The following is a 144,179-nucleotide window of genomic DNA, read 5'->3' on the forward strand; positions in this document are numbered from 1 at the left end:
CTGGATGTGTCATTAGCAAGACTATTTATTACCGAGTCCCAACTGCCCTTGAGCAGACACCTTGAACCGCTGCAGGCCACAGTGCGGTTAGGGATAGAGATCCAGGATTTTGACCGCGTGGTAGTGAAGGAATTGTGATATAATGGCAGGCTGCCCCCCCGCCACCAACAAACACGTCAGGTGGAGACTAGAGAATCTCACCCAACATTTCACATAGGTCCTCCTTAACAACAAATCTGCACTTCCTCCTCTTTTGAGAAACAAATTCTAAGGCGGGATTCTCTGGGACCGCCAGCTAGCTGCGGGATTCGCAATGGCTTGCTGATTCCCACGTCGGTCCAATATTGGGGTTCGTGCCTGGCGACAATCTGGTCTCGAGTCCCTCAGCCTGCCCCGTCAGCCATAATGGGTTTCCCCCACACTGGCTCCGTCCAGGAAGCACTTGAGAACAAAGTGAGGGCCTCATAAAAGGTTAGAGAATCAGCTGCTACCCTGAGTCAATAGATCCCTGCAGAGCTGTACTGTTACGATCTCAGACCAGACCCCAACATTTGTTTGGATACTGGACAAGAACAACAAATACTTTATAAAAGTTGTGAGGAAAGGATACTTCACTCCAGCAGTGATTCCACTGACCAATGGGTATCTTTTAGATTAAAACAAACATTATTTTAAACAGAGGATTAAACACATTAACATCACAGAAAATAGCTTTTAACAGTTGAACAATTCTTAAACTAAAAGGAAACCCTTTTTGCTACTAACTTATACCTTCTCGATCTCCAATTAAGCAAAGCCCATCACAGGTCAAAAGTCACTTATAAATAAAGTTAGCAAACACAGGATTACTTGCTGTACACTTGAATAGGGATTTCATAGGATCATAGAATTTACAGTGCAGGAGGAGGCCACTCGGCCCATCAGGTCTGCACCAGCTCCCAGAAAGAGCACCCCACTTAAGCCAAGGCCTCCACCCTATCCCCATAACCCAATAACCCCACCCAACTTTTGGGACACGAAGGGCATTTTATCATGGCCAATCCACCCAACCTGACCTTGGACTGTGGGAGAAAACTGGAGCGCCTGGAGGAAACCCACGCAGACATGGGTGTGAACGTGTAGACTCCGCACAGACAGTGACCCAAACCGGGAATCGAACCTGGGACCCTGGAGCTGTGATGCAACTGTGCTAACCACTGTGCTACCGTGATGCCCCTTGATTTCTTGAAAGACTGTTTGATCACAGAGAGAGATCCTTTCAGGAAACAACCTGAAGATTGTTCTGTCTGTGTCAGACTACTGCTTAACCTGACAGCCTTTTGGCAAAAACTGCACTAAAAGTTAAACTGCCTGCTATGGACCTGGCTCCTCTCATTAATTACATCATCTTTATCCCACTCAGGTCCCCAGGCGATTAGGGGCACCCAGGTGGTCAAGCTGTGGGAGGGTGGTACCCCGACACCTTGATGCCACACTGGCACTACCAGCCGCGCACCCTGGCAGTGTCATCTGGGCACACTGGCAGTGGCACCTGGATACTACTGCCTGGGTGACATTTAAAATTGGCACCCTGATCTCAAATGGGATCAAGTGTGGCCTCGGAAAGGCGTTCCTCACCAAGGCCCAAAAATGAAGTCCGTTCGATCGTGAGGTTGTTCCCGATGCCGCCGGGAAACATCCAGCTAAATGTGCTCAACGTGGGACTCTCTTTCCTTTCCATTAAATCCTGCCCACAATATCAGTTGAAATTGTGTGAATTAATTTCCAATAACAGTTCAAGGCAGAAACAGAGGTTTGAAACTTGGACTGCAACTCAAACGGTTACAGAATTAGTATATTTGACGGGCAGCTTTAGATTTAATTAGAATTAATCGGCAAACAATAATGAATACAGCTTAACAAAAACAAATTAAACAAATGCAGAATTTGAATCAAAGTCAGAAAGCCCAGTCACAAGAAAGAGTCCTTGAGTTACCTTGTTGTTGGAAGCATGCCATACAGTTCAGTTTTTCTAGATATCCAAACTTGTTTTTCGAACTTGTTTTTTCTGAGACATTACACAATAGACAATACAACCTGTGTAACTTCAACTGCAATTTTATTTTAAAACACATGCCATAGTTAGTGAACTCAGCTGTCTTTGGACATAGATTGAGTTCAGACCTTTTCCAGAATTCCCTATGTTTTTGAGACAAAGACACTTCAAAACCTGAAGAATTTATATCGGGTTGTAAGGAGAATGATCTTTTCTCCATTTTTGTTTGGATATCCAGATTTGTCATGGTGAATTCAAATTACGTATCTCATTTTAAACATAGTTTGGCATGCTACAGCTTAACATCTATGCTATTATATAATCCTGATTTATAAATTGTAGTCTACAATTGGTTTTAACAATAAACATTGATATCCTAGAATTCTAAGTTTAAATTCTAAAAACTGATACTGGCAAACTTAACAATAGTTTATTCTGCTACAATATACCCTGATATATATTCCATCCTAAAATAACTTTGCGAGGTGGGAGGAATTATTGGTAGAGGGATTGAGTTCCGGAGTCAGGAGGTCATGTTGCAGCTGTACAGAACTCTGGTACGGCCGCATTTGGAGTATTGCGTACAGTTCTGGTCACCGCATTATAGGAAGGACGTGGAGGCTTTGGAGCGGGTGCAGAGGAGATTTACCAGGATGTTGCCTGGTATGGAGGGAAAATCTTATGAGGAAAGGCTGATGGACTTGAGATTGTTTTCGTTGGAGAGAAGAAGGTTAAGAGGAGACTTAATAGAGGCATACAAAATGATCAGGGGGTTGGATAGGGTGGACAGTGAGAGCCTTCTCCCGCGGATGGAAATGGCTGGCACGAGGGGACATAGCTTTAAACTGAGGGGTAATAGATATAGGACAGAGGTCAGAGGTAGGTTCTTTACGCAAAGAGTAGTGAGGCCGTGGAATGCCCTACCTGCTACAGTAGTGAACTCGCCAACATTGAGGGCATTTAAAAGTTTATTGGATAAACATATGGATGATAATGGCATAGTGTAGGTTAGATGGTTTTTGTTTCGGTGCAACATCGTGGGCCGAAGGGCCTGTACTGCGCTGTATCGTTCTATGTTCTATGAATGGCATTCTTAATTCAGGACCCAGTCTATAGATGTTCAATCAGACTATGTTCCTTTAATGATTTGATACTTCTTTCAGTTGAGGTTCTAGGCGAACAAAAGGTTTGAGGAAATGGGTAAAGCCAGCAGAACCATTAACACATGCACTTCACCATCGGCAGCACTCCACAGTGAAAGCAATTTACTTTGGGAAGGAAAATGAAATCTACAGACATTTGGTATCTGGCGTTTTACAGACATTTGTTTTCCCAAGAAAACAAGAAATTAATCAATTACGTAGCCGATTCATTGATTGTCTATGAGCCCAAGATATGGGTGGAGCAAAAGTTTTAATTGGTCTTTAATTTCTGATGGGAAAAGGCTATACTTCTGCTGTTTTTCCAAAAATGTGTGAGGACCGTTTAACACAAATAATAGGATTAATTTTCTAATTGATTTATAGAAGCTTTCACTGAGCATATTATTATTTCCATAAAGAATGACACATAAATTTATTCCCAACACCTTTCTCATTATCAGCACAAAGATTTCAATAGTGAATGATTAAATCTAAGGGTGTTTGCTCCACAAATGATCTTGTGGACGATATTTAATGTGTGTGGCAGGTATGCACCTGTGAGGAACCTATAATTTCAAAATGATTTTGTTTAATTGGCGATAAATGGAAGACACTGGGTTGTGATGTAATGAATGACTCTGAGTGGGTCCATACCAATCTGCATCGTGGATAGTCAACATCCAGCAATTGTGTTTTTTCAACAATTTGAATTGTGATTTTAACAGGGACAGAAGTATTGTCGATATAATTGTGAGGCTGAAATTATGACATGAAACTTAAAAAAATTAATTATCCAACATCTTGGGCGAAATTCTCCTACCCGCCCCACCACATTTCTGCGTCGACCGGCCGGCGGGAGTCTCCGTAACACCGGCCGGTCAATGGGGTTTCCCATTGTGGGGCAGCCCCACGCCGTCGGGAAACCCCCCGGTGCCGGCAGAACGGAGACTCCCGCCGGCGGAGAATGACGCCCCAGGTTTATTGGATTAAGTTTATATATCCCTTATAAATTTGGGAAATTATTGTAGCTTCTGAACCCCAAACCAAATTGTTCTTCAGGATATAATGAGAAATTTAAAAAATCTGTTATTTTGATCAAAGGAATCTAATGGAATAAACACGGATGGATATTGTGCTCCAGTGAAATGGGGGCGTCATTCTCATTCACATTAACAGGTAGAGCTACTCGCACACATCAGGAATTTCAACGCATCCCTAACCAACGCTGGGTGGTGCGGGTGCCGTGCCTGCCTCCAAGTGGCAGAGGGGTGAAGTAGCGAGGTTCAGGGCTGGGCAGAGAGTATTTTCCTGCTACGAGGAGCAACATTTCTTCCTGTGGGCTCCACAGAGTAACTGGGAGGATCACATGGGTGAAGATCCATTTCGATTGGGATCCTGCAGACCCTGATTTGCACTTGTGAGGGACCCAACCCCTAATCTCGGCAAGCAAGCTGCACACGGCTTCCGGTCAATGTTTTGTGAATGGAAAATGTATAAACTACATGTTAATTCAAGGATGGCCTAACTTTGGACAGGCAGATACTTCAAAGAAAGAGGTTATAATGCGACTGAGATATTCAGAAGGATGGGGAATGAAGCTTCAGAAACATTCAATAAAGAATTGGCTAAATATTTGAAGGGCTTTGGTAAAAGTGGTGGATTGTGATTAATTAGATAGCTTTACCAAAGAACAGTGTTCAGCAGGGCTGTGCTGACAAACCTTATTACCACACGATTTGATCCTAACTGGAAATTGTTGGATCTTTCCCTTACATTAAAAAAGGGAGAATGATTAGGAAATATGAAAAAATGAACGTACGTAATAAGAGCAGGAGGAGCCATTCAGCCCCTCGAGCCGCTCGCCATTCAATAAGATCATGGCTGATCTGATTGTGTTGAGTTCCCCATTCCCCATTTACCCCCAATAACCACTGATTCCCTCGCCCAATAAGAATCTGTCGACCTTCACCTTAAAAATATTCAGTGACCCCCTCCCCACCACTATCTGAGGCAGAGAGTCTGAGGGAGAGGGTCTGAGGCAGAGGGTCTGAGGCAGAGGGTCTGAGGCAGAGGGTCTGAGGGAGAGGGTCTGAGGCAGAGGGTCTGAGGCAGAGAGTCTGAGGCAGAGGGTCTGAGGCAGAGGGTCTGAGGCAGAGGGTCTGAGGGAGAGGGTCTGAGGGAAAGTATCTGAGGGAAAGCGTCTGAGGGAGAGGGTCTGAGGGAGAGGGTCTGTGGTAGAGAGCTCCAAAGTCACACAACACTCTCAGAAGAAAATTCTCCTCATCTCCATCGTAAAAGGGCGACCCCTAATTTTAAACCAAATTCTGGACTCACCCACTCACATCCACCTTGTCAAAACCATTCAGGACCTGATATATTTCAATCAAGTCACCCCCTCACTCTTCTAAACTCCAGTAGAAACAAGCCCTTTCCTCATAAGACAACCCGCTCATTCGAGGTATCAACCTAGTAAACCTCCCCTGAAGCGTCTCCAATGCATTTACATCCCTCCACAACTGTTCACAGTATTTGATATGTGGCCTCCCCAATGCCCTGTGCAACTGAAGCATAACATTCCATATTCGATTCCTCGCGTAATAAAGGATGGCATTCAATTAACCTTCACTTACCTTTTGTTATGCATGCTCGGGAACACCTAAATCCCTCTGAACGGGAACATCTAAATCCCTCCGCACGGGAACATCTAAATCCCTCCGCACTGACATTCTGCTGACAATAAAATCCCTCCAGCTTTCTCAGCGTTCCTCATTTTATTCAGCCACTATTCTCTCGGCATATTCTCCTGATCTTCAGTTTTACTTATTGTTCTGAAAATCTCAATTGGATTCTCATAATTCCTAATAGTAATTTCCAGGACATTCTGGCCTCCAAACGAAGTTGCACAGAAACCATTTTTGGATAATACAAGGCCAAACATTTGAGAAAGGAAGTGGGTACGTACAAATGTATTTTTGATGGGATGTGGGGGTCACTGGCTAATGCCCGCATTCCTAATTGTCTTTCACTCAGCTATTTCAGGGAGCAGTTACGAGTTGACCACTTCACTGTGGGTCTGGAGTATCGTGTAGTCCAGACCAGGTGGATGGCAGATTTCCATTCACAAATGGACATTTGTGAACCAATTGGATTTTTACAACATTCTATGATAGTTTTATTGTATTGTCACTATTACTGAAATTCTCTTGATATTGCAGATTTATTAATTGAATTGAAATTTGACCGTGATGGGCTTTGAATCTATGTTCCAGATCATTAGTTTGGATTACTAATTCAGTGACATCACCAGAATGCCACTGACACTCCCTGTGTTAGAGCGGCCTGATTGAAAGTACACCCTTTGTTATCAAAATCGCGCTCATATCAGAATCTCATGTCAGGCACATTGAAAGGCAGAAATAATTGAGATGAAAATATTATTTTTGAGGATATTGTGTTGACTGCATCATTGCTGAATGTATCCGCCTGTATGTGACTAATTTAATTCAGCTGCGGGCTGAGTGTCGACAGAATGGAAGTAATCAAAGGATTTTGATGTGAAAGGTGGAAATTTGAAGTACATAGGGCAAAGGTGGATATTCTACAAGTCAATACAATTAGTGCGGATTTCGATTTTTACTTGTTGAATTTCACAGGAAGCAAAGAAGGAGTTTACAACTTAACAAAAGGTCATAATAAATATCATAATCTTCATTAGTGTCACAAGTAGGCTCACATTAACACTGCAATGAAGTTACTGTGAAAATCCCCTAGTCGCCACACTCCGGAGCCTGTTCGGGTACACTGAGGGAGAATTCCGAATGTCCAATTCACCTAACAGCACATCTTTCAGGACTTGTGGGAGAAAACCGGAGCATCCGGAGGAAACCCAGGCAGACACGGGGAGACCATGTTGACTCCGCACAGACAGTGATCCAAGCTGGGAATCGAACCAGGGACCCTGGCGCGGTGAAGCAGCAGTACGAACCAGTGTGCTACCATTCTGCCCAATAAATATGGTAAAGTTATTACATTTTATTTTACCACAAATTAATGGGCATAAGGAAAGCATAAATGATATTATATTCTGGAAAATGTAAATTTCAATGACCTTTTAAGATGAATAAAAATCAACATATTTAAAACCAGTTTGGGAGCTGTGTTGGGAGGGAGGCGTGTTAGATGCTGCAGTATACTGGGCTGGGGCACAACGGTGAAAAGAAGCAAAGTGAAGCAGTCTTCAGTCACCAAGAAGAGAAATGTCTTGTAATAATCCACAGGAGGCAGGGGTTCTGTCACCACACCAGTATTTATTTGCTGTAACTTATATACAAGAGCAGCTCCAACCAGTGCTGCTAGCATTCCAGTCAACTTAAGACTGCCTCACAAAGCCTACACAGGTGCTTATATGGCCCCCCCTCAATGAGCTGTCATTGAGGGAGCTCATACTCCAATTGGCCAACCAATAATGCCAATTGGAGGTCATCACACCCCTCCCCCCCCAAGATCCGAGGAATTCCTGCCAGCTGGCATTCCTCTGAGCTTCTTCTGGGTCTGTCACCTCGGTGTCGTACGCCGGGTCGTTCTCCGACGTGGGTGGGGTGTACCTTATAGGTGGCCGTCTTTTCCTTGACGACCTCCTTGGATGTTGTTCTTCCTCCTCCTCCTCAGGGAGAGGTGTCGCGGCGGCCTCGTCGAACGTGTCCATCTCCCGACTCTGACGACTAGGTCTGGAGAAATTGCTCGGGGCTAGGGTGTGGGTATCTTTCCCGTCTGAGCTATCCCAGCTTGAGGCGGTCCTGCTTCGACTGCCTCCAGGTGTGGTTCCGCTGCCCTTATTTGGTCTAGGTGTTTCTTCAGCACCTTACCTCCTATCGAAACTTTATATGATATGGGCTCTGTTTGGGACTCCACCGTGCCTTTGACCCACGTTGACCCATTCCCATAATTCTTGACCCAAACCGGTGCCCCCACCTGGAAATGTCTCTGCTGCCGACTATTATCATGCCCCCTGCGTTGGACCTCCTGTTGTTTCTCCACTTTCCCCATTAAATTTGGGAAAAGGAGACTCAGCCTCGTTCGCAGCCGCCTTCCCATTAAGAGTTCAGCTGGCGGTATGCCCGTTGTGGAACACGGTGTGGTCCTGTAATCAAACAGCCAGCGGGAGAACTTTGTGTCCATTGACGCTGCCGGCTGCTTCTTGAGTCCCGCTTTTAGTGTCTGGACCGCTCTCTCTGCCAGGCCGTTGGATGGTAAGAGGCCGTTTTGATGTAGCAGACTCCGTTTCCCTTTAGGAATTTTCCAAATTCCCCACTTGTGAATGCTGTTCCGTTGTCCGACACCAATACCTCCGGAAGTCCATGTGCTGCAAACGAGGCCCTGAGCTTTTCAATTGTCGATGCTGTGCTTGCCGCGTTTACCCAGTGGACGCCCAACCATTTGGAGTGGGCGTCCACTATCACCAAAAACACTGAGCCCATGAAAGGGCCGGCGTGGTCAATATGCAGGCGGGTCCACGGTCTGCCTGGCCATTCCCACGGGTGCAGTGGCGCAGCTGGTGGCACTCTTTGCCCCTGTTGGCACACCTGGCACCGACGTACCAAGGCTGCTATGTCTGTGTCCAATCCTGGCCACCAAACGTAGCTTCGAGCTGGCATCTTCATTTTAGACACTCCTGGGTGTCCGTGATGTAACTCGGTTAAGATTGCCCGACGGCCCTGAGCTGGGACTATTACCCGGGCTCCCCATAATAGGATACCGTCTTCTACGGTTATTTGGTCCCTTCTGCTCCAGTATGGGTGCATCTGGGGCTCCACTGGTCTTTCCAGTTCCACTGTTAGCAGTAAATGCTTCATCTTGGCTAAAACTGGGTCTTTTTGCGTCCACAACCGAATGTGTTGTGCGTCCACTGGTAGGGTGTCCAAAAAATTTAGAGTCATGACTGTCTCCTCTACTTTCGGTATTAGCAGCGGGGTGTCGGGGAGGGGAAGTCTGCTCAAAGCATCTGCATTTGCTACTCGTGTTCCCGGTCTGTGCTCCAGAACGTATCTATACGCCGCCAGTAGCAACGCCCAGCGTTGGATTCTAGCTGATGCAATCGGGGGTATTGTCTTGTCTTCTTTTAATACCCCTAATAACGGCTTATGGTCCATCACTGTGGTGAATTTCCACCCGTACAGATACTGGTAAAATTTTTTCACTGCAAATATCACCGCCAGTCCTTCCTTCTCGATTTGGGCGTACTTTCTCTCAGCCATCGCCAAGGTCCGCGAAGCATAGGCTATTAGCCGTTCTTCCCCATTCCTTCTTCTATCGGCTAAGACGGCTCCTACCCCGTAAGGTGATGCATCACACGTGACCACCAACTCCTTCCTTGGGTCATAATGCTCGAGGACATTTTCGGATGACAGCTGTTCCTTAATGTCCCTAAATGCTCGGTTTTGGCGGGCGGACCATTTCCATTCTTGTCCCTTTTCTAGTAGCTGGTGGAGGGGTTTTAGGATGGACGCCCGATTTTCAATAAATTTGCCATAATATGTTACCAACTCTAGAAATGATCGTAGCTCCTGGACCGTGGTGGGAGCTGGGGCTTCTTTTATTGCCCTTACTCGGTCTTCCAATGGGTGTAAGCCCGACTCGTCTACTTTATATCCCAGGTACATCACTTGTGGGGCCAGAAAAACAAATTTTTCTCTTTTCAGCCGTATGCCTGCCTTCGCGAAACGCCTGAACACTTCCTCCAGGTTCCTTAAGTGTTCCCTGTTTGTCCTACCCGTGATTAAGACATCGTCCAAATAAATCGCCCCCTGCGGTAGTCCCTGCAGAATATTTTCCATCGTACGCTGGAATATAGCGCAGGCTGATGACACTCCGAAGCGTAGCCTAGTATAACGAAAAAGACCCTTCAGGGTGTTGATCGTAGCGAACTTCTGGGAGTCCTTGTCCAGTTTTAACTGCAGGTAGGCGTGGCTCATGTCCAGTTTCATGAACAAAAGCCCACCTGCCAATTTGGCATATAGGTTGTCTATTTTTGGGATCGGGTATTTGTCCAGCAGTGCGTATTTGTTTACCGTCTGTTTGAAATCTCCACAGAGACGTATCGAGCCGTCTGGCTTCAAAATTGGTACCACCGGCGCTGCCCAGTCCGAGAACTGTACTGGTCTGATAATGCCGTCGCGCCGTAACCTTTCTATTTCGACATCTACTTTCTTCCTCACTGCAAAAGGTACCGGCCTGGCCTTACAAAATTTCGGAAGGGCTTCTGGGTCCACGTGCAAAGTTGCTTTGGCGCCTATAATTTCCGCCAAACCTTCTTGGAATACCTCCGGGTATTTTTGGAGTACTCCACTCAACTGCCCGCTTCCACTCTGGAAAATTTTCATCCAATCTAAGTTTAGGTCTTTCAGCCAGTTCCGTCCTATTAAGTCCGGTCCGGAGCCCTCTACTATCGTCAACGGTAATCTGAGCAATTGTTTGTCATATTCCACGGGTACATGAGACGTGCCTAGAACTTCCAGGGGTTCCCCCGTGTAGGTTTTAAGTTTTGTCGATGTTTTTGTTAGGGTTGTTGGCTGGAGTCCATCTTTGATTTTTAAAAATGCTGCCACTCCCATTACTGATACGGCCGCACCCGTGTCCATTTCCATTATTGTCGGCCGACCGTTCACCCGTGGGGTAATCCTAATAGGTTCTGCTTTCTTTTGTCGCAATATTATATAACTATTCCCCTTCGGAGGAGGATGGGGTGTCTAGGTTGTGTACTTCCCTGCGTCCCCACCTTCTATTCCTCTTTTGTCACCTCCTTCTAGGGTTTCTGTCACTGTTATCCCACTCTGTCTGGTGCCAGAAACGGTCCTCTGTTGGGAGAGCCTCAGCCGGTGGTTCCCTCTGTCTCCAGTTAGTCCTAGCAGACTTGGGGGAAGTTCTGGGGTTTTCCTTTGGCCCTCTATTCCTCAGGCTTTTCCTGAGGGTGGCTATCTGGTAGCTGGACCCGTTGTGGTAGTCCCTCTCCCCCGGTATCTACCTCCATTGGTGCCCTGTAGTTCCTGCACCTCACTTGCTGACTTTTCTAGGGACAGTGCGAGCTGTAACGCCCGCCTGCAGTCTAGCTGCGTTTCCGCCAACAGGCACTTCTGTATTGTGAGGTCGTTTATGCCACACACTAACCGGTCCTGAAGCATTTCATTTAGCGTCGGGCCGAACTCCCATTTTTCCGCCAGCCTTCTCAGGCGGGTCAAGAAATTCGTGACTGACTCTCTGTCTTCCCGCTTCGTTGTGTAGAATCTGTACCTACGCAAAACGAGGGGTGGTTTTGGGCCAGTGCTCTTCCACCAATTTCGTTAATTCTTGGAAAGGTATCGTGTCCAGCGTATCGGGATAAGTTAGACTACGTATAATGGCGAAGGCTGAAGGTCCACACGCCGACAGCAGGATAACCCGTTTCCTTTCGTCCTTCATTATCTCATTGGCCTGGAAGAAGTAACACATTCTCTCCACATACTGGGACCAGTCCTCAATAGTCGGGTCAAATGCATCTAATCTCCCAAAAAACAGCATTTTTGAAAAAGCAAGACTTATCCTCCGAGTGCAGCAGCTGGTCTCCGCAAGGTTCTTTGTTTACCTCGTCGCCACTGTAATAATCCACAGGAGGCAGGGGTTCCGTCACCACACCAGTATTTATTTGCAATAACAATACACAAGAGCAGCTCCAAACAGTGCTGCTGGCATTCCAGTCAACTTAAGACTGTCTCACAAAGCCTACACAGGTGCTTATATGGGTCCCCTCAATGAGCTATCATTGAGGGAGCTCATACTCCAATTGGCCAACCAATAATGCCAATTGGAGGTCATTACATGTCTCTTTGTTCAAGACAGCAGTGATTTCCACAGTTGAGTGACAGAGAGTCCTGTGAAATACATCTCTTACAGCAATAGTGGGTTGTGCCTTGTGATAACATTACTGGAATATCCTTAAATTTCCTTAATGACTGTTGTCTCAAGTGATGTTTATTTGTGAGTTTAACCAAGTAAGAATCTTTTCGGGAAATGTTCTCTCAGACTAATTTTAACTGTGTAAGTCTATCGTGTGTGCTTAAATGTTCTTTTCTTTTGTTAATAGATGTTTTAATTTCCTAGTCAAATTCCCCAAAAGTGTTATTGGAATGCAGGACTCCTGACTTTGACAGACACATCTTCTTGTTGTAAAATATAAATTGAAAATCATTGTGATAGTTTTAAAAGTTTCGCTTTGGGGTTTCTTTAGCCTGGCAATTAGTACCTGCCGGGTCATTAGATGATTTTTATAAAGTAGAGTTCGGCTTTTCTTGTAGGGGCAATGTTTGATTTTTGAATTGCCCAGGAGTTCACTCCCCACGTGCCCAACGTGATGATAACCTCAAGGATGCACCATACCGGAAGCATTCAGCTTTCCCGCGCTTCCTGATCCCACATTAAAAGAAAATGGCCCCTCGATCCCCCCCACCAATTTCCTGGCCTGTTTCTAGACAACAACAAGTTTACAATGTTACAATGAAGGTCGACAATCTGGATGACCTTGTAGAGGAGAAAAGTTGTTACTCACGAGAAGTTGAAAATATATTACAACGATAAGATAAGAACGGTTATTTTTTTCATTGCGACTGATCCCTTTCCAGAGATTAAGTGAATGACTTTCAGAAGTATTTACCACTAATGATAAACTCAGTGTATAAGAGGGAGAGTTGATGTTCACAACACACCAGCTGCAAGATGGCAAAGCTTCTACTTGCAACAGGTAAGCCTGTTTTACCATTTCAATACCTCTCATATTGTTATAAAACCATGTTTTATATTGAAAATGACGACTGAAGCCAGCAGGCAGGCTCTGAAAGGCTTGCCATCAGCATTTTAAATGTGAATGAATTGGCAGCTCCTGAAATGGCTGAATATTCACATGGCTGTTGGAACTAGCTCAGTATGACCATATTTGAATAACTGGCCAGCTTGTGAGAGGAGATCATGTGACGAGCAAGCTGTGTCTTAAGAAGTTGCTTCATTCCAGGCTAGTGAGAGTGAGATCAGAAAGACTCTCTGTTGTCTCTCTCTGTCTCTGTCTCTGTCTCTCTGTCTCTGTCCCTCTCTCTCTGTCTCTGTCTTTCTGTCTCTCTCTCTCTCTCTGTCTCTGTCTCTCTCACTCTCTCTGTCTGTCTGTCTCTCTCTCTCTCTGTCTGTCTCTCCCTGTCTCTCTTTCTCTCCCTATCTCTCTCTCTCTCTCCACTTGTTCTTCAAGTTGGTGCCCTGGCTGTTTTTTGACCAACTGCACACTGTAGGCCGCATCATAAATATCAACACAACAGAAATCATCTATCATCATCTTTGACTTGACTTGATGCAAAACATGTGTCTGCGTGTCCGTGCGTGAGTGTGTGAAATGCATGTGTGAGTTGGAGTGCTTTTATTCCTTTGTTTAGATTGGCTGTACAGCACAGACATTGCATGTTTATCAAGTATATTAAATAATATTTCCAATGTGTTCCATTAAGACTTACAAGAAAGCCTACCCAATTGTTTAAAAACACATGTTGTGGTAATCTGAGCGACAGAGAGCAGAGTTATTCTATCATTTCTTTCCTCACCTAAACAATATTGTAACATTTAATTTGTGATCTCAGCCTTAGAACAAAGTATGGTTTAGAACAAAGCAAAGACTCCTTTCTCAAATTCAACTCAAATTATAAATGAATGGATTCTTTGCTGTGTTCCCTGAAGATGCCTTATTATGGTATAGCCTGCTGCGGAGTACCAAACTCAACATCATTCCAATAACCTATTGGATTCTCCACCTGCTGTTCCTCCACAAAATTCTCTTTGACAATAACATGTATTTGAATGTTTGTGCTGTGATGCAAAATAACATCAAAGTACAAGTGTTCCAAAGGACATGGTTCCATGTTAATTCTCAGGTTTATCCATTTTCATTTTTAATTAATTGTGTTGGTGATTGAAGTAAATAGAGTACGATCGCAGTACAACTGCAGTTGGAAAAAAAGTATCTGAGGTAAAAATAATGATTTGCCGGATTGTTTTAATGAAATGTGCTGCTATTAAGTAAGGACATTCAGTAATGCAACTCCAAACCATTGAGTTGGTGGATCAGATTTGCATTAAGTACTTCTCTAGAATTGCCCAGCTCAGGTCAGAAGATCAAGTGTCCCATGTTAGTAAATCAATGTATCCTATCAGCCTCAAAATATAAACTAAAACAGGAATAATTCACATTTCTATAGTGCCTTTAATGTAGATAATCATTGCAATTCTACAGAACCAGTAGGAGCAGGAGTACTGCCTGGGACATCACAGACTTGGCGATACATCCCCTTCCCTCCCCCAATGTCCAAAAGACGTTTCCGCTGCAGCGTGAATGAGCTGTGGAGACAGGACAGATGCTCACAGCTTATCCCAAAGATTTAGTTAGCGCCCGAGGCCCAATCCCGGGATGGACCAGTCGAATCTCCACCTCATTGAGCTTGGAGATGACAAAGGTGTTGATGAAGCTTTTCACTGAAGGTGGGCTGAGATAGGGGAGAAGCTGGACCGTGTTACTGGGGTGGAAATAGGCTGTCTTTGCGATTGAGACAATGTGGGTTTGGAAGGTGAACTGGGGACTGAATAGGACATGAGCTGGTGAGCAGTCTGGACCAGTCTGAGGAAGAGTGAGAGGGGATCTCTTAGAAACGTATAAAATTCGAACAGGATTAGACAGGGTAGTTTCAAAAAGAATGTTCTTGAGGGTGCAGGATTCCAGAACCAGGGGTCATAGTTTGAGGATAGTTTGAGGTTGGGTGGCACGGTAGCACAGTGGTTAGCACTGTTGATTCACAGCTCCAGAGTCCCAGGTTCGATTCCCGGCTTGGGTCACTGTCTGTGCGGAGTCTGCATGTTCTCCCCGTGTCAGCGTGGGTTTCCTCCGGGTGCTCCGGTTTCCTCCCACAGTCCAAATACGTGCAGGTTAGGTGGATTGGCCATGCTAAATTGCCCTTAGTGTCTGAAGAGGTTAGGTGGGGTTACTGGGTTACGGGGATGGGGTGGCGGTGTGGGCTTAAGTAGGGTGCTCTTTCCAAGGGCCGGTGCAGACTCGATGGGTCGAATGGCCTCCTTCTGCACTGTAAATTCGATGAATTCTATGATCTATGATAAGGGATAAATCCAGAGTGTGTTGAATCTGTAGAATTCACCACCACAGAAAGTAGTTGATGTCAAAACGTTGTGTTATTTCAAGAAGGAATTAAATATAGCTCTTGGGGCTAAAGGGATCAAGGATATAAGGGGAAGGCGGAATAAGGCTATTGAACATGATGATCAGCCATGATCATAACGAATGGGGGAGCAGGCTCAAAGGGCCGAATGGCCTCCTCCTGCCTCTATTTTTCTCTGTGTGTCTCTAATTTCAGTACCACAGCTAAATGGAACAGTTGAAAAGTTAATATCTGAGGTAACAAAAGAGATTTGAAGGGTAGTTTTATTGCAATCTGCTGCTATTATAGAAGGTTGTTCAGTATTACAATTCAGAACCAATGAGTTGGTAGATCAGGCTGACAAAATACACTTCTCCTGTAGGGTGTGCTAGCTGTGGAGGCAGGATTGATGTGGACAGCTCATCCCAAAGATCGGGTTAAGGCACTAGGTCCAATTTTGGGATGGACAGTCTAGTTTCTTCCTCACTGAGTCTGGAGACGGCAAAGGTGTTTATTGTAAGGGGCAACGGAAGGAGTCCACATCGAGCTGTAGAGAGAAACATACTGATTTATTTAACACGGTAACTATTATATACAGCCCCAATAGTTCCTTACCGGGTCTTCTCCAGCCTGACTGGCTGACTCTATTTATACAAAGACACATGAACTATGTTAAGGGTTCTCCGCACCCTTATCGGGGGAGCCGGTGTTCTGCAAACTCCACGGGGAAGTGGATCATCCCGACCCGTGAGACCCGTGCGGGTTATAACAGCGTTGATGAGGCTTTTAGTGACAATCGACTGGCGAGCAGTCTTGGTCAGTCTGAGGCAGTAAACAGCAAGGGGTTGGTGGTAAAGTTGGGGATGGGGGTTGTAGATGACTAATTCAGTTTTACAATGATTAGCCTGAAATAATTATGGTTAATTTCAAACTGATTGTGGGGAAAACAATCTGACCGGACAGAGGCAGAGGAGGAGAGGGTGTTGATGATGTAGAGCCGGCTGTTATCAATGCACATGGAGATCCTGACCCCATGTCTGTCGATGATGTCACTGAAGGGCAGCAAATGGGTCAGGAAAAGAGTTTGATCAAGGATCGATTCTTAATGTTTCTATTCACTCATCATTGTGAACCCTTAAACCTTTCAGCACATTTTGCTGTGAATTTTAACACTTATCCTATATTCTTTATTACAGCGGTGGTCTTGTTGGCGTGCCTGGAACTGGGTGAGTCTTGGTGCTTTTTAAGCTATTTTTAATGATATGTAATGAGTAGAAGCTCAGTCCTGATTGTGGTGATGTGCATCACTGTGGGTACACGGGGGGGGGGGTTAATGTAAATACATGTAGGCTAGCTAGACACTAGAGGGAGCACCAGAGACATCACACATACACACTCAACCAATTGATCAGTTAGATAGGACGCAACCAATGGACATTCATGATACACACAGAGGTGACACGACCACAGGAGGGCATTACACCAACCCATATATAAAGGACACCACACACATGATCTGCCTCTTTCCAGTGGAGGCAGACACAGGGTTGATTCAATATCACTCCCACCACGTGGATTTCAGCAACTGGTTAGTCAGTCTGGGTGGCTATAGTAGGATTAGCAGTAGTGTCGAACCTGAGTACTAGAAGTGTAAATAGTTTAATAAACGTGTTGAAGTGCACCACAAGGAAGTCACTTATGTTACACCTACAACATAGCAAATCACTAATTTTCCCTTTTCCTCACTCTCAGGCTCTGCCTCCAGACTGGTTTGTTATTTTACAAGCTGGGCTCAGTACAGACCAGGAGAGGGGAAGTTCAAGATCGATGATTTGGATCCCTGCTTGTGCACACATCTGATCTACGCTTTTGCTGGGATGAAGGACAATAAAATCACCAACTTAGATGCAAATGATCTGACTCTTTACTACTCATTCAACAGCCTTAAGAACAAGTAGTATTTTTCTATTATTATTGAGAATGTACCTGCAATTCTAAATATAGAATCATAGAATCACATAGAATCACTACAGTGCAAAAGCAGGCCATTTGGCCCATTGTGTCTGCCCCGACCCTCTGAAAGAGTACCGTACCTAGGGTCAGGCCCCACACCCTATTCCCTTAACCCAGTAAACCCACCTCACCTAACCTTTTGGTTGCTAAGGACAATTGATCATGGCCAATTCACCTCACCTGCACATCTTTGCACTGTGGGAGGAAACCGGAGCACCCGGAGGAAACCCATGCAGACACGGGGAGAACGTGCAGACTCTGCACAGTCACCTGAGGCCGGAATTGAACCCGGGTCCCTGGAGTTGTGAGGCGGCGGAGCTAACCACTGTGCCGCTGTGCCATCCAGTTTCAGGTCATTTCATGTTCCGTTGAACATTGAAAAATGATGCCCAATGTTATGTCAATAAAAGATGACTGACCCAGTCAGGGAGGTGATTCCTGGGTGAAATTGAGTTTTGTTGATTTGTGTCCCATTGGCAGAGATGAGTCGATGCCCAGTGGGTCTGACAATGTCTGACGCTATCATGATGTCACCGTGTTGTCCCATATTTACAGAAAATACATTTTATATTCATTCAATATTGTAAAATTCCATTTGCTAACCGATCAACTGGAGAATTTATTTTAATTAGTGTCAGCTAGATTGTACTTGCCACATGTGCGGAATATTGCCTGAATCTCAGAGAATGCTGGAGCACAGGCTGCCACATGTGTGTCATGCAAGGTGCCGTGTACACACACGTGTGTGCAGAAACACTGGGCTGTGAGGGAGCTGGAATTTCCACTCTGTTCAACAACTCGGAGTGATTGAGATACCAACAAGCACCAATCAATGGGTGTTAAATATTTTCACTAAATTGACACCACTCCCCATTATTGTAGCCCAATAGTGAGTGTTGTTAAACGCCTTGGGTATTTGAGCTTTGCTACATTTTGTTCAGAGGCAGTGGCATTGCTCCACAAGAGCTTCTATAACATTTGCCCAAGTATAATAACAGCTGGCAACAGATGCTGCCATTAATAGCAATGTCCATATCCCCTCTTTAACCCAATGTCCCCTTCCCTGGCGCACAGCATGAGAAATGTATTTTCTGCACTAAAGTATTTCAGTTCAATTAAAGTTTAGCACCAAAATGAGGAAGCAGTAACAGATTAGGACAATAATGATTTTTAGTGGTTCCTGTTGTGTGAAAAACGCATTTGCTTGTGTTCCGTATTATAAAAGAACAATTTGTTAATTTGTTCAACAGAAATCAAAACCTTAAAACGCTCCTGTCCGTCGGAGGCTGGAACTTTGGAACTCAGAAGTAAGATTAAAATGTTATAGTGTTGGGCGAAACGTGCTTTTTCCCCCCATTTCCCAGAATGTAAATCACGCTAAGGTTAAAGAGATAGATTTGGAAATGATAACCAGGTAGTTTTAGATAAACATAAAGAATGTCTGTTAATGAACATAATGTGACTATGTTCATCTGTCTGTAAAACATTATTCAAACATTATTTATAAGATGATATTTGACTGGAATAATGTTTACAAAAACACAATTTAGGTTTATACACCCAATGAAGGTTGATCCAATGGAATATCGAGAGCAGCAACAATACAGCGCCATACCACAGCTGATTAGAATTGATTTCCATTTATACTTCAAAATTGTAAAAAATTAGGATTCTCTGATTTTGAGGTTATGGCGTAAAATGACCACCTATTTTCCATTTGGCTGGGGGCTAGCAGCAAGGCATTCTAGCTGCCACACAGCCCGGAGAATTGCCGGGTCCGTGGCCTGAAGTAAAAAACTCACCACTATTCTTAGAATTCCCCCTATACCAAAAAGTGTCAATAGGACATTCTAAATGGTGAACAGGGATTCTCACTCTCTGACTCTAATGCAGACTTAGGTCGGTGCTATTCAGGTCAATCTATATTTTCAAGTTGTCCCCCGGTCTTACCCATATCTTCATAGAAGATTTCATATACTTCCCACTTACTAGCCTGGGTTCAGCGTTGCTAAGGAAGTAAAGTAGACTTTGTAATAACCACTGTTTCAGGTTAAAACTTTAGGTTATTTTATTATTATATTTTTTCTTTTAAAAGATGCAATCACTGTCTTTACAGAAAAGTAAAAATATCTTCCTTCTGGATTCTCCTGGTTGGTTGAAAAGACCTTCAGGTCTACCTTGAAAACCTCTCTTCTTTATCTTTTGGTTTTCTCCTGATGGATTCGCTGTTCTGCTCGGTTTATGAGTTCGATCCTTCCCATGACCGAGGGCAGCTATGAGAGCTGACTCTGCTGGCTGTTACCGATTTTGGGTTTATATTCCCCTTCTAGCAGTTATTAAGTTTATATGACATTATCGTCAAGTAACTTTGTTTTGCTCTTGATTGTTCAATGTACCTTTAATCTTAATTACTTCTAACACGACTATGTATTCATGTTAAGCATGACTTTAGTTCATGGAACTCTGATTACATTTTTTTCCTTTGTAAAGTTCAAAAGTGCTTTGATCCTAGAGGGCTTCTGGTTCCTGTCACTTCTAAAGTTGCTTTATTACCAAATAGTGCCCTTAGCTTGTCAGAACTCTGACTCCGATTTGGGGTTAACTTGTGCTTTCGTTGACACGTCGTCTCCGGCTTCCCATATTCAACTGGTATCAGCAAGTTTTCACACCTAAACATTTGTCACCTAATTCAACTGAAGATCCTGGCAATTCTTTAATAACTGCTTACTAAAATAATTAACTTCAAAGAAGGTACAAAATATTGTTTCCCTTCATGTAACTAAAAGTTCAGTCTGCTTTAACTTGAAAGACAGGCATCAGTTTTACAGCTTGAGCAGTCACAAGCTGTTTTCTTAACACCTGTTTGATAAAGACTATCTGCATTTCAAAACCTTCTTTTGCAGCTGCTGTCCTTTGTGGGATTTTTCCCGACATTTTTTCATGTACCCTCAGTTCAGGTTTTGCCAGACTTCCATGTTTCAAATGACATATTTTCCCATTTTTACTTTACAGGCCGTGCCGTGCAACATGGCGGCAGCCTGCAGCGACTGTGCCGTGCAACATGGCGGCAGCCTGCAGCGACTGTGCCGTGCAACATGGCGGCAGCCTGCAGCGACTGTGCCGTGCAACATGGCGGCAGCCTGCAGCGACTGTGCCGTGCAACATGGCGGCAGCCTGCAGCGACTGTGCCGTGCAACATGGCGGCAGCCTGCAGCGACTGTGCCGTGCAACATGGCGGCAGCCTGCAGCGACTGTGCCGTGCAACATGGCGGCAGTCTGCAGTGGCTGTGCCGTGCAACATGGCGGCAGCCTGCAGCGACTGTGCCGTGCAACATGGCGGCAGTCTGCAGCGACTGTGCCGTGCAACATGGCGGCAGTCTGCAGCGACTGTGCCGTGCAACATGGCGCTGGCTGCTCACGGACCCGGCCGCAAAATAGTGCTGCCCGTATGGCCGGCCCGTGCACCCCTGACACCCCCCCACAGTGCCTCCAGCCTCTGGCAACGTCCCTCCTGCCCGCGGATCGGCCCTCCCCCGACTGTGGCGGTGCTGGACTGAGTCCGCAGCCGCCACACCGAGTTCCCGACGGATGAGGCTACGCGCGACCAAAGCTGTCGATTTTGGCATCGGCGACTGCAGAATCCCACCCCCAGTTCTTAAAGGTTTGAGTGATAATTCCTGCAACCACAATACACCAGTGCTGACCTTGTTTAACATTGTCCTCTCCTCTAGGTTCACCGCCATGGTTTCCACAAAAGAAAATCGCCAAACTTTCATAACATCTGTGATTAGTTTTCTGCGCAATTACGGGTTTGATGGTTTGGATATTGACTGGGAATACCCTGGGGCAGGAAGCAAACATCTCTTAACTCTGTTAGCACAGGTAGGACCAAACATATTTAACAGGATGCTTCGTCTCGTAGCTAAAATAAAGCACCTTTCAAACCTGTTAGCCAAGTGAAATTTCCTTCCAAGATCCTCACTAAGGACACGGAACATAGGAACAGGCACAAGTCATTGAGCTCTTAGCCTGTTTCACTGTTCAATGAGATCATGGCTGATCTGAGACCTAACCAATTGTTCTTACAGAGAAAGACAGTTTGAAAAGAACATTTCTCGGAATTTGTGGAAGGTGAAATGAAACTGTTGTGGATTCATGTTAGCTCTTAGTTGGAACAAGGTCACGTTAAGAGTACGATCACATGACATATTGCTGATGTCATTGGCCATTTGCGCGGGCAAACGGGCAACCTATCCCAGCAGCCTGTAGAGTAAACACCTTTCCAATAAAGGTCTTGCGGTTTGTAACTTTGTGGTCGGCAAGCCTATCCTTTAAAGGTGCCACAAAAAAAGGTGGCGACGAGGAACCACGCTGACAGGGTCCTGGAGAAGAAAAAAATAATATTGAAAAATCGTTCATCTGTGCACAGACATCCGAAAAGGACGAAGAAGCTAAAAACAAAGCTGGCGATGGAGGGGTGACAAATAGCGGTAGAAAACATCAAAGAAACCAACATTTAAACAGAGACCTTGGAGGAAACAACATCAAAAAGATGTTTGCTACATGCTCTGCCCAGAATGATCTGGAACAGTTCAGGGAGCGCAGTATCCTGCAACAATAGTGTAGAACTGGGGCTTTTAGCCGATCGTGCTAAAACCCTCACGGCTCACCTCAGAGGGTCTCTCAGGCCATTAGAGTCGCTGGGTGGTCAGGAACCGGGTATGGCAGTACCCTGGGACTCCCTCTGGGACATGGACACCCTGGCTCTGTCAGGATGCTAGGGCACTCCCTGAGTCCCTGGGTGGTAGCACCAAGGTACCTGGGTGCCAGGTTTGCACTGCCAGGGGTTGGCGCCCGGCCGGGGGGGGGGGTTATGCCCATGAAAGAGGGGCTGGGGGGAGGGTGGTTGAGGGGACAAAATCTATTTGGGAGGAGTGAAGGGAGGTTCCTGAAAGCAGGGGTTTTGAAAAGGGGGAAGCTTAGTGATCAGGGCAGCCGTTCAAAATGGCTCCCAGGGCTGACAAGAGTTGGTCCTCCTGGCGAGCTCAGCTCCTCGGTGCAGGAAAACGTTCTAAGTGTGGCCTCGATGGGGAGAAACACCCCAAGACCCAAAAAGAGCTGTTGAATAGCTGTGTCAATTTCGACAATGCAGCCGCAGAGAGACACCCCACCAAATGCACCCGCAATCGGACTTGGGCATTTTTGGGATGAATCATGCCCAATATCTTAGTTCCTGGAAAGAATGATGAAGAGCATCTTCAAAATGTAGATGCTCCACTCCAGAGGCTAGAAGATTACCGACTCTGAATGCAGAAGGATGAATGTGAAAATGGCTTCCTCATTCAGCACTGCCCTGGTTACTGTGCAATAGCAGCTATTGATCCAGGTTCCATTTAACCCTGGTCCTACCTCTGACTATATTTAAAATGTGGAGATGCCAGCGTTGGACTGGGGTGGGCCCAGTAAAAAGTCTTACAAAAGCAGGTTAAAGTCCAACAGATTTGTTTGGAATCACTAGCTTTCAGAGCGTAGCTCCTTCATCAGGTCATTCCAAATAAACCTGCGGGCGGCAGGGTAGCACAGTGGTTAGCACAGTTGCTTCTCAGCCCCAGGTTCGATTCCTGGCTTGGGTGACTGTCTGTGCGGAGTCTGCCCGTTCTCCCCGTGTGTGCGTGGGTTTCCTCCGGGTGCTCCGGTTTCCTCCCACAGTCCAAAGATGTGCAGGTTAGTTGGATTGGCCATGCTAAATTGCCCTCAGGGTAGGTGGAGTTACTGGGTTATGGGGATGGGGTGGAGGTGTGGGCTTAAGTGGGTGCTCTTTCCAAGAGCTGGTGCAGACTCAATGGGCCAAATGGACTCCTTCTGCACTGTAAATTCTATTACTATATTTTAAGTTGAAGTAAATTATTATTTGTCACTTACCCGTGTGTACATTTTTTGAAGCTGAACAACTCTTTAGTCTGTGTTTGAACCCCATTTGGGGAATATCTGTTGTTAAGAGAAATGTGATTAACTTTTAATTTCTAGGAAATGGTGGCAGCTTTTGAAGTTGAGGCGAAAAGTTCAGGACAACCCCGAATGCTGCTCTCACTTGCTGTTGCTGCTGGAATGGGTATCGTTGAAGTGAGTTATGAGGTTGCTGAACTTGGAAAGTAAGTATCGATGTTAGTCACACAGACAATATAGGGCAGATGAAGAGAGAGGTTCAATTGATGTACTCGAGTCTGAGCTCTGTTTCTTGTTTGGTTTTGGATTTAATATTTTGTTTATTGACTGGGAATGCCTCGGTTAAGCTGTATTCAGAAGCTGGGGTTTTGGATTTAATAGTTTGTTTAGTGACTGGGAATGCCTCGGTTAAGCTGTATTCAGAAGCTGGGGTTTTGGATTTAATAGTTTGTTTAGTGACTGGGAATGCCCCGGTTAAGCTGTATTCAGAAGCTGGGGTTTTGGATTTAATAGTTTGTTTAGTGACTGGGAATGCCTCGGTTAAGCTGTATTCAGAAGCTGGGGTTTTGGATTTAATAGTTTGTTTAGTGACTGGGAATGCCCCGGTTAAGCTGTATTCAGAAGCTGGGGTTTTGGATTTAATAGTTTGTTTAGTGACTGGGAATGCCCCGGTTAAGCTGTATTCAGAAGCTGGGGTTTTGGATTTAATAGTTTGTTTAGTGACTGGGAATGCCTCGGTTAAGCTGTATTCAGAAGCTGGGGTTTTGGATTTAATAGTTTGTTTAGTGACTGGGAATGCCCCGGTTAAGCTGTATTCAGAAGCTGGGGTTTTGGATTTAATAGTTTGTTTAGTGACTGGGAATGCCCCGGTTAAGCTGTATTCAGAAGCTGGGGTTTTGGATTTAATAGTTTGTTTAGTGACTGGGAATGCCCCGGTTAAGCTGTATTCAGAAGCTGGGGTTTTGGATTTAATAGTTTGTTTAGTGACTGGGAATGCCTCGGTTAAGCTGTATTCAGAAGCTGGGGTTTTGGATTTAATAGTTTGTTTAGTGACTGGGAATGCCCCGGTTAAGCTGTATTCAGAAGCTGGGGTTTTGGATTTAATAGTTTGTTTAGTGACTGGGAATGCCCCGGTTAAGCTGTATTCAGAAGCTGGGGTTTTGGATTTAATAGTTTGTTTAGTGACTGGGAATGCCTCGGTTAAGCTGTATTCAGAAGCTGGGGTTTTGGATTTAATAGTTTGTTTAGTGACTGGGAATGCCCCGGTTAAGCTGTATTCAGAAGCTGGGGTTTTGGATTTAATAGTTTGTTTAGTGACTGGGAATGCCCCGGTTAAGCTGTATTCAGAAGCTGGGGTTTTGGATTTAATAGTTTGTTTAGTGACTGGGAATGCCCCGGTTAAGCTGTATTCAGAAGCTGGGGTTTTGGATTTAATAGTTTGTTTAGTGACTGGGAATGCCTCGGTTAAGCTGTATTCAGAAGCTGGGGTTTTGGATTTAATAGTTTGTTTAGTGACTGGGAATGCCTCGGTTAAGCTGTATTCAGAAGCTGGGGTTTTGGATTTAATAGTTTGTTTAGTGACTGGGAATGCCCCGGTTAAGCTGTATTCAGAAGCTGGGGTTTTGGATTTAATAGTTTGTTTAGTGACTGGGAATGCCCCGGTTAAGCTGTATTCAGAAGCTGGGGTTTTGGATTTAATAGTTTGTTTAGTGACTGGGAATGCCTCGGTTAAGCTGTATTCAGAAGCTGGGGTTTTGGATTTAATAGTTTGTTTAGTGACTGGGAATGCCCCGGTTAAGCTGTATTCAGAAGCTGGGGTTTTGGATTTAATAGTTTGTTTAGTGACTGGGAATGCCCCGGTTAAGCTGTATTCAGAAGCTGGGGTTTTGGATTTAATAGTTTGTTTAGTGACTGGGAATGCCCCGGTTAAGCTGTATTCAGAAGCTGGGGTTTTGGATTTAATAGTTTGTTTAGTGACTGGGAATGCCTCGGTTAAGCTGTATTCAGAAGCTGGGGTTTTGGATTTAATAGTTTGTTTAGTGACTGGGAATGCCTCGGTTAAGCTGTATTCAGAAGCTGGGGTTTTGGATTTAATAGTTTGTTTAGTGACTGGGAATGCCCCGGTTAAGCTGTATTCAGAAGCTGGGGTTTTGGATTTAATAGTTTGTTTAGTGACTGGGAATGCCCCGGTTAAGCTGTATTCAGAAGCTGGGGTTTTGGATTTAATAGTTTGTTTAGTGACTGGGAATGCCCCGGTTAAGCTGTATTCAGAAGCTGGGGTTTTGGATTTAATAGTTTGTTTAGTGACTGGGAATGCCCCGGTTAAGCTGTATTCAGAAGCTGGGGTTTTGGATTTAATAGTTTGTTTAGTGACTGGGAATGCCCCGGCTAAGCTGTATTCAGAAGCTGGGGTTTTGGATTTAATAGTTTGTTTAGTGACTGGGAATGCCCCGGTTAAGCTGTATTCAGAAGCTGGGTGATGCTGAGCAAGCTGGACAAATGCTCCTTTTTTTCAATGAAGGGTAAAATATGAAAAGCAGGGGAACGACAGGAAAACACATTTGAATTATGTGCCACCTTTCCCAGCTATAGAGTAATATACTCACAGCAAAGCCCCAAAACGTTGATGACCAGATATTCAGAAATGTTTCTTATGGTTTTCATTGAGAGAACAATGTCACTCAGGAAACAAGGAGAACATTTCACTCTTTTACTTTCTGAAGAAGATATTTTTGTGTTATAAAAGAAGTGTCCATGCATTTCGAATCCCCCTCTTCAATAATCTTGTCTTCTGTCACTTCTTGACCCCTGAATGGAGAATCTCTTCTTTCATCAGTTGGCTTGTGATGTAAAAATGACAGATTCTGCTGCATTTTGCTTTGCGGAGAATATATTTCCTACGTCCATTCTGGTCCCTGTTGCATTGCGGAGACCTGGAAGCAGTGGGGACAGTGTAATAGAGAGGCATGTGGGTGAGTCAGGCCACAACTGAATTACATTGTATTAGTTAACACTCAGTGCCATACTGAGGGAGGGAGGCACTGCCGTCTCTCGGATGTGATGTTGAAGTGAAGTCCTGATTCTTAACCAGATGAAAAAGGCACCATGGTATTATTCAAGGAAGAGTTCTCCCAGAGTTCTGCTGAACATTTTTCCACAGCCAATAGCATCAAATCAATCTCATTGGCCACTGATCTCAATGCGACACCGACAGTGAATATAATTCATCATCTGTGAACTGCTTTGGGACATACTGAGACCATAAAAGATCCTAGATAAATGCAATCCCTTTTGTATTTTCAATCGTTTTAATTGTCAGAGTTTGTTCGACAATTACCAGTTATTTTAGTGAAAAGGATATCTGTAACTCATCTCTTCTCACACAGATACTTGGACTTTTTCAATGTGATGACCTACGATTTCTTTGGATCCGGGAATATTGTCACTGGAGAAAATAGCCCTCTTTATCCTCTTCCAAATGACAAACGCTACTCCAACATCCACTTTAATGTGGTAAGTGTTCACGAAAATAGAATCGAATCATATTTATTATTTCCAATGGCTAACTGTCTTCCACATGATGTGTCAGAATGCCTTTCCAGCAGATACTTTCATGTTTTTTTCTGTAGGAATTTACAATGAATTACTGGAAAAGTCAGGGAGCTCCTGCAGAGAAACTGAATATTGGATTCGCTACATATGGCCATACCTTCAAACTGACCACATCCGAACATGGAATTGGAGCCCCATCTGGAGGTCCTGGACCAGCTGGGAAATACACCAGAGCAACTGGAACCTTGGCCTATTATGAGGTATTAAGACTGGTGCAGATCCTTTATTCCATGAAATGTTTTATTTGCAAAGACAAATTAACCAAGTATTGAGTTTTGCACCCCGACAAATCCAAACTTTACTGTGAGAAATGACCTCAATCATAGGAATGTCCTCAGGCAGATTAAGTAGCATGTTCAAACATATTTTTAAAACAAACGTTTACTGCCCTTGTCCAATTCAAGCAATATTAATAATAATATAATAATCGCTTATTGTCACAAGTATGCTTCAATGAAGTTACTGTGCAAAGCCCCTAGTCCCCACATTCCGGCACCTGTTCGGAGAGGCCGGTACGGGAATTGAACCCAGGCTGCTGGCATTGTTCTGCATTGCAAGCCAGCTATTTAGCCCACTGTGCTAAACCAACCCCTAAAGTGACGATAGTTTCCCGAATGGCTCAGTGTTAAAACAGGCCGTGCATTCTGACATCCTTACCCAGGACACCTCTATCTGATCATCTGCCCCGTGTATGAAGGTCCCGCTGCCTCTGCCAGCTTCACAACACATGGCATCGCCCAGCTTAGCTACCAGGAGCTGAAACGTGTGACATCACACTCTGATGATCAGAGACACAATGTCACAGCCTCCATCAGCAGGAGGTGTTTGACTGTCTTACTCTGGCCATTGTTGTCAGTCTTGGGAAATACACATCGAGGTGAAGTGGAGAGTATAGCATTTTACATCCTCAACCTCTCTCCCTGCAGAAACCACAGGCTTTTAGGTTCAAGTAGTAGAGGTAATCCTGAGTAGTGTGTGTGACTGCCTGTGCCTGATTTCCACATCGTTGGAAGGGTAAGGAAGCTTGTGTTGATGCTATTCCTCGAATCAATCTCTTTATCATGATCCTGAGTGATGTCCAGATCTTCTTTGTCTCCTGCAGTGCCTCAGATTGGAAACGTGCCACGTGGGGAATCAATGGTTACCTTGTAGTAAAGGATAATATTAACCATCATTTGCTATTTCTGAATAAAAACATTTGTTCAACAGCAATAAAGAACAGTGACCCAGTTTGAAGCGTGCAATTGAGAGAAAACTATAGCTGAATAAAAGATTAATGATACATGAATTGGAAATGCTTCTCAGTGTACATTGAGAGCATCGCAAATCGCTGATCATTTGTATCCACTGATGACTTGAATCCTAATATCTCACTCTTCTCACAGATTTGCTTATTTTTGAAAACTGGCACTTCCGCATGGGATGCTCCACAGATGGTTCCATATGCTTATAATGCCAAAACCTGGATTGGATATGACAACGTGAAAAGCTTTGCAGCCAAGGTATCTTTGCTAAACCGATGTTCAACACGTTTTTATTTTTCCCTTTTGATGGACCGTGCCCATAATTTCCCTTCAGCAATTTTTTTCTCAAAGTGAAACCGTTCCAAACTCTCCTTCAGATCTGAACTTCCTCTTTCCTGGAACCATTCTTGTTAATCGTTTCAGCATCCTCGAATGCCCACACGTCCTCCCTGAGGTATAGTGTCCAGAACTGAACTCACTATTCCAGCTAAGACCGAACTAGTGATTTATGCAAGTTCAGCAGCACCTTCTTGCTCCTGTAGTCTATGCCCCTATTAATAAAGCCCAGGATACTGTGTGCGTTGATGACCATTCACAACCTTTCCTATCACATTCAATGATTTAAGCAAATGTACACTGCTGTCCCTCGCCTCCTGCAGCCTTATCAAAGTTGTATCGATTAATTTCTATTGAATTCCATGTTTTTACCATTAAAACAAATTCTTCACATTTTCTGCAGTGATTGTCATTTGCCATCTGTCTGCCCATCCCCCAACTTGCCTATGGACTTTTGAGCCTGAAATTGAGTCCTGTACACCATTAATATATATCAGGAAAGGTAAAGCCAATACCGCCTTGGGGAGCATAAGTGAGATCTGAGGTAAACGTTAATTGCAAGCAAGGATTTGTGAATTAAAATTGTGAACATTGTCTTTCAGGCGGAGTGGCTGACGAAGAACAACTTTGGAGGAGCTATGGTGTGGACCCTCGCTATGGATGATTTCTCTGGTTCTTTCTGCAACCAAGGGCCGTATCCTCTCATTAATGCGCTGCACACTGGGCTTGGAATTTCATCCGGTAAATGTCAGGATTCTTTATTCTTGGAGCTGATTATTCGTTTCTGTCACAAAGTCAGCATGGACAGCAACTAATAATTAATATGATGTGGAGATGCCAGGGTTGGACTGGGGTGGGCACAGTAAGAAGTCTAACAACACCAGGTTATGTCCAACAAGTTTGTTTCAAATCACCACCTTTCAGGTGAATCAGGTGAAATATTATATTATTATAATATAATATTTGGGGTATTTAAATAATATTAATTTCAATATTGTGAGAAGCACAGAAATGTGACTAATTAAATATTTCCCAGCATCCACAAGCAGCAAGTTGCTAAAACCCCCGGGTGTGACACACAGTAGAATAGTGGTCCATGTTGTTAAGCAGGGTCAGCTGGTTCCTCTGTGTCCCAGTACTGAGTTGGTTAGAGCTCATAGTCAAGAGTTTAAATTTGAAAGGGAGTCTGTATAAACAGCACTGGCCATAATGATAATACAAGAGATGATGCTACAATGGCGAGTAGTTGAGAGTGAGAATGTTTCTAGCTTCACACGTGTGTATATCTGTATATTGTTCAGTTAAATCTAATAAGCTGGTTTTTTTAGACAATGCCAATGTCTCACCAGTCATTCCCCAACATACAAAACACACAACCCGTACGCCCACCCAACAACAGAGTTTGTTTATTTGTTCATGAGATGTGGGTGTTGCTGGCTGGGGCCCAGCATTTGTTGCCCATCCCTGAGGACATTGAAGACTCAACCACACTGCTGTGGGTCTGGAGTCACACGCAGTCCAGAACTGTAAGGATGACAGATTCCCTTCCCTAAAGGACATTAGTGAACCAGATTGTTTTTTACAACAATTACCACTGGTTTATTTTATTGAATTCAAGTTCTACCATCTGGCCTGGTGGGATTCGAATCCACGCCGCCAGAACAATACCCTGGGTCTCTGGATTACTAGTCTAGCGGCAATACCACTTTTCCACCCTCTCCCCTCAGATATTAAAAGCTTGGTGAAGTAACAAATAGACTCAGGGCGAAGATAAAAGACTAACTAGATGCTTCTTTGTTGCTCATGGTGCCTGGTCCACAGAATCTGCTGGTTTATCAAGCTTTTTCCTCTGGAGATTGCATTTTTAATTCCAAATTGTTTTTTTTAGAAATCCTCATTTGCAGCAATAAGTTCTTCTGCTGGTTTTTTCAAATCACAAATAGCTCAGGTTTGATGAGAGAGTTTTCAGAAAGAAAATTAGGTTATGGCTGTTGGCCCTGCCAGTCTCTCTTTAACTGTTCAAAATCCAATATCTGGGGCGAAATTCTCCAGAAACGGCGCGATGTCCGCCGACTGGTGCCCAAAACGGCGCAAATCAGACGGGCATCGCGCCGCCCCAAAGGTGTGGAATGCTCCGCATCTTTGGGGGCCGAACCCCAACCTTGAGGGGCTAGGTCGGCGCCGGACGAATTTCCGCCCCGCCAGCTGGCGGAAAAGGCCTTTCGTGCCCCGCCAGCTGGCGCGGAAATTACGTCTCCGGACAGCGCATGCGCGGGAGCGTTAGCGGCCACTGACAGCTTCCCGCGCATGCACAGTGGAGGGAGTCTCTTCTGTCTCCGCCATGGTGGAGACCGTGGCGGAGGCGGAAGGGAAAGAGTGCCCCCACGGCACTGGCCAGCCCGCGGATCGGTGGACCCGATCGCGGGCCAGGCCACCGTGGGGGCACCACCCGGGGCCAGATCACCCCGCGCCCCCCCCAGGACCCCAGAGCCCGCCCGCGCCGCCTTGTCCTGCCGGTAAGGTAGGTGGTTTAATTTACGCCGGCGGGACAGGCATTTTAGCGGCAGGCCTTCGGCCCATCCGGGCCGGAGAATCGCATGGGGGCGCCCGCCAACCGGCGCGGCGCGATTCCAGCCCCCGCCGAATCTCCGGCGCCGGAGACTTCGGCAACCGGCGGGGACTTCGGAGAATCTCGCCCCAGATCACAAAAGAGCAGGACCTCACTCTGAGGTCTCCATGGGCGAAATTCTCCGTTATCGGCGGAAAGTCCGCCGATCGGTGCAAAAAACGGCGCAAATCCCACTTGCGTCACGTCATAAAAATGGGACGATAGTCTCCGGCCCGAAATGGGCTAGCAGCGACGTAACGGGATCCGCGCTTGCGCAGTGGTTCACGCCGTGCAGCGTCATACGCGCTGCACGGCGTGACGGCTCATAAGGCCGTGCAGCTCCCCCCCACCCGACCGGAACACCCGACCGCAACACCCGACTGGATGGCTGGCCGTCGCTCAGCCCCGAGGTTCGAGTCACGCGATGTGGAGGCGCTCCTGGACGCGGTGGAGCAGAGGAGGGACGCCCTGTATCCCGGGCACTGCCGCAGAGTTGCCCCACGCCACAGCCGGCGTCTGTGGAGGGAAGTGGCAGAGGCCGTCACCGCTGTGGCCCTGACACCACGGACAGGCACCCAGTGCCACAAGAAGGTGAACGACCTCGTCAGAGCAGGCAGGGTGAGCCTCCCCATATCCCCCCTCCCCCATATCCCCCCTCCCCCATATCCCCCATACCCCCCTCCCCCATATCCCCCCTCCCCATATCCCCCCTCCCCCATATCCCCCCTCCCCATATCCCCCCTCCCCCATATCCCCCCTCCCCCATATCCCCCATATCCCCCCTCCCCCATATCCCCCGTATCCCCCCTCCCCATATCCCCCCTCCCCATATCCCCCCTCCCCCATATTCCCCATATCCCCCCTCCCCCATATCTCCCCTCCCCCATATCCCCCCTCCCCCATATCCCCCTCCCCCATATCCCCCATATCCCCCCTCCCCCATATCCCCCATATCCCCCCTCCCCCATATCCCCCATATCCCCCCTCCCCCATATCCCCCATATCCCCCCTCCCCCATATCCCCCATATCCCCAAGTGAATCCAGCCCTAACCTTAACCTCTGCAATGCACGCGCAACCGATGGCGTGCATTCATATACCTGCCTAACAGTGTTGCCTTTTACCCCTGCCACCCCCCCCCCCCAGGAGAAGCGCGCACACAACAATAGGGAGCATGTGAGGCCTGGAGGAGGGCCCGCTGATGAGAGGCCACTGACCGTACACGAGGAAAGGGCCCTGGAACTGGCTGGCGGACCTGAGGACCGGGAGGTTGCTGATGCAGAGGTCGGGGGCCCACGAGCAAGTGAGCCACCAACAGCCCGTCCCCATATCCCCCCTTCCCTATATCCCCCTCCCCCGTATCACCTGATCACTGCCTGATGTCTAACCATGCATGCTTCATTGTGTATCGCAGGACCAAACGTCCAGGCACCCATCCCCGCAGATGCACACCGCCCGCAGGATGCCCCTCGGAGACCACAGGAGACGGAGAGACCCACACCCTCCAGCATGCGATGCCCGCAGGATGCCCCTCGGAGACCACGGGAGACGGAGAGACCCGCACCCTCCAGCATGCGACGCCCGCAGGATGCCCCTCGGAGACCACGGGAGACGGAGAGACCCGGACCCTCCAGCATGCGAAGCCCGCAGGATGCCCCTCGGAGACCACGGGAGACGGAGAGACCCGGACCCTCCAGCATGCGACGCCCGCAGGATGCCCCTCGCACACCACGGGAGACGGAGAGACCTGGAGCAACAGGGAGACGACACCCCCGTCACGTGCGGGAGTGACCACCCAGCGATGAGGGGGGCAGCCATAGGCCCCCGTCACATCCGAGCCAGGACACCACTACCCAGGACACCACTATCCAGGACACCCCTACCCGGGACACCACTACCCGGGACAGCACGACCCAGGACACCCCTACCCGGGACAGCACTACCCGGGACAGCACTACCCGGGACAGCACTACCCAGGACACCCCTACCCGGGAAGACGAAATACCGGACAGTGACTCAGAGTGGATGGGTGGAGACGAACCCCCACCCCAAAGTGCCATGGAGTCAGAGTGGGACGAAGAGCACGACACAACGCCACTGCTGTCACCAACACCCTCCACCATCGCAGAAACACTCACCACGGTTGGGCACTTTAGTGATGAGGCGTCTGGTACACTCACTGGTGCGCACAACACAGCCGTCCCGGTACAGCAGGTGGAGGTAGGAGCAGCAGAGGGACCGGGCGGTCGGAGGGCAGCCCAGGCCAAGCGAACATCTGCCGCCCAGATGGATCCCGGGTTCCTGCAGTTACCACACCCACACATAGATCCGATGCAACCACCGACACGGAGACGAGCAAATAGGGTGATGGGTGGCTTGCGGCGGCTGCGGTCGCAGGTGGAGGAGTCCACCCGCGTCCAGGAGCTGGGAGTGGTCCCGGTCATGCGTGCCACCCAGGCTGACACCGCACGGGTGGCGTCCGCGGTGGAGGCAATGGGTGCGACGGTGTCAGACATGGGGAACGGTTTGCGAGGCCTGGGGCCTTCCGTGCAGGCGGCGTCTGTGGCCCAGGAAATGGCTGCCCTCTCACAGGAGGCCATGAGCCAGTGCCAACACCAGATGGCAGAGGCGCTCAACGCCATAGCCCAGTCTCAGCAGGCCATGGCCCAGTCTCAGCAGGCCATAGCCCAGTCTCTGCAGGCCATGGCCCAGTCTCTGCAGGCCATGGCCCAGTCTCAGCAGGCCATGGCCCAGTCTCAGCAGGCCATGGCCCAGTCTCAGCAGGCCATCGCTGAGGGCATCGGCGCCAGTGGCCATGTGCGAGCCGGCGTCGCACTGTCACAGACAGGGTTTGACAACCCCCTGGGCTCCATGGCTGCAAACCTGCAGACCCCTGTCGATACCAGCACGGGCCTCCAGGACTGGCAGCGCCAGATGTCGGGGGCGCGTCGGATGGCCAGTCCGTTCGCATCCCCCACCCATGTAGAGGCCTGGGGGCCATCGGGCACCCCGAGGGAGGAGGAGGTGGTGTAGTCCGTCCCGGCTCCCTCTGTAGGGGAGGTCCCGGTACACCGCGACACCTCGGACTCCCCCCCTTCCGTCCCAGGTGCATCGGGTGGGCAACGGGCAGGACAGGCTGGCAGCTCGCCATCCCAGTCGCCCGGGCCGCAGCCTGGCCCATCTAGGCCAGGACGCCCCAGGAAACGGCCGCCAAAGGGATCCAGTGTCAGAGGGCAGGAATCACAGGAGTCCACCTCCAGTTCTGCTGTACCGTCTGGGGAACCACGTAGACGTAGTCAAAAGGCCCGTAAGGCCAAACAATTAGACACTGAGTAAGTTGGCACGGGTGCAGGGCACAGATGAGTTTTAGGGGCTAGGGCACGTGCATGAACTCCTTTGGTTATTAAAGTCAATGTTACACCTACCGAAGCTGCCTTTGTGCTCTGTCCAAAGCGTGCGGGGTGTCATGTACGTTGAGCGCAAGTGTGTGTGTGAGGGGTCGTCTTACCTCAGCCCCAGGTGAGTCTGCCCCCTTCCCCCTGGGCCGCCATCAACATCCCCCGGGCAGAGGACGGGACCGTGCGCTGCAGTGTCACAGCCGCATGCAGGGATGGTCCGGGTGGATGGTGGTGCTGTGGCCATGGGTCAGACATAGTCCAACGATGTAGAGCCAGGAGCTCATCGCAGGGCGGGTTGTCATCATCCTCCATGGCCTGCGATAGACATGCGTCCACCCGCAACTGGGTGAGCCCGGCCCGTTGTGCCGCCGGTGGATCGGCAATTGGGGGGGGGGGGTGGTGTGCATGCGGGTGGGGTGTGTGGGGTTGGGGAGGGGGGTGAGGGTGCTGGGTGGGTGGATGGGTGGGGGGTGTGGGTGGTCGGCTGTTGCCATGGTGTGCGGTCTGTGGCCATACTACCCGATTCCCACGCCCATCTAGTCAGTGAAGCGGGCGGCTATCAGTCTGTCCCGTGCCCGCTGGGCCAGCCGGTAACGGTGGACAGCCACCCGCCTGTGTCTACCCCGTCTGCCCTGACCATTGCCCCCATCCCCCTCATCTGGGGAGGACTGCGCCTCTTCCTGCTGCTCCTCCACTCCGCCCTCCTCTGCCTGCGGCACATCGCCCCTCTGCTGGGCTATGTTGTGCAGGACGCAGCACACCACAATGATGCGGCCGACCCTATCTGACCGATACTGGAGGGCACCCCCAGGGAGGTCCAGGCACCTGAAACGCATCTTCAGCACGCCAAAGCACCTCTCGATCACTCCCCTTGTCGCTACATGGGCATCATTGTAGCGGTTCTCCGCCTCATTGCGTGGCCTCCGTATAGGCGTCATCAGCCACGATCGCAATGGGTAGCCCCTGTCGCCCAGCAACCAGCCCCTCAGCCGGGGATGGCGTCCCTCGTACATGCCGGGGATGGATGACCGTGACACCACGAATGAGTCGTGTACACTGCCTGGGTGACGGGCGCAGACGTGCAGGATCATCATGCGGTGGTCGCAGACCACCTGTACGTTCATCGAATAGGTCCCCTTCCTATTAGTGAACACGGCCCTGTTATCTGCAGGTGGCCGCACGGCGACGTGCATCCCATCGATCGCGCCCTGGACCATGGGGAACCCGGCAACGGCAGAGAAGCCCACGGCCCGGGCATCTTGGCTGGCCCGGTCCACGGGGAAGCGGATGTAGCGGTGCGCCATGGCATAAAGGGCATCTGTCACTGCCCGGATGCACCGATGCACCGATGTCTGCGATATGCCGGACAGGTCCCCACTCGGTGCCTGGAATGACCCCGTTGCATAAAAGTTCAGGGCCACCGTAACCTTGACGGACACGGGGAGAGGGTGTCCTCCGCCAGTGCCACGCAGTGACAGGTGTGCCAGCAGGTGGCAGATGTGTGCCACGGTTTCCCGGCTCATCCGGAGTCTCCTCCTGCATTCCCGGTCCGTGAGGTCCTGGTATGACTGCCGGGGCCGGTACACACGGGGCGCCCTCGGGTGACTCCGTTGCCGTGGGGCCGCGACGTCCTCCTCCCCCTCCTCGTCCTGTCGGTCAGGTGTCCCTCCAGCCTGGGCGGCTGCCGCCTGCCCCTCTGCGGCAGCCTGCGCCGCCTCTCTGGCACGCTCCTCCTCCTCCTCATCCAGGGCAACATAGACATGAGCGGCTGCCACCACGGCAGCCAACATCGCTGGATGATCTGAAAACATGACGGCCTGGTGGGGGGGAGGGGAACGACGACATGTCATCATTGCCCATATCCCGTCCTCCCCCCAGCCAGGTGGCATGGACCGCATGGGTCCAACTGTTGGAGGCTGGCACCTGGCCAGGTGGACCAACTCATTTGCCCTCCCATCACCCTCCTCGGCACGGACCCCCTCCCCAACCTCCACCCCGGCACGGACCCCCCCCAACCCCCAACCTCCACCCCAGCACGGACCCCCCCCCCCAACCTCCACCCCAGCACGGAACCCCCCCAACCCCCAACCTCCACCCCAGCACGGACCCCCCCCCAACCTCCACCACGGCACGGAACCCCCCCAACCTCCACCCCGACACGGACCCCCTCCCCAACCTCCACCCCAGCACGGACCCCCCCCAACCCCCAACCTCCACCCTAGCACGGACCCCCCCCCCAACCTCCACCCCGGCACGGACCCCCCCCCCCCAACCTCCGCCCCGGCACGGACCCCCTCCCCAACCTCCACCCCAGCACGGACCCCCCCCCAACCCCCAACCCCCACCCCGGCACGGACCCCCCCCAACCCCCAACCTCCACCCCGGCACGGACCCCCTCCCGGCACTCCCCCGGAGCCCAGCCTACTCTAACCACCGCCCCCCGCCGCACACACACACACACACAAGCCGAGACACACCTCTCCTCACGCAATCAGTCTGCGGCCACGCCATTTCCTGCCCAGAGCCAACCCCCCAGGCCGTCACTCACCTCCTCGCTGGTCGGTGTGAGCCTGGAGCACCGGGTCATGCCGGTGAAAAGGAGGTTTGATTCACGTCGACGTGAACGGTCATCACGTCGACGGGACTTCGGCCCATCCGGAAGGGAGAATATCGGCAGGCCGAAAATCGGCTGCCTTGCGCAGACCCGTGACATTCTCCGCGGCAGCGGCGCCATTAACGCCCCGCCGACTTTTCTCCCTTCGGAGACTTCGGCGGGGGCGGGGGCGGGATTCACGGCGGCCAACGGCCATTCTCCGACCCGGCGGGGGGTCGGAGAATGATGCCCCTTGTCTCCATAAAAGGCAGCTTGTGTCCTTACAAATGAAACACAGGAGCTGCTGTCAGCCCGCACCCTCTGCCAAGGAAAAGTGGCCTTTTCAAAAAAGCCTAATCTACATGAATGTCTGGCTGATGACATTAAAAATCAATATTTTGCATGAGGCATCTTCATTAAAATATTAACAGGTAAGTCAAGAATCTGCATTCGCTGCGAGATCCAGTCTGCATTGATAGCTAAATAATTTGAAGATGTGCTTTGCATTATTGTGTGTTTTAAAAAGATAACAGATTGTAATACAAATTTATCAAGTTCAATAATATTTTGTACGACTTGCCTTAAAATAAAACAATAATCAAATCACAATTCAAGATTTGTCTCCATCAATTAGACTCCAGACACAGTTACAAGATTTCCTCAGTCTCTCTTATTCAACTGGATTTCCAAACAGCTCCTTCCTGATACTGGAATGAATTGACGTCTACCTGAGGGGTTTTAGTGTCCCAGAGCCGTTGACTTCACAATGTTTATCTTTGTTTGCGACCGATTTTGAATCAGGCAATGAAAGAGTGAATTTTATTTCCTTCTAGCTTGTGTTCCATCTAAAACAACGCTGAAGCCAGCTGTCCCTCCTTCTGAACCCCCTGGCAGTGGTTTCTGTGCTGGCAAATCGAATGGTACCTACGCTGATCCAAAGGACAAGAGCAAATTTTATCAATGTAATGATGGAGTGACCTACCTGAAGAATTGCGTCCCTGGACTCGTCTTTGATCCTTCCTGTAATTGTTGCAACTGGCCTCAATGAGAAACCAGAGGTAGGCTTTGCTGGCTCAGAATCACAGAATTGTTCTGATGTAGAAGGAGGGCATTTGTCCCATCATTTCAGCACAGCTCTCGAAACGAGCATCGTGGCCTACTGCCATTCCCCTGTATTTTCCCTCAACCCCTGCACATTGTGTCTACATTCTTTCAATGATGACACAGTGGTTAGCACTGCTGCCTCACAGCACCAGGGACCCGGGTTCAATTCGAGCCTTGGGTGACCGTCTGTGTGTTTGCGCTTTCTCCCCGTGTCAGCGTGAGTTTCCTCCGGCTGCTCCGGATTCCTCCCACAGTCCAAACATGTGCAGGGTAGGTGGATTGGCCGTGCTGAAATGCCCCTTAATGTCCAATGTGCACGTTAGGTGGGGTTATGGGGTTTCGGGGAGAGGGCGGGTGAGTGGGCCGAGTGGGGTGCTCTTTCAGAGGGTCGGTGCCGACTTGATGGGCCGAATGGCCTCCTTCTGCACTGTAGGAATTTTATCTCATACCCTCTTGAATGCCTCTATTGAATCTGCCACCAACACAATCCCAGGCAGTGCATTCCAGACCTGAGCCACTCCTTGTGTGAAAATGTTTGTTCTCAAATCACATGTGCTTCTTTTGCAAATTCTTTAACTCTGTGTGGCACCCAGAACTGTGCACAATATTCCAGCTGAGATCTAACTCGTGTCTTGTATAGTTTCAGCATAACATTCTTGGTCTTGTACTCTACATCATTATTAATAATGCCCAGAATATTATATACTTTATTTCCTGCTTTCTGCACCAGCCCTGCCACCCAGGTCCCTCTGCTCCGGCACCCCTTTAAGAATTTGACTCCTGATTTTATATTGTATTCCATGTTCTTCCTACAAAATGCATCACCGAACAATTCTCCACATTGAACATCATCTTCTACCTATCTGTCCACATCACAAACTTGTCCATATCTTTTTGAAGTTCTAAACTGTCCTCCTCACAGTTTACAATGCTGCCAAGTTTTTTATCATCCACAAACTTTTAAGTTGTCTCCTGCACACCAAGATCTCGATCATTGATATATATCAGGAAAAGCAAGGGTTTCAATCACAATCCAACAGCCACCTTGTGAACTAATGGATCCGTCCGTACGAGCCGGTTAGATCGCGGGAGAGCCCGAAATTGGCATCCGTGCCGGGCAGTGATCGGTTTCCGATCTAACCGGCCTCCGCGCTTGGTCATGGTGAAGTTCCAATTAACACCAATTGAGGGCACTTTCTTTATCATTAACAGCCCAGACACCCTTTCTAACGGCCTCCCGAGAGCTGACCGGCTCCCCAGCGGGAGGTCAGGCAGGCACCCTTTCGCACACCTATGTATAAAAGAGAAGTTAGTGCAATGGCTGCTGAGGGGATCGGAGGAGGGGAGTAGCCATCTTCGAAATTGGGCATGTAGCCTGGGGGCACAGGATCTGCTGCCCAGTGTTCGGGAGAATGAGGGCGGGGGCTTGGGGGGGGTGGCATTGGGGGATGGGGTTGTGGGGAGTGGGGGTGGCGGGGCGGGGTGGGGTGGTGCGCTTGGGGGGGGGGCTGCTCAGCAGGGCTGGGTGCCATCAGAGGGGGGGGGGGTCACTCCTGGTCTGGGAGAGGGGGTGGGGTCCAGCACTCACGGTTCCCGTAGGCCACCCTCCGGATTGTATATACACATTCTACACAATTATAGCTTTTAGTATCCCAACTTATCAGTTGATTACATTTATGCTCCTGATGTGATATTGAAACTTACTGTTGAATAAGAGAACACTAAAATCCTCTTTCTCTTTCCAGCCGCCATCAATCTTCGTCGGGCACCAGTGAAACTGTGACTGGTTTCAGTTTAATTACTGAAGTGACTACTTTGTGGGTGAAGACCATTAATGTCCCACATCAAATTTGTCTCAACTGAAGATATACATTGCAGTTTAAACAGCAAAATAAAATCATTGATTCATTTAGAAAATGGTTTATTGTTTTTTTGTTAACGATGAAATACAACAATATCAGCCGAAGGGAATTCACTTGAATGAATTCAATTCCAATGTAACGGTTCAAGACAGGAACAGACGTTTGAAACTTTGACACAGACTCGAAGCACAGTTCCCCAATATCTACAGTCATTCCGACACCTCACACAGAAAGCATTTCTGTGTTTCGGAAGGAAAATGGAATGAAATGATAGCAATGGGGTCCATTTCCTTGTCCCGCCCGCTGTGGGAATTGGCACGGGTGGGTCTGTTGAGCTGCGGTGGGTCTGTTGAGCTGGGTGGGTCTGTTGAGCTGGGGTGGGCCTGTTGAGCTGGGGTGGGTCTGTTGAGCTGGGGTGGGCCTGTTGAGCTGGGATGGGTCTGTTGAGCTGGGGTGGGTCTGTTGAGCTGGGGTGGGTCTGTTGAGCTGGGGTGGGTCTGTTGAGCTGCGGTGGGTCTGTTGAGCTGGGGTGGGTCCGTTGAGCTGGGGTGGGTCCGTTGAGCTGGGGTGGGCATTTCCATTCTGAGAGATAACTGCTTTCAATTCATCATTTTTTCAGCAGGAAGAACTTAGCTTATTTTGATGTGGTGAGGACCTAACAATCAGAGCTAGATGTTTATAAAAATTGTGGTTAGCTTCAAAACAGGGTACTTGAGATGCAGTCAAGCATGAAGGGAAATGGGAATAAATAATCCAGACACCTGACTGCCTGGAAGCTATTATCCTGTCGGCCTGGGTGGCTGCGATGAGCGGCACCACTCCCTGCTCCTGGACGCGAATGGACTCCTCCAACTGTGTGTGCAGGTCCTGGAAGATGGCCCTCATCCCGTTATTCAGTCCCTCAGTGTCCACATGCATCGGTTGTCCGCGTGGGTCAAGTATATCCAGGAACCTGGGAACCGTCTTGGTGGCAGCTGTTTGCTGGGCCTGGGTTGCCCTCTGACTGTCCAACCCATCGGCTGCTCCAAATTCCACCTGCTGTACCTGCTTGGCTGTGTGGTGCGCACCAGACTGTGACCCGGGAGCCTCATCACTTATCTGCCCAACCGAGGTGAGTGTCTCTGCGATGGTGTATGGTGTGGGAGACAGCAGTGCCGCAAGCTCAACGTCATCATCCGTTAGGAAGTCTGCAGTGTACAGGTCCCCCTCATGGCCCGGCGCAAGGTGCATGCGGCCCATGTCATGTTGCCCTCCAGGTGAATCCATGGACTGTGTGGCCGTTCTCTGTGCATCATTGTCACTGTCCGTCCTGTGCCCCTCAGTATTGTCTCCGTCCGTCGTATGTGCGTCCCCGTCCAGCAACCCAGACTGAGAGGATGGCCCTCCTGTCTGACCGACTGCCACCCTCTGGCGTGCGTCCCTGGGTGCGCTTGAGGTTGGAGATGGTCGGCTTTGTCTTGGCCGAGATGACCCTGGACGTTTGGCGGCTGGCCCTGGGGAACACAACGATACGGGGTTCGTTAGACACGCTGGGCCGGGTGTATGGTGGTGGTCGGGTTAGTGTGTGAGGGGGGGGATTGGGGGTGCAGTGGCATGAGTGTGAGGGGGGAGGGGATCGAGGGTGCAGTGGCCAATGTGAGGGGGGCGATGATGGGTTGGGGGGGGAGGGTGGTGGTGAGGACATGCAGGGTTGTCTCACTTGATTCTGCGCCTCCCACCTGGCATGTCGCGACCTCCCGGGTGGCGGATCCCCCAGCGAGGTCCAGGGCCCTCTGCTCGTGAACATTTAGGGGGTGCAGCACAGGAGAACCCCCTCCGGTTCTCATACACTCACGTTGGTTGTGAGCTGTCTTGTCCTGGGGGGGGGCGGGGATTGGATAAAGCATCATAATTAGGCGGGTATCATCAGGGCGTGCAGATATAAACTATATTGATGCAGGGTGGGGAGACAGTTGGAGCCACGCCATGGCATCTATCCAGGGGGGGTCCCGGTGCTTATGTGGGTCGAGTACAACGTTGTGTACCCTGAACCCCCCCCCACCCCCCACCCCACTTCCCCCCCCTCGTGCCCAGGGGTGGGGTTGGTTGTGACCCGGGGGCATCCTCATGGCACTTACCCTGGCAGCCCGAGTGAGGTCGGGCAGCTTCTTCCGACACTGCTCCCCGGACCGGGGGTCTGCCCCACAGCACCCACAGCGGTGCCAACTTCACGCCAACCGCGCCTCACCGTGCTGGACGGCTGGCGATGCCCACGTCTTGGGCAGAGGGTGGCCCTTCGGCTTTCAACCTCATCGAGGAGGGTGTCCAGGTCCGTGTCCCGGAACCTCGCTGCGGCTCGTCGGGGCTCAGCCACCTCTCCTCCTTCTCCTCCTGCTGGGTCCTTCCGTGCGCGGATCGCGCCATTTATGGCGCAGCGCCGCGTTATTTGGGCGTCGCCCGCTTACGGTGCTGCTTTCGCGCCATGCCCCCCGAGTTCCTCGCGACCCCCCTCCTAGCCCATTTTCGGGCCGTGAATCGATCGCGATCGGGGCCGTTTTGCGCCGTCCTGAAACTCGACGGCGTTCACGACGGCGTGGGCACTTAGTCGCGGGAGCGGAGAATCGCGCCCAGGGATTTTCATGCATATGTATTTCAAGTTCTCTCCACAGTTACAGATAAGCATTGACGTCATCGATCAATTTCATACAATACAATCTGATCAGTAGAGATGTCTCCTGAGCCCCCTTAATGGGAAACCTATTTACTCACACACTGGGGGCGTCATTCTAAGAACCCCGCCGGGTTGGAGAATCGCCGGGGGCTGGCGTGAATCCCGCCCCCGCCGGTTGCCGAAGTCTCCGGCACCGGATATTCGGCAGGGGCAGGAATCGGGCCGCGCCGGTTGGCAGGCCCCCCCGCTGGATTCTCCGGCCCGGATGGGCCGAAGTCCCGCCGATAAATTGCCTGTCCCGCCGGCGTGGATTAAACCACCTTTTGAACGGCGGGACAAGGCGGCGTGGGCGGGCTCCGGGGTCCTGGGGGGGGGGGCGCGGGGCGATCTGGCCCCGGGGGGTGCCCCCCGATCCGCGGGCGGGCCTGTGCCGTGGGGGCACACTTTCCCTTCTGCCTCCGCCACGGTCTCCACCATGGCGGAGGCGGAAGAGACTCCCTCCACTGCGCATGCGTGGGAAACTGTCAGCGGCCGCTGACGCTCCCGCGCATGCGCCGCCCCGAGATGTCATTTCCACGCCAGCTGGCGGGGCGGAAATTCCTCCGGCGTCGGCCTAGCCCCTCAATGTTGGGACTCGGCCCCCAAAGCATTCCGCACATTTGGGGCGGCGCGATGCCCGTCTGATTGGCGCCGTTTTGGGCGCCAGTCGGCGGACATCGCGCCGTTTCGGGAGAATTTCGCCCTGGGTTTTAAAAGTTGCCAGAACGTTTTCCTCCACCTGAAATAATGCTGTTCGTCCTTGCTGAGGCGTTAATGGGTTTTGTGATTCCTGTTCTGGGTAGAACAATGAATCTCCTGCAGACAAGCTGGGGCCATAGACTTGTGACGTGGGTTCCCTTTATTGTCGCGTGAGATGATTAAATTATCCTGAGTGCAGGTTTTCTTAAGATTTCTGGATGACCCAACAATTTAACCCTTTGCCGACCGGGTTTTCCCACATCCCATGTGCTGCCTTTAACCTATGACATCTTTTTATTAATATATATATTATTGTTCCTGTAACACACCTCATCAGGACCACACTGGGAAACACTTGCACCAATCCACGTGGCGTGAATCTGGGCTGAGAGGGTTGGAGTCTCACGGGGGCGTGGAGCACATTCGTGAACCTGATGGGTTTTTACAACCAGCAATAATAATGGTTTCTGTGGCTATTAGCACCCCGTTTCCCAGGGTTTCTGTGGCTATGACTCATCTTTCATTCTGACTCCACAGTATAAATATATCCCACTTTCTCTGTCTTATAACTTTGACATCTGAACTCGAAACGTTAGCTCTTTTCTCTCCCGACAGATGCTGCCAGACCTGCTGAGATTTTCCAGCATTTTCTCTTTGGTTTCAGATTCCAGCATCCGCAGTAATTTGCTTTTATATAATAATAGTTTCATGGTGACCATTGCTGAAGCTATGTTTACATTGCAGATTGATTGATTAAATTTAAATGGAAGCAGTGACTGTGGTGGGATTTCAATCCATGTCCCAGAGCATTAGTTTAGCCTCCGGATTACTGGTTCCGTGACATCACCACTCTGTCGCTGTCCCTCCCCAATCTCCAGCGTTCTGGTAGAAAGGGCAGCCTTTGCTAAATTGGTTAAAATGTTTATGCTGATATCAGAAGCTCATTGAAAGGCCGAGATACTGGATTTAAATTAGAGTTCTGCCTGTTTTACAGGATCAGTTTTTAACCTTCAAATTTCTCAGCAGTTCACTCACCCTGTGCGGTCGTCACACAGCCCAACATGACTCTGACCAACTGGACTCCACCCCAACATGACTCTGACCAACTGGACACCAGCCCAACATGACTCTGACCAGCTGGACTCCAGCCCAACATGACACTGACCAACTGGACTCCACCCCAACATGACTCTGACCAACTGGACTCCAGCCCAACATGACACTGACCCACAGGAAGCTCCAGCCCAACATGACACTGACCAACTGGACTCCAGCCCAACAGGACACTGACCAACTGGACTCCACCCCAACATGACACTGACCAATTGGACTCCAGTCCAACATGATACTGACCAACAGGAATCTCCAGTCCAACATGACACTGACCAACAGGAAGCTCCAGCCCAACAGGACACTGACCAACTGGACTCCAGCCCAACATGACACTGACCAACAGGAATCTCCAGCCCAACATGACACTGACCAACAGGAAGCTCCAGCCCAACATGACACTGACCAACTGGACTCCAGCCCAACATGACACTGACCAACAGGAGACTCCAGCCCAACATGACACTGACCAACTGGACTCCAGCCCAACATGACACTGACCCACAGGAAGCACCAGTCCAACATGACATTGACCAACTGGACTCCAGCCCAACATGACACTGACCAACAGGAACATAGAACATAGAACATAGAAAATACAGCACAGAACAGGCCCTTCGGCCCACGATGTTGTGCCGAACCTTTGTCCTAGATTAATCATAGATTATCATTGAATTTACAGTGCAGAAGGAGGCCATTCGGCCCTTTGAGTCTGCACCAGCTCTTGGAAAGAGCACCCTACCCAAACTCAACACCTCCACCCAACACCAAGGGCAATTTGGACATTAAGGGCAATTTATCATTGGCCAATTCACCTAACCCGCACATCTTTGGACTGTGGGAGGAAACCGGAGCACCCGGAGGAAACCCACGCAGACACGGGGAGGACGTGCAGACTCCGCACAGACAATGACCCAAGCTGGAATCGAACCTGGGACCATGGATCTGTGAAGCAATTGTGCTATCCACAATGCTACCGTGCTGCCCTTAAGAACAAATAAATCTACACTATATCATTTTCCCGTAATCCATGTACCTATCCAACAGCTGCTTGAGGTTCCTAATGTTTCCGACTCAACTACTTCCACAGGCAGTGCATTCCATGCCCCCACTACTCTGTGGGTAAAGAACCTACCTCTGATATCCCTCCTATATCTTCCACCTTTCACCTTAAATTTATGTCCCCTTGTAATGGTGTGTTCCACCTGGGGAAAAAGTCTCTGACTGTCTACTCTATCTATTCCCCTGATCATCTTATAAACCTCTATCAAGTCGCCCCTCATCCTTCTCCGCTCTAATGAGAAAAGGCCTAGCACCCTCAACCTTTCCTCGTAAGACCTACTCTCCATTCCAGGCAACATCCTGGTAAATCTTCTTTGCACCTTTTCCAGAGCTTCCACATCCTTCCTAAAATGAGGCAACCAGAACTGTACACAGTACTCCAAATGTGGCCTTACCAAAGTTTTGTACAGCTGCATCATTACCTCATGGCTCTTAAATTCAGTCCCTCTGTTAATGAACGCGAGCACACCATAGGCCTTCTTCACAGATCTATCCACTTGAGTGGCAACTTTCAAAGATGTATGAACATAGACCCCAAGGTCTCTCTGCTCCTCCACAATGCCAAGAACTCTACCGTTAACCCTGTATTCCGCATTCATATTTGTCCTTCCAAAATGGACAACCTCACACTTTTCAGGGTTAAACTCCATCTGCCACTTCTCAGCCCAGCTCTGCATCCTATCTATGTCTCTTTGCAGCCGACAACAGCCCTCCTTACTATCCACAACTCCACCAATCTTCGTATCGTCTGCAAATTTACTGACCCACCCTTCAACTCCCTCATCCAAGTCATTAATGAAAATCACAAACAGCAGAGGACCCAGAACTGATCCCTGCGGTACACCACTGGTAACTGGGATCCAGGCTGAATATTTGCCATCCACCACCACTCTCTGACTTCTATCGGTTAGCCAGTTCGTTATCCAACTGGCCAAATTTCCCACTATCCCATGCTTCCTTACTTTGTGCAGAAGCCTACCATGGGGAACTTTATCAAATGCCTTACTAAAATCCATGTACACTACATCCACTGCTTTACCTTCATCCACATACTTGGTCACCTCCTCAAAGAATTCAATAAGATTTGGAAGGCAAGACCTACCCCTCACAAATCCGTGCTGACTATCCCTAATCAAGCAGTGTCTTTCCAGATGCTCAGAAATCCTATCCTTCAGTACCCTTTCCATTACTGTGCCTACCACCGAAGCAAGACTAACTGGCCTGTAATTCCCAGGGTTATCCCTAGTTCCTTTTTTGAACAGGGGCACGACATTCGCCACTCTCCAATCCCCTGGTACCACCCCTGTTGACAGTGAGGACGAAAAGATAATTGCCAACGGCTCTGCAATTTCATCTCTTGCTTCCCATAGAATCCTTGGATATATCCCGTCAGGCCCGGGGGACTTGTCTATCCTCAAGTTTTTCAAAATGCCCAACACATCTTCCTTCCTAACAAGTATTTCCTCGAGCTTACCAATCTGTTTCACACTGTCCTCTCCAACAATATCGCCCCTCTCATTTGTAAATTCAGAAGAAAAGTACTCGTTCAAGACCTCTCCTATCTCTTCAGACTCAATACACAATCTCCCGCTACTGTCCTTGATCGGACCTACCCTTGCTGTAGTCATTCTCATATTTCTCACATATGTGTAAAAGGCCTTGGGGTTTTCCTTGACCCTACCCGCCAAAGATTGTTCATGCCCTCTCTTAGCTCTCCTAATCCCTTTCTTCAGTTCCCTCCTGGCTATCTTGTATCCCTCCAATGCCCTGTCTGAACCTTGTTTCCTCAGCCTTACATAAGTCACCTTTTTCCTCTTAACAAGACATTCAACCTCTCTTGTCAACCATGGTTCCCTCACTCGACCATCTCTTCCCTGCCTGACAGGGACATACATACCAAGGACACGTAGCACCTGTTCCTTGAACAAGTTCCACATTTCACTTGTGTCCTTCCCTGCCAGCCTATGTTCCCAACTTATGCACTTCAATTCTTGTCTGACAACATCGTATTTACCCTTCCCCCAATTGTAAACCTTGCCCTGTTGCACGTACCTATCCCTCTCCATTACTAAAGTGAAAGTCACAGAATTGTGGTCACTATCTCCAAAATGCTCCCCCACTAACAAATCTATCACTTGCCCTGGTTCATTACCCAGTACTAAATCCAATATTGCCCCTCCTCTGGTTGGACAATCTACATACTGTGTTAGAAAAGCTTCCTGGACACACTGCACAAACACCACCCCATCCAAACTATTTGATCTAAAGAGTTTCCACTCAATATTTGGGAAGTTAAAGTCGCCCATGACTACTACCCTATGACTTCTGCACCTTTCCAAAATCTGTTTCCCAATCTGTTCCTCCACATCTCTGCTACTATTGGGGGGCCTATAGAAAACTCCTAACAAGGTGACTGCTCCTTTCCTATTTCTGACTTCAACCCATACTACCTCAATAGGGTGATACTCCTCAAACTGCCTTTCTGCAGCTGTTATACTATCTCTAATTAATAATGCCACCCCCCCACCTCTTTTACCACCCTCCCTAATCTTATTGAAACATCTATAACCAGGGACCTCCAACAACCATATCTGCCCCTCTTCTATCCAAGTTTCCGTGATGGCCACCACATCGTAGTCCCAAGTACCGATCCATGCCTTAAGTTCACCCACCTTATTCCTGATGCTTCTTGCGTTGAAGTATACACACTTCAACCCATCTCCGTGCCTGCAAATACTCTCCTTTGTCAGTGTTCCCTTCCCCACTGCCTCATTACAAGCTTTGGCGTCCTGAATATCGGCTACCTTAGTTGCTGGACTACAAATCCGGTTCCCATTCCCCTGCCAAATTAGTTTAAACCCTCCCGAAGAGTACTAGCAAACCTCCCTCCCAGGATATTGGTGCCCCTCTGGTTCAAATGCAACCCGTCCTGCTTGTACAGGTCCCACCTTCCCCAGAATGCGCTCCAATTATCCAAATACCTGAAGCCCTCCCTCCTACACCATTCCTGCAGCCACGTGTTCAACTGCACTCTCTCCCTATTCCTAGCCTCGCTATCACGTGGCACCGGCAACAAACCAGAGATGACAACTCTGTCTGTCCTGGCTTTCAACTTCCAGCCTAACTCGCTAAACTTGTTTATTACCTCCACAGCCCTTTTCCTACCTATGTCGTTGGTACCAATGTGCACCACGACTTCTGGCTGCTCCCCCTCCCCCTTAAGGATCCTGAAGACACGATCCGAGACATCCCTGGCCCTGGCACCCGGGAGGCAACATACCTTCCGGGAGTCTCGCTCGCGACCACAGAATCTCCTATCTATTCCCCTAAACATTGAATCTCCTACAACTATTGCTTTTCTATTCTCCCCCCTTCCCTTCTGAGCCCCAGAGCCAGACTCAGTGCCAGAGACCTGGCCGCTAGGGCCTTCCCCCGGTAGGTCATCCCCCCCAACAGCACCCAAAACGGTATACTTGTTTTGAAGGGGAACGGCCACGAGGGATCCCTGCACTGTCTGCCTGTTTGTTTTTTTCCCCCTGACTGTAACCCAGCTATTCTTGTCCTGTACCTTGGGTGTGGTTACCTCCCTGTAACTCTTCTCAATCACCCCCTCTGCCTCCCGGATGATCCGAAGTTCATCCAGCTTCAGCTCCAGTTCCCTAACACGGTCTTTGAGGAGCTGAAGTTGGGTGCACTTCCCGCAGGTATAGTCAGTGGGGACACCGGTGGTATCCCTCACCACCCACATCCTACAGGAGGAGCATGTAACTGGCCTAGCCTCCATCCCCTCTTACCTTACAGAATATAGCTGCTGTGTGGACTAACTAGATCTCCGCCCTCCGACTCTGCTCCCAGTCAGCTACACTTCCTGTAAACTCCTGGCTCTCTTCGCACTCTTTGCGGAAATGTCGGAAACAAAATGAAAGGAGCACCTTACTCCCTCCTCCCCTAACTCCCTCGGTCACCAAACTCTCACTATCGCACTCAAAAAGCACCAAATTCAGCACTCCCTCGGTCACCAAACTCTCACTATCGCACTCAAAAAGCACCAAATTCAGCACTCAGTGCAAAACTCAGCTCCAGCCCAACATAACACTGACCAACAGGAAGCTCCAGCCCAACATGACACTGACCAACTGGACTCCAGTCCAACATGACACTGACCAACAGGAAGCTCCAGCCCAACATGACACTGACCAACAGGAAGTCCCAGCCCAACATGACACTGACCAACATGAATCCCCAGTCCAACATGACACTGCCCAACAGGAAGTCCCAGCCCAACATGACACTGACCAACATGAATCCCCAGTCCAACATGACACTGACCAACAGGAAGTCCCAGCCCAACATGACACTGACCAACATGAATCCCCAGTCCAACATGACACTGACCAACAGGAAGTCCCAGCCCAACATGACACTGACCAACAGGAAGCCCCAGCCCAACATGACACTGACCAACAGGAAGTCCCAGCCCAACATGACACTGACCAACATGAATCCCCAGTCCAACATGACACTGACCAACAGGAAGTCCCAGCCCAACATGACACTGACCAACAGGAAGCCCCAGCCCAACATGACACTGACCAATTGGACTCCAGCCCAACATGACACTGACCAACAGGAATCTCCAGTCCAACATGACACTGACCAACAGGAATCTCCAGTCCAACATGACACTGACCAAGAGGAAGCTCCAGCCCAACATGACACTGACCAACTGGACTCCAGCCCAACATGACACTGACCAACTGGACTCCAGCCCAACATGACACTGACCAAGAGGAAGCTCCAGCCCAACATGACACTGACCAACAGGAATCTCCAGCCCAACATGACTCTGACCAACAGGACGCTCCAGCCCAACATGACACTGACCAACAGGAATCTCCAGCCCAACATGACACTGACCAACAGGAGGCTCCAACCCAACATAGAACATAGAACATAGAACATAGAACAATACAGCGCAGTACAGGCCCTTCGGCCCACGATGTTGCACCGAAACAAAAGCCATCTAACCTACACTATGCCATTATCATCCATATGTTTATCCAATAAACTTTTAAATGCCCTCAATGTTGGCGAGTTCACTACTGTAGCAGGTAGGGCATTCCACGGCCTCACTACTCTTTGCGTAAAGAACCTACCTCTGACCTCTGTCCTATATCTATTACCCCTCAGTTTAAAGTTATGTCCCCTCGTGCCAGCCATATCCATCCGCGGGAGAAGGCTCTCACTGTCCACCCTATCCAACCCCCTGATCATTTTGTATGCCTCTATTAAGTCTCCTCTTAACCTTCTTCTCTCCAACGAAAACAACCTCCAGTCCGTCAGCCTTTCCTCATAAGATTTTCCCTCCATACCAGGCAACATCCTGGTAAATCTCCTCTGCACCCGCTCCAAAGCCTCCACGTCCTTCCTATAATGCGGTGACCAGAACTGTACGCAATACTCCAAATGCGGCCGTACCAGAGTTCTGTACAGCTGCAACATGACCTCCCGACTCCGGAACTCAATCCCTCTACCAATAAAGGCCAACACTCCATAGGCCTTCTTCACAACCCTATCAACCTGGGTGGCAACTTCCAGGGATCTATGTACATGGACACCTAGATCCCTCTGCTCATCCACACTTTCAAGAACTTTACCATTAGCCAAATATTCCGCATTCCTGTTATTCCTTCCAAAGTGAATCACCTCACACTTCTCTACATTAAACTCCATTTTCCACCTCTCAGCCCAGCTCTGCAGCTTATCTATATCCCTCTGTAACCTGCTACATCCTTCCACACTATCGACAACACCACCGACTTTAGTATCGTCTGCAAATTTACTCACCCACCCTTCTGCGCCTTCCTCTAGGTCATTGATAAAAATGACAAACAGCAACGGCCCCAGAACAGATCCTTGTGGTACTCCACTTGTGACTGTACTCCATTCTGAACATTTCCCATCAACCACCACCCTCTGTCTTCTTTCAGCTAGCCAATTTCTGATCCACATCTCTAAATCACCCTCAATCCCCAGCCTCCGTATTTTTTGCAATAGCCTACCGTGGGGAACCTTATCAAACGCTTTGCTGAAATCCATATACACCACATCAACTGCTCTACCCTCGTCTACCTGTTCAGTCACCTTCTCAAAGAACTCAATAAGGTTTGTGAGGCATGACCTACCCTTCACAAAGCCATGCTGACTATCCCTGATCATATTATTCCTATCTAGATGATTATAAATCTTGTCCCTTATAATCCCCTCCAAGACTTTACCCACTACAGACGTGAGGCTCACCGGTCTATAGTTGCCGGGGTTGTCTCTGCTCCCCTTTTTGAACAAAGGGACCACATTTGCTGTCCTCCAGTCCTCTGGCACTATTCCTGTAGCCAATGATGACATAAAAATCAAAGCCAAAGGTCCAGCAATCTCTTCCCTGGCCTCCCATAGAATCCTAGGATAAATCCCATCAGGTCCCGGGGACTTATCTATTTTCAGCCTGTCCAGAATTGCCAACACCTCTTCCCTACGTACCTCAATGCCATCTATTCTATTAGCCTGGGGCTCAGCATTCTCCTCCACAACATTATCTTTTTCCTGAGTGAATACTGACGAAAAATATTCATTTAGTATCTCGCCTATCTCTTCAGACTCCACACACAATTTCCCATCCCTGTCCTTGACTGGTCCTACTCTTTCCCTAGTCATTCGCTTATTCCTGACATACCTTTAGAAAGCTTTTGGGTTTTCCTTGATCCTTCCTGCCAAATACTTCTCATGTCCCCTCCTTGCTCGTCTTAGCTCTCTCTTTAGATCCTTCCTCACTACCTTGTAACTATCCATCGCCCCAACCGAAACTTCACACTTCATCTTCACATAGGCCTTCTTCTTCCTCTTAACAAGAGATTCCACTTCCTTGGTAAACCACGGTTCCCTCGCTCGACGCCTTCCTCCCTGTCTGACCGGTACATACTTATCAAGAACACGCAGTAGCTGATCCTTGAACAAGCCCCACTTATCCAGTGTGCCCAACACTTGCAGCCTACTTCTCCACCTTATCCCCCCCAAGTCACGTCTAATGGCATCATAATTGCCCTTCCCCCAGCTATAACTCTTGCCCTGCGGGGTATACTTATCCCTTTCCATCATTAACGTAAACGTCACCGAATTGTGGTCACTGTCCCCAAAGTGCTCTCCTACCTCCAAATCCAACACCTGGCCTGGTTCATTACCCAAAACCAAATTCAACGTGGCCTCGCCTCTTGTTGGCCTGTCAACACATTGTTTCAGGAAACCCTCCTGCACACACTGTACAAAAAACGACCCATCTATTGTACTCGAACTATATATTTTCCAGTCAATATTTGGAAAGTTAAAGTCTCCCATAATAACTACCCTGTTACTTTTGCTCATATCCAGAATCATCTTCGCCATCCTTTCCTCTACATCCCTAGAACTATTAGGAGGCCTATAAAAAACTCCCAACAGGGTGACCTCTCCTTTCCTGTTTCTAACTTCAGCCAATACTACCTCGGAAGAGTCCCCATCTAGCATCCTCTCCGCCACCGTAATACTGCTCTTGACTAGCAGCGCCACACCTCCCCCTCTTTTGCCTCCTTCTCTGAGCTTACTAAAACACCTAAACCCCGGAACCTGCAACATCCATTCCTGTCCCTGCTCTATCCATGTCTCCGAAATGGCCACAACATCGAAGTCCCAGGTACCAACCCACGCTGCCAGTTCCCCTACCTTGTTTCGTATACTCCTGGCATTGAAGTAGACACACTTCAAACCACCTACCTGAACGCTGGCCCCCTCCTGCGACGTCAAATCTGTGCTCCTGACCTCTATACTCTCATTCTCCCTTACCCTAAAACTACAATCCAGGTTCCCATGCCCCTGCTGCATTAGTTTAAACCCCCCCAAAGAGCACTAACAAATCTCCCCCCCAGGATATTTGTGCCCCTCAGGTTCAGATGTAGACCATCCTGTCTGTAGAGGTCCCACCTTCCCCAGAAAGAGCCCCAGTTATCCAAAAATCTGAAACCCTCCCGCCTGCACCATCCCTGTAGCCACGTGTTTAAATGCTCTCTCTCCCTATTCCTCATCTCACTATCACATGTCACTGACCAACAGGAAGCTCCAGCCCAACATGACACTGACCAACTGGACTCCAGCCCAACATGACACTGACCACCAGGAATCTCCAGCCCAACATGACTCTGACCAACAGGAAGCTCCAGCCCAACATGACACTGACCAACTGGACTCCAGCCCAACATGACACTGGCCAACAGGAAGCTCTGCACCTACCTGGACCTGAAACTTTGAGGTTTCCAGCTCTTCCTGACTCCACCTGAGAAGGACGTGGGCCACTCAATCCTCCCCACCAATTTCCTGGCCCGTTTCGAGTGCAATGAAGGTCGACAATCTGGATGACATTGTAGAGGAGAAATGTTCTGATTCACGGGAGCTGAAATAATATGATGAAGATAAGATAAGAATGGTTATTTTTCCATTGTGACTGATCTTTTTGCAGTGATTAAGCTATTGCCAGATGTAATTATTCACCAATAATGATAAACTCAGTGTATAAAAGGGAGAGTTGATTCTCACTCACAACACACCAGCTGCAAGATGGCAAAGCTTCTGCTTGCAACAGGTAAGTCTGTTTGACCATTTCAATATTTCTTATATTGTTTAGAGCCGTGTTTTGTATCATAATGACTTTATTTATTGAGGGGTTGAACCCACCATATAAGGTGTCTCTCTTTCTCTCTCTGTGTCTCTGTCTCTCTCTCTGTCTGTCTCTCTCTCTGTCTGTCTGACTGTGTGTGTGTCTCTCTCTCTCTTTCTCTCTGTCTCTCTCTCTCTCTCTCTGTCCCTCTCACTGTCTGTCTCTCTGTCTCTCTGGCTCTGGCATCTCTGTTTGCCTGTCTCTATCTCTCTATCTCCCTGTCTCTGTCTCTCTCTGTCTCTGTCTCTCTTTCTCTATCTCCGTCTCTGTCTCTCTGTCTCTGTTTCTCTCTCTCTGTCTCTCCTTCTCTATCTCTGTCTCTCTGTCTCTGTGTCTCTCTTCGTCTCTCTTTTTCTCTCTCTATGTCTCTCTTTTTCTATCTCTGTCTCACTCTGTCCTACTTTCTCTATCTCTGTCTCTCTGTCCCTGTCTCTCTCTCTCTCTGTCTCTCTCTCTCTCTCTCTCTCTCTCTGTCCCTCTCACTGTCTGTCTCTCTGTCTCTCTCGCTCTGGCCTCTCTCTCTGTCTCTGTCTCCCTCTCTCTCACTGTCTCTCTTTCGCTCTCTCTGTCTCTCTTTCTCTATCTCTGTCTCTCGGTCTCTGTCTCTCTCTGTCTGTCTCTCTCTTTCTCTCTTTGTCTCTCTTTCTCTGTCTCTCTCTCTGTTTCTCTCTCTCCAGCTCTCCTGAAAACTTGTCCGCGGCCTGTTTTTTTGACCAGTCACAAACTGCAGACGGTATTTTAAATATCAACACAACTGTTGCTGACAGCAGAAGTAAAGATGGAAATTGTCCAGGAACATCTTAGAGTTATTTTGATGCAGAATCAGGAAAGGCCATTGAGTTCGGTCTGAAACCATCCAGACCCTCACTCTACAGGATCTGGGTATAATTGGCTTTTCTGGACATTGTTAAGGAATTAGCTGTACCTGCTCTCATTGAGACGTATGTGTGGGTGCGTGAATTTTGAATGCCAGCGTGAGTGACAATTGAAGAAATACAATATTCTTTACCAGCTTGAAAGAAAACCTGTCTGTGAGCCTTTTAAAGACACAACACTTAAACAGTTAACAAAGGGGGAGTGGGACGAGTGGGGAGCCATTTCACCACCTTCCACCTCTCTCTGGATTCATGGATAATGCGGAATTGGAAGCGGGAAATCAAATAGATTCCTGGAAATATTTTAAATCTTACTTAAGGTTTTCTTGTGGGTTACAGAACTGAATAGTTAACCTGTCTACAGATGTGGATAGTGCCTTCACGGAAAAGATTGCCTTGGGATATTTTTAAAACCTTTTCCATTGAGGAGCTGGGGAGCTGGACATTTAGAAGTGAATTTCTGGCCAAAAGCTGGAAACACCCAAATCCTTAAACCTCTGACCAGTTACATTCCAATAGAAGCGGAAGAACAGCAGGTGGGTATGGAATTGGAAACGGACAGGGCAGCATCAGCAAAGATACAGCTGGAGCAACAGGAACTAAAGCCCGAATTTCAAGCAAAAAAGAGGAAAATAAGAGACAGCTAAGAATGGAGAAAGAGGAATGAGAATTCCGGGAGAACGATAGAGAAACACCGGAAAGAAAGGAGGAGGGAGAATTCCAGGCGGGTAAGAGAGAAAGAGCCTTCCAGGGTGGCACGGGTTCACAGTGGTTAGCACTGCTGCCTCACAGCGCCAGGGACCCGGGTTTGATTCCAGCCTTCGGTGACTCTCTGTGTGGAGTTTTCACTTTCTCCCCGTGTCTGCGTGGGTTTCCTCAAGCCCCTGGGGGTATATAATCTATGAGGGGTATTGTGATTGTTCCTGCCTAAACAGGTCTCGGGACATCTAGGGGAGGCGCAGTGGCGTAGTGGTATTGTGGCTGGACTATAATCCAGAGATCTGGGTCACGTTCTGGGGACCAGGTTCGTGTCCCACCATGGCAGATGGTCAAATTTGAATTCAATAAAACTCTTGAATTAAAATTCTAATGATGACCATGAAACCAATGCCAATTGTCGTAAAAACCCATCTCATTCACTAATGTCGAACTCTCATCTGAACAGAGGTGTTTGACATTGGTCCTGAAATGTTTCTCTCCGAAGAGTCTGCACAGAGAAAAACAAGTAAAAACCTGATAGTTTAGACTTACAAGGAAATGTATCGAACCTTAAAAAACATCTGTTGTGATTGCCTGAGGGGTCTAAAGAGAGGGAGTCTATTCTATCACTTACCCTCCTGCTGTTGTCCCGTAAATGCTCTTTGTCAGTAACATGCATTTGTATGTTTGTGTTGTGATCCAAAATTACATAAAAATACACGTATGACGGGGAGAAATCATGTTCCATGTTAATTGTCAGATTTACCTGCTTCTGTTTTCAACCAATGGTGAAGATGATGAAATTAAATAGAGTTAGGTTATCGTGGGTGACAGCAGTATAACTGCAAGAAATTACTTTGGTTGGCATTTTTTGAAATAGCACGAGCCTGCTTAAGATTCAGCAGGTAAATTAGCAAAGGAATTCCATGCAGCCATGTTGGTGATTGCAACGTGATTTGTCCCAGAAGATTTCCTTCTCAAGGCTGCAGTCAGAAGGTTGATTGACATTTCGATATCTGTTCAATTGACTGAAATATTCCCATGAATAACCATCAACAATTTATACCTGGATAATTGTGCGATGACTTATTATGTTTTTGTCAGACCATTGGACTGCTAATATTCACATCAATTACAGCGCGCAGCATTTGAAATTTATGGAATTGTTAATATCATTCTAACATTTTCAGGTGCATTTCAAAAATGTTCTGTCTGCAGGGTTTAATCTTGTTGCCTTCTGAAACATGATTGATCTATAAGATTTTCTGTTATTTGTCATTTAAATTGTTTTGCATCAATAATTTGCGTGTTTTGGACAGGCAGAGTGACTGGGCACATGTATGGCAGATGCAGTATAATGTGGATAAGTGTGAGGTTACCCACTCGGTAGCAAAAATAGGAAGGCAGATTATTAATTTAATGAGTGTAAATTGAGAGAGGTGGATACTCAGCGAGACCTTGGTGTCCTCGTGCATCAGTCAGTCGCTGTAAGTAAGCGCGCAGGTACAGCGGGCAGTAAAGAAGGCAAATGGTATTTTGGCTTATATAGAATCATAGAATATCTACAGTGCAGAAGGAGGCCATTCGGCCCATTGGGTCTGCACTGGTCCTCTGAAAAAGCATCCTAACCCAGAGAGACATGGAGAAAATGTGCAGGCTCCACACAGTCAACCAAGGTCAGAATTGAACCTGGGTCCCTGGCATGGGAAGCAGCAGTGTCACCTGCTGCCACCTTGCCACCCCATAGCGAGAGGATTTGAGCAGAGGATTAGGGGTGTGTTATTGCAATTGTATAGGGTGTTGGTGAGGCCACACCTGGAGTATCGTGTCATTATGATTCATCTCAAACTGATTGTGGGGAAAACAATCTGACAGGACAGAGGCAGAGGAGGGGAGGGTGTTGATGATGTAGAGCCGGCTGTTATCAATTCACATGGAGATCCTGACCCCATGTCTGTCGATGATGTTACTAAAGGGCAGCAAATGGCTGAGGAAAAGAGTTTGATCAAGGATCGATTCTTAATGTTTCTATTCAATCATCATTATGAACCCTAAACCTTTCAGCACATTTTGCTGTGAATTTTAACACGTATCCTATATTCTTTATTCCAGCGGTGGTCTTGTTGGCGTGCCTGGAACTGGGTGAGTCTTGGTGCTTTTTAAGCTATTTTTAATGATATGTAATGAGTAGAAGCTCAGTCCTGATTTTCCTTTCTCCTCACTCTCAGGCTCTGCCTCCAGACTGGTTTGTTATTTTACAAGCTGGGCTCAGTACAGACCTGGCGAGGGGAAGTTCAAGATCGATGATTTGGATCCTTGCTTGTGCACACATCTGATCTACGCTTTTGCTGGGATGAAGGACAATAAAATCACCAACTTAGATGCAAATGATCTGACTCTTTACCACTCATTCAACAATCTTAAGAACAAGTAGTATTTTTCTATTAGAATTGAAAATGTACCTGCAACGCTAAATATAGAATCATAGAATCACACAGAATCACAATGGTTCAGAAGGAAGCCATTTGGTCCATTGTGTCAGTATCAGCCCTCTGAAAGGGTACCTTACCTAGGGTCAGGCCCCCACCCTTTCCCCTTAACCCAGTAACCCCACGTAATCTAACCTTTTGGATACTAATGTGCAATTGATCATGGCCAATTCTCCTTATCTGCACATCTTTGGACTGTGGGAGGAACCCGGAGCACCCGGAGGAAACCCACGCAGACACGGGGAGAAAGTGCAAACTCCACACAGACAGTCACCCGAGGCCAGAATTGAACCCGGGTCCCTGGAGTTGTGAGGCGGTCGTGCTAACCCAGTTAACGTCCTTTTTATGTTCCGTTGAACATTGAAAAATGATGCCCAATGTTATGTAAATAAAAGATGACTGACCCAGTCAGGGAGGTGATTCCTGGGTGAAATTGAGTTTTGTTGATTTGTGTCCCATTGGCAGAGATGAGTCGATGCCCAGTGGGTCTGACAATGTCTGACGCTATCATGATGTCACCGTGTTGTCCCATATTTACAGAAAATACATTTTATATTCATTCAATATTGTAAAATTCCATTTGCTAACCGATCAACTGGAGAATTTATTTTAATTAGTGTCAGCTAGATTGTACTTGCCACATGTGCGGAATATTGCCTGAATCTCAGAGAATGCTGGTGCACAGGCTGCCACATGTGTGTCATGCAAGGTGCTGTGTACACACACGTGTGTGCAGAAACACTGGGCTGTGAGGGAGTTGGAATTTCCACTCTGTTCAACAACTCGGAGTGATTGAGATACCAACAAGCACCAATCAATGAGTGTTAAATATTTTCACTAAATTGACACCACTCCCCATTATTGAAGCCCAATAGTGAGTGTTGTTAAACTCCTTGGGTATTTGAGCTTTGCTACATTTTGTTCAGAGGCAGTGGCATTGCTCCACAAGAGCTTCTATAACATTTGCCCAAGTATAATAACAGCTGGCAACAGACGCTGCCATTAATAGCAATGTCCATATCCCCTCTTTAACCCAATGTCCCCTTCCCTGGCGCACAGCATGAGAAATGTATTTTCTGCACTAAAGTATTTCAGTTCAATTAAAGTTTAGCACCAAAATGAGGAAGCAGTAACAGATTAGGACAATAATGATTTTTAGTGGTTCCTGTTGTGTGAAAAACGCATTTGCTTGTGTTCCGTATTATAAAAGAACAATTTGTTAATTTGTTCAACAGAAATCAAAACCTTAAAACGCTCCTGTCCATTGGAGGCTGGGACTTTGGAACTCAGAAGTAAGATTAAAATGTTTTATTATAGTGTTGGGCGAAACGTGCTTTTTCCCCCCATTTCCCAGAATGTAAATCACGCTAAGGTTAAAGAGATAGATTTGGAAATGATAACCAGGTAGTTTTAGATAAATATAAAGATTGTTTGGTAATGAACATTCTGTGGCTATGTTCATCTGTCTGTAAAACATTATTCAAACATTATTTATCAGATGATATTTGACTGTAACAAATGCATCATTTTTACAAAGCCATAATTTAGGTTTATACACCCAGTGAAGATTGATCCAATGGAATATCGAGAGCAGCAACAATACATCACCATATCACAGCTGATTAGAATTGATTTCCATGTATACTTTGAAATTGTAAAAAATACAAGTGATAATTCCTGCAATCAAAATACACCAGTGCTGACCTTGTTTAACATTATCCTCTCCTCTAGGTTCTCCGCCATGGTTTCCACAAAAGAAAATCGCCAAACTTTCATAACATCTGTGATTAGCTTTCTGCGCAATTACGGGTTTGATGGTTTGGATATTGACTGGGAATACCCTAGGGCAGGAAACAAACACCTCTTCACCGTGTTAGCACAGGTAGGACCAAACATATTTAACAGGATGCTTAGTCTCGTAGCTAGAATAAAGCACCTTTCAAACCTGTTAGCCAAGTGAAATTTCCTTCCAAGATCCTCACTAAGGACACGGAACATAGGAACAGGCACAAGTCATTGAGCTCTTAGCCTGTTTCACTGTTCAATGAGATCATGGCTGATCTGAGACCTAACCAATTGTTCTTACAGAGAAAGGCAGTTTGAAAAGAACATTTCTCGGAATTTGTGGAAGGTGAAATGAAACTGTTGTGGATTCATGTTAGCTCTTAGTTGGAACAAGGTCACGTTAAGAGTATGGTCACATGACGTATTGCTGATGTCATTGACCATTTGCGCGGGCAAACGGGCAACCTATCCCAACAGCCGGTAGAGTAAACACCTTTCCAATAAAGGGCTTGCGGTTTGTAACTTTGTGGTCGGCAAGCCTATCCTTTAAAGATGCCACAAAGAAAAGTGGCGACGAGGAGATCGGAACCACGCTGACAGGCTCCTGGAGAGGAAAAAAATAATATAGAAAAATCGTTGATCCGAGCACAGACATCCGAAAAGGACGAAGAAGCTAAAAACTTTGCTACATCAAAGCTGGTGATGGAGGGGTGCCAAATAGCGGTAGAAACCATCAAAGAATCCAAAATGTAAACATAGACTTTGGAGGAAACAACATCAAAAAGAAACTCGGTATGTGCTCTGTCCAGAAAGATCTGGAACAGTGCAGGGAGCGCAGTGAGTAGCAAGTACCCTGCAACAATAGTGTAGAACTGGGGGTTCGTGCTAAAAGCCTCATGGCTCGCCTCAAAAAATGAAAATAAAATGAAAATCGCTTATTGTCACAAGTAGGCTTCAAATGAAGTTACTGTGAAAAGCCCCTAGTCGCCACATTCCGGCGCCTGTTCGGGGAGGCTGTTACGGGAAGGTCTCGCAAGCCATTAGAGTCGGTGGGTGGTTAGGGACCGGGTATGGTAGTACCCTGGCATTCCCTCTAGGACATGGACATCCTGGCACTGGGTGGCTCTGTCAGGATGCTAGAGCACTTCCAGAGTCCCTGGGTGGCAGCACCAACGTACCTGGGTGCCTGGTTTGCACTGCAGGTACGTTGGGGCCCGGGGGAAAGGGGGGGGGCGGAGGGGGGTCATGCCCATGAGAGAGGGGTTGGGGGGAGGGGATGTGAAGGGACAAAAACTGTTTGGGAGGTGCGAAGGGAGGTTCCTGAAAGCAGGGGTTTTGAAAGGTGGGAGGTGTAGAGATCAGGGCAGCCGTTCAAAATGGTGCTCAGGTCTGGCAGGTGTCAGTCCTGTTGGCGAGTTCTGCTCCCTGGTGTAGGAAAACTTTTGAAGTGTGGCCTCGATGGGGAGAAGCTCCCCAAGGCCCCAAAAGAACCATTGAATAGCGGTGTCAGTCTCAACACTGCAGCCGCTGAGAAATAGCCAACCAAACAAACCCAAAACCGCACTTGGGAATTTTTGGGGTGACTCACGCCTATCTTAGTTACTGGAAAGAAATTAAAATGAAATGAGATGAAAATTGCTTATTGTCACAAATAGGCTTGAAATGAAGTTACTGTGAAAAGCCCCTAGTCGCCACATTCCAGCGCCTGTTCGGGGAGGCTGGTACGGGAATTGAACCATGTTGCTGGCCTGCCTTGGTCTGCTTTCAAAGCCAGCGATTTAGCCCTGTGCTAAACTAGCCCCATGGCTAAGAGCATCTTCAAATTGTAGATGCTCCACTCCAGAGACTAGAAGATTACGGACTCTGAGTACAGAAGCACAAATGTGAATTCTTCAAATATTCTACTGAATACCTGGGGCACGTCATAAATGCAAAAGAACTGCACAAATCACCTTCAAAAGTAAAAACTATAACTGAGGCATCTGCACCTCAAAACATAAATCAACTTTGATCATCGTTGGGCTGATTAATCTTTAATAGAAGATTTGTCCCTAATCTCAAATCTTGACACAACTTGTTGTGTCAAAACAGGAAATGAGATTCTGTGGATCCATGCTCAAAGGTCTTCCTGCCAGCTGAGGAGGCACTTTGATCCAAAGTTACCCTTGTAACTGGCTTAAGGCTCATCACCTCATGGGGTGGGGCAATGGTTTCCCACATAATGCCCAAGGTGAAGAGAAGCCAATTGCGTTTGGATCAAGATCCTTGAACAAAGCAGAAATGAACTATCCACAGATAGAGAAGGAAGCTCTCGGCATCATTTTCCAAACGTTTTTACCAATACCTATACTAACGGATCATCAACCACTGATAATACTTGGGCTGCACACCGGAATTCCATCTGTAATAGTGAGCTCGATGCAGAGAGGGGCATTGCTGTTGTCAACACAGATATACACAATAAAATATCATCAATCAAATATCCATGGGAAAGCTGATGGACTCTCCTGATTACCTAACAAGTCGTCAATTAATAGTTCGAGTGGTAATATTTTTTATTTCAAAGAAGTTTACAACAATCCTGTAACTGCAGGACAAGTTAAGACGTATCCCAGAAATAATCCACTACTGACAGATATTATGGACATGGTGCATTGTGGCAAAACTGCAGGAGCAAAATCAGAGTAGGAGACAGATGTTACCCGAAGACCCAAACTATCCAATATGAAGACTACAGCCTCGGAGAGAATAATAGAATGACTGGGTGACAATTTTGCAAGATTTGGTTACCCTGAACAACTTGTTCGCGACTATGGGCCAGAGTTCATCTCGCAAAAATTCGCAAATTATCTAAAGGAGAATGGAATCCAACACATCCTGCAATAATGGGCTAACTTATTGACTGTTTTGTTCACTAATTGTTCATATTGTAAATTTTGATTGTTGACATTACATTGTGTTTTATTGCAGGAACCTCTAATGTAAAGGGGAAGGAAAGTGTTATGTATTCATGTTTGTTCCTAGTTCGAACAGGGTCACTTTAAGAGCCTGGTCATGTGACGTATAGATGATGTCATGGGCCTTTTGCACGGGCAAACGAGGAGTCCACCCTTTTAAAAAAATAAATTTAGAGTTGCCAATTATGCCTTTTCCAAGTACGGGGCAATTTAGTGTGGCCAATCCAGCTAACCTGCACATCTTTCGGTTGTGGGGGTGAAACCCACGCAAACACGGGGAGAATGTGCGAACTCCACACGGAGAGTGACACAGGGCCGGGATTTGAACCCGGGTCCTCAGCGCCGTGAGGCAGCAATGCTAACCACTGTGCCACGTGCCACCCCCACGAGCAGTCTACCCTAACTGCTGGAAGAATAAACACCTTTCCAACAAAACTCCTGTTTGTTTGCAACTTTATGGTCTGCCAGACTAACCTTTAAAAATAACAGAGGAATATTTAATATCAAAAGATGAATTTACAGAAGAAAATAACTTAATGGCTTCCTCATTCAGCACAGCCCTGGTTACTGTGCAATAGCAGCTATTGATCCAGGTTCCATTTAACCCTGGTCCTACCTCTGACTATATTTAAGATGTGGAGATGCCGGCGTTGGACTGGGGTGGGCCCAGTAAGAAGTCTTACAACACCAGGTTGCATTGCTCCTTCATCAGGTCATTCCAAATAAACCTGTTGGACTTTATCCTGGTGTTGGAAGACTTCTTATTATATTTTAAGAAGAATTCAACATTTATCATTGGTACATTTTGTGAAGCAGAACAACTCTTTAGTCTGTGTTTGAACCCCATTTGGGGAATATCTGTTGTTAAGAGAATTGTGATTAATTTTTAATTTCTAGGAAATGGTGGCAGCTTTTGAAGTTGAGGCGAAAAGTTCAGGACAACCCCGAATGCTGCTCTCAGCTGCTGTTGCTGCTGGAATGGGTATCGTTGAAGGGAGTTATGAGGTTGCTGAACTTGGAAAGTAAGTATCGATGTTAGTCACACAGACAGAATATAGGGCAGATGAAGAGAGAGGTTCAATTGATGTTCTCGAGTCTGAGCTCTGTTTCTTGTTTGGTTTTGGATTTAATATTTTGTTTATTGACTGGGAATGCCCCGGTTAAGCTGTATTCAGAAGCTGGGGTTTTGGATTTAATAGTTTGTTTAGTGACTGGAAATGCCTCGGTTAAGCTGTATTCAGAAGCTGGGGTTTTGGATTTAATAGTTTGTTTAGTGACTGGGAATGCCCCGGTTAAGCTGTATTCAGAAGCTGGGGTTTTGGATTTAATATTTTGTTTATTGACTGGGAATGCCCCGGTTAAGCTGTATTCAGAAGCTGGGGTTTTGGATTTAATAGTTTGTTTAGTGACTGGGAATGCCTCGGTTAAGCTGTATTCAGAAGCTGGGGTTTTGGATTTAATAGTTTGTTTAGTGACTGGGAATGCCCCGGTTAAGCTGTATTCAGAAGCTGGGGTTTTGGATTTAATAGTTTGTTTAGTGACTGGGAATGCCCCGGTTAAGCTGTATTCAGAAGCTGGGGTTTTGGATTTAATAGTTTGTTTAGTGACTGGGAATGCCCCGGTTAAGCTGTATTCAGAAGCTGGGGTTTTGGATTTAATAGTTTGTTTAGTGACTGGGAATGCCCCGGTTAAGCTGTATTCAGAAGCTGGGTGATGCTGAGCAAGCTGGACAAATGCTCCTTTTTTTCAATGAAGGGTAAAATATGAAAAGCAGGGGAACAACAGGAAAACACATTTGAATTATGTGCCGCCTTTCCCAGCTACAGAGCATTCCAAAGATATTCACAGTCAATAAAGTATCTTGGAGTTCTGTCGACACAACTGCACCAACTAATAATCTCACACCAAAGCCCCAAAAACAGCAGGGAGATGACGACCAGATATTCAGAAATGTTTCTTATGGTTTTCATTGAGAGAACAATGTCACTCAGGAAACAAGGAGAACATTTTACTTTTCGAAAGAAGATATTTTTGTGTTAGAAAACAAGTGTCCATGCATTTCGAATCCCCCTCTTCAATGATCTTGTCGTCTGTCACTCCTTGACCCCAGAAGGTAGAATCTCTTCTCTCATCAGTTGGCTTGTGATGTAAAAATGACAGATTCTGTTGCATTTTGCTCTGTGGAGAATATATTTCCTACGTCCATTCTGCTCCCTGCTGCATTCCGGAGACCTGGAAGCAGTGGGGACAGTGTAATAGAGGGGCACGTGGTTGACCCCGAGTGTCAATGGTTTCCAGAATGATTCTCTTTAGGGTTGACAATGGGTGAATGAGTCTGTTTAGGAATCTAAACAAAGCTCTTGTTTGTATCAGATAAGCGTGGCCATTTCAAAGTTCGCAGCTTGGGCAGGGTTCGGCTGTTAGAACATGGAACATAGAATATAGAACATTACAGCGCAGTACAGGCCCTTTGGCCCTCGATGTTGCGCCGACCTGTGAAACCACTCTAAAGCCCATCTACACTATTCCCTTATCGTCCATATGTCTATCCAATGACCATTTGAATGCACTTAGTGTTGGCGAGTCCACAACTGTTGCAGGCAGGGCATTCCACGCCCTTACTACTCTCTGAGTAAAGAACCTACCTCTGACATCTGTCTTATATCTATCACCCCTCAATTTAAAGCTATGTCCCCTTGTGCTAGACATCACCATCCGAGGAAAAAGGCTCTCACTGTCCACCCTATCCAATCCTCTGATCATCTTGTATGCCTCAATTAAGTCACCTCTTAACCTTCTTCTCTCTAACGAATCCCTCAAATCCCTCAGCCTTTCCTCATAAGATCTTCCCTCCATACCAGGCAAAATTCTGGTAAATCTCCTCTGCACCCTTTCCAATGCGTCCACATCCTTCCTATAATGCGGCGACCAGAATTGCACGCAATACTCCAAATGCGGCCGCACCAGAGTTTTGTACAGCTGCAACATGACCTCATGGCTCCGAAACTCAATCCCTCTACCAATAAAAGCTAACACACCGTACGCCTTCTGAACAACCCTCTCAACCTGAGTGGCAACTTTCAGGGATCTAAGTACATGGACACCGAGATCTCTCTGCTCATCCACACTGCCTAGAATCTTACCATTAGCCCAGTACTCTGTCTTCCTGTTATTCCTTCCAAAATGAATCACCTCACACTTTTCTGCATTAAACTCCATTTGCCACCTCTCAGCCCAGCACTGCAGCTTATCTATGTCCCTCTGTAACTTGTAACATCCTACCGCACTGTCCACAACTCCACCGACTTTAGTGTCATCTGCAAATTTACTCACCCATCCTTCTACACCCTCCTCCAGGTCATTTATAAAAATGACAAACAGCAGTGGCCCCAAAACAGATCCTTGTGGTACACCACTAGTAACTGGACTCCAGTCTGAACATTTCCCATCAACCACCACCCTTTGTCTTCTTCCAGGTAGCCAATTTCTGATCTAAACTGCTAAATCACCCTGAATCCCATGCTTGCGTATTTTCTGCAGTAGCCTACCATGGGGAACCTTATCAAACGCTTTACTGAAATCCATATATACCACATCAACTGCTTTACCCTCATCCACCTGTTTGGTCACCTTCTCAAAGAACTCAATAAGGTTTGTGAGGCACGACCTACCCTTCACAAAACCGTGTTGACTATGTCTAATCAGATTATTCCTTTCCAGATGATTATACACCCTATCTCTTATGAACCTTTCCAAGATTTTGCCGACAACAGAAGTAAGGCTCACTGGTCTATAGTTACCGGGGTTGTCTCTACTCCCCTTCTTGAACAAGGGGACAACATTTGCTATCCTCCAGTCTTCTGGCACTATTCCTGTTGACAAAGATGACTTAAAGATCAAAGCCAAAGGCTCAGCAATCTCCTCCCTAGATTCCCAGAGAATCCTAGGATAAATCCCATCCGGCCCAGGGGACTTATCTATTTTCACCCTTTCCAGAATTGTTAACGCCTCCTCCTTATGAAACTCAAGCCCTTCTAGTCTAGTAGCCTGAATCTCAGCATTCTCCTCGACAACATTGTCTTTTTCCTGTGTGAATACTGATGAAAAATATTCATTTAGCACCTCTCCTATGTCCTCGGACTCCAAGCACAACTTCCCACTACTGTCCTTGACTGGCCCTACTCTTACCCTAATTATTCTTTTATTCCTGACATATCTATAGAAAGCTTTAGGGTTATCCTTGATCCTACCTACCAAAGACATCTCATGTCCCCTCCTGGCTCTTCTTAGCTCTCTCTTTAGGTCCTTCCTAGCTAACTTGTAATTCTCGAGCGCCCTGACTGAACCTTCATGGCTCATCTTTACATAAGCCTCCATCTTCCTCTTGACAAGTGTTTCAACTGCCTTAGTAAACCACTTGCTCGACCACTTCCTCCCTGCTTGACAGGTACATACTTATCAAGGACACGCAGTAGCTGTTCCTTGAACAAGCTCCACATTTCCATTGCGCCCATCCCCTGCAGTTTTCCTCTCCATCTGATGCATCCTAAGTCTTGCCTCATCGCATCATAATTGCCTTTCCCCCAGATATAACTCTTGCCCTGCGGTATATACCTCTCCCTTTCCATCACTAAAGTAAACGTAATCGAATTGTGGTCACTATCACTAAAGTGCTCACCTACCTCCAAATCTAACACCTGTCCTGGTTCATTACCCAGTACCAAATCCAGTACAGCCTCGCCTCTCGTTGGCCTATCTACACACTGTGTCAGGAAACCCTCCTGCACACATTGGCCAAAAACGGACCCATCTAAAGTACTCGAACTATAGCGTTTCCAGTCAATATTTGGAAAGTTAAAGTCCCCCATAACAACTACCCTGTTGCTTTTGCTCCTATCCAGAAGCATCTTTGCAATCCTTTCCTCTACATCTCTGGAACTTTTTGGAGGCCCAATGAAAACCCCTAACAGGGTGACCTCTCCTTTCCTGTTTCTAACCTCAGCCCATACTACCTCAATTGACGAGTCCTCATCAAACGTCCTTTCTGCCACCGTAATACTGTCCTTGACTAACAATGCCACCCCTCCCCCTCTTTTACCACCTTCCCTGAGCTTACTGAAATATCTAAACCCCGGCACCTGCAACAACCATTCCTGTCCCTGCTCTATCCATGTCTCCGAAATGGCCACAACATCGAAGTCCCAGGTACCAACCCATGCCGCAAGTTCACCCACCTTATTCCGGATGCCCCTGGCATTGAAGAAGACACACTTTAAACCACCTTCCTGCCTGCCGGTACACTCCTGCAACTTTAGTGTCCAGGACCTTTCATTAGTCTCCGATTTTTCAGAATAAACTGGCTTCTAAAAGAGCTTGACATGTTTGAATGCACTCGAGAAACACAGAAAGGCCTTCGCACTGGCTCACTCGTGGCCCTGAGTCAGACCATTGCGCTCTCAAGCCACAGCACATTGTATTAGTTAACACTCAGTTCCATACTGAGGGAGGGCAGCATTGCCGTCTCTCGGATGTGATGTTGAAGTGAAGTCCTGGGGCGAAATTCTCCGGAAACGGCGCGATGTCCACCGACTGGCGCCCAAAACGGCGCCAATCAGACAGGCATCGCACCGCCCCAAAGGTGCGGAATGCTCCACATCTTTGGGGGCCGAGCCCCAACATTGAGGGGCTAGGCTGACGCCGGAGGAATTTCCGCCCCGCCAGCTGGCGGAAACGGCCTTTGTTGCCCCGCCAGCTGGCGCGGAAATGACATCTCCGGGCGGCGCATGCGCGGGAGCGTCAGCGGCCGCTGACAGTTTCCCACGCATGCGCAGTGGAGGGAGTCTCTTCCACCTCCGTCATGGTGGAGACCGTGGCGGAGGCGGAAGGGAAAGTGTGCCCCCACGGCACAGGCCCGCCCGCGGATCGGTGGGCCCCGATCGTGGGCCAGGCCACCGTGGGGGCACCCCCCGGGGTCAGATCGCCTTGTGCCCTCCCCAGGACCCCGGAGCCCACCCACGTCGCCTTGTCCCGCCGGTAAGGTAGGTGATTTAAGTTACGCCGGCGGGACAGGCACTTTATTGGCGGGACTTCGGCCCATCCGGGCTGGAGAGTCGAGCGGGGGGGCCCACCAACCGGCGCGGCGCAATTCCCGCCCCCGCCGAATATCCGGTGCCGGAGACTTCGGCAACTGGCCGGGGTGGGATTCACGCCAGCCCCCGGCGATTCTCCGACCCGGCGGGGGGTCGGAGAACGTCACCCCTGATTCTTAACCAGATGAAAAAGGCACCAAGGTATTATTCAAGGAAGAGTTCTACCAGAGTTCTGCTGAACATTTTCCCACAGCCAATAGCATCAAATCAATCTCATTGGCCACTGATCTCAATGCGACACCGACAGTGAATATAATTCATCATCTGTGAACTGCTTTGGGACATACTGAGACCATAAAAGATCCTCGATAAATGCAAGGCCCTTTTGTATTTTCAATCGTTTTAATTGTCAGAGTTTGTTCGACAATTACCAGTTATTTTAGTGAAAAGGATATCTGTAACTCATCTCTTCTCACACAGATACTTGGACTTTTACAATGTGATGACCTACGATTTCTTTGGATCCGGGAATATTGTCACTGGAGAAAATAGCCCTCTTTATCCTCTTCCAAATGACAAATTATACTCCAACATCCACTTTAATGTGGTAAGTGTTCACGAAAATAGAATCGAATTATATTTATTATTTCCAATGGCTAACTGTCTTCCACATGATGTGTCAGAATGCCTTTCCAGCAGATACTTTCATGTTTTTTTCTGTAGGAATTTACAATGAATTACTGGAAAAGTCAGGGAGCTCCTGCAGAGAAACTGAATATTGGATTCGCTACATATGGCCATACCTTCAAACTGACCACATCCGAACATGGAATTGGAGCCCCATCTGGAGGTCCTGGACCAGCTGGGAAATACACCAGAGCAACTGGAACCTTGGCCTATTATGAGGTATTAAGACTGGTGCAGATCCTTTATTCCATGAAATGTTTTATTTGCAAAGACAAATTAACCAAGTATTGAGTTTTGCACCCCAACAAATCCAAACTTTACTGTGAGAAATGACCTCAATCATAGGAATGTCCTCAGGCAGATTAAGTAGCATGTTCAAACATATTTTTAAAACAAACGTTTACTGCCCTTGTCCAATTCAAGCAATAATAATAACAATATGATAATCGCTTATTGTCACAAGTATGCTTCAGTGAAGTTACTGTGAAAAGCCCCTAGTCCCCACATTCCGGCACTTGTTCGGAGAGGCCGGTACGGGAATTGAACCCAGGCTGCTGGCATTGTTCTGCATTGCAAGCCAGCTATTTAGCGCACTGTGCTAAACCAACCCCTAAAGTGATGATAGTTTCCCGAATGGCTCAGTGTTAAAACAGGCCGTGCATTCTGACATCCTTACCCAGGACACCTCTATCTGATCATCTGCCCCGTGTATGAAGGCCCCGCTGCCTCTGCCAGCTTCACAACACATGGCATCGCCCAGCTTAGCTACCAGGAGCTGAAACGTGTGACATCACACTCTGATGATCAGAGACACAATGTCACAGCCGCCATCAGCAGGAGGTGTTTGACTGTCTCACTCTGGCCATTGTTGTCAGTCTTGGGAAATACACATCGAGGTGAAGTGGAGAGTATAACATTTTACATCCTCAACCTCTCTCCCTGCAGAAACCACAGGTTTTTAGGTTCAAGTAGTAGAGGTAATCCTGAGTAGTGTGTGTGTGACTGCCTGTGCCTGATTTCCACATCGTTGGAAGGGTAAGGAAGCTTGTGTTGATGCTATTCCTCGAATCAATCTCTTTATCATGATCCTGAGTGATGTCCAGATCTTCTTTGTCTCCTGCAGTGCCTCAGATTGGAAACGTGCCACGTGGGGAATCAATGGTTATCTTGTAGTAAAGGATAATATTAACCATCATTTGCTATTTCTGAATAAGAACATTTGTTCAACAGCAATAAAGAACAGTGACCCAGTTTGAAGCTTGTAACTGAGAGAAAATGATAGTTGGATAAAAGATTAATGATACATGAATTGGAAATGCTTCTCAGTGTACATTGAGAGCATCGCAAATCGCTGATCATTTGTATCCACTGATGATTTGAATCCTAATGTCTCACTCTTCTCACAGATTTGCTTATTTTTGAAAACTGGCACTTCCGCATGGGATGCTCCACAGATGGTTCCATATGCTTATAATGCCAAAACCTGGATTGGATATGACAACGTGAAAAGCTTTGCAGCCAAGGTATCTTTGCTAAACCGATGTTTGATATTTTTTATTTTTTGGTTTGGTGCAATATTTGTTTTAATATACACCTAGCCTGTTACAATCCGCATTAGAATCTTGTTGGTATATCGATCAATTGAATAACTGGCACATTACACCATTATATACACACAATTGTTGGACTTTGCGTTATGGATGAGAAACGTCTTTGCTGGGTTTTGATCACCATTTTTATTTTTGGTGCAGTCTCTTCTGCAGGAGTGCTGGGGGAAATTCATACTTGGGCGAGATTCTCCGACCCCCTGCCGGGTCGGAGAATCGCCGGGGGCTGGCGTGAATCCCGCCCCCGCCGGTTGCCGAAGTCTCCGGCACCGGAGATTCGGCGGGGGCGGGAATCGCCTTGCTAAAATGCCTGTCCCGCCGGCGTAAATTAAACCACCTACCTTACCGGCGGGACAAGGCGGCGCGGGCGGGCTCCGGGTTCTGGGGGGGGCGCGGGGCGATCTGGCCCCGGGGGATGCCCCCATGGTGGCCTGGCCCGCGATCGGGGCCCACCGATCCGCGGGCGGGCCTGTGCCGTGGGGGCACGCTTTCCCTTCCGCCTTCGCCACGGTCTCCACCATGGCGGAGGCGGAAGAGACCCCCTCCACTGCGCATGCGCGGGAATGCCGTCAGCGGCCGCTGACGCTCCCGCGCATGCGCCGCCCGGAGATGTCATTTCCGCGCCAGCTGGTGGGGCACCAAAGGTCTTTTCCGCCAGCTGGCGGGGCGGAAATTCCTCCGGCACCAACCTAGCCCCTTAAGGTTGGGGCTCGGCCCCCAAAGATGCTGAGCATTCCGCACCATTGGGGTGGCACGATGCCTGACTGATTTGCGCCTTTTTGGGCGCCAGTCGGCGGACATCACGCCGTTTCCGGAGAATTTCGCCCCTTGTGTCAACTCACCTCTTTGCAGTAAGATGGCACTGCCTTCCACACCCAAACCACTCACTGCTTGAAAAAGGTTTTGCACAAATCACTTCTGCTTTTTTACAAATTATTTTAAACCCGTGACTTCTAAAGTTTGATCATTTCATGAACGGGTCGTTTCCCCCTCTATTCTGCCCAGATCCATCATGATTTTAAGTGCCTCAATATATTGTTCTCTTTTGGAGATATTTCCCTTCAGCATTCTTTTCTCAAAGTAAAACCCTTCCAACCTCTCCTTCAGATCTGAACTTCCTCTTTCCTGGAACCATTCTTGTTAATTGTTTCAGCATCCTCGAATGCCCACACGTCCTCCCTGAGGTATGGTGTCCAGAACTGAACTCAATATTCCAATTAAAGCGGAACTAGTGATTTATGCAAGTTCAGCAGCACCTTCTTGCTCCTGTAGTCTATCCCCTATTAATAAAGCCCAGGATACTGTGTGCGTTTCTCATCTCATCCACTCTCAACCTGTCCTACCACATTCAATGATTTGAGCACATGTACACTGCTGTCCCTCTTCCCCTGCAACCTTATCAAAGATGTATCCATCAATTTCTATTGAATTCCATGGGCGGGACTCTCCGATTGCCGACGCTGAAATCCCGTTCGGCGATCGGCCGGAGAATCACTTTAACGCTGGAATCGGAGGTGGCGCCGTTTCTACGATGCTCCGCCCCCTCAAAAACCATCGGGACGGACTCACGGCGTCATAATAGATAATAAAAGTAACCTTTTATTGTCACAAGTGTGAAGTTACTGTGAAAAGCCCTTAGTCGCCACATTGCGGTGCCTGTTCGGGTAAGCTGGTACGGGAATTGAACCCGCGCTGCTGGGTTTGTTCTGCATCAACAAACCAGCTGCCTAGCCCACTGATTTAAACCAGCCCTGAGGCCTCACCTGAGGCCCTCCCCCGATGCTGCGCCCCCGATGGGCCGAGTCCCTGACGGCGTGGAGCGCGCGTCCTCACAACGTTCGGAGACCTTGCGCGGTGGCTGTGGACTGTGTCCAGCTCCGCCACAGTCGGGGGAGAGCCACCTGCTGACAGGGGGTGACATGGGCGGGGGCGACTGGTGGGGGGTGGTCCGGGGGTGGCGAGGAGGGTCACAGGGGCACAGTTTTTGGCAGGCTGGGTCTGCTCCGGCCGGCACCATTTTGCACGGCGCATGTGCAGCAAATAATCCGGCCATTCTGTGGCCGTATCCGCAGGTAAAGCCGGGGGCTTTATGCTGTATGGCTGCTGGCTCCCCACCGGACGGAGGATCGGTGCGGAGACGGCGCCGCCTGGCTGGTCGAGACGGATCCTGCGGACATAGCCGCAGAATCGGAGAATCCAGCTCCATGATTTTCCCATGAAAACAAATTACTTCACATTTCTCTGCAGTGATTCCCACCTTCCATCTGTCTGTCCATCCCCCAACTTGCCTGTGGCCTTTTGGGCCTGAAATTGTGCCCTGGACACCATTAATATATATCAGGAAACAACTAAAGTCCCAACACAGACCCGGGGAAGCATAAGTTATATTTTTTTCAATATATAAAAGGTAAGAGAGAGGCAAAAATGGACATTGGACCACTGGACAATGTAGCTCTGGAGAAGTAATAATAGGAAACAAAGAAATGGCAGAGAAACTGAATAATTACTTTGCATCAGTCTTCACGGTGGAAGACACCAGTGGGATGCCAGAGCTCCAGGAGAACCAGGGGGCAGAGGTGAGTGTAGGGACCATTACTAAGGAGAAGGTTCTGGGGAAACAGAAAGGTCTGAAGGTGGATAAATCACCTGGACCGGATGGACTACATCCCAGGGTTCTAAAAGAGATAGCTGAGGAAACTGTGGAGGCATTAGTGATGATCTTTCAGGAATCACTGGAGGCAGGAAGGGCACCAGAGGACTGGAAAGTTTAAGAAGGGAGGGAGGCAGAAGACAGGAAATTATCGGCCGCTTTGACTTTCGGTCATTGGTAAGAATTTAGAGTCTGTTATTAAAGATGAGCTCACGGAGTACTTGGAAGTGCATGGTAAAATAGGACTGAGTCAGCACGGCTTTGTCAAAGGGAGGTTGTGTCTGACAAATCTGTTAGAGTCCTTTGAGGAGGTAAGAAGGAAGTTAGACAAAGGAGAACCAGTGGACGTGATATATTTAAATTTCCAGAAGGCCTTTGGCAAGGTGCCGGATAGGAGACTGTTAAATAAGTTAAGAGCCCATGGTGTTAAGAGTAAGATCCTGGCATGGATAGAGGATTGGCTGACTGGCAGAAGGCAGAGAGTAGGGATAAAGGGGTCTTTTTCAGGATGGCAGCCGGTGACTAGTGGTGGGATTTGAATCCAGGTCCCCAGACCATTACCCTGGGTCTCTGGATAACTAGTCCAGCGACAATGCCACTACACCACTGTCTCCCCTCAGATATTATGGGGGAGGCATGTTAGCATAGTTAGCACTGCTGCTTCATAGCTCCAGGGTCCCAGGTTCGATTCCCGGCTTGGGTCACTATCTGTGTGAAGTCTGCACGTTCTCCCCGTGTCTGCGTGGGTTTCCTCCGGGTGCTCCGGTTTCCTCCCATAGTCCAAAGATGTGGAGGTTGAGTGGATTGGCCATGCTAAATTGCACTTAGGGTTCAAAAAGGGTAGGTGGGGTTACTGGGTTACACGGCTAGGGTGCAGGTGTGGCCTTAAGTAGGGAGCTCCTTCCAAAGGACGGTGCAGACTTGATGTGCCTCAGGGGTCTGTGCTGGGACCACAACTTTTCACAATATACATTAATGATCTGGAAGAAGGAACTGAAGGCACTGTTGCTAAGTTTGCAGATGATACAAAGATCTGTAGAGGGACAGGTAGTATTGAGGAAGCAAGGGGGCTGCAGAAGGACTTGGACAGGCTAGGAGAGTGGGCAAAGAAGTAGCAAATGAAATACAATGTGGAAAAGTGTGAGGTGATGCACTTTGGAAGGAGGAATTTAGGCATAGACTATTTTCTAATTGGGGAAATGCTTAGGAAATCAGAACCACAGAGACACTTGGGAGTCCTTGTTCATGATTCTCTTAAGGGTAACGTGCAGGTTCAGTCGGCAGTTAAGAAGGCAAATGCAATGTTAGCATTCATGTCAAGAGGGCTGGAATACAAGACCAGGGATGTACTTCTGAGGCTGTAAAAGGCTCTGGTCAGACCCCATTTGGAGTATTGGGAGCAGTTTTGGGCCCCGTATCTAAGGAAGGATGTACTGGCCTTGGAAAGGGTCCAGAGGAGGTTCACAAGAATGATCCCTGGAATGAAGAACTTGTCGTATGAGGAAACGTTGAGGACTCTGGGTCTGTACTCGTTGGAGTTTAGAAGGATGAGGGGGGATCTTATTGAAACTTACAGGATACTGCGAGGCCTGGATAGAGTGGACGTGGAGAGGAAAAACTAGAACCAGAGGACACCATCTCAAGACTAAAGGGATTATCCTTTAAAACAGAGATGAGGAGGAATTTCTTCAGCCAGAGGGTGGTGAATCTGTGGAACTCTTTGCCGCAGAAGGCTGTGGAGGCCAAATCACTGAGTGTCTTTAAGACAGAGAGAGATAGGTTTTTTTAATAAGGGGATCCGGGGTTATGGGGAGAAGGCAGGAGAATGGGGATGAGGAAATATCAGCCATGATTGAATGGCGGAGCAGACTCGATGGACCGAGTGGCCTAATTCTGCTCCTATGTCTTATAGCCTTATGGTCTTATATTTGAGGTAAACGTTAATTGCAAGCAAGCGTTTTTGAATGAAAGCTGTGAACAATGTCTTTCAGGCGGAGTGGCTGACGAAGAACAACTTTGGAGGAGCTATGGTGTGGACCGTCGCCATGGATGATTTCTCTGGTTCTTTCTGCAACCAAGGGCCTTATCCTCTCATTAATGCGCTGCACACTGGACTTGGAATTTCTACAGGTAAATATCAGGATTCTTTATTCTTGGAGCTGATTAATCATTTCTGTCACAAAGTCAGCATGGACAGCAATTAATATTGAATACAATATAAGTGTTATCTTATTATAATATAATATTTGGGGTATTTAAATAATATTAATTTCAATATTGTGAGAAGCACAGAAATGTGACTAATTAAATATTTCCCAGCATCCACAAGCAGCAAGTTGCTAAAACCCCCGGGTGTGACACACAGTAGAATAGTGGTCCATGTTGTTAAGCAGGGTCAGCTGGTTCCTCTGTGTCCCAGTACTGAGTTGGTTAGAGCTCATAGTCAAGAGTTTAAATTTGAAAGGGAGTCTGTATAAACAGCACTGGCCATAATGCTAATACAAGGGATGATGCTACAATGGCGAGTAGTTGAGAGTGAGAATGTTTCTAGCTTCACACGTGTGTATATCTGTATATTGTTCAGTTAAATCTAATAAGCTGGTTTTTTTTAGACAATGCCAATGTCTCACCAGTCATTCCCCAACATACAAAACACACAACCCGTACGCCCACCCAACAACAGAGTTTGTTTATTTGTTCATGAGATGTGGGCGTTGCTGGCTGGGGCCCAGCATTTGTTGCCCATCCCTCAGGACATTGAAGAGTCAACCACACTGCTGTGGGTCTGGACTCAAATGCAGTCCAGACCAGGTAAGGGTGACAGATTCCCTTCCCTAATGGACATTAGTGAACCAGATGAATTTTTATGACAATTGACACTGGTTTCATGGTCCTCATTAGACATTTAATTCCAGGTTTTTGTTGTTGAATTCAAATTCTACCATCTGGCCTGGTGGGATTTGAATCCAGGTCCCCAGACCATTACCCTGGGTCTCTGGATAACTAGTCCAGCGACAATGCCACTACACCACTGTCTCCCCTCAGATATTATGGGGGAGGCATGTTAGCATAGTTAGCACTGCTGCTTCATAGCTCCAGGGTCCCAGGTTCGATTCCCGGCTTGGGTCACTATCTGTGTGAAGTCTGCACGTTCTCCCCGTGTCTGCGTGGGTTTCCTCTGGGTGCTCCGGTTTCCTCCCATAGTCCAAAGATGTGGAGGTTGAGTGGATTGGCCATGCTAAATTGCACTTAGGGTTCAAAAAGGGTAGGTGGGGTTACTGGGTTACACGGCTAGGGTGCAGGTGTGGCCTTAAGTAGGGAGCTCCTTCCAAAGGACGGTGCAGACTTGATGGGCCAAATGGCCTCCTTCTGCACTGTAAATTCCATGATTCTATGATTAAAAACTTGGTCAAGTAAGAAGTAGACTCAGGGAGAAAATAAAAGACCCTGGGCTAACTAGATGCTTCTTTATGGCTCATTGGGCCTGGTCCACAGAAGCTGCTGGTTTATCAGGTTTCCTTTATCTGGAGATTGCGGTTTTTATTCCAAATTGTCCATTTCGAACCTCTGATTTGCAGCAATAAGGTCTTTTGCTGGGTTTTTGAAATGACAAATAACTCAGTTTAATGAGAGAGTTTTCAGAATAAAGACATAGGTGATGACTGTTGGCCCTGACAGTCTCTCTTTAACTGTTCAAAATCCAATATCTGATCACCCAAGAGCTGAACCTCACTCTGAGGTCTCCATGTCTCCATGTGTTCTTACAAATGAAACACAGGAGCTGCTGTCAGCCCGCACCCTCTGCCAAGGAAAAGTGGCCTTTTCAAAAAAGCCTAATCTACATGAATGTCTGGCTGATGACATTAAAAATCAATATTTTGCATGAGGCATCTTCATTAAAATATTAACAGGTAAGTGAAGAATCTGCATTCGCTGCTACATCCAGTCTGCATTGATAGCTAAATAATTCGAAGATGTGCTTTGCATTATTGTGTGTTTTAAAAAGATAACAGATTGTAATACAAATTTATCAAGTTTAATAATATTTTGTACGACTTGCCTTAAAATAAAACAATAATCAAATCACAATTCAAGATTTGTCTCCATCAATTAGACTCCAGACACAGTTACAAGATTTCCTCAGTCTCTCTTATTCAACTGGATTTCCAAACAGCTCCTTCCTGATACTGGAATGAATTGACGTCTACCTGAGGGGTTTTAGTGTCCCAGAGCCGTTGACTTCACAATGTTTATCTTTGTTTGCGACCGATTTTGAATCAGGCAATGAAAGAGTGAATTTTATTTCCTTCCAGGTTGTGTTCCATCTAAAACAACGCTGAAGCCAGCTGTCCCTCCGACTCAGTCCCCTGGTGGTGGTGGAGGTGGCGGTAGTGGTTTCTGTGCTGGCAAATCTAATGGTATCTACGCTGATCCAAAGGACAAGAGCAAATTTTATCAATGTGACGATGGAGTGACCTACCTGAAGAATTGTGTCTCTGGACTCGTCTTTGATCCTTCCTGTAATTGTTGCAACTGGCCTCAATGAGAAACCAGAGGTAGGCTTTGCTGGCTCAGAATCACAGAATTGTTCTGATGTAGAAGGAGGGCATTTGTCCCATCATTTCAGCACAGCTCTCGAAACGAGCATCGTGGCCTACTGCCATTCCCCTGTCTTTTCCCTCAACCCCTGCACATTGTGTCTACATTCTTTCAATGATGGCACAGTGGTTAGCACTGCTGCCTGACAGTGCCAGGGACCCGGGTTCAATTCGGGTCTTGGGTGACTCTCTGTGTGTTTGTGCTTTCTACCCGTGTGTGTGTGGGTTTCCCCCGGGTGCTCCACATTCCTCCCACAGTCCAAACATGTGCAGGGTAGGTGGACTGGCCATGCTAAAGTGCCCCTTAATGTCCAATGTGCATGTTAGGTGGGGTTATGAGGTTTCGAGGAGAGGGTGGGTGAGTGGGCCGAGGTTGGGTGCTCTTTCAGAGGTTCGGTGCCGACTTGATGGGCCGAATGGCCTCCTTCTGCACTGTAGGAATTTTATCTCATACCCTCTTGAATGCCTCTATTGAATCTGCCACCAACACAATCCCAGGCAGTGCATTCCAGACCTGAGCCACTCCTTGTGTGAAAATGTTTGTTCTCAAATCACATGTGCTTCTTTTGCAAATTCTTTAACTCTGTGTGGCACCCAGAACGGTGCACAATATTCCAGCTGAAATCTAACTCGTGTCTTGTATAGTTTCAGCATAACATTCTTGGTCTTGTACTCTACATCATTATTAATAATGCCCAGAATATTATATACTTTATTTCCTGCTTTCTGCACCAGCCCTGCCACCCAGGTCCCTCTGCTCCGGCACCCCTTTAAGAATTTGACTCCTGATTTTATATTGTATTCCATGTTCTTCCTACAAAATGCATCACCTCACAATTCTCCACATTGAACATCATCTTCCACCTATCTGTCCACTCCACTAAGTTGTCTATGTCCTTCTCACAGTTTACAATGCTTCCAGGTTTTGTATCATCCACAAACTTTTAAATTGTCTCCTGCACACCAAGATCTCGATCATTAACAGAAATCAGGTAAAGCAAGGGTCCCAATACCAACTCCTCAGGAACTCCACAACAAATCTTCCTCCAGCCTGAAAATGATCCATTGACCATTACTCTCTCCTTCCTATTATTCAACCAGTTTGGTATCCACATTGCTGCTGTCTCTTTATTCTATGAACTATAACTTTTCTCACAAGTCTGTTGTGTGGCACTGTATCAAATGCCTTTTGAATGTCCATGTACATCACATCAATAGCATTACCCTCATCGACCCTTTCTGCTAACTCCTCAAAAAACTCCAGCAAGTTAGTTAAACATGGGTCGTGTTGCGTTCTATTGGATCCGTGTGAGTCGGTTAGGAAACGAGAGCCCGAAATTGGGATCCGTGCCGACCCACTCCCGCCTAGTCACGGTGAAGTTCCAATTAACACCAATTAAGGGCACTTTCTTTATCATTAACAGCCCAGACACCCTTTCTAACGGCCTCCCGAGAGCTGACCGGCTCCCCAGCGGGAGGTCAGGCAGGCACCCTTTCTAACGGCCTCCCGAGAGCTGACCGGCTCCCCAGCGGGAGGTCAGGCAGGCACCCTTTCGCACACCTATGTATAAAAGAGAAGTTAGTTAGAAGGCTGTTGAGGGGATCGGAGGAGGGGAGTAGCCATCTTCTAAATTGGGCATGTAGCCTGGGGGCACTGGATCTGCTGCCCAGTGTTCGGGGGAGTGAGGGCGGGGGCTTGGGGGGGGTGGCGTTGGGGGGCGGGGATGTGGGGAGTGGGGGTGGTGGGGTGGGGTGGGGGGGTGCGCTTGTAGGGGGGGGGCTGCTCAGCAGGGCTGGGTGCCATCGGTGGGGGGGGGGGGGGGGGGGTCACTCCTGGTCTGGGAGAGGGGTTGGGGTCCAGCACTCACGGTTCCTGTAGGCCACACTCCGGATTGTATATACACATTCTACACAATTATAGCTTTTAATATCCCAATATATCAGTTGATTACATTTATGCTCCTGATGTGATATTGAAACTTACTGTTGAATAAGAGAACACTAAAATCCACTTTCTCTTTCCAGCCGCCATCAATCTTGGTCGGGCACCAGTGAAACTGTAACTGGTTTCAGTTTAATTACTGAAGTGACTACTTTGTGGGTGAAGACCATTAATGCCCCACATCGAATTTGTCTCAACTGAAGATATACATTGTAGTTTAAACAGCAAAATAAAATCATTGATGCATTAAGAAAACGGTTTATTGTTTTTTTGTTAACGATGAAATACAACAATATCAGCCGAAGGGAATTCACTTGAATGAATTCAATTTCATTGTAACAGTTCAAGACAGAAACAGACGTTTGAAACTTTGACACAGACTCGAAGCACAGCTCCCCAATATCTACAGTCACTCCGACACCTCACACGGAAAGCATTTCTGTGTTTCGGAAGGAAAATGGAATGAAATGATAGCAATGGGGTCCATTTCCTTGTCCCGCCCGCTATGGGAATTGGCACGGGTGGGCCTGTTGAGCTGGGGTGGGTCGGTTGAGCTGGGGTGGGCCTGTTGAGCTGGGGTGGGTCTGTTGAGCTGGGGTGGGTCTGTTGAGCTGGGGTGGGTCTGTTGAGCTGGGGTGGGTCGGTTGAGCTGGGGTGGGCCTGTTGAGCTGGGGTGGGTCTGTTGAGCTGGGGTGGGTCTGTTGAGCTGGGGTGGGTCTGTTGAGCTGGGGTGGGTCTGTTGAGCTGGGGTGGGCATTTCCATTCTGGGAGATAACTGCTTTCACTTCCTCATTTTTTCAGCAGAAACAACTTAACTTATTTTGATGTGGTGAGGACCTAACATTGTGGTTAGCTTCAAAACAGGTTATGGAAATGCAGTTAAGCATAAAGGGAAATGGGAATAAATAATCCAGACACCTGGCAACCTGGAAGTTATTATCCTGCTAATTACTAAATAAATTTGAAAGTGAATCGAAGCTTCACAGATCAATGGATGAGGAGGTTTAAAGCTTTGTGATGTTTTTGGGTTTTCTATGAAGTGGCAGCTGCTGCTTTGAACACTTCTGTCTGAGGCAGCAGGAGTAAGGGGCTGGTAAGTGAGAAGGCAGCGATTTATCACTGTTTCTGGCCGGAATGTTAGTTTCCAGGCAGGGGTGATTGTTGGGGAGTAGGGGGGTGGTGTCTCTGAAATGGGGTCACTGAGATGGGAGTCTCTGATGGGGGGGGGTCTCTGATGGGGGTCTCTGATGGGGGAGTCTCTGATATGGGAGTCTCCGATGGAGGGGGGTCTCTGACAGGGGTGACTCATATGGGGGGTCTCTGATATGGGGGTTTGATAGTGGCCTGATGTAACGATCTCTGTTTGGGGTGTGATGGGGTGTCTGTGGGGACTAAGGGGTTGGGGTGGGTAGGTTTTGGGATGTGGAGGGAGGAGGACCCTCCAATGGACTTTAAGGACACCAACATTAAATACTTACCCACTTGATCCAACCCGGGGTCCACCACATCAGGAGCACACTGGGAAATACTTGCACCAATCCACGTGGCGTGAATCTGGGCTGAGAGGGTTGGAGTATCACGGGGGCGTGGAGCACATTGGTGAACCAGATGGGTTTTTACAACAATCAATAATAGTTTCATGGTGACCATTGCTGAAGCTATGTTTACATTGCAGATTGAGTAATTAAATTTAAATGGAAGCAGTGACTGTGGTGGGATTTCTATCCATGTCCCAGAGCATTAGTTTAGCCTCCGGATTACTGGTTCCGTGACATCACCACTCTGTCGCTGTCCCTCCCCAATCTCCAGCGTTCTGGTAGAAAGGGCAGCCTTTGCTAAATTGGTTAAAATGTTTATGCTGATATCAGAAGCTCATTGAAAGGCCGAGATACTGGATTTAAATTAGAGTTCTGCCTGTTTTACAGGATCAGTTTTCAACCTTCGAATTTCTCAGCAGTTCACTCACCCTGTGCGGTCGTCACACAGCCCAACATGACTCTGACCAGCTGGACTCCAGCCCAACAGGACACTGACCAACTGGACTCCAGCCCAACATGACTCTGACCAACAGGAAGCTCCAGCCCAACATGACTCTGATCAACTGGACTCCAGCCCAACATGACTCTGACCAACAGGAGACTCCAGCCCAACATGACTCTGACCAACTGGACTCCAGTCCAACATGACACTGACCAACTGGACTACAGCCCAACATGACACTGACCAACAGGAAGCTCCAGCCCAACATGACACTGACCAACAGGAAGCTCCAGCCCAACATGACTCTGACCAACTGGACTCCAGCCCAACATGACTCTGACCAACTGGACTCCAGCCCAACAGGACACTGACCAACTGGACTCCAGCCCAACATGACACTGACCAACTGGAGTCCAGCCCAACATGACACTGACCAAGAGGAAGCTCCAGCCCAACATGACACTGACCAACTGGACTCCAGCCCAACAGGACACTGACCAACTGGACTCCAGCCCAACATGACACTGACCAACTGGACTCCAGCCCAACATGACACTGGCCAACAGGAAGCTCCAGCCCAACAAGACACTGACAAACAGGACTCTCCAGTCCAACATGACACTGACCAACTGGACCCCAGCCCAACATGACACTGACCAACAGGAAGCTCCAGCCCAACATGACACTGACCAACTGGACTCCAGCCGAACATGACACTGACCAACTGGAAACTCCAGCTCAACATGACACTGACCAACTGGACTCCAGCCCAACATGACACTGACCAATAGGAAGCTCCAGCCCAACATGACACTGACCAACAGGAAACTCCAGCTCAACATGACATTGACCAACTGGACTCCAGCCCAACATGACACTGACCAACAGGAAACTCCAGCTCAACATGACACTGACCAACAGGAAGCTCCAGCCCAACATGACACTGACCAACTGGACTCCAGCCGAACATGACACTGACCAACTGGAAACTCCAGCTCAACATGACACTGACCAACTGGACTCCAGCCCAACATGACACTGACCAATAGGAAGCCCCAGCCCAACATGACACTGACCAACAGGAAACTCCAGCCCAACATGACATTGACCAACTGGACTCCAGCCCAACATGACACTGACCAACTGGATTCCAGCCCAACATGACACTGACCAACAGGAAGCTCCAGCCCAACATGACACTGACCAACTGGACTCCAGCCCAACATGACACTGACCAACTGGACTCCAGCCCAACATGACACTGACCAACTGGACTCCAGCCCAACATGACACTGACCAACTGGACTCCAGCCCAACATGACTCTGACCAACTGGACTCCAGCCCAACATGACACTGACCAACTGGACTCCAGCCCAACATGACACTGACCAACTGGATTCCAGCCCAACATGACACTGACCAACAGGAAGCTCCAGCCCAACATGACACTGACCAACTGGACTCCAGCCCAACATGACACTGACCAACTGGACTCCAGCCCAACATGACACTGACCAACTGGACTCCAGCTCAACATGACACTGACCAACTGGACTCCTGCCCAACATGACACTGACCAACAGGAAGCTCCAGCTCAACATGACACTGACCAACTGGACTCCAGCCCAACATGACACTGACCAACAGGAAGCTCCAGCCCAACATGACACTGACCAACTGGATTCCAGCCCAACATGACACTGACCAACAAGTAGCTCCAGCCCAACATGACACTGACCAACTGGACTCCAGCCCAACATGCCACTGACCAACAGGAAGCTCCAGCCCAACATGACACTGACCAACTGGACTCCAGCCCAACTGACACTGACCAACAGGAAGCTCCAGCCCAACATGACTCTGACCAACAGGAAGCTCCAGCCCAACATGACATTGACCAACTGGACTCCAGCCCAACATGACACTGACCCACAGGAAGCTCCAGCTCAACATGACACTGACCAACTGGACTCCAGCCCAACATGACACTGACCAACTGGATTCCAGCCCAACATGACACTGACCAACAAGTAGCTCCAGCCCAACATGACACTGACCAACTGGACTGCAGCCCAACATGACACTGACCAACTGGACTCCAACCCAACATGACACTGACCAACTGGACTCCAGCCCAACATGACACTGACCAACAGGAAGCTCCAGCCCAACATGACACTAACCAACTGGACTCCAGCCCAACATGACACTGACCAACTGGACTCCAGCCCAACATGACACTGACCAACTGGACTCCTGCCCAACATGACACTGACCAACAGGAAGCTCCAGCCCAACATGACACTGACCAAAAGGAAACTCCAGCCCAACATGACACTGACCAACTGGATTCCAGCCCAACATGACACTGACCAACTGGACTCCAGCCCAACATGACACTGACCAACAGGAAACTCCAGCCCAACATGACACTGACCAACAGGAAGCTCCAGCCCAACATGACACTGACCAACAGAAAGCTCCAGCCCAACATGACACTGACCAACTGGACTCCAGCCCAACATGACACTGACCAACAGGAAGCTCCAGCCCAACATGACACTGACCAACTGGACTCCAGCCCAACATGACACTGACCAACTGGACTCCAGCCCAACATGACACTGACCAACAGGAAGCTCCAACCCAACATGACACTGACCAACTGGACTCCAGCCGAACATGACACTGACCAACTGGACTCCAGCCCAACATGACACTGACCAACAGGAAGCTCCAGCCCAACATGACACTGACCAACTGGACTCCAGCCCAACATGACACTGACCAACTGGACTCCAGCCCAACAGGACACTGACCAACAGGAAGCTCCTGCCCAACATGACACTGACCAACTGGACTCCAGTCCAACATGACACTGACCAACAGGAAGCTCCAGCCCAACATGACACTGACCAACAGGGAGCCCCAGCCCAACATGACACTGACCAACTGGACTCCAGTCCAACATGACACTGACCAACTGGACTCCAGCCCAACATGACACTGACCAACAGGAAGCTCCAGCCCAACATGACACTGACCAACTGGACTCCAGCCGAACAGGACACTGACCAACAGGAAGCTCCTGCCCAACATGACACTGACCAACTGGATTCCAGCCCAACATGACACTGACCAACAAGTAGCTCCAGCCCAACATGACACTGACCAACTGGACTGCAGCCCAACATGACACTGACCAACTGGACTCCAACCCAACATTACACTGACCAACTGGACTCCAGCCCAACATGACACTGACCAACAGGAAGCTCCAGCCCAACATGACACTGACCAACTGGACTCCAGCCCAACATGACACTGACCAACTGGACTCCAGCCCAACATGACACTGACCAACTGGACTCCTGCCCAACATGACACTGACCAACAGGAAGCTCCAGCCCAACATGACACTGACCAAAAGGAAACTCCAGCCCAACATGACACTGACCAACTGGATTCCAGCCCAACATGACACTGACCAACTGGACTCCAGCCCAACATGACACTGACCAACAGGAAACTCCAGCCCAACATGACACTGACCAACAGGAAGCTCCAGCCCAACATGACACTGACCAACAGAAAGCTCCAGCCCAACATGACACTGACCAACTGGACTCCAGCCCAACATGACACTGACCAACAGGAAGCTCCAGCCCAACATGACACTGACCAACTGGACTCCAGCCCAACATGACACTGACCAACTGGACTCCAGCCCAACATGACACTGACCAACAGGAAGCTCCAACCCAACATGACACTGACCAACTGGACTCCAGCCGAACATGACACTGACCAACTGGACTCCAGCCCAACATGACACTGACCAACAGGAAGCTCCAGCCCAACATGACACTGACCAACTGGACTCCAGCCCAACATGACACTGACCAACTGGACTCCAGCCCAACAGGACACTGACCAACAGGAAGCTCCTGTCCAACATGACATTGACCAACTGGACTCCAGTCCAACATGACACTGACCAACAGGAAGCTCCAGCCCAACATGACACTGACCAACAGGAAGCCCCAGCCCAACATGACACTGACCAACTGGACTCCAGTCCAACATGACACTGACCAACTGGACTCCAGCCCAACATGACACTGACCAACAGGAAGCTCCAGCCCAACATGACACTGACCAACTGGACTCCAGCCGAACAGGACACTGACCAACAGGAAGCTCCTGCCCAACATGACACTGACCAACAGGAAGCTCCAACCCAACATGACACTGACCAACAGGAATCTCCAGCCCAACATGACACTGACCAACTGGACTCCAGCCCAACATGACACTGACCAACAGGAAGCTCCAGCCCAACATGACACTGACCAACTGGACTCCAGCCCAACATGACACTGACCAACAGGACTCCAGCCCAACATGACACTGACCAACAGGAAGCTCCAGCCCAACATGACACTGACCAACTGGACTCCAGCCGAACATGACACTGACCAACTGGACTCCAGCCGAACATGACACTGACCAACTGGACTCCAGCCCAACATGACACTGACCAACAGGAAGCTCCAGCCCAACATGACATTGACCAACAGGAAGCTCCAGCCCAACATGACACTGACCAACTGGACTCCAGCCCAACATGACACTGACCAACTGGACTCCAGCCCAACATGACGCTGACCAACAGGAAGCTCCAGCCCAACATGACACTGACCAACTGGACTCCAGCCCAACATGACACTGACCAACAGGAAGCTCCAGCCCAACGTGACACTGACCAACAGGAAGCTCCAGCCCAACATGACACTGACCAACTGGACTCCAGCCCAACATGACACTGACCAACTGGGCTCCAGCCCAACATGACTCTGACCAACTGGACTCCAGCCCAACATGACACTGACCAACAGGAAGCTCCGCACGTACCTGGACCTGAAGCTTTGAGCTTTTCCGCTCTTCCTAACTCCACCTGAGAAGAACGTGGGCCCCACGATCCTCCCCACCAATTTCCTGGCCAGTTTTGAGTCCAATGAAGGAGTTACAATGAAGGTTGACAATCTCGATGACATTGTCGAGGAGAAATGCTGCTACTCATTGGAAGGTGAATAATGTTATGAAGATAAGATAAGAATGGTTATTTTTCCATTGTGACTGACCTTTTTGCAGTGATAAAGCTATTGTCAGATGTAATTATTCACCACTAATGATAAACTCAGTGTATAAAAGGGAGAGTTGATGTCCACAACACACCAGCTGCAAGATGGTAAAGCTTCTACTTGGAACAGGTAAGCCTGTTTGACCATTTCAATACCTTTGACATTGTTTAGAACCGTGGTTTGAATCAAAAATTACTTGATTTATTGAGGCCTGAACCCAGTATAGAAGTCAATGTAGGCTGAAGAACTGCATTTTAGAAGTGACTCAAACAATAGCTGCTAAAATTGCTGAATATCTGCTTGGCTGTACCTTACATCAGCAAGGAGCGGGGCTGTCAATACCAGCCCATCAGAGACAATCGGCCTCATATCCTAAGCCATTCACAGCTTACCCAACTGGGTATGGACCGAACTATTAAATCATTCATTTTGGACATTTTTGGAGAAAGGAACTCCATCAGCCAAATTATATAGTCACTATTAAACAATGGGTATGAAACTGGATAAAAGCTTTGACAAGGGTCATCTGGACTCGAAACGTTAGCTCTTTTCTCTCCCTACAGATGCTGCCAGACGTGCTGAGATTTTCCAGCATTTTCTTTTTGGTATGAAACAGGCTCAGAATGACCATATTTGGAGAACAGGCCAGCTTGAGAGAGGAGATCATGTGATAAGCAAGCTTGCCCTCTTTATGTTTTAAGAAGCTGTTTGGTTCCAGGGCAGTCAGTGTCAGACTGGAAAGATTCTCAGTTGTCTCTCTCTCTGCCTCCCTCTCACTCCGCCTCTCTCTTTCTCTCTGTCTATCTGTTTGTCTCTCTCTGTCTGTCTCTCTCTCTCTGTGCCTCTCTCTCTCTGTATATCTCTCTCTCTGCCTGTCTGTCTGTATATCTCTCTCTTTCTCTCTGTCTCTGTCTCTCTCTGTCTCTGTCTCTCTGCCTAACCTTTGGACACTAAGAGTCCATTTAGCCAATCCACCTAACCTGCACATCTTTGGACTGCGAGAGGAAACTGGAGCACCCAGAGGAAACCCACACAAACATGGAGAGAATGTGCAGGCTCCACACAGTCAAACAGGTCAGAATTGTACCTGGGTCCCTGGCGCTGGGAGGCAGCAGAACCAACTGCTGCCACCTTGCTGCCCCATAGCGAGAGGATTTGAGCACAGGAATAGAGATGTTTTACTGCAATTGTATCGGGCATTGGTGAGGCCACACCTGGAGTATTGTGGGCAGTTTTGGTGTCCTTATCTGAGGAAGGATGTTCTTGCAATGGAGGGAGAGCAGCGAAGGCTTACCAGGCTGATTCCTGGGATGGCGGGACTGTCATATGAGGAGAGACTAAGTCGGTTCGGATTATATTCATTGGAGTTTAGAAGAGTGAGGGGGGATCTCATAGAAACTTATAAAATTCTAACAGGATCGGACACGGTAGATTCAGAAAGAAAGTTCCCGATGGTTGAGGAATCCAGAACTAGGGGGCCATAGTTTGAGGATAAGGGACAAACCTTTTAGGACTGAGGTGAGGAGAAATTTCTTCACCCAGAGAGCGGTGAATCTGTGGAATTCACTCCCACAGAAAGTAGTTGAGGCCAAAACGTTTTGTAATTTCAAGAAGGAATTAGATATAGCTCTTGGGGCTAAAGGGATCGAGGGATATGGGGGGAAGGCAGGGTCAGGGTATTGAACTTGATGATCAGCCATGATCATAATGAATGGCAGAAATGGCTCAAAGGGCCGAATGGCCTCCTCCTGCCTCTATTTTTCTCTGTGTGTCTCTAATTTCAGTACCACAGCTAAATGGAACAGTTGAAAAGTTAATATCTGAGGTAATAATAGAGATTTGAAGGGTAGTTTTATTGAAATCTGCTGCTATTATAGAAGGTTGTTCAGAACCAATGAGTTGCAAGATCAGACTGACAAAATACACTTCTCCTGTAGGGTGTGCTAGCTGTGGAGGCAGGATTGATGTGGACGGCTCATCCCGAAGATCGGGTTAAGGCCCTAGGTCGAATTTTGGGATGGACAGTCTAGTTTCTTCCTCACTGAGCCTGGAGATGACAAAGGTGTTTGTTGTAAGGGGCACCGAGTCCGCACCGGGTTGTAGAGAAAAACAAACTGATTTATTTAACACGGTAACTATTATGTACAGCTCCAGTAGTCTTCTCGAGTCGGGCCTGACTGGCTGACTCTATACAAAGACACATGGGCCGGGGTTCTGTGATCCTGAGGCTAAGTGTTGACGCCGTCGGAAACGCCGTTGCGTTTCCCGACGGCGTCAACATGGCCTCAGGATCAGCAATTCTGGCCCCTAAAGGGGGCCAGCACGGCACTGGAGCGGCCCTCGCTGCTCCAGCTGCTGATCCCGGCATCAACTGGGGTCCGCGCATGCGCAGTGGCTCCCTTCTCCGCGCCGGCCCCGATGAAACATGGCGTAGAGCTACAGGGGCCGGCGTGGAAGAAAGGAGGCCCCTCGCACGAGAGGCCGGCCCGCCGATTGGTGGGTCCCGATCACGGGCCAGGCCACAACAGAGGCCCCCTCCCCCCACACAGGCCACCCCCACACACTTCCACGCCGAGGTCCCGTCGGCTGAGAGCAGGTTAGACCGGCGCCGGTGGGACTCGGGGTTGAATCGCCGGGGGTGGTCCCGAAGAGCAGACCCCAGCCGGCACCGCGCTGGCGGCAATAGTGCCGATTCTCCGCTCTGCGTGGGGCGGCGTGGCACGATTCGTGCCGGTCGGGCTGATTCTCCGGCCTGGCCCGGGGCTGAGAAAATCCCGCCCATGAACGAGTTAAGGGTTCTCCGCACCCTTATCGGGGGAGCCGGTGTTCTGCAAACTCCACGGGGAAGTGGATCATCCCGACCCGTGAGACCCGTGCGGGTTATAACAGCGTTGATGAGGCTTTTAGTGACAATCGACTGGCGAGCAGTCTTGGTCAGTCTGAGGCAGTAAACAGCAAGGGGCTGGTGGTAAAGTTGGGGATGGGGGTTGTAGATGACTAATTCAGTTTTACAATGATTAGCCTGAAATAATTATAGTTCATCTCAAATTGATGGTGAGGAAAACAATCTTAATGTTTCTGTTCACTCATCATTGTGAACTCTTAAACCTTTCAGCACATTTTGCTGTGAATTTTAACACTTATCCTATATTCTTTATTCCAGCGGTGGTCTTGTTGGCGTGCCTGGAACTGGGTGAGTCTTGGTGCTTTTTAAGCTATTTTTAATGATATGTAATGAGTAGAAGCTCAGTCCTGATTTTCCTTTCTCCTCAGGCTCTGCCTACAGACTGGTTTGTTACTTTACAAACTGGGCTCAATACAGACGAGGACCAGCGAAGTACAAGATCGATGATTTGGATCCCTGCTTGTGCACACATCTGATCTACGCTTTTGCTGGGATGAAGGACAATAAAATCACCACCTTTGACACAAATGATCTGACTCTCTACCACTCATTCAACAGCCTTAAGAACAAGTAGTATTTTTCTATTAATATTGAGAAAATACCTGCAATTCTAAATATAGTTTAAGGTTCTTTTATGTCCCGTTGAACATTGAAAAATGATGCCCAATGTTATGCAAATAAAAGATGACTGACCCAGTCAGGGAGATGATTTCTGGGTGAAATTGGGTTTTGTTGATTTGTGTCCCATTGGCAGAGATGAGTCGATGCCCAGTGGGTCTGACAATGTCTGACGCAATCATTGTCACCGTGTTGTCCCGTATAAACAAAAAAACACTTTATATTCACTCGAAGTTGCAAAAACCCTTGAGATGGTCGACCAAACCAGTGTGTGTGCAGAAACACTGGGCTGTGAGGGAGCTGGAATTTCCACTCCGTTCAACAACTCAGAGTGAGTGAGATCCCAACAAGCACCAATCAATGGGTGTTAAATATTTTCACAACATTGACACCACTCCCCATTATTGTAGCCAAATAGTGACCCCCCCCCCAGCCAAAGAGTAAGCGTTGCCTCCTCCCCCCACCCTGTTTTTAAACTCCTCCCTTGTCATTTGTGCTTTCCTGCCTGAGAGGAAAACCAGGTGTTTTGTCACCGACCCTGCTTCTGATCTTTACTCAAAGCTGCAATTTGCACGTTGCCGGCGAGATTGGAAGAGCTGAGAGTGACAGCATTTGTAATTAATGCAACGTTTGGCCGACTGTGGCATCAAGGAACCCTGGCAAAATTTAAGACATTTAATGGCATTGCCATTGCTGCAGACCCTTTGCCCACATTCACTGTCAACATATTGGGGGCTACCATTGACCACAAACTGAACTGGATCAGCCATATAGACGCTGTGGATATAAACACATGTCAGAGTCTGGGAATTCTGAGAGCAGCAACTCATCCCGTGACAGCCAAGACCTGTCCATCATGTGGAAGGCACACGCGAGGAGTGTGATGGAATACTCGCCACCTGCCTGAATGATTGCGCCTCCACTGCTCAGCATTGGCAAGTACAAAGGGGCAGCTTGAGTGGCTTAAATGTTAATTCCCTCCAACACCGACGTGCAGTAGCAGCAGTGTGTCCTGCTCAAAGATACAGTGAGCTGACCTCGACCATGGGAAGGGTAAGGAGACATGCCCCCAATCCACCCCAGCTGGCACAAGCATTAAACCCCATGGCACCAATCCTGCCCACACCAGATGCCCAGCCAACAGAGCCCAGCCCCAAGGCGGAAAGCTGCACCAGTGTGGTAACCCACTGTGTTCTGATATTAGAGGTTGTACGGTAGAACCTGCACTACAGGTTCACCTGGGGCCCCTGCATGCTAGCTCCGCCCAGGAGCCGGGTTATAAATATGCGTGGCCTCCAGCTCGCAGCCATTTCGTCAGCTGCTGTGGGAGGCCACACATCTGATACTAATAAAGTCTCAGTTTGGATTCAACTTTGTCTCCAGTCAAATTGATCGTGCCTCAACCAGCACCTTAATCTTTGCACGCATATTACAGCCTGGATGTGTTTGTGGTGGTTCCAACTTCTTTCACCCTATGGTTGACCAGTAATCGCTCCCTCTCCTTCTGCCTGCCTTTTTGGGTGTATTGGAAGGGTTTACAAAGTTAGTGAGCTGGATTAGCTTCGCTGCAGGTGCAATTAACCGTGAGAAAGACTGCCTTTAGTGGTGACATCCACATATCCATAACGGACCTTACCCCCTCTTTCTGTGGCACATCCTGATGTGAAATGTTTGTTCTGCACTGAAGTATTTCTGCTCAATTAAAAGTTAGCATCAAAATGAGAAAGCAGGATAAACATTGGGACAATAATGATTTTCAGCAACTCGAGTAGTATTAGAAAATGTATTTATGTTCTTCATTCTAAAAGAATAATTTGTTCCATTTTACAACAGAAATAGAAACCTTAAAACGCTCCTGTCCATTGGTGGCTGGAACTTTGGAACTCAGAAGTAAGATTAAAATATTTTATTATAGTGTTGGGCGAAACGTGCTTCTCTTTCTATTGTTCATAATATAAAATAAGCTGTAGTGTTAATATAAAATATAAAACACAGTGAAGTCAAAGGGATGGTTTTTAAAATGATAACTGTGTAGTTTTAGATAAATATATGGATTGTCAATTAACATATTGTGACTATATTCAGCTGAATGTAAAATATAATTCAAATAATATTAATAAAACATTCTGACAGGAACAAATACAGCATTTCTACGAGACTCAATTGATATTAATACACCCAGTGAAGATTGATTCAACTGATTAACAAGAGCAGCGACAATACAACACCTGTAGGGGCTGGTTTAGCACACTGGGCTAAATGGCTGGCTTTTAAAAAGCAGACCAAGGCAGGCCAGCAGCACGGTTCAATTCCTGTACCAGCCTCCCCGAACAGGCGCCGGAATGTGGCGACTAGGGGCTTTTCACAGTAACTTCATTGAAGCCTACTTGTGACAATAAGCGATTTTCATTTCATATCACAACTATATTTTTGTAATTTATAATTGGTTTCCTTGTATATTTTGAAATTGTAAAACAAATACGACCCTCTTAATGGTTCAGTTGCTAATTGCTGAGACCCAAATACTCACAGTTCTGACCTTGTTTAACATTCTCCTCTCCTCCAGGTTCTCCACTATGGTTTCCAAATCAGAAAACCGCCAAATTTTCATCAAGTCTGTGATTAGGCTGCTGCGTGGTTATGGATTTGATGGTTTGGACATTGACTGGGAATATCCTGGGAGACAAAATAAACACCTCTTCACGGTGCTGGCACAGGTAGGAGCAGATGTCTTTCACAGGATGTTTAGTCTTGTAACTAAAATAAAGCCCCTTTCAATCCTGTTTGTAAATTAAAATTTTGCTTTTGAGGTCCGCACGAAGGACACGGAACAGAGGAGCATTCCTGGGACATTGAGCTCTCCCAGTATTTTATTCCATTCAATGAGATCATGGTCAATCTGCAACTGAACCAACTTCTAGAAAGAGAGTTTGAAAAGACTGTCGGAATTTACGGCCATTCCCGCTGGCGTCATCTTCAGGTCCGACTGACAGCGAACTCCCACCACGGTTCCTGGGCAGTGGGGGTCCATCCAACGGAAACCCCATTGGCAACGACGGAACTAGACAATCCCGTTGCCATCAATGGCGGCCCCCGTCCACCACCGCGAAGGGTGGGGCAGAAAATCCCACCCACTAATTTGTGAAACTTGAAATTTGAATATTTAAATGTGAAATATATGGATTGAAAATGAAATGAAATGAAAATCGCTTATTGTCACAAGTCAGCTTCAAATGAAGTTACTGCGAAAAGCCCCTAGTCGCCACATTCCGGCGCCTGTTCAGGGAGGCTGTTACGGGAATTGAACCGTGCTGCTGGCCTGCCTTGGTCTGCTTTCAAAGCCAGCGATTTAGCCCTGTGCTAAACAATGAAAGTAATTTGATCGAATCCTCATTAATCACCATTCTGGCAACTATGCAGTAAGAGCTATTCATAGAAATCATAGAATTTACAGTGCAGAAAGAGGCCATTCGGCCCATCGAGTCTGCACCGGCTCTTGGAAAGAACACCCTACCCAAGCCCACACCTTCACCTTATCCCTATAACCCAGTAACCCCACCCAACACTAAGGGCAATTTTGGACACTAAGGACAATTTAGCACGGCCAATCCACCTAACCTGCACATCTTTGGACTGTGGGAGGAAACCGGAGCATCCGGAGGAAACCCACGCAGACACGGGGAGAACGTGCAGACTCCGCACAGACAGTGACCCAAGCCGGGAATCGAAACTGGGACCCTGGAGCTGTGAAGCAATTGTGCTAACCACTGTGCTACCGTGCTATTGATCAAGGCTCCGTTTAAACCTGGTCCTACCTCTGACTTTACCCTTAGATTAGACACATTATTGTGTGACACTTGGTCATGGATTTGGATTTAGATTTATTGTCACGTGTACTGAGGTACAGTGAAGATTATCGTCCTGCGTACAGTCCAGGCAGATCCTTCTGTAATGAAAAACATAAGACATACGATAAATACACAGTGGAAATACATAGACATCAGGGGAAGCATACGGAGTGTAGAGCTACTCAGTGGAGAAGATGCGTAGAGAGTTCAGGTCAGTTCATAAGAGGGTCCTTCACGAGTCAGGTAACAGCGGGGAAGAAGCTGTTTTTGAACTTGTCATTGCGTGTTCTCAGACTTTGTATCTCTTTGTTATATGAAGCTGGACAATTATTTAGTGAGTGTTTGAAACCCTCCATTTGGTGAGGATCAGTTGTTAAGAGAAACTTTATTCATTTTTAACTTTTAGGAATTGGTGGCAGCTTTTGAAGTTGAGGCGAAAATCTCTGGACAACCCCGAATGCTGCTCTCAGCTGCAGTTTCTGCTGGAATGGGCAACATTGGTATGAGCTATGAGGTTCCTGAACTTGGAAAGTAAGTATTGATATTAGTCACACAGGCAGTGTGGGAGAGGGATGTAGAATGATAGGTTCGAAAATTTCCTCTTGGTTTTGGATTTAATAGTTTGTTTATTGACTGGGAATGCCTCGGTTAAGCTGTATTTAGAAGCTGGGGTTTTGGATTTAATAGTTTGTTTAGTGACTGGGAATGCCTCGGTTAAGCTGTATTCAGAAGCTGGGGTTTTGGATTTAATAGTTTGTTTAGTGACTGGGAATGCCTCGGTTAAGCTGTATTCAGAAGCTGGGGTTTTGGATTTAATAGTTTGTTTAGTGACTGGGAATGCCCCGGTTAAGCTGTATTTAGAAGCTGGGGTTTTGGATTTAATAGTTTGTTTAGTGACTGGGAATGCCCCGGTTAAGCTGTATTCAGAAGCTGGGGTTTTGGATTTAATAGTTTGTTTAGTGACTGGGAATGCCCCGGTTAAGCTGTATTCAGAAGCTGGGGTTTTGGATTTAATAGTTTGTTTAGTGACTGGGAATGCCCCGGTTAAGCTGTATTCAGAAGCTGGGTGATGCTGAGCAAGCTGGACAAATGCTCCTTTTTTTCAATGAAGGGTAAAATATGAAAAGCAGGGGAACAACAGGAAAACACATTTGAATTATGTGCCGCCTTTGCCAGCTTTAGAGTAATCCCGGTTAATGAAGTATTTTGTAGTTCTATAGACACAACTGCACCAACTAACAATCTCACATCAAAGCCCCCAAAACAGCAGGGAGATGATGACCAGATAGCTTTTTTATCTGGTTACGTTTTAGGGATCAATGTCAGTTATGAAACCAATTTTACTCTTTTCGTAACATTAATATATCTAAGATAAACGCAAGTTACTGTGGATGCTGGAATCTGAAACAAAAACAGAAAAGGCTGGGCAATCTCAGCAGATCAGACAGTGTCTGTGGAGAGAGAAGGGAGCTCACGTTTCCAGTCTGAGTGACTCTTTGTCAAAGCTCAAGAGAACTGGAAATAGGGTCAGATTTATACTGTTGTGGGGAGACGGGTTTGCATGGAGCGGTGGGGCTGAATAGGAGGTGGAGATTGATAACAATGTTGTGGACAAAAAGAAAAAGGAAATATAAATGGGGGTGATAATGACTAAAAAGGGTGCTGATAGTGGCACATTAAGAGATCAGAATGTGTTACTGCGAGAACAAGGGTAAGCAGTGTGTCAAAGTACAAGTTTAATTTCTGAATGTATAGGCCCTTCTCATCAGTTGTGTTGTGATGTAGGAGTGATCGAGTGTGCTGCTTTGTGCCATGGTGGGACTGTGCCTACTGTGAAGTTGCTGGGTTGTTTAGAATGATGACTAAGGACTACAACTTAAACGGTTTACTGTAAAATCTTCACCAGCTCTTACATGCCACGCCTGTACCCACACTCGTGAGAATGTCTGCACAACCAATATGTCACTTCCTGTGTGCAAGTCGTGGCAACATATCCATGAATACCCATTCTATGTTTGCTATGCCCATTCTAGTCCCTGCTGCATTGAAGCAGTGTAATAGAGAGGCACGTGGTTGACCCTGAGTGTCAATGGTTCCATCCATTGATCCAGAATGATTCTCTTTAGGTTTGACAATGGGTGAATGAGTCTGTTTAGGAATCTAAACAAAGCTCTTGTTTGTACCAGATGAGCGCTGGTCATTTCAAAGCTCACTTGAAAATCGCACTTGGCAAACCACCCCCAGTCAGTGGTTAGGACGTTTTATTAGTCTCCAATTTTAAACAGGATTGTCGGGTTAAAATAAACCTTGGTTGGAATACAGTATAGCCACACATAAAGGTCTTAGTGCTGGCTCAGTGGTAGCACTCTTGTCATAGAATTTACAGTGCAGAAGGAGGCCATTCGGCCCATCGAGTCTGCACCGGCTCTTGGAAAGAGCACCCTACCCAAGGTCAACACCTCCACCCTATCCCCATACCCCAGTAACCCCACCCAACACTAAGGGCAATTTTGGACACTAAGGGCAATTTATCATGGCCAATCCACCTAACCTGCACATCTTTAGACTGTGGGAGGAAACCGGAGCACCCGGAGGAAACCCACGCACACACGGGGAGGACGTGCAGACTCCGCACAGACAGTGACCCAAGCCGGGAATTGAACCTGGGACCCCTGGAGCTGTGAAGCAATTGTGCTATCCACAACGCTACCGTGCTGCCCTTGTGATTTCAATTGGAATGTCTCAGCTGACACCCAGTGCCATTCTGAGGGAGTGCCGCACTGCCCATTGGATATCACATCTGAAGTCCTGTCTGATTTCTTAACGAGATGTAAGAGGCCCCATGGCCTCATTGAAGGAAGAGTTCCCCCAATGTTCTGGCTAACAGCATCATTCTCGTTGGTCGATCCATATAAAAAGGACAAGGCACACAGGCTCTGCCTCTTCCAGAGACCAAGAGAGCAGGACAGGGTTGATTACAGCAACATCACACGTGGTCAAGAGCAAGCATGTATGGTTAGCGGAATAGACTGTGTTACTAGAGAGTCAGATTAGCAGAGTGTCGAACTCATTTAAGAGAATTGTTAATCGTTCAATAAATATGTCAAACCTATCTCAGAGTCTGGAGCATCATTCAGCAGAGCCGACATCAAGTGGCAGCTTTTGTTACCGGCAATAACATAACACGACAGTCTCCACAACACAATATTCCATCTCACTACAGCAAGTCAAACTGACCGGCCGATAATTCTCGCCATCTTTTCTGCTGCCTTTTAAAAAATAGATGCAACAAGAATTTTCTCCATCTTCCAAACAAGAGCAAAGCAGACACAGGGGGCGGGATTCTCCGCCGGCGGGCTGCTCCGTTTTGCGGAGCCCGGGGGTTTCCCGACAGCGTGGGGCTGCCCCACACGGGGAAACCCCATTGACCAGCCGGCGTAACGGAGCATCCCGCCGGCGGGTCGGGACAGAAATGTGGCGCGGCGGGACGGAGAATCCAGCCCTACAACTGCGTACTAATAGATTGGATTCTCCCAAACTGCAACCATGTCCCCACGCCGGTGTAGAAACGCTGGCGTTTCACTTTGAAGACTCCTGCAGAAAAGATGAGCCGATTCACTGACCTGCAGGCAGCTAGCAGAGACCCAGAGTGATTCAGGCAGCTTTAGCTGCGGATACGGGCCCCCGCACTTCCGGTTTCGAGTCTGCGCATGCGCACGGCGGCGGCCTTAGTCCACAACCACCACGCGAGCTTCCCGACGAGTGTAAGGTGGTTAGAACCGTGCCATCGTGAACTCGGCCGGTCGGCAGCGGAGGATTGATGGGCGGGCCTCTGGCAATGGGCCCCCAGCCACGCGGAGTACTCCGCGAACACGCCGATTCTCGGGTCCCGGAGGATCACCGGACCGGCGGCGGGCCCGATTTCGCCGTGAAATTGGTGTGGTGAATGGAACTACTGTTAATTCACCAGTGCGCTGTGACATCATGTTACTGCTGTATCGTGTTACGTTATGTGTTTAACCCTGTGGGCTCCACCTATGGGCCATTGTACGGCTTCACCCACAGGGGGATATGTCGGGGCATGTACGGGCTCGCCCATGGCTCCACCCCTTACAGGAATAATAAAGGCAGCTGACCTGCGGGGCCATATTCATTGTTGCACCGGTCACAGGCAGGCTCAGTTGTAAGCTGATTAAAACCACGGTTTACTCCTCAACGTGTCTCTCAGTGAATTGATAGTCGCATCAATTGGATTCGCCGCCGCCATGCCAAACGTGATTTCAGCACTGGGCAGCGTAGAATCCAGCTCTGTATGTTGAAAGTTATTCAGCAACTGTAAACTGCTTTGGGATATCCTGAGGTCGTGGAAGGTCTTAGATAAATGCAAGGCCCTTTTTTATTTTCTATAGTTTTATTTGCCAGAGCTCATTAGCTTAATGAGTTAGATGATTACCATTTATTTTAGTAAAAAGGATATCTGTGTAACTCAGACCTCTTCTCACACAGATACTTGGACTTTTTCAATGTGATGACATATGACTTTGTTGGATCTGGGAATATTGTCACTGGAGAAAATAGTCCTCTTTATCCTCTTCCAAATAACAAACATTACACCAACCTTTACTTTAATGTGGTAAGTGTTCATGAAAATAGAAATCAGTGATATTGATTATTTCCAATGGTCTTTAGCCAGATGGGTCGTGAAAGATTTCCAGCAGCTACTTTCATTTTTTTTGGTAGAACTTTACGATGAATTACTGGAGGATTCAGGGAGCTCCTGCAGAGAAACTGAATATTGGATTCCCTACATATGGCCATACCTTCAGGCTGACCACATCTGACCATGGAATTGGAGCCCCATCTGGAGGTCCTGGACCAGCTGGGAAATACACCAGATCGACTGGAAGCTTGGCCTATTATGAGGTATTAAGACTGGTGCATATTATTTTTCTCTGTCAGGTCATATATTGAAAATACTATTGAACCAATTTTTGAATTCGACCCTTCAAAAAAACTCAAGCTTTACTGTGAGAAATTACCTCAATCATATGAACGTCCTCAGGCAGATTAAGTCACGTGTTCAAATGTATTTTGAAAACATAAGCTGACTGCCCTTGTGCAGTTCAAGTGATGAAAGTTTCCAGAATGACCCAGTGTTAAAACAGGCCGTGCATTCGGACATCCTTACCCAGGACACCTCTATCTGATCATCTGCCCCGTGTATGAAGATCCCGCTGCCTCTGCCAGCTTCACAACACATGGCATCGCCCAGCTTAGCTACCAGGAGCTGAAATGTGTGACATCACATTCTGATGATCAGAGACACAATGTCACAGCCTCCATCAGCAGGAGGTGTTTGACTGTCTCACTCTGGCCATTGTTGTCAGTCTTGGGAAATACACAAGGAGGTGAAGTGGAGGATATCACATTTTACATCCTCAACCTCCCTCTCAACAGGAAATTTTAGGGTTTTTTGTTTCGTGATTACAGTCATTCCTCAGCATTTGTGCATCAACCTGTGTCTTATTTGCACATTGTTGGAAGGGTAAGCAAGCTGGTGTTGATGTTGAGACTCAGATCAATCTCGAGATGCTGTCTGACCCCTCCTCTGCCTCATATTGGAAACGTGCAGAGTGAAGCATCAATGATTGTCTCGGGTCCTTTTGTTCAGCATTTGCTATTTATGAATAAAAATATTTTTTTGACAGCAAAATAGAATGGTGCCCCCAGTTTGAGGAATGCAATTAAGAGAAAATGATAGCTGAATAAACGTTTAAGGAAAAGTGAAATCAGAAAGGTTGTCAGCCTCCCTGGGAAGCATTGCAAACCACTGATTATTGGTGGCCACTGATGATTTGAATATGAATGTCTCACTCTTCTCACAGATCTGCACACTTCTGAAAAGTGGTACGTCGATATGGAATGCTCCACAGGTGGTTCCATACGGTTACAAAGGAGATACGTGGATCGGGTATGACAATGTGAAAAGCTTTAGAGACAAGGTACCTTTGTTAAATTGATTTTATACATTTCATATTTGTTGATTTGGTGCAATATTTGTTGCGATATACTACTGGGCGGCACAGAGGCACAGTGGTTAGCACTGCTGCCTCACAGCGCTAGGACCGGGGTTCAATTCCGGCATCTGGTTACTGTCTGTGAGGAGTTTGCATGTTCTCCCCGTGTCTGCGTGGGTTTCCTCCGGGTGCTCCGGTTTCCTCCCACGATCCAAAGATGTGCAGGTTAAGTGGATTGGCCGTGCTAAATTTCTCCTGACTGTCCAAAGGCTAGGTCGGGTTACGGGGGTAGAATGGGTGAGTGGATTTGGGTGAGGTGCTCTTTCAGAGGGTCGGTGCAGACTCAATGGGTCAAATGGCTTCCTTCTGCACTGTAGAAATTCTATGATTCTATGATTCTTGTTTGTTGCAATAAGCAAGTGAATCCTGATGTTACATCGATCAACCGAATCACTTGAAAATTACATTACACATACGACTTTTGGACCATGACATATGGATGAGAGATCTTGTTTGATGCCTTTAGCCACCATTCTTTTTTCTGATGTAGTCTCTTATACAATATTGTTGGGAGAAGATCATATCCTGTCAATTCACCTCTTTGTGGGCAGAATGGCAGTGCCTTCCAGACTCAAACATCTCGCGACATGGAAAAGATTTTCCAGAAACCACTTCTGCATCTTTTACAAATTATTTTAAATCTGTGACCTCTCATTCTCAATCCTTTCACGAGTCGGAATGACTTTTAAAATCTCAATCAAATCTCCTCAGCCTTCGTTTTTTGAGGAAAACAGTCCCCACCTCTTGCATCTATCTTCATATCTGAAGTTCCTCCACCTTGGAATTATTCTCATGAATCTTTTCTGCATCCTCTAATGCCTTTGTGTTCTTCTGAATGTGTAGAGTCCTGAACTGGGTGCAATACTGGGACTGAACTAATGACTTATACGAGTCAAACACAAGCTCTTTGTTCTTGCACTCTATCTTCCAACTATGTGGTCCTGTTAACAATATGGCCATGATATGAATGATTTAGGAACTGTTCTCTTAACTGTCCCGCCACATTCAATGGCTTAGGAACATAGGAGTTAGGAGCAGAAATAGGCAATTCACCCCTTTGAGCCTGCTCCACGATTCAATCAGATCCTGGCTGATCTCTTCCTGGTCCCAAATCCACCTCCCACCTGTTCCCCATATCCCTTTAACCCATTTTTAAAATCATAAATATATCGCCTTCTTGAAAGCATTTAATGATTCAGACTCCACCACACTGTGGGGCAGCGGGTTCCACAAACTCACCACCCTCTGCGAGAAGTAGCTCCTCCTCATCTCAGTTCTAAATCTCCCGCCTCTCAACCTATATTTATGGCGTTTCATTCTAGTTTGCCCCACAAGGGGGAACATTTGGTCTACATTTACTTTATCAATCCCATTTAGTATTTTATATACCTCGATCGGAACCCCTCTCATCCTTCTAAACTCCTGCGAGTATAATCCTAAACTGTTTAATCTCTTTTCATACGTCAACCCTTTAATCCCCAGAATCAATCTGGTGACCCGCCTCTGAACTGCCTCCAAAGCCACCACACCCTTCCTCAAATAAGGAGACCCAAACGGACACAAAATTCCAGATGTGGTCTCACCCACACCCTATACAATTGCAACAACACTTCTCTACTTTTATACTCCAGTCCCTTTATATAATAATAATTTTCATTGTCACAAGTAGGCTTACATTAACACTGCAATGAAGTTACTGTGAAAAGCCCCTAGTCGCCACACTCCGACGCCGGTTCGAGAATACTGAGGGAGAATTCGGAATGTCCAATTCATCTAAAATAGCCTGCTCCCTGGTTGGCTCCATAACATTATGCTCGAAGAAACAATCCCTCATACACTTTTAAGGGCAGCACGGTAGAACATGTGGATAGCACTGTGGCTTCACAACGCCAGGGACCCAGGTTCGATTCCCTGCTGGATCACTGTCTGTGCGGAGTCTGCACGTTCTCCCCGTGTTTGCGTGGGTTTCCTCCGGGTGCTCCGGTTTCCTCCCACAGTCCAAAGACATGCAGGTTAGGTGGATTGGCCATGATAAATTACCCTTAGTGACCAAAAAAAAGGTTAGGAGGGGTTATTGGGATACGGGGATAAGGTGGAAGTGAGGGCTTAAGTGGGTCAGTGCAGACTCGATGGGCCGAATGGCCTCCTTCTGCACTGTATAATCTATGTTCTTTATGAAATCTCCCTCAAAGCAACCCTTGCCAATTTGATTAATCCAGCCAATGTACATGTTAAAATCACCCATGATTACTGTTGTGCCCTTGTCATAAGCCCTCATTATTTCTTGGAATTATTGCTCGGGGGGCCTGTAAATTACTCCTTCCAAGGAGTTTTTTCCCTTATTTTATATTTCCACCCAGACTGATTCAACATTTTGGCCTTAAGTGCTAATATAATTTCTTAATACAGTCTTAATACAGACTTAAAAACCTATACATTCAGGTCCCTCTGTTCCTGATACCCTTTTAAAGATGTATCAATTATTTTCCATTGTCTCTCCATATTCTTCCTCTCAAATTAATTACTTCATGTTTTGCTGCATCGAACCTCAGCTGTCACCGGTCTTCCCATTCCTCCAACTTGCCTCTGGCCTATCATAGTCCTGAGCTAACCTTCTCATAGTTCACAATGCCTTCAAGTTTTGTATCATCTTCACACTTTGAAATGGTGCCCTGTACATCAAAGTCTTTGTCATCAATATATATCAGGGTAAACAAGGGTCCAAACACGGACCCTTGGGAAGGATAAGTTATATTTGGGCAAAAGCTACTTGCAACGAGGATTTGTGAAATAAAGTTGTGAACAATGTCTTTCAGGCGGAGTGGCTGACGAAGAACAACTTTGGAGGAGCTATGGTGTGGACCCTCGCTATGGATGATTTCTCTGGTTCTTTCTGCAACCAAGGGCCGTATCCTCTCATTAATGCGCTGCACACTGGACTTGGAATTTCATCAGGTAAATGTCAGATTCTTTATACTTGGAGTTGATTATTTATTTATGTCACAAAGTCAGCATGGACAGCAACTAATAATGAATATAACGGAGAAATGATTTATAAGACCATAAAACCATAAGACATAGGAGCAGAATTAGGCCACTCGGCCCATCGAGTCTGCTCCGCCATTCAATCCTGGCTGATATTCTCTCATCCCCATTCTCCTGCCTTCTCCCCATAACCCCTGATCCCCTTATGTATATACATTTGCTGTATAATCAATGTTTTTCAATTTCAACATTGTTAGAGCCACAGAAACGCGACTGATAGAATGTTGCTCAGTCCGTTACAATCCCAGCGGGACAGTCAGGCCCCAAAATGGAACACTGGCTCAATAATCTGTAACGTTTGTTTTGTTTAGAGACATGGATGAACAAAGTCAAAGGTCTGTCAGTTAACTTGTCACAAAATAATCAGACTTTTATGAAACACAAATAGATTTACTATAATACATTAGTCCTCCACCCCACCTACATCTTTCCAGATGTAAAAAAACCTTTACGGCTGGATTCTCTGATCCTGAGGCTAAGTGTTGACGCCGTCTGAAACTCTGTCGCGTTTCTCCACGGCGTCAACATGGCCTCAGGATCAGCAATTCTGGCCCCTACAGGGGGTTGGCAGGGCACTGGAGCGACCCACGCCGCTCCAGCTGCTGAATCCGGCATCAACTGGGTGCCGCGGGGTCCGCACATGCACAGTGGCACCGGCAACAATGCGCGCATGCGCAGTGGCTCCCTTCTCCGCGCTGGCCCCAACGCAACATGGCGTAGGGCTAAAGGGGCTGGCGCAGAAGAAAGGAGGCCCCCCAGCCCGAGAGGCCGGCCCGCCGATTGGTGGGCCAGGCCACAACGGAAGCCCCCCCCCCCCGGGTTCGATTTACCCCTCCCCCCCCACAGGCCGCCTCCGGACACTGCCACGCCGAGGTCCCGCCGGCGGAGAGCAGGGTAGAACGGCGCCGGCGAGACTCGGGTTTTTTCGCGACGGCCGCTCGGCCCATCCCGGGCCGAGAATCGGCGGGGGGGGGCCGCGTAGAGCGGCCCCTGACCGGCGCTCTGCCGACCTCGCTGGCACCAATGGCGCCGATTCTCTGCGGCCCCGGGCTGAGAGAATCCCACCCTGAAGAACTGAGTCCCTGTTGAATAATAGGCCGACTGCAGTCAGACACACCACACTCTGAAACCAAGTGACAGATGCCACCCAGTACAACTTCCGTGAATTTCCCCTCAAAAGCCTCCAAATGATTTTCTCACTGTGAGCTGACAGGCTTCACTGGATCTCTGGCTTCCACACAAGTGTTTCTGAACTCCACCCTCAAAATACATGCCTGCGATTCTCGCAAACAATGCTTTCTCTCAAATGCCTTCAACAAGGATCGAGCTCCAGGATTTAAGTCTCTCATTTCAGAATCTCTCTGCCTTGGATTGCCTTGTACATTCAAGCTCCCACACAACCTCTGAGGACTCAGTCATTCCAACAGAACACCACTGCTTCACAGCTGTAGTAAGGTGTCACCAACGTTAGAATGACTTCAGATGTTTAGCTATCCACTAACCAAATTAATCGGTTCTGCACCTTTCAGCTCTCGAAATCAAATGAAAATCGCTTATTGTCACAAGTAGGCTTCAAATGAAGTTACTGTGAAAAGCCTCTAGTCGCCACATTCCGGCGCCTGTTCGGGGAGGCTGGTACGGGAATTGAACCGTGCTGCTGACCTGCCTTGGTCTGCTTTACAAGCCAGCTAAACCAGTCCCTTAGGAAATAGGAACAGGAGTAGGCCATTCAGCCCCTCGAGCCTGTCCCACCATTCAATGAGATCATGTCTGCTCTGTGACCTAATTCCATCTACCTGCCTGAGGGCCATATCCCTTAATATATTTGCTCAACAAAAATCTATCCATCTCAGATTTAAAATTAACAACTGTTCCAGCTTCAACTGCTGTGTGTGGGAGAGAGTTCCAAACCTCTACAACCCTTTGAGTGAAGAAGTTCTTCCCAACATCTCTCCTGAACGGTCTGACCCTAATTTTTAGACGATGCCCCTAGTTTTAGAATCTCCAACCAGTGTAAATAGTTTATCTTTATCCACCCTATCTTTCCCTATTAATATCTTGAATACTTGATCAGATCCCCCCTTAGTCTTCTAAATTCTAGAGCAAACAGGTCCAATTTGAGGAAAGATATTAAGGGATATGAGCCAAAGGCAGGTACATGGGGTTAGGTCACAGATCAACCATGATCTCACTGACTGGCAGGACAGGCTTGAGGGGCTGAATGGCCTCCTGCTGTTGCGATATTGTTGCATCCAGTGTGCAATGATATTTAAATAAACTGAAAATGTGCTTTGTGTAATTGTGCAATTTAAAAGGATAGTTTGTTGTGATACAAATTTATCAACTTTTTCAGTTTCCTTTTTATTTAACTTGACTTGAGGTCAAACTATATGCACTACAACTGTCGAGATGGAATTAGTTGTTCCAAAATTTCCTCAGTGATTGAACTGGGTTTCCAAACAGCTCATTCTTGATGCTGTAAGAAGTTGAGCTCCACCAGATACTGGAATGAATTGACATCTACCTGAGGGGTTTTAGTGTCCCAGAGCCGTTAACTTCGCAACGTTTACTTTTGTTTGTGACTAATTTTGAAGCAGGTGATGAAATTGTGAATTTTATTTCCTTCCAGCTTGTGTTCCATCTAAAACAACGCTGAAGCCAGCTGTCCCTGTCACTCAGCCCCCTGGCAGTGGTTTCTGTGCCAACAAATCTAATGGTTTCTATGCTGATCCAAAGGACAAGACCAAATTTTACCAATGTGACGATGGAGTAACCTACCTGAAGAATTGTATTCCTGGGTTAGTCTATGACCCTTCCTGTACCTGTTGTAACTGGCCACAATGAGAAAGCAAAGGTAGGTTTGTTTACTAACTAAAAGACAAAACAGGCATTCTGTCGAAATCAATAATGTTGAGGTAGCATAAAATACTAATGCAGCCTTTATTAGGTGTCCTGAAATAAGGCAACGGGAGTTCAAAATATATGGGTAAAATTTAATTGCTGTTTGTGCAATTCGATCAAACCCTGACAATATGCGTGTCAAATGGTTGTAGGTTCATTTTCCCAGAGTCAATGGGGTTGAAATGGATGGTATGCCCTTGCTTTGGTGTGATTTTTATTGGTTTATGGGATGTGGTGTTGTTCTCATGAAGACCTCTTATTGCCCAGCACTAATTACCCTTGATTAGCCGCCATCTTGAACCACTGCAGTCCCCTTGGCAACGCTCTGACATCATGGAATCTGCAATGATATTTTCACTAAACAAGGTTGCTGAGTTTTATTTCAGCCCAAGCTGCTTTTCCATATATGTCCCAGAAACTGGTTGTGGAATTGGGGAATTCTGTGTGTGTGTGTGTGTGTGCGTGCGCGTGTGTGTGTGTGTCTGTGTGTGTCTGTCTGTGTGTGTGTGTGTCTGTGTGTGTGTGTGTGTCTGTGTGTGTGCGTGTGTGCGTGTGTCTGTCTGTGTGTGTGTCTGTCTGTGTGTGTGTGCATGTGTGTGTGTGTCTGTCTGTGTGTGTGTCTGTCTGTGTGTGTGTGTGTGTGGGGTCCTGGTCAGTTCTGTTGGGTGGAGGTGTGTCACTGGGGAAGGAGAAAGGTGAGGAAACGGAAAATAATAATTTAAAAATAGATCTAAAATAGAAGTTGTTTAAGTTGTTTTTTAATGCAGCTGATGTGATATTGAAACTTACTGTTGAATAAGAGAACACTAAAATCCTCTTTCTCTTTCCAGCCGCCATCAATCTTGGTCGGGCACCAGTGAAGCTGTAACTGGTTTCAGTTTAATTACTGAAGTGACTACTTTGTGGGTGAAGACCATTAATGTCCCACATCGAATTTTCTCAACTGAAGATATACATTTTAGTTTAAACAGCAAAATAAAATCATTGGCTCATTAAGAAAACAGTTATTGACATTTTCAAAATTAATAAATTAAATTCATTTCTAACACAACAGTTCAAGACAGGAACAGACGTTTGAAACTTTGACACAGACTCGAAGCACAGCTCCCCAGTATCTACAGTCATTCCGACACCTCACAGGGAAACACAGGGAAAGTGGAACCAACTGAGTTTTTGCTTCCCGCATCCTACTGACATTTTTCCCACATGGAAAAAATTGCACTAATCATTTATATAGTGGGTTAACTAATTGTCCGTGAGACAGATAGCAGGTGGGGGAGAATTTAAATTGGCAGTACATTTCTGATGTGATAATGTTTTCTGTTAGATTCCCACCTGCCTGAGGGGATTTTATTCTGTTCCCTTTTTTAAATTATTTGGCTGTGGGTGTTGTTGACAAGGCGACGGCTTCTCGTCCATCTCAAACTGCTATTGAGAAACTGGTGGTGAGCTGCCTTCTTGAAGCCGCTGCAGTCCAGTTGTGTAGGTACACCCACAATGCTGTTGGGAGGAAGTCTCAGGATTTTGATCCAGTGATACTGAAGAAATTGTGATTTCATTCAAAGTGTGGGTGATATGTGACTTGGAGAGTAAAGTGAAGGTGGTGATATGCCCATGCATCTGCTACCCTTGTCCTGGCTGGTGGATGCAGCGGGTTTGCAAGATGCTGTTGTGCATCTTGTAGATGGTACATGTGGCTGCCACTGTGCATCGCAGGTGGAGGGCATGAATATTTTAGGTGGTGAATGGCGCACCGATCAAAAGAGTTTCTTTGTCCTGGAACATATTGAGTTTCTTGAGTGTTGTGGAGCATCAACGTTACTTGGTTGCTATTTCCTCTTGTGTGTATGTGTGGGGTGTGGAGGGGGTGGCGTATCGGCCCAACCTTCAGAACATTGGGCTGGATTCTCCGCCCCGCCCCATTTCTGCCTCGACCCGTCGGCAGGATTCTCCGTTACGCCGGCTGGTCAATGGGCTTTCCGATTGTGGGGCAGCCACACGCCGTCGGGAAACCCCCGGGCTGCTGACAAAATGGAGAATGCTGTCAGGAGAGAATCCAGCCATGGACCCAGCCTACACCTGAATGTTTCTGAGTGAGTGTAAATAAATATGAGATGGAGGGAATTAAATATCCCAAACAGAAGTTGGAAACTGGGTTTTCTGATCCTGTTGCGGTGGGAGTCACTGCGGGAGATTAGTCAGTCCAGCCGGAAGGCCATTGACATTCGGTGGGACTGGGAATTCCCGAAGGGAGCGTGCACGGCTGGAACATCCCACCATTGTTTCCTGGGACTAGGTGCTGATTCACACAGTTAGGCACAAATTTACATCTGTTTCCATTGACAAATTGTCAAACAAATGTCCTTTCTGTGATCCTCTGCTAATTTATTTATTAATCATAAAGCCAGTATGCTCATAAACAAGTAACTTATCACATCAATTGATTTAATAACATCAAAATAGATCTGTGGTTACTTAAGACACAATCTTATATCGTCACAATGAATTCCTGAGCCATGAAGGGCGTGATTCAGCGACCTTGACTTGGTGCCAGGTACTCAAAACGTCTCGCAAGATTGGTTTTTTTGGGTTTATAAATTTTGAGTATCCAATTCTATTTTTTCCAATTAAGGGGCAATTTAGCGTGGCCAATCCACTGACCCGGCACATCTTTGTGTTGGGGGGGCGAAACCCACGCAGACACGGGGTGAATGTGCAAACTCCACACGGGCAGTGACCCGGGATCGAACCCGGGGCCTCGGCGCCGTGAGGCAGCAGTGCTAACCACTGCGCCGCTGTGCCGCCCATTTTGCGAGATCAACGGAATCACGCATGATCTGAATCTCGTTTGATCTGCATATTTAAATGATTCATTAAGCTCATTTAAATACCCGTGCACCAGATTCACCCAGGGCCCGGGATTCACTGGCTGTGCCTGGGAGACCTCGATAGGGCGCCGTTTACTACTGGTCCTCAGAAACATGGACCAGTGCGAATGGCACCGGGGGTGGGGGGAGCTCCCAGGCCATTGGCCTTACTAGGTTATTTACTAGGTTGAGAGGCTTTGAGTGGAGGCTCCCAGGGATTTCCCCAAGGTAAGAAGGGTGGTCACAAAAATGGGTGTGGGGCTGAAAGGGGGGGGGGGGGGGAAACGATCGGGGCAGCGGGACAAAATGGTGCCCTGATCTGAGAGGAGCCTTTCTGCTGGCAGGCTGAAGCTCGGCAGCAGGAAATCATTCTGAGTGCGGAGGCAGGGTGGGGAGAAACCTCCGAGACCAAAACAAAGGTGAGTAGACGGATGTTTTAGCGCCGGGAAACACCCCGGTAAACGTGCCGTTCAACGCACTTGTACTCATGTTCGCTGCATAACTCCCAATATCAGAGAACACCTGATGGACTCCTGTACAGAGGGCTTCTGACACCTCTGACTGCTGTTCCTGTGTTCCTCATTGTGTCTCTGACATTTTCCCAATGGCTCATGATCTGATTTGGATTTAGCAGATGCCTGGTCTCCAGTAGTCCGAGTGCCAGAAACCTGGGCTTCCCCTGACTCCAGCTGCCGGGATCTGTGAGGAGTGACCACCAGAGTGTGAAGCTGAGACTATGGCCCACATGGTGTGTGTGTCTGGGCCGGGGCAGGGTGCAGGTGAATGCTGTGACAGGTCTCCAGGTGAAATGACCTTTCTCCATGGAGGCCTGAGGTCTTGGGCTTCCCTCACTGGAGGGGACAGACCCTCCCCATCCCCTCTATCCCCCACCTTTTCTGTGGGTAGCACAGTGGTTAGCACTGTTGCTTCTAGGTTCAATTCCCGTCTTGGATCACCGTCAGTGCGGAGTCTGCAAGTTCTCCCCGTGTCTGCGTGGGTTTCCTCCGGGTGCTCCGGTTTCCTCCCACAAGTCCCCGAAAGACGTGAGGTAATTTGGACATTATGAATTCTCCCTCAGTGTACCCAAACAGGCGCCGGAGTGTGGCGACTAGGGGATTTTCACAGTAACGTCATTACAGTGTTAATGTAGCCATGATGTGGAGATGCCGGCGTTGGACTGGGGTGAGCACAGTACGAAGTCTTACAACACCAGGTTAAAGTCCAACAGGTTTGTTTCGATGTCACTAGCTTTCGGAGCGCTGCTCCTTCCTCAGGTGAATGAAGAGGTCTGTCCCAGAAACACATATATAGACAAATTCAAAGATGCCAAACAATGCTAGGAATGCGAGCATTAGCAGGTGATTAAATCTTTACAGATCTGTAAAGATTTAATCACCTGCGAATGCTCGCATTCCTAGCATTGTTTGGCATCTTTGAATTTGTCTATATATGTGTTTCTGGAACAGACCTCTGCATTCACCTGAGGAAGGAGCAGCGCTCCGAAAGCTAGTGACATCGAAACAAACCTGTTGGACTTTAACCTGGTGTTGTAAGACTTCGTACAGTGTTAATGTAAGCCTACTTGTGACAACAAAGATTATTATTATCATTATCTTGTTAGATCCTGGAATGGAGAATCTATGCAATAAGTGACCGTCTGGGTGGGCTCAAACATTTCACAGAAACCACCCTGAATTTCCAAAGGTCTCAGGATAAGCATGCTTCCTGATTGGATAGTTGGGAGAGACCGCCCTCGCCCTCGGTACAGACACTCCTCCCCCGCCAGCTCTGCAACCTGCTGCGCAAATACAGTGAATACTCTCAGCTCTGACAATGCACCTCCCGTCTTTCCTCCTCGCCCCCATCCCCCCCTCGATGGCCATCTTCCTGCGCAAAAGCCAGATGGATGCAATCTGTGGCTACTATGACCTCCTGACTCCCTCAAGCCTGACCACCACGTACAAGGCACAGGTCAGGACCACGATGGTTATTCACTACTTGCCTGCTTGAGTGCAGCTCCAGAAAGACTTAACAAGCTAAACAGAATCTAGGCAAAGCAGCCCGCTTGATCAGCACCCCATTCACCATCTCCAATATTCAAACTCTCCACCACCAATGCAGTAGCAGCAGTGTGTACCATGCACAAGGTGCATTGCAGCAACACATCACGCCTCCGTTGATTTTGCCTTCCGAACCCGTGACTGCTCCCAGCTCAACGGGCAGTGACAGCAGGCACATGGGAAAAGCAGCTCCTGCACATTTCCCTCCGCTCCACACCCCATGACTGCGCCTTCACTGTGGCTGGTTCAAAATCCTACTGTTGCCTCCGTATCAGCACAGCACACGGACTGCAGAGATTCACAAAGGCGGCACACAACCACCTCCTCAAGGCAGTTAGAGATGGGCAACAACAGTGATGTCCACGTCCCAGAGTCACTAAGTGAGTGGTGATGTGAGTTTGTCTTGAGTGACAGGTTCACATACCACAGAGGAGTGGTTTAGATCATTGACTTGTTCTCTGTATTGCAGTGGAACCTTCCTATGGACTCCTTGCGCACTGATCACCCTGGCAATCTCCCTCCAGGCCGTGGTCAGTTGGGAGGCATTGCAAAATCAGCCTTCTGATGCACATCATTCTGTAAGGACCGTGGCTTTAATCCAGCCATGACAGCCAGGCGGCCAGTTTCCTGCCTGTCCTGCAATGAGACTCATCATGAACCATGTGGCTACATAACTAACGAGTTGGCCAATATGTGTGCTAACCAGTGTTCTTCAAACTTTTTTTCCGGGGACACATTTTTACTAACCGGCCAACCTTCGGGACCCAACCCGGCCGACCTTCGCGACCCACGCCGACCGACCTGCGCAACCCATTTTCTCCTACCTTGTTTGCTGCTGACAAAAATGGAGGAAATGGTTTTGGGTCCCTTTGGCCCTCGTACACGCTCCTCCAATGGAACCTGTTGGATGAAGGTGAAGCCTTCTGGTGTCAGAAAGTATGGAGTCTCCATCTGTCCACAGTTCTGAACTTTTTTCCTGTAAAATATTATCAAATGAAACCCCCCCGAACTTGTAAAAAAAAAAAAAATAAAACGAGTAAAATAAATGAAAAAAATGAATAAAACTCCCCCGAACAAAATAAATGAAAAAAATTAAAATTAAATGAATAAAATTAATGAATATAAACCACTACAGAACTTGTAAAACAAAAAGCTGCAACCGTTTAAAAAAATAGTGGCCGCACTGCGCACGCGTGCCCGAAGGTTTTTTTAACGTGTTCGCGGCCGCTTGCAGCCGCTGTTTTGAAAAGCCGGCTGCTGCGCGGGGATTTGCGTGATCGGGAGCGCCGCGGACCACGGCTCCGCAACCCTCCCGACACCCGCCCGCGACCCACCCGCGGATCGCGGCTCCGACTTTGAAGAACACTGCGTTAACCCACCATGCTCGTCAGAGGACTTCCCGCTCCCAATACAGGGCTTCCATACATCATTATTGCTGTGGTGGGTGATGTTGTAAGAACATAGGGACAGGAGGAGGCCATTCGGTCCCTCGAGCCTGTCCTGCCCTTCAATGAGATCATGGCTGACCTGTGACTTAACTCCATATACCTGCCTTTGGCCCATATCCCTTAATATCTTTGCTTAACAAAAATCTATCTCACATTTAACATTAACAACTGTTCCAGCTTCAACTGCTGTGTGTGGGAGAGAGTTCCAAACCTCTACCACCCTTTGAGTGAAGAAGTTCTTCCTAACATCTCTCCTGAATGGTCAGGCCCTAATTTTTAGGCCCACTCCCCCACCCCACCCCTGTAACCCCACCTCACCTTTGGACACTAAGGGGCAATTTATCCCAGCCAATCCACCTCACCTGTACATCTTTGGATTGTGGGGGGAAACCGGAGCAGACACGGGGAGAAAGTGCAAACTCCACACTGTCACCCAAGGTCAGGATCAAACCTGGGTCCCTGGCGCTGTGAGGTAGCTGTGCTAACCACTGTGTCACCGTGCCAACCTTTACTCACCCTGTGCTGTCCTCACATAGTCCAACATGACACTGGCCAACAGGAAGCTCCGCACCTACCTGGACCTGAAGCTTTGAGCTTTCCCGCTCTTCCTAACTCCACCCGAGAAGAACGTGGGCCCCATGATCCTCCCCACCAATTTCCTGGCCTGTTTCCAGTACAAGACCATGTTCAGGGTTACAATGAAGGTGACATTGTAGAGGAGAAATGCTGTTATTCAGGAGAAGGTGAAAATATATTACAGTGATAAGATAAGAATGGTTATTTTTCATTGCGACTGATCCCTTTCCCGAGATTAAGTTAATGATGGACAGAATTATTCACCACTAATGATAAACTCAGTGTATAAAAGGGAGAGTTGATGTTCACAACACACCAGCTGCAAGATGGCAAAGCTTCTACTTGCAACAGGTAAGCCTGTTTGACCATTTCAATACCTTTGACAGTATAAACTATGTTTTATATTGAGAATGACTGTATTCATTGACGGGCAGAACCTCATACACCGGTTTAAAATGGTTGAATTTGAAAAGATTTGAGTGATCCATCTCCTGAACCATTCTCAAAACATGGATTTGGGTGGGTGTGGACAAAGCCATTAAATCATTCATGTTGGACAATGGACCTTGACTGAGAAAGGAACTCCACCAGCCATATCATCTATACCCTTTAAACAGTGGGTATGAAACTGGCTCAAAATGACCATGTTTGGATAATTGGCCAGTTTGTGAGAGGAGATCATGTGATGAGCAAGCTTGCCCTCTTTGTGTTTTAAGAAGCTGTTTTGTTCTAGGGCAGTCAGTGTCAGACTGGAAAGATTCTCTGTCTCTCTCTCTCTCTGTCTGTCTGTCTCTGTGTGTGTGCGTCTCTCTCTCTCTGTCTCTCTCTCTCTCTCTGTCTCTCTCTGTCTCCCTCTCTCTCTCTGTCTATCTCCCTTTCTCTCTGTCTCTCTCTCTCGCTCTCTGTCTGTGTGTGTGTGTCTCTCTCTCTCTCTCTGTCTGTCTGTCTCTGTGTGTGTGTCTCTCTCTCTCTCTCCGTTTTTCTCTCTCTCTGTCTATCTCCCTCTCTCTCTGCCTCTCTCTCTCTCTCTCTGTCTCTGTCTGTCTCCCTCTCTCTCTGCCCCTCTCTCTCTCTCTCTGTCTCTGTCTGTCTCTCTCTCTCTCCGTCTCTCTCTCTCTCTCTGTCTATCTCCCTCTCTCGCTGTCTCTCTCTCTCTCTCTCTCTCTGTCTCTGTCTGTCTCTCTCTCTCTCTCTCTCCAGCTCTTCTGCAAACTTGTCCCTACCTGTTTTTTGACGAGCCACAAACAGCTGACGGCATCTTAAACATCAACAAACAGCTGCTGACAGCAGAAGAAAAGATGGAAATTGTCCCTAAACATCTTTGAGTTGTTTTTTAAAAATAAATTTGGAGTACCCAATTCATTTTTTTTCCAATTAAGGGGCAATTTAGCGTGGCCAATCCACCTACCCTGTGTAGTGATCTGTACCTCTGTACATACATCTGCACATACACCAGGGACTGCAGGCAGGTGTAACAGCCACAGCATCACTAGAGGGCATCAGAGACGGGTATAAAGGGTCCAGCCCAAGGTAGGATCCGCCTCTTTCAGAAGCACAGAGCTAGTGAGCAGCAGCAGACAGAGACAGCTCAGTACAGGCAGTTTACCTGAGCTTCACTGGTCATACCTCTTGACTATTATATCTAGTTAAGCTCTGGAAACAGAACAAACCCATTGAATAAAGTATTTGTGTTAACTGGAAGTCTACAATCTTTATTCAGACTTAGAGAATGACATACACTGCACATCATTTTGGGTTGTGGGGGCGAAACCCACGCAAACGCGGGGAGAATGTGCAAACTCCACACAGACAGTGATCCAGGGCTGGGATCGAACCTGGGATCTCGGTGTCGTGAGGCTGCAGTGCTAACCACTGTGCCACAGTGCTGCCCCCCTCTTTGAGTTGTTTTGATACAGAATCAGGAAAGAGCATTGAGTTCGGTCTGAAACCATCCAGACCCTCACTCTACAGGATCTGGGTACAATTGACTATTGTGGACTTTTAAGGAATTTTACTGAGTGTATGTGTGCGTGTGTGCGCGTGTGTGCTCATGCATGTGTGTGTGCTCATTGTGTTTGTGTGTGAACTTTGAATGCATGGGAAAAATCAGTCTGTGTGTCCTTTACGGTAACGGCCTTGAAACAGTTAAAGACGCACTGTGAACTGACAAACAAATCATTGGAAAAAACACCTTTTGTGGTCATCCAGGAAGAGGAAGAGCTGTTCTAGAACTTCCCACCTGACCTTAACAGGAATCTAGGGGCGGTGTCTATGATTGGATTCTTGGACAATGAAGAATTGGAAGCACAAAATCAAATTGATCCTTCAAATCTGTTTAACCTTCCAGATAACCTTCCCGTACCAGCCTCCCTGAACAGGCGCCGGAATGTGGTAACTAGGGGCTTTTCATAGTAACTTCATTGCAGTGTTAATGTAAGCCTCCTTGTGATAATGCAGATTATTATTATTATTAACTCTTAACACGTCTACATATGTGGATAGTGCCTTCATGGAAAAGATTGCCTTGGGATATTTTAAAAACCTTTTCCTTTGAGGAGTTGGGGAGCTGGACATTTAGAAGTGAATTTCTGGCCAAAAGCAGGAAACACCCAAATCATCAAACCTCTGACCAGTTACATTCCAATTGAAGCGGAAGAACAGCAGGTGGGTATGGAATTGGAAACGGACAGGGCAGCATCAGCAAAGATACAGCTGGAGCAACAGGAACTAAAGCCCGAATTTCAAGGAAAAAGAGGAAAGGAAAAGTCAGGAAAGACCAGAAAAAGAGGAGTGAGAATTCCAGGAAGGGAAGGCAGAGGCAGGAAAGAGAGGCGGAGAGAGATTTCCAGGAAATCGAGAGAGAGACTGAGCCTTCCTGGGGAGAAGTTTGAAAGGGAGTAAAAGGCACAAACAGACCAGGAGGTCAGGCAGATGGAACTGAGTGGGGAGATATCATTATTAAAGTAAATGACTAACTCAGGAGCTGTTAAAATATTCACAGTTTGTACCGAGGGTTAATGAGGAGGATGTGAAAGCATTTTTGTATCATTCTGAAAATTTCCAATGTGGTTGGAATGGCCAGTAGGGATTTGGACCTGAATACTGCAAAACAGAAAAGCAGGGACAATCCATGTGGTTAATTTCCTATTGTTCAACAAAAGTTTGGCAAACTATGGTATCTGCAATAATGGCGTTCTGAGTGTGTGTGAGCTCGAAGCGGAGGCATACCGAGAAAAATTCCAAACTTCCTGCATGTGACACGAGTGAATTTATTTGAGCAATTTACATCCAATCAATTGACACACATACTATAGATAAATCCCACATATAAAACTCCCAGAGGGGTGTTTCTCCTCAAGGAATTCAAAAACTCAACTTACTCTTTCCAGAAAGACACAGGTTGAAGAGCCAAGTGTCTAGAAAGCCAGCCAAGCAGTGATTATGCCTGACTGTGAACACGTCCACAAACACTTTCCCCCAAATAAATTCATCCCGAGTCATCTCCAAAAACCTGAAATGGACAGAAGGAGAGTGAGTGATAGAAGAATAAACAGTCCCGGGTAAGAAAGTAGAAATGGAAACACAGGGGACCCTCCTCAGACTGGAGGGGTAGGGGCTGAGGACAGCAGTGATGTGTGACAGCCTGTCTGCTTCCATTGTAACTAATCAGGCCGGCTCGGAGCTGACTGCTGGAAATTCAAGGGAACATTTGAGGTTTTGTCTGGGTAACCGGATTGGTGCAGGAAAGGGGCCCTGATGGAAAACACTGGAAAAGACTGGCTGTAAATGTGGCAGCAAATCACAGTAACTATAAAGAATAAAACCATTCTGCCAGTTTTCACATGACCTTAACAATAATGTAAGATGCATTTTGTAAATTAAGCCTTAATCAGTATTCAAATGAGGAATAGAACAAAGAGGATATTCCCTCCTCAACTTCAACCCTAATTCTAAAGGAATGGATTATTTGGGCTATTAGCTGAAGATGCCTTATTATTGGGTCTAGGGCATTTCTTGATCAAACTCAACAGCACTTAAGTTACCGACTGAATTATCCACCTCTGAATGTTCTGTGACAGGTACCTGCATTTTTGCGTTGTGATGCAAAATAACATCAAAGTACAAATGTGCAGATGAGCGAACTTGGTTCTTTTAAAAAAATTGAAGTACCCAATTTTTTTTTTCCAATTAAGGGGCAATTTAGCGTAGCCAATCCACCTACCCTGCTCATCTTTGGGTTGTCGGGATGAAATCCATGCAAACACGAAGAGAATGGGCAAACTCCACACGGACAGTGACCCATGGCCGGGATCGAACGCGCTCCTCAGTGGTGAGGCAGCAGTGCTAACCACTGCTCCACCGTGCTGCCCTGTGATCGTGGTTCGATGTTGCTTCTTATTCCAATCCTTTAAAATCACATATTTCTGTTTTTAACTATAATAAAAACCTTTATTGTCACAAGTTAGGTGGTTAGGTGGATTGGCCATGCTAAATTGCCCTTAGTGTCCAAAATTGCCCCTAGTGTTGGGTGGGGTTGCTGGGTTATGGGGCTAGGGTGGAGGTGTGGACCTTGGGTAGGGTGCTCTTTCCAAGAGCCGGTGCAGACTCGATGGGCCGAATGGCTCCTTCTACACTGTAAATTCTATGAAATCTATGAAGTAGGTTTACATTAGCAATGAAGTTCCTGTGAAAAGCCCCTAGTCACCACATTCCGGCGCCTGTTCGGGTACACGGAGAATTTCCAAATTACCGAACAGCACGTCTTTCGGGACTAGTGGGAAGAAACCGGTGCTCCTGGAGGAAGCCCACATAGACACGGGGAGAACATGCAGACTCTGCACAGACAGTGACCCAGAGGGGGATTGAACCTGGGACCCTGGCGCTGTGAAGACACAGTGCTAACCACTGTGCTGCCCTATTGTTGTGAAGTTAACAATAATAAATAGAGTTAGAGTTAGATTAAAGTTAGATTATACAGAGTGAGTAGAACGGCAAGCAATTACTTTCTCTGCCATTTTTTGATAAATGGTAAAATTAACAAAGGAATGCCATACAACCCATCTGTCCAGGGGCTTTCCTTCACAAGGATAGAGTCAGAGGATTGTTTGGCATTTCAATTTCTCGTTATTTAACTGAAATATTTCCTCGAATAATCAAATCGCATCAACTATTTGCACATGGATAATGGTGTCTCTTTTCTTTTACTCTCAGACTTTACTTATTCCAGTTTGGAGTGTTACTATTCTCATCAATTACAATATTTACATTTCACGTTAATGGAAACCTTAGTAGCATTTTAATATTCTCAGGTGCATTTGAAAATTGATCCACCTGTAGAGTTTAATATAGCTGCTTTCTTAAACATAAATTTCACAACAACTTGAAATGAACATTTTGCAGCTTTTGCAGTGAAGCGTAGAATCATAGAATCCCTACAGTGCATTCAGCCCATCGAGTCTACACCTACCCTCTGAAAGAGCATCCTAACCTTGGCCCAATCCCCCATGCCATCCCCATAACTCCACCTAACTGTTGGACACTAAGCAACAGTTTATCATGGTCAATTCACCTAACCTGCACATATTTGGACTGTGGGAGGAAACCGGAGCGCCTGGAGGAAACCCACGCAGACACGGGGAGGACGTGTAGACTCCGCACAGCCAGTCACCCAAGGTCATAATTGAATCCCGGTCCCTGGTGCTGTGAGGCAGCAGTGCTAACCACTGTGCCAACATGCAGCCCATCTTCTTAAACCTTTCAGCACATTTTGCTGTGAATTTTAACACGTATCCTATATTCTTTATTCCAGCGGTGGTCTTGTTGGCGTGCCTGGAACTGGGTGAGTCTTGGTGTTTTTTAAGCTATTTTTAATGATATGTAATGAGTAGAAGCTCAGTCCTGATTTTCCTTTCTCCTCACTCTCAGGCTCTGCCTCCAGACTGGTTTGTTACTTTACAAACTGGGCTCAGTACAGACCAGGAGAGGGGAAGTACATGCCCGAGAATGTGGATCCCTGCTTGTGCACACATTTGATCTACTCTTTTGCTGGGATGAAGGACAATCAAATCACCACCACGGAAGTGAACGACGTGACTCTCTACCACTCATTCAATAGCCTTAAAAACAAGTAGGATTATTCTATAAATATTGCAAAGTAGAATTTGAGGTCCTTTTTATATTCTGTTCGACGTTGAATCGTTATGCCACATTATACGTAAATAGATGTCTGACTCAGTCAGGGAGGTGATTTCTGGGTGAAATTGGGTTTTGTTGATTTGTGTCCCATTGGCAGGGATGAGTCGATGCCCAGTGGGTCTGACAATGTCTGACACAATCATGATGTCAACGTGTTGTCCCGTATAAACAAAATAATACACTTTGCTGGGGAATTTCTGCTCCCATTCGCCTTGGGAGCGGGGACAGAGCAGAAGATCTCACAAGAGGCCCAAGTCGTGGTTTACGTCAGCGGGAAATCCCGTCATGATGACCCCCCCCCACCATTGACCATTGACATAACGGAGTATTAGCTGTGCTAAATCGGGGATCTCATTTAAATACCTTTACCTCTCATTCTCAGGTCTCACTGCAGCAATCAATCCCCGTGCTCAAAATCCTGCCCATGGTGGCGTCAGATCATCAGGGTGCGATTACAAGAGGGGAGGATTTGGGCCCAGAAAGGGGGAGGACTCAGCTTCAGAAGCCAACTTTAAACAGACCCTTCCTGAGGATGCAGTCCGCTCTTGCTGGGCCTGACATGAGGAAGGGAAGCCTGGCCTACTGTTTTTAATGGGTGGCCAGTCATCATGAGTGGAAGGGTCCACTCAGTTGTGGAGGTGGGGGTAGCATTTCCCCCAAGTTCATTACTGACAAGGTCAAGTGTAATGGGGAGGCATGAGAGCAATGAACATTCCTTTGCATGGGGATGAGAAAATATCAACCATGATTGTGCCATGTGAGAGTACCTTTAAGAAATGGATCTTTAAGTAAAGTACCTTTAAGAAAACAGTGATGTCAGAGAGTGGGTGGAGCTGAGCTCAGTTCAGCCATTTTGAAGTTTCAGTTTTGAGGAAAAGAGGTTGGGTGTGTGTCTGTGTTTTGCAGTGAGCTGGATCTGCTGTGATCTCTGCCATGAAAGACTATCTCTGGATCATTTGGGTGATTTAAACTCATAATAGTAAAGCCTTTAACCTGATGTGATTCTGTTTAAAGGTGTGAAGTCTCATGGATGCTGAAAGGGATAACTGAAGGATTATTTAGTGTTGTAATATTTTCAGGATTATCTTTGAAGTAAGGGGTGTTAAGAGATCCAATGTTCATTTAAGAGGTTAAGTTGAGTTCATGGAATAAACATTGTTTTGTGTTTAAAAACCCACGTGTCCATAATTGTAATATCACACCTAGGGAACAAGCCGCGTGTTTCGAAAGCAACAATCCATTAAAGGGAGAGGTTGGTTGAACTCCATGATACATTTTGGGGTTCTGAAAACACCTCGCCCGTAACAATTGAATGGCGGAGCAGACTCGATGGGCCAAGTGGACTAATTCTCCTCCTATGTCTTATGGTCTTATGCAGCTGAGATCATTCATCTACATTCTGTTAACATTTCTTCACTCCGACAGCGAAGCCAATTCTGCCCAATAACTCACCACTGATGTGTGCGAGTGCCATTATTTTCCACTCAACAGCTAACCTTTGGCTCACTGACTTCCTGATTCAGTGACTGCTATGGATTCTCTGCACCACTAGCCTTCCGGGCAAGCTCATACACCCGTCTTGACAGTGAGCTGGGGAGCACAGGCTAAGCACAGCACTGTGATCCATGAATTGTGCATGCTGGTGCATCTTGACAGGTGCCCCTGGTTGACCAGGTTGTGCGTAAGGCCTTTGAGTAAAGCTTGGGACAAATGGTGCTCTTTACATGAGAGCTCAGGGGTCAGTAGGGTAGCCCAAGCGGCGGCTACTCGGTCAAACTGAGTGGGACAAAAGCTGGTGTGGGTTCTAGACCACTTTGTGAGCTGCTGAGAGACAGATCGTCAATGTGGTGACAGCACATTCCTCGCTTGCCAGCGAGTCACCAAAGCTGTTTGGGTGAAGGGTGAACCACTGGAAGCAGATGCCAATGGCTAACTCTCTTCTTTATTTTCTGATTCATGCAAGAAAGAGATGGAGCCTGTGGAATTGATCATTCTTCTGATACATTGGGAGGAGAAAAGGCGCCTGGTTGTCCAGAGGCAGGAGCCTAAGGAGAAAGGGGTGACAGGGCCTGCTCCACTGCAATATGAGGGATCAGAGACTGGACGCTCAGAAGTACTTTCCAGGAACCGATGGCGGCTGACCTTCCTGTGAAAGAGCAGCAACCAGTGTCGGGGAAGACTTTACCTGTCCAGGGACATGGTGTCTCACTGTGTAGCTGGCTGCAGGAGTTGCCGACACAGGGACTTGGAGGCCATCCACTGCCTGTGGCTTTGAAAGTCACCGCTGCCCTCAGCTTTCCTGTGATCCAGGGCTCCGTGAGTGATCTTTGCTGAATCTCACAATCCTCTGCTCATCATAAGTGCGTCAAGGAGGTGCCAGGCATGCTCGCCACAATGGTTCACAACTACACCTGGATCAGGCAAGGTCTTCTATCCTTAAACGTTCAGCTCGTCTCCGACCACACAAAGCACCTCCTCCAGGTGAGTGCTAGGTTCCCGGGTCGTGTGCATGACTCCTAAACCCTGAGCCACTCTCAGATCCTCACCATTTGTGAATGTCCATAGCTGCTACAGGGTGGGTTTCTCAGGGACATGGGATACCCATTGAAGAAGTGGCTGATGGCGCCTACGCAGAGGCTACAGAGTGCAGTTGACATCAGATACCATGAGGTTCATGCTTCTACTCGCTCTTTGGCTGAGCAGACCATCGGGATGCCTGGGCAGGCCTGGTGGAGCCCGGCAGCATCGTCCACAGAGGATGCCTCACATCGTGGCCACCTGCTACACCCTTCACTTCAGTGGGAGGGAGCAACTGTCTGAGCAGGTGATGGAGGAGCTGCATGTTTCCTCTGATGGGAGGACATCAATGTGGAGGATGAAGGTGTCCTGGAGGACGAGGAGGTCATTAGGCAGTGCTGATGGCCAACAGGACAGACGAGCTAGGGACGCACTCATTGCCCTCTGAGTCATGGGTAGTGATGATGAGGAACACTGGTCACATTCCATCATCCTGACGTCCCCCTGTCAGTATTACTCTCCCATCTGCTGGCCGGCAGTGCACACCCTCGTGCCTTGGGGAGGGAGCAGTTGCCCAAAGTCCTAACGTTGCAGGAAGATGATGATGCCCTGCAGTCGGGATGATGCATTGATCCTCAAAGTGCTCCTGTAAATACCTGACTCCTGTCTGGTTGAATGCAGCTCGCTTACTCTCAATGACCAGGGTCACACCATGGAAACGTGACTGATCTGGGCTCCTCCTTAGTGATCTGTTCCCTTGCGGTTCAGTGTCGCTGGAGGCTAACATTTTATTGAATCAAGCAACTGGACAACATGTGCAGAGTCTGCACAGTGACAATGACAGGGTACAGTGACAGTAATCTGTACATTGTGGGAGATTTCCTCAGTATCTACTAGAAGCAGGCAGGGCTGAAGTGTTTACTGTGACAGGGCACCACCAACGTGGTGGCAACACTGCAGAGAGCAAATGGAGGAAGCTCCATTAATGTACCCAGTCTTTCTGATGAACAGGAATACAGTTGACTGCGCGGCATTATGGGAAGGCACCTCATCAGAGCAACAAAAGAAAGCTTATTTACAGAGGTGGTCACTATTTAGAAGTACCTAACACTGGTGTCCACACGCTGCAACTAGACCTTCCTAACCTTTCTGATGCTGCTGTTATGTCTTGGTGTATCCGAGGACCCACAGTCAAGGTGGAGGCTGCCAGCTGTCTGCCACTCCCTGTTGGCGTGATGACCTTGGGAGGCCTTCTGGAGGACTGAGACCTGAAGGGCCTGGGCCTGATTTCGGTTGCCGTGCCATCCTCCTCGGCCTGGGGGGCTGGAGCTGAAGTGGTCACAGGAAAAGGGGATTCAGATGGGCTGAACACGCCCCGAGTCACCTAGGTGGAGCCCAAAGTTTGTGCATCAACTTCAACTCTTCCTTATAGATGCCCCAGGGTCCCCGGCTTCCTATATGGGGTAGATGGGGCAGCTGGAGTGAGTGCAAGAAGCCCCATCATCCACCACATTGGCACTCGTGGATGCCCACAAGTGCCTGCCCCACGGGATGCATGTTCTGCTCCATGGAATGCATGTTTTTCTCCATGGAATACATGTTCTTCTCCACGGAATGCACGTTCTTCTCGATAGAATACGTTCTGCTCCATGGAATGCATGTTCTGCTCCATTGAATGCGTGTTCTGCCCATGGAATGCATGTTCTTCTCCATGGAATGTATATTGTTCTCCATCGAACACGTTCTGCTCCATGGAATGCATGTTCTGCTCCATGGAATGCATGTTCTGCTCCATGGACTACAGGCTCGACTCAATGGAATGCTTGTTCTTCTTCATGGACTATGTTCTGCTCCATGGAATGCATGTTCCTCTCCATGGAATACATGCTCTTCTCCATGGAATACATGTTCTTCTCCATGGAATGCATGTTCTTCTCCATGGAATACATGTTCCTCTCCATGGAATGCATGTTCTGCTCCATGGACTACAGGTTCGACTCAATGGAATGCTTGTTCTTCTCCATGGACTATGTTCTGCTCCATGGAATGCATGTTCCTCTCCATGGAATACATGCTCTTCTCCATGGAATACATGTTCTTCTCCATGGAATGCATGTTCTTCTCCATGGAATACATGTTCCTCTCCATGGAATGCATGTTCTGCTCCATGGAATGCATGTTCTGCCCCATGGAATGCATGTTCTGCTCCATGGAATGCATGTTCTGCTCCATGGAATGCATGTTTGGCCCCATGGAATGCATGTTCTTCTCCATGGAATACATGTTCCTCTCCATGGAATGCATGTTCTGCCCCATGGAATGCATGTTCTGCTCCATGGAATACATGTTCTGCTCCATGGAATGCATGTTGTGCCCCATGCAATACCTTCTGCTCCATGGAATGCATGTTCTGCTCAATGGAATGCATGTTCTGCTTCATGGAATGCATGTTCTTCTCCATGGAATTCATGTTCTGCCCCATGGAATGCATATTCTGCTCCATGGAATGCGTGTTCTACTCCATGGAATGCATGTGCTGCCCCATGGAATGCATGTTCTGCTCCATGGAATACATGTTCTTCTCCATGGAATACATGTTCTTCTCCATGGAATACATGTTCTGCCCCATGGAATGCATATTCTTCTCCATGGAATACATGTTCTGCACCATCGAATGCATATTCTTCACCATGCAATGAATGTTCATCTCCATGGAATGCATGTTCATCTCCATGGAATACATGTTCTTCTCCATGGAAGGCATGTTCTTCTCCATGGAATACATGTTCTGATCCAGGGAATGCATTTTCTGCTCCATGGAATGCATGTCTGCTCCATGGAATACATGTTCTTCTCCAGGAAATGCGTGTTCTTCTCCATGGAATACATGTTCTTCTCCATGGACTGCATGTTCTTCTCCATGGAACACATGTTCTTCTTCATGGAAGGCATGTTCTTCTCCATGGAATGCATGCTCTTCTCCATGGAATACATGTTTTTCCCCAGGGAATGCATGTTCTTCTCCACAAAATACATGTTTTGCTCCATGGAATGCATGTTCTGCTCCAAGGACTACGTTCTGCTCCATGGAATGCATGTTCTGCTCCATGGAATGCATGTTCAGCCCCATGGAATGCATGTTCTGCTCCATGGAATGCATGTTCTACTCCATGGAATGCATGTTCTGCTCCATGGAACACATGTTCTTCTCCATGGAAGGCATGTTCTTCTCCATGGAATGCATGTTCTTCTCCATGGAATGCATGTTCCTCTCCATGGAATGCATGTTCTGCTCCATGGAATACGTTCTGCTCCATGGAATACATGTTCCACTCCATGGAAGGCATGTTCTGATCCATGAAATGCATTTTCTGCTCCATGGAATGTATGTTTTTCTCCATGGAATGCATGTTCTGCTCCATGAAATGCATGTTCTGTCCCATGAAATGCATGTTCTGCCCCATGGAATGCATGTTCTGCCCCATGGAATACATGTTCTCCATGGAATACATGTTTGTCTCCATGGAATACATTCTGCTCCATGAAATGCATTTTCTGCCCCATGGAATGCATATTCTGCTCCATGGAATACATGTTCTGCTCCATAGAATGCATGTTCGTCTCCATGGATGGCTTGTTCTTCTCCATGGAATACATGTTCTGCTGCATGGAATGCATGTTCTGATCCATGAAATGCATTTTCTGCTCCATGGAATGTATGTTCTTCTCCATGGAATGCATGTTCTGCTCCATGGACTACGTTATGCTCCATGGCATGCATGTTCTGCTCCATGGAATGCAAGTTCTCTTTGGAATGCATGTTCTGCTCCATGAAATGCTTGTTCTGCCCCATGGAATACATGTTCTGCTCCCTGGAATGCATGTTCCTCTCCATGGAATGCATGTTCTCCATTGAATGCATGTTCTGCTCCATGGAATGCATGTTCTGCCCCATGGAATACATGTTCTGCTCCATGGAATGCATGTTCCTCTCCATGGAATGCATGTTCTCCATGGAATGCATGTTCTGCTCCATGGAATGCATGTTCTTCTCCATGGAATACATGTTCTCCATGGAATACATGTTCTTCTTCATGGAATACATTCTGCTCCATGGAATGCATGTTCTGCTCCATGGAATGCATGTTCTGCCCCATGGAATGCATGTTCTTCTCCATGAAATGCATGTTCTCCATGGAATGCATGTCCTGCTCCATGAAATGCATGTTCTGCCCCATGGAATGCATGTTCTGTCCCATGGAATGCATGTTCTTCTCCATGGAATGCATGTTCTGCCCCATGGAATGCATGTTCTTCTCCATGAAATGCATGTTCTCCATGGAATGCATGTCCTGCTCCATGAAATGCATGTTCTGCCCCATGGAATGCATGTTCTGTCCCATGGAATGCATGTTCTTCTCCATGGAATGCATGTTCTGCTCCATGGAATGCATGATCTGCTCCATGGAATGCATGTTCTTCTCCATGAAATGCATGTTCTGCTCCATGGAATGCATGTTCTGCTCCATGGAATGCATGTTCTTCTCCATGGAATACATGTTCTCCATGGAATACATGTTCTTCTTCATGGAATACATTCTGCTCCATGGAATGCATGTCTGCTCCATGGAATGCATGTTCTGCCCCATGGAATGCATGTTCTTCTCCATGGAATGCATGTTCTTCTACATGGAGAAGAACATGTATTCCATAGAGAACATGTATTCCATGGAGAGGAACATGCATTCCATGGAGAACATGTATTCCATGGAATAAATGTTCTTCACCATGCAATGAATGTTCCTCTCCATGGAATACATTCTGCTCCATGGAATGCATGTTGTTTACCAGTACTGGAATGATGTCTTGCACCAAGGTCTCAATGTGGTGATACTTAGAACATGAATCTTTCGGCCATCCATTGTTGAGATTGTGTAACACCATTTATAATATTTCATCCTTCTCTGTTTCTCCAACAATCAGTTTTGACTTTACATCCAGCACTGGTAGTGTTTCCGTGATCATATCTACATGAACCTGCACATCCACTCCAGTGGAGCTGTCAACTTGTGCTGTTGTAGCCCCTGACAACGCATCCGCTACCACAATGTGCTTGCCAGGTGTACAGATTAATTCAAAGTCATGGGCTGGATTCTCCGATCCCCAATGTCGCAAATGCGTTTGGTGACGGGGCGGAGAATCCCTGATGATGCCCCCTGAAAAGTGGCCTACCCGGTGAGTCCGCTGCGTGCCGTATCCACGCCCTCCTAATGTTGGCTGAGGCCCGACCTGCGATGCTCTGTCCCCGACCGGCCGAATTCCCGACGGCGTGGGCCACGTGTGGTCTCACCCGTTGGTTACTCAGCGTGGCGGCTGCGGACTCAGTCCAGTGTCGCCACAGTCGGGGGAGGGCTGATCCGCGGACGGGGGGGGGACATATTCGGGGCTGGAGGCACTGTGGTGGGGCAGTCCGAGGCGCGCGAGACGGCCAAAGGGGGGGACTATTTTTGCGGGCCGGATCCGCCAGCGGCATTCGCCATGAACCTCGGCGCGACCGCTGCAGGCCGCCGCTGTGCGCCTGCGCAGCCACGGACCTGGCAACTCTCCATGCCGTATCTACATGCTGGAGCTGGAGGTCCACGCTGCCTGATTGCTAGCCCCCCCGGAACAGGGAATCGGTTGCCGTTTTCCACCAGTTTTCCTGGCGTAAAACGCTACCCTTTTCATGCTGATGTGGGGTCTTAGTATCCAGAACGGAGAATCCAGCCCCATGTCTCTGAAGTTTCAACATTAGGCGTTGAATGTGAGGAGACATCTCACTGAGACTTTTCTTGACTATTCCTTGTAGCACCGTTTCACCAAGTCTGAAGACTGTGTCCTTCAAATCTTCACACTTCTGATCTTTAGTTTTTGATCACCATTCCAGGTACTATATTATGTTCTTGCACAGAGACAATTACTGAGTCGGCATACTGAAGAAGATCTAGTTCAAGACTAGTCAATTTTATGATAGTAGAATAAACTGTGGGTACGAAACTAATGCGATCAAACACGACTGACCACGACAATTTCTCCTCCAGACCCCCCCAAGGTTACAGTGTCACGTGCCATTACTTGCCTGACACCTACTGGTCGGAGGCTATACATATTTACACATACACTTGCTTATGCATATCATTGCAAACCTTATAGTTTTTGTGTGGTAGATCCTGTTGTGAAATGTCTGGCCCATACTGAGGTATTTCTGTTCAATTAAAATTTAGAACCAAAAGGGGAAAGCGGTAAAATATTAGAACAACGATGATTTTCAGCACTTGGTGTTGTGTTAGTAAATGCATTTACTTATATTCCTCATTCTGAAAGAACAATTTCCCCGTTCTTCCAACAGAAATGGAAACCTTAAAACACTCCTGTCCATTGGAGGCTGGAAGTTTGGAAGTCAGAAGTAAGATGAAAATATTTTATTGTAGTGTTGGGTGAAATGTGCTTCTTTTCATATCGTTCATAATGTTAAAGAATCTGGGGTCAAAGAGATAGATTTGGGAATGATTAGTCTGTAGTTTTTGATAAGTATGTAGATTGTCTATTAATGAGCATACTGTTACTAGGTTCAGCTGTGTGTAAAATATAATTAAAATAAAATTTACCGGAAATTATCGAAAAGGAAAGATTGCATAATTTTTACAAAGGCTTAAATTGTGTCACTTGAAGATTGATTCAACTGATTATCAAGAGCAGCAACAAGAAACACCATATCCTAATGGCATTTTAGTAAATTATAATTGGTTTCCTTGTACATTATGAAATTACAAAAGATTCAAAGCCTTTCAGTTTCAGTTGGTAATTGCAGAATTTAAAATATTTCTGATTTTGTTCAACATTCTCCTCTCCTTTAGATTCACCGCTATGGCTTCCACATCAAAAACTCGCCAAATATTCATAACGTCTGTGATTAGCTTCCTGCGTGGCTATGGATTTGATGGTTTGGATATTGACTGGGAATATCCTGGGCCAGAAGGCAGAAGATATTTCACCGTTTTGGCAAAGGTGGGAGAAAATAGACTCAACAGGATGCTTAATCTCTTGGATAAATTGAAGCATCTTTCGATCCTATTTGTAAATTCAAATTTTTGATCAATGTATTCGGCAAGGACAGACGGAACATAGGAACAGTGACAGGACATTGAACACGGGAACACTGACGAGTCATTGAACATAGGAACAGTGACTGGACATTGAACATGGGAACAGTGACGGAACATTGAACATGGGAACAGTGATGGGACATTGAACATGGGAACAGTGACGAGTCATTGAACATAGGAACAGTGACTGGACATTGAACATGGGAACAGTGACGGAACATTGAACATGGGAACAGTGACGGGACATTGAACATGGGAACAGTGACGCGTCATTGAACATGGGAATAGTGACGGGACATTGAACACGGGAACAGTGACGGGTCATTGAACATAGGAACAGTGACTGGACATTGAACATGGGAACAGTGACGGGACATTGAACATGGGAACAGTGACGGGACATTGAACACGGGAACAGTGACGGGTCATTGAACATAGGAACAGTGACAGGTCATTGAACATAGGAACAGTGACAGGACGTTGAACACGGGAACAGTGACGAGTCATTGAACATATGAACAGTGACAGGACATTGAACACGGGATCAGTGATGGGACATTGAACATGGGAACTGATGAAAGCCACCCGTGGTTAAGTGCAGTCTCGTATACACTTAACAAAGTAGAAATTTAAGCTACACATCTCGGGTGCGAAATGAAACATTTATTGTGTCTATTGATTATAATTGAGAGTTTGAAATCTTCTTTTGAATACAAATCAAATATTCTCAGTAAAGCCCCTGCCAGCAGAAGACTTTAAGAGGTATAATTAAACTTAGTAGCGTACAAACAAATTTAACTTAAAAAATACAGTAATGGTTTCTTGCTCAAACAGCTTGCATGGACTTAAGAGTTAGAATAGAAATATGAAATTACGAAATAAGGATAGCGAGTAGTTAGATAAATGATATAGAGTGACATCAGAATGAAAATGGCTGCTCGGACCTTTATCTTTAAGGAAAATGTTACCAATCTGACTCCATCTGTTCCTACCCTTGTAATGTGTTGATTGGCTTGGATGAGTCTTAAATGGATTTGAGTGGATGACTAGTTGTCAATCATCAATGTGCAACATAGATATGACTATGTTGCAGCTTTGGGTGTTTTCTGTGTGTTGGAACGTAACTTACACTTATTAGCAGGTCTGGTATTTGCTGACTGCTATACTATTCACATTTTGAACAATGGTAGATTCATGTTAACTCTGGTGCTCATTTTGACCAACCATAGAAATTGTTTCATTTGCTTCTGGTTAGTCTGCAAATGTTTCAAATCCGTGCTTTTATTATTGCAAACTATACGCTTTTGTAATCTGAGGCAGTGTAAGCAGCCTTATGATGGGATCCATTTAAAAAATAAATTTTGAACTGGGCTTCAGTATTTACATCAAAATGGCTAAATCGATGATCCTTTCACCAATCGGATATAGCTGGTTTCCCTCATTAACTGACAGGACATTGGACATGGGAACAGTGACGGGACATTGAACATAGGAACAGTGATGGGACATTGAACATAGGAACAGTGATGGGACATTGAACATGGGAACAGTGGTGCTACATTGAAAATGGGAATAGTGACGGGACATTGAACATAGGAACAGTGATGGGACATTGAACATAGGAACAGTGATGGGACATTGAACATAGGAACAGTGACGGGACATTGAACATGGGAACAGTGAAGGGACATTGAACATAGGAACAGTGACGGGACATTGAACATAGGAACAGTGATGGGACATTGAACATAGGAACAGTGATGGGACATTGAACATGGGAACAGTGGTGCTACATTGAAAATGGGAATAGTGACGGGACATTGAACATAGGAACAGTGATGGGACATTGAACATAGGAACAGTGACGGGACATTGAGCTGTTAGCCTGTGACACCATTTAATGAGATGATGGCTGATGTGAAACCGAACCAACTGAGAGAGACAGTTTTAAAGGACAGTTTCACAGGATTTGTGAAACATGAAAATAGAATATTTAAATATGAAATATATGAATTTACACAATGAAAGTAATTGGATAGAATCCTCATTAATCACTGTTCTGGCGACTGTGCAGTAAGAGCTGGCAATCTGGCCTCCGTTTAAACCTGGTCCTACCTCTGACTTTACCCTTAGTTTAGATACAATATTGTGCGACACTTGGTCATGGATACGTTATATGAAACTGGACAATTCTTTAGTCTGTGTTTGAAACCCTCCATTTGGTGAGGATCTGTCAATAAGAGAAACGTTATTAATTTTCTAGGAAATGCTGGCTGCCTTTGAAGCTGAGGCGAAAAGCTCTGGAAAATCTCGACTGCTGATCTCAGCTGCAGTTTCTGCTGCACCGGGTCATGTCCATATGCACTATCAGGTTCCTTTGCTTGGACAGTAAGTACCATGTTAGTCACAGAGAGCTTTCTATGTCGGCAGTTGTTTTGTGTTCCCTTGCTAGTTCAGCTGGTTTAACTAGTTAACAGCTAAATCATTCAGACCTGCAATGTCCTCCATTCAATCTCCAGTTGGCGTTGAGTTGGCTGAATCCAGCTGAGGCAATGTTAGAGGTGCTAAGATTGTTCTTGGTATTTCCATTCTGTCCTGTAACCTCGAACACAAAGTGCAAGCATCGTGTCATCATGTGAGGATGGAATTGGGCTCTGCTTCTAATCTCTACTCAGCTAACTGGTCTCAGTGTTCAATGTCAACAGTAGACATCAATAATGATTAGTTTGTTGTGCAGAGCCTGTTGAATTGTATTTTGCCAAAGAGATAGTGAATCGTAAAAAAAAACCTTTTCGAACTCTGCTTGTTGTTAAAGCAAAGTGACAGAGAGGAAGGTGAATGCAGGGAGAGAGGAGAGAGAGGGACAGAGGCGGCAAGGTGAAAGAGGGAGAGACAGGGAGATGATGAGGGAGAGAGGTTGAATTTATCTACTCGAATGTGAGTTTAGCTTCTTGCAGTGTTTTGGGTTTGATAGTTTGGTTGTTGGCTGGAAGCGTCGCAGTTATTCTGTGTTCACAACTTGGATAATGTTCAGAAAGTTGGACAAATGTGACTTTTCTTCAATGAACAGTAAAGTATGAAAAATAGAAGGTGAATAGAAGAGGAAAGAATTTGAATGGTGTACCACTTCCACAGCTTTAGTGCATCCCAAATATGTTCATCGTCAATGAAATATTTCGGAGTACTGTAGACATGGTTGCAATGTCTGTAAATGCAGCAACCAACAAACTCACATCAAATCCCCAGTAACAGCAATGAGGTCATCGCCAGATGTACTGGGATTTCTTTCTGCTAGTTTAGATTGAGCGATAAATGTCTTTCAGGAAACAAGGAGAACATCTTACCCCTTGCCTTTTGTAAAAAATATGTATTTTGAATGATGTAAGAAGTGTCTATGCATTAAGATTCCCCACCTTCAATCATCATGTCATCTATTCAGCTTTGCTTTCTGATTTGATTCTCTGAAGCTACCGACCCTTTTGCAAATATCAGAGAGCCCACAGTGAAAGACCGAGCGGTAATCTGCAGACCTGGAATAATGTGGGCATGTGAGAAGCTGAAGATTCAAGAAGACCTACTGGGCACAGGGATTTGATCAGAGATCCGTGGAAGTTGTTTTGGGTGGCATTTGCCACTTGGTTTCATGAGCACAATTTAACTGAATAATTTCTAAGTGTCATTTTGGGCGGGATTGGCGGGGTGTTACTCGACAGCTGCGTTAGCGAGGTTGCGGCCTGTACCTAACTGCAGTTAGTGCCAGAAATGAGCCCCAACAAACTTCTCGGCATTACTGGCTGTCTCACCATCTGATTCTCCATGCATTGCACAATGACAGTATGGGCAGCAACATATCGGGTCTCCGCCTTGGTCTCCGGCCTCCGCACTGCCGTCATCAGCCACTCGTCATCCTGGGGTGGCCCTCAAAGGTGTCGGGGATCTCCAAGTGTCCTAGGATATAGCTGTCATGCATGTTCCCTGGATAGCGTGCACACACGTGCATGATCCGGAGGTGGTAGTTGCACATGCGTTGAACATTCAGGGAGTGGAATCCCTTCCTGTTAATGAAAGGCACTCCCTGACGCCCCCATGCCCACAAGGCGACATGCGTGCTCTCTATTGCCTCTGAACCTGGGCTATCCCGGTGATGGCAGAGAATCATTTTTTTCTTTAAAACTTTTTTCCAATTAAGAAGCAATTTAGCGTGACCAATCCACCTACTCTGCACATCTTTGGGCTGTGGGGGTGAGACCCACTCAGACATGGGGAGAATGTGCAAACTCCACACAGACAGTGACCCAGGCCCGGGATCAAACCTGGGTCCTCGGCGCCTGAGGCAGCAGTGCTAACCACTGCACCATAGTGCTGCCCAAATGGCAGAGAATCCTGCAGTCCGGGCATCTTGATGGGCCTGAGGCAGCTCAAAGTTGACATAGTCTGATGTCCAGCCACACAGGGCATCCGTTATCTCACAGATGCACTTGTGGACTGCAGCTTGGGAAATGCCACACAAGTCCCCGCTTGAACCCTGGCATGAACCAGTGCATGGACGTTCAGGGCTGCGGTGACCCTACTGAAGACCGGGAGTGAACGTCCTCCTCCTTCACATGGTGCCAAGCCGGCGGGGACATGGTGCCAGACTGTCTCTTTGATGAGACACAGTCTCCTGTGGCACAGGCTGTCCATCATCTCCTCGAAAGGTGAACAACGCCTGTACACCTTGGGCCGTCGCTGACTCCCCCTCTGGGTTCCGTCTCGGCCTGATGGGTGGCCCCCTGCACATGGGGTGCCCCTCCCGCCTGCGTCGATGTTACTGCCTTTTCAGCCGCCTGGGCTGCCACCAGCACTGCGACGACAGCCTCTGCGGCACCGATATAACTATCCATCTTTTGTATATCTGCAAGAAATTGGAGAAGGAGGGGGACCAACAATCGGATCCTCAAATCCCCCAAGCCTCCCCCACCTTTGCGAGTCCCGCCTTCCCTCAGATTGCCATCCACCAAGCTTGTTGTGATGGAAAACCTGGCTCTGCGCACTCTCCCAGTCACAGCAGGAGCCCCTAGACCCAGACCCCTGCTACTCACCTCCTAACCTCCCCTCAGCAGACATTGAACCAACTTCACATTTTTAAAAAGAGTATTAAATGACGCCCGTGTGATTTCTCAGTGGGGAGCCAGTTAATCTCTGGGAGGCTGTTGCTTTCGAGTTCAATTTTGTTAATGAGGTGGAAATTGATGCAAATGAGGGTTAATGATGTGCTCGCTCTGTTTGGGTGTGATCCAGAACTGAGCATCAGGAACTATCTGGTTAGACAGCAAACTGATTCGCGCCCGGTGCAAATCTCGATTTTGGCCATTCCCGCTATTTAACCAGCGCATCGGGCGCAACACGGTGGTTAAATCGCACCCGGAGTGTGCTGTGTCCGACCACAATTTGCCCTTGGTTTACATGGACAGTATCCCTACTGTGAAAATTAGAGTATTGGATCGATTTTGTAACCTCTTTTATCCTTACAGATCTGAAAATATCTGTAAAAGCACAGTTGGAGTGAGGAATAATGTATTATAGTTTGTTGAGGAAATCCACAGGAAAAGTCAAGAATTCCTAATACATTTTCTGTTGGTAGAATTGTGTTTATGGTTTTAATTAAAGTAGGAGTCAGAGTGACTGTGTGAATCTAAACTGTGGGTCTGATATCTTTCTGATTCCAAAAATACTTCAAACAGATGTTTACAGAAAGTCATTTGACAAGGATGGGTACAGAACAGGTATAGATTTTGGTGGGTTATGAAAGAAAGGTGTCATAGGTAAAATATGGATAAATGCGGTTACTTTTCTTTTAAAGCTCTTGTTTGTATCAGATGAGCACTGGCCATTTCAAAGCTCGCAGCTTGGGCAAGGTTTGGCTGTTAGTGTCCGGGAACTTTCAGTAGTCTCCAATGTTTCAGAATAAACTGGGAGCTGGCTTCTAAAATAAGCTTTAAAGGTTTGAATGCACATGAGAAACACACAAAGGCCTTCGCACTGGCTCACTCGTGGCCCTGAGTCAGACCATTGCTCTCTCAAGCCACAGCACATTGTATTAGTTAACACTCAGTGCCGTACTGAGGGAGGGCAGCACTGCCGTCTCTCGGATGTGATGGTGAAGTGAAGTCCTGATTCTTGACCAGATGACAAAGGCTCCATGGCATTATTCAAGGAAGAGTTCTCCCAGAGTTCTGCTGAACATTTATTCCACAACAATAGCATCAAATCAATCTCATTGGTCATTGATCTCAATGCGACAGCGACTGTATGTTGAATATAATTCATCATCGGTGAACTGATTTGGGACATACTGAGATCATAAAAGATCCTAGATAAATGCAAGGCCCTTTTGTATTTTCTTTTTTTTTTAATTGTCAGAGCTCGTTAGTTTAATAAGTCAGATAATTACCATTTCTTTTAGGAAACGGGATATCAGTCTAACTCTGTTCTTTTCCTATACAGAATCTTGGACTTTTTCAATGTGATGACCTACGATTTCTTTGGACCCTGGAATAGTGTCACTGGAGAAAATAGCCCTCTCTATCCTCTCCCCAATAACAGAGGTTATACCAACCTGTACTTTAATGTGGTAAGTGTTCATGAAAATAGAATCCAGTCATATTTATTATTTCCAATGTGTAACTGCCTTCAACCTGATGATTTGCGAAACCTTTCTGGTTTTTTTTCTGCAGAATTATACAATGAATTTTTACAAAGATCACGGGGCTCCCGCAGAGAAACTGAATGTTGGATTTGCTACGTATGGCCATACCTTCAAACTGACCTCATCCCGCACTGGGGTGGGAGCACCATCTGTAGGTGGTGGACCTGCTGGGAAGTACACCAAACAGGCCGGAATCCTGGCCTATTATGAGGTACTGATAACAAGACAGCTTCCTTGTTCTGTATGTTTTAAAATACTAACCAAGTACTGAATTTAGCAACCTAAAAATCTCAAACTTTACTGTGAGAAATTTCCTCATTCGTATAAACGTCCTCAGGCAGATTAAGTAATGTGTTCAAATGTATTTTGAAAACATAAGCTGACTGCCCTTGTGCAATTCGAGTGATGAAAGTTTCCAGAATGGCCCAGTGTTAAAACAGGCCGTGCATTCGGACATCCTTACCCAGGACACCTCTATCTGATCATCTGCCCCGTGTATGAAGGTCCCGCTGCCTCTGCCAGCTTCACAACACATGGCATCGCCCAGCTTAGCTACCAGGAGCTGAAACGTGTGACATCACACTCTGATGATCAGAGACACAATGTCACAGCCGCCATCAGCAGGAGGTGTTTGACTCTAAACCTGTTAGAGTTCTTTGACGCGATAACAAATAGGTTAGACCAAGGAGAGCCAATGGATGTTATCTATCTTGACTTCCAAAAGGCCTTTGATAAGGTGCCTCACGGGAGACTGCTGAGTAAAATAAGGGCCCATGGTATTCGAGGCAAGGTACTAACATGGATTGACGATTGGCTGTCAGGCAGAAGGCAGAGAGTTGGGATAAAAGGTTCTTTTTCGGAATGGCAACCGGTGACGAGTGGTGTCCCGCAGGGTTCAGTGTTGGGGCCACAGCTGTTCTCTTTATATATTAACGATCTAGATGACGGGACTGGGGGCATTCTGGCTAAGTTTGCCGATGATACAAAGATAGGTGGAGGGGCAGGTAGTATGGAGGAGGTGGGGAGGCTGCAGAAAGATTTAGACAGTTTAGGAGAGTGGTCCAAGAAATGGCTGATGAAATTCAATGTGGGCAAGTGCGAGGTCTTGCACTTTGGAAAAAAGAATAGAGGCATGGACTATTTTCTAAACGGTGACAAAATTCATAATGCTGAAGTGCAAAGGGACTTGGGAGTCCTAGTCCAGGATTCTCTAAAGGTAAACTTGCAGGTTGAGTCTGTAATTAAGAAAGCAAATGCAATGTTGCCATTCATCTCAAGAGGCTTGGAATATAACAGCAGGGATGTACTTCTGAAGCTTTATAAAGCATTAGTTAGGCCCCATTTAGAATACTGTGAGCAATTTTGGGCCCCACACCTCAGGAAGGACATACTGGCACTGGAGCGGGTCCAGCGGAGATTCACACGGATGATCCCAGGAATGGTAGGCCTAACATACGATGAACGTCTGAGGATCCTGGGATTATATTCATTGGAGTTTAGGAGGTTGAGGGGAGATCTAATAGAAACTTACAAGATAATGAATGGCTTAGATAGGGTGGATGTAGGGAAGTTGTTTCCATTAGCAGGGGAGACTAGGACCCGGGGGCACAGCCTTAGAATAAAAGGGAGTCACTTTAGAACAGAGATGAGGAGAAATTTCTTCAGACAGAGAGTGGTGGATCTGTGGAATTCATTGCCACAGAGGGCGGTGGAGGCCGGGACGTTGAGTGTCTTTAAGACAGAAGTTGATAAATTCTTGATTTCTCGAGGAATTAAGGGCTATGGAGAGAGAGCGGGTAAATGGAATTGAAATCAGCCATGATTGAATGGCGGAGTGGGCTCGATGGGCCGAATGGCCTTACTTCCGCTCCTATGTCTTATGGTCTTATGGACTGTCTTACTCTGGCCATTGTTGTCAGTCTTGGGAAATACACAAGGAGGTGAAGTGGAGGATATCACATTTTACATCCGCAACCTCCCTCTCTAAGGGAAATGTTTTTATACAGAGGTTACATTCCTTAGCAGTTTGTGTGCCAACCTGATTTTCACACTTGTTGGAAGGATAAGTATGTGTTGAGTAAGGTCCAGGATCTTCTTTGGCTGTTCCAATGCCTCAGATGGGAAATATGCAGAGTGCAATCTAACGGCCACGTTGCTCCAAGCGCGAGTCCGACCGAGCCAGATAGGTTGCAGAGACGCGTGCTGGGAGCTGACTGGTTTCCGATCTGATCGGCCCGCTCCCATTGGCGCGATTCAGATCCCACCATGATGTGGCGAGATACCAATAATCATCAATTAAGGCCCATCTCCATCCCAATAACGGCAAATCCTCCCGCGATCTGCCCAGCTGCCCAGCGAGAGGTCACGGGGGCACCGTTTAGTACATCTACTAAAAATGTGAAACTGGTAAACCCGCTGCTCTGGGGTCTGGAGGAGGTGGGTAGCCATTTTGGATGTTGGGTAATCAGCCCAGGGGGATGGGGGCAGCTGCCCCAGTGCTTTGGGGGGCCCTCGGGGGGGGGGTGCGGGGACAGGTCTTGTTGGGGGAAGGGTCAGTCACCATCAGTGGGGAGTCGCCCCTGGGCTGGGGAGTGAGGGGCTAAGCGCCCATGGTTCCTAATGGCGACCCCTGGATTGTGTAAGCCCATACCTGGGGCAACTTCAGCTTCTACCTGCCCATCACACCAAACACCTCCTGGACAGAACCCATCCGTGGTAATATGGTGAAAGTCATTTTAACCCACTGACCATGGTGTCCTTTAGCCACACAGCTGAAGGCTAATGCTAACTGGGAATTTTCAATGATAGTAACGTGAAGACTTCACAGCTCTCAAGTGGATGCAGGTTATGTTTACTGTGTGCTCCTGCTTTTGGCTGCAAAACTGCCTGCAGGCCTAGTTTCTGTTTGCTGCTGTTTCCCCTTCTGCTTCTTTGACCTGGAGTGAAGTAAGGGGAAGATTTGCCTGGCCTACTATTGGACTGAATGTGGGGAAGGGATGCTTTTCTCACATCCTCTGTGATTCTCTGTGTTGGTGAACAGACAACAGTACTACAGGAGGGGAAGGATGGTGGCTCGCTTCAGTTGTGCAACTTGAAGGTCGTGAAGAAATGCTTTTGAAGATTGTTGGTGGCTTATTGTTCTGGTGACTGTTTACTGCTTCATGTTTGAAGTTCATGTACATTGCTGGTGTCTTTTCGTACTGTTGCCTGTTTCTGTTTAAAGTTCAGAAGCTGTGTGCTTGCTATTGTACTGTTTGGTGTTTGGTGCCTGGATGCTGTGGGCTTGTTTGCTGCAGCCCCTTTTGTTTCTGTAGCCTGTAGTCTGGAACCACTGCCAGTTCTGAAGAGGGGGGAGGGGTTGCTTTCTTGCTCATGCTTGTGTTGGTGTGACTTTTCCGGTGTCTTGTTTTGCTCATTGCTGAGCAACCTTCCACTGATGTGGGTCTACTGCTGGAGCTGTGGGGGTGGGGGGTGGGGGGGGGGGGAAGGTTTTTGTACTGTTGACTGTTTGATGTCTGGAGGCCGTGTGTTTACCTGCTGTTGTCCCTTTTGTCTGTGCCAGGAATCTGAAGGAGGGTGCTCTCTTGCTCTTCCGCCATGCTTTGTCTCAGTGTAGCGTTCCAGTGTATTGCTGAGTTACCCCCAGGTGACTTTCTACTGATGCGAGTCTGCTGCTGAGAGCTGGAGGAGGGGGAGTAGGCAGTGGGTTGATTCGGATGCTGGTGCCTTCAATGTACTGTTGCCTGTTTGTTATTTAATGTCAGGAAGTCATGTGTTTGTCTGCTGCAGCCCCTCTCGTCTGTGGCGGGTGCCCAGGAAGGGGTGTCCTCTGACTCTTCCGCCATGCTCTGCGTCAGTGTGGCTTTCCGGTGCATTGTTGCATTATCCCCAGGCAACATTCCACTGAGGTGAATCTGCTGCTGGCAGCTGCGGAAGGGGGAGGGAGTGGCGGGTTGATTCAGATGCTGTACTGTTGATTGTTTAATGTTTAATGTGTAACTGCATTGTTGTGGCTTTGTGCTTGTACCGATATTCTGCAGTGAACCCGGTGCCTGTGTGCGTACGGTGCCTTTTCCTTGTTGGTTTATGGTTATTGTGATATGTGGATTGTTCAGATTATGTTTATCTTGTTGTATAAAGGTATTGCTGGCCGTTTATAAACAAAATATTCCCAAGTGGATTCCTGTAGGTACACGTGCCGTGTCACAGGCTGGGAATTACTGACTGGCATCCCGATCACTGGAGGCTTCAACACCGCAGAGGCAGCGGCCAACAATCAAACAATCAGGAGCTGGGCCTCAGCACTGGGCATCACTCCGCGAGGAGGGTACCGAGGTGGAAGCCATAACTGGTTCTTGGTTCCTCACCCTTTCCAATTAGTTACAGATATCGTGGTATCTCCGTGGGGCATCATTTTTGGCCCTAATTGGCGTTAGATACCATTAGTGGTCTTGCCAGGTTGGCCGACGGGAAACACCCAGCAACACCCACCCACTACACATTTAGAAACATTTCCATTAGTCAGCATCGGCTTTTATTTTTTCAACAACAAATAAGAACAGTACCCTCAGTTTGTGGACTGAAATTGAGAGACCATGATAACTGAATAAATCATTAATAAGTGAAGTGAGCAAGGTTGTCAGCCTACCTTGGGAGCATTGCTAACATCTGACCATTTGTGATCACTGATGATTTGAACGCGAATGTTTCAACCTTTTCACAGATCTGCTCACTCCTGAAAAGTGGGTCTTCAGAATGGAATGCGCCTCAGGTGGTTCCATACGGTTATAAAGGAGATACATGGGTTGGATATGACAATGCGAAAAGCTTTGGAGACAAGGTGATGAAGTGATGTTCTATACTTTTTATTTGGTGGTTTGGTACATAATTTGTTGTGATACAGAGCTAGATTGCCACTAGATTGATCTTGGTATATTAATCAATTGAATAACAGAAGGGAATAATTGATGGGAACATGCGTTATGGATGTTTTTAACCACCATGTTTATTTCTAATTTAATCTCTAGTACAAGAAATTTGGGAGAAGTTCATATTTCTGTTAACTCATCTCTTTGTGGCCAAGAAATAGTCAATGACAGAACAGAGACATTTTTTGAAATGACTCACTTACAGCAACCTCAATGATATTTGGAATATCTGTTTTAATTGTCATTGCAGTAAATATTTTCACGTCCTCTGGTCTATGACAAAAGACAAACAAAAAAATATTCAAGCAAAGGGAGCGACAGAACTTTGGGAATTTTCACAATTTTAGAAACCACTTTTTGTATTCAGTTACGCAGTAAACCTTCACGGGATCACAGAATTTCTAAGGTGCAGAAGAAGGTAATTTGGCCCACTGCACTGACTCTGTGAATGAACAACTCACTGAGTGCCATTCTCCCTCCTTCTCCCCGTAATCCTGAACTTTGATCATTTACAGGTCATCTTTCAAATGCTCCAATTGAAGCTGCCTCCACCACACTCTCAGGCAGAGCGTTCCTGAGCCGAATCACTCGCTGTGTGAAGAGGTTTCCCTGCATGTTACTTTTGATTCTTTAAATAATCGCTTTAAATCTGATCATTCTTGATCCCTTTCTGCGTGTGAGGCTTCTCTACATCCAGACCCCTCATGATTTTGAACACAGCTCACAACAATCTTTGGGAAATCGGGAAAATCGTCACAGTTTCTCCAATCCATGTTCGTAATCTTTGTAACTAACGTTCCTCCTCCCTGAAACCAGACTTTTGCTCTGATGACTCTAATGACTTTGCGCACTTGCTAACATGCGGTGCCATGAACTGAAAGCAATACTTCAGCTAAGGCTGAACTAGTGGCTTATACAAATGTTATGTCCTGCGTTATTATTAATAAAGGCCAGGATGCTGAATGTGTTGATCACCAACCTCTCAAGCTGTCCTGCTGAATTCAATGACCTATGGAGGTCCATCTGAACCCCTATTGGAGATGGACCCTTTATTTTCCATTGTCTCTCCAAGTTCTTCCCGTAAAAATGAATGACTTCACATTTCTCTGCTTTGATCCTCACCTGCCACCTGTCCCCCCCCATTCCCCCAGCTTATCGATGGCCTTTCGAATGTCCTGCACAATCCTCCTCACAGTTCACAATGCTTTCAAGTTGGCACCATCTGCAAACTTTGAAATTGTGGCCTGCACGCCAAAACCTAGGTTATTAATGAGGAAAGGCAAGGGTCGCACTCTGACCCCGGGGAGCATAAATTATATTTGGGGTAGAATTTCTTGCGAAACAATAATTTGTGAATTTCCTCCCCGTGTGTGCGTGGGTTTCCTCCGGGTTCTCCGGTTTCCTCCCACAGCCCAAAGATGTGCAGGTTAGGTGGATTGGGCCATGATAAATTGCCCTTAGTGTCCAAAATTGCCCTTAGTGTTGGGTGGGGTTACTGGGTTATGGGGATAGGGTGGAGGTGTTGACCTTGGGTAGGGTACTCTTTCCAAGAGCCGGTGCAGACTCGATGGGCCGAATGGCCTCCTTCTGCACTGTAAATTCTATGAAAATTGTGAACAATGTCTTTCAGGCGGAGTGGCTGACGAAGAACAACTTTGGAGGAGCTATGGTGTGGACCCTCGCTATGGATGATTTCTCTGGTTCTTTCTGCAACCAAGGGCCGTATCCTCTCGTTAATGCGCTGCACACTGGACTTGGAATTTCTACAGGTAAATGTCAGGATTCTTTATACTTGAAGCTGATTATTCATTTCTGTCACAAAGTCAGCATGGACAGCAACTAATAATTAATATAACGGAGAAATGATTTGCTGTATATAAATATTTTTAGATTTCAACATTGTTAGTGGCTCAGAAATCTGATTGGTAGAATATTGCTAAACATCTACAAGCATGGGGCGGCCTGGTGGTGGCAGTGGTTAGCACTACTGCCTCACGCCGCTGTGGACCCAGGTTCGATCCCAGCCCCGGGTCCCTGTCCGTGTGGAGTTTGCACATTCTCCCTGTGTCTGCGTGCGTCTCACCGCCACAACCCAAAGATGTGCAGGGTAGGGGGATTGGCCGCGCTAAATTGTCCTTCAATTTGAAAAAAATATTTGGGTACCCTAAATTTATTTTAAAAATCATCTGCAAGCTTAAAATTCCTAAAACAGAATGAGGAACACAGGACAACAGTGAAACATGTTTCTGTGTTGTTACCACACAGTTCCTCTCTCTGTCTGTCTCATTCCTGACTCACCTGATGAAGGAGCTGTGCTCCGAAAGCTAGCAATTCGAAACAAGCCTGTGGGACTTTCACCTGGTGTTGTCAGACTTCTTACCAAGTCAGCACCTAGTTTGCACATCTGTAGTGTAGTTATTGTTTGTACATGCTAATAAGCCAGGAATCAATTCTAAG

At 47.3% G+C, this 144,179-nt stretch overlaps 4 protein-coding genes across 4 annotated transcripts in view; all 4 read left to right on the forward strand.

Moving 5' to 3' along the window:
* Positions 1–17,162: 17,162 nt before the first annotated feature.
* Positions 17,163–40,156, forward strand: LOC140393650 (acidic mammalian chitinase-like). The gene is made up of 10 exons (XM_072479930.1): positions 17,163–17,340; positions 18,650–18,706; positions 21,131–21,281; positions 23,427–23,551; positions 26,732–26,858; positions 26,975–27,157; positions 28,343–28,459; positions 29,140–29,278; positions 37,969–38,193; positions 39,985–40,156. Exons 1-9 carry the CDS (start codon positions 17,264–17,266, stop codon positions 38,181–38,183), a joined length of 1,191 nt encoding a protein of 396 aa, XP_072336031.1. The 5' UTR covers positions 17,163–17,263; the 3' UTR covers positions 38,184–38,193; positions 39,985–40,156.
* Positions 40,157–58,249: 18,093 nt separating this feature from the next.
* Positions 58,250–81,034, forward strand: LOC140393651 (acidic mammalian chitinase-like). The gene is made up of 10 exons (XM_072479931.1): positions 58,250–58,405; positions 59,700–59,756; positions 60,196–60,346; positions 64,104–64,228; positions 69,776–69,902; positions 70,019–70,201; positions 71,389–71,505; positions 76,231–76,369; positions 78,553–78,795; positions 80,863–81,034. The coding sequence occupies exons 1-9, from the start codon at positions 58,329–58,331 to the stop codon at positions 78,783–78,785; spliced, it is 1,209 nt and encodes a 402-aa protein (XP_072336032.1). The 5' UTR covers positions 58,250–58,328; the 3' UTR covers positions 78,786–78,795; positions 80,863–81,034.
* Positions 81,035–91,231: 10,197 nt separating this feature from the next.
* LOC140393498 (acidic mammalian chitinase-like) lies at positions 91,232–107,245 on the forward strand. The gene is made up of 9 exons (XM_072479822.1): positions 91,232–91,379; positions 93,261–93,317; positions 93,994–94,144; positions 95,682–95,806; positions 99,782–99,908; positions 100,016–100,198; positions 101,161–101,277; positions 104,169–104,307; positions 107,027–107,245. The coding sequence occupies exons 1-9, from the start codon at positions 91,303–91,305 to the stop codon at positions 107,239–107,241; spliced, it is 1,191 nt and encodes a 396-aa protein (XP_072335923.1). The 5' UTR covers positions 91,232–91,302; the 3' UTR covers positions 107,242–107,245.
* Positions 107,246–114,539: 7,294 nt separating this feature from the next.
* The window catches only part of LOC140393652 (acidic mammalian chitinase-like), a 31,640-nt gene continuing 2,000 nt past the window's right edge, over positions 114,540–144,179 (forward strand). The window contains exons 1-10 of the mRNA XM_072479933.1: positions 114,540–114,600; positions 120,059–120,088; positions 120,175–120,376; positions 129,350–129,406; positions 129,858–130,008; positions 132,370–132,494; positions 136,593–136,719; positions 136,823–137,005; positions 141,518–141,634; positions 143,353–143,491. Of these exons, the coding sequence (XP_072336034.1) occupies positions 114,576–114,600; positions 120,059–120,088; positions 120,175–120,376; positions 129,350–129,406; positions 129,858–130,008; positions 132,370–132,494; positions 136,593–136,719; positions 136,823–137,005; positions 141,518–141,634; positions 143,353–143,491 (1,156 nt within the window). The 5' untranslated portion in view covers positions 114,540–114,575. The remainder of the gene's footprint in view (positions 114,601–120,058; positions 120,089–120,174; positions 120,377–129,349; positions 129,407–129,857; positions 130,009–132,369; positions 132,495–136,592; positions 136,720–136,822; positions 137,006–141,517; positions 141,635–143,352; positions 143,492–144,179) is intronic.

Source organism: Scyliorhinus torazame, chromosome 17 (assembly GCF_047496885.1).
Source record: "Scyliorhinus torazame isolate Kashiwa2021f chromosome 17, sScyTor2.1, whole genome shotgun sequence".
Lineage (NCBI taxonomy): Eukaryota > Metazoa > Chordata > Chondrichthyes > Carcharhiniformes > Scyliorhinidae > Scyliorhinus > Scyliorhinus torazame.

Excerpts from the sequence above, each read along its gene's own strand:
- LOC140393650 (XM_072479930.1), top strand. The coding sequence starts at position 17,264 with ATGAAGGACAATAAAATCACCAACTTAGATGCAAATGATCTGACTCTT. Across the intron at positions 21,282-23,426 it reads TCTTAACTCTGTTAGCACAG|GAAATGGTGGCAGCTTTTGA; the intron begins GTAGGACCAAAC and ends TTTAATTTCTAG. Across the intron at positions 28,460-29,139 it reads TGAAAAGCTTTGCAGCCAAG|GCGGAGTGGCTGACGAAGAA; the intron begins GTATCTTTGCTA and ends ATTGTCTTTCAG.
- LOC140393651 (XM_072479931.1), top strand. The coding sequence starts at position 58,329 with ATGAAGGACAATAAAATCACCAACTTAGATGCAAATGATCTGACTCTT. Across the intron at positions 59,757-60,195 it reads TGGGACTTTGGAACTCAGAA|GTTCTCCGCCATGGTTTCCA; the intron begins GTAAGATTAAAA and ends CCTCTCCTCTAG. Across the intron at positions 64,229-69,775 it reads GAGGTTGCTGAACTTGGAAA|ATACTTGGACTTTTACAATG; the intron begins GTAAGTATCGAT and ends CTTCTCACACAG.
- LOC140393498 (XM_072479822.1), top strand. The coding sequence starts at position 91,303 with ATGAAGGACAATAAAATCACCACCTTTGACACAAATGATCTGACTCTC. Across the intron at positions 95,807-99,781 it reads GAGGTTCCTGAACTTGGAAA|ATACTTGGACTTTTTCAATG; the intron begins GTAAGTATTGAT and ends CTTCTCACACAG. Across the intron at positions 99,909-100,015 it reads CCAACCTTTACTTTAATGTG|AACTTTACGATGAATTACTG; the intron begins GTAAGTGTTCAT and ends TTTTTTTGGTAG.